The 142,252-nt window shown below is 48.8% G+C and overlaps 2 protein-coding genes across 11 annotated transcripts in view; one reads left to right on the top strand and one right to left on the bottom strand.

Annotated features, from left to right (window-relative positions):
• Pipox (pipecolic acid and sarcosine oxidase) overlaps window positions 1-10,305 on the top strand; it is a 15,383-nt gene extending 5,078 nt beyond the window's left edge. Inside the window, exons 3-8 of the mRNA XM_042693197.1 lie at window positions 6,116-6,329; window positions 6,866-7,048; window positions 8,394-8,540; window positions 8,884-9,042; window positions 9,588-9,663; window positions 9,932-10,305. Coding sequence (XP_042549131.1) covers window positions 6,116-6,329; window positions 6,866-7,048; window positions 8,394-8,540; window positions 8,884-9,042; window positions 9,588-9,663; window positions 9,932-10,062 — 910 coding nt within the window. The 3' untranslated portion in view covers window positions 10,063-10,305. The remainder of the gene's footprint in view (window positions 1-6,115; window positions 6,330-6,865; window positions 7,049-8,393; window positions 8,541-8,883; window positions 9,043-9,587; window positions 9,664-9,931) is intronic.
• Window positions 10,306-28,649: 18,344 nt separating this feature from the next.
• Myo18a (myosin XVIIIA) lies at window positions 28,650-134,045 on the bottom strand. Of its 10 annotated transcripts, none has more exons than XM_042694196.1 (43): window positions 133,962-134,045; window positions 120,156-121,232; window positions 74,106-74,193; window positions 73,813-73,919; window positions 73,523-73,699; window positions 73,005-73,218; window positions 72,669-72,811; window positions 71,977-72,077; window positions 71,125-71,188; window positions 70,794-70,938; window positions 70,470-70,490; window positions 69,256-69,267; window positions 68,480-68,656; window positions 68,135-68,225; window positions 67,677-67,869; window positions 66,543-66,629; window positions 64,470-64,611; window positions 64,167-64,326; window positions 62,963-63,149; window positions 62,446-62,689; window positions 59,456-59,565; window positions 55,782-55,847; window positions 52,763-52,891; window positions 51,981-52,124; window positions 51,241-51,330; window positions 51,006-51,125; window positions 50,700-50,811; window positions 50,186-50,313; window positions 49,737-49,891; window positions 47,917-48,040; window positions 47,633-47,833; window positions 47,003-47,113; window positions 46,388-46,492; window positions 45,948-46,094; window positions 45,341-45,454; window positions 43,873-43,989; window positions 43,577-43,660; window positions 43,036-43,173; window positions 41,111-41,296; window positions 40,678-40,817; window positions 39,837-39,881; window positions 36,650-36,772; window positions 28,650-29,986 (listed from the first exon to the last, which is right to left on the bottom strand). In XM_042694196.1, exons 2-43 carry the CDS (start codon window positions 121,152-121,154, stop codon window positions 29,842-29,844), a joined length of 6,186 nt encoding a protein of 2,061 aa, XP_042550130.1. In that variant the 5' UTR covers window positions 121,155-121,232; window positions 133,962-134,045; the 3' UTR covers window positions 28,650-29,841. The 10 variants fall into 10 exon arrangements, with proteins under 10 accessions (XP_042550130.1, XP_042550139.1, XP_042550165.1 ...); XM_042694205.1 differs by lacking the exon at window positions 133,962-134,045 and adding an exon at window positions 130,434-130,454; XM_042694231.1 differs by lacking the exon at window positions 39,837-39,881.
• Between the last annotated feature and the right edge of the window lie 8,207 nt (window positions 134,046-142,252).

Raw genomic sequence — 142,252 nt, 5'->3', positions numbered from 1 at the left:
AGCAAGCTGTTTAACCTCTGGGAGGCAGTTTTCTCACTTGTAAAGTGGGGGTAATAACATCTATTTCGTGAACCTGTTGTGAAGATAAGTATGTAATGGTTTAAAACAGTACCTGGAAAATCACCACTTCCATCAATTTAGCTCTCACAATCAGAAACTAGGAGCTGTTCTGAGTACTTGATGCAGGTTGAACATTCCTAATCTGAAAATCTGAAACCCAAAATGCTCCAGTGAGCCCCCAGTGATTCTCTTGCCTTTGCTTCCTGACTTGCTGGGAGAGCTAGTGTCCATTCCCTGACCCCAGTGAATAAGGAAGGGTCGCAATGTATTAATGTAAATCCCCTAGACTTTTAGTCTAGAATACAGTCTGTAAACATTTTTCTGTAACTTTGCAACTTAGTATTTTAGACTTTGCTGGTCATATGGTCTCTGTTGCAGCTATTCAATCTGCCATTGTAGTGTGAAAGCAGTCACAAACAGGATGTAAATAAATGAACCTGGATGTGTTGCAATAAAATTTTATTTCTGGACACTGCGATTTGAAATTCCTTGTGTCTTGAGAAATGTTATTGTTCATTTATTTATTTGCTAGTCATGGGGCTTGAACTCAGGGCCTGGGCACTGTCCCTGAGCTTTTTTTGCTCAAGGCTAGCACTCTACCACTTGAGTCACAGTGCCATTTCTGGCTTTATCTGTGTATGTGGTACTGAGGAATCAAACCCAGGGTTTCATGCATGCTAGGCAAGCACTCTTCCACTAAGCCACATTCCAAGCCCTGTGATTTTTGATTTTTGAGTCAAGCAGTTAAAAAAAATTAAAATATCTTGGTGTTTAGATCAAATATAAACAAGCAAGAAGGTCAAATTTGGTCCCTGGATCACAGTTTGCTAGCTTCTAGTCTAGAAGATACTTCAAAACTGCTTATGCCTCTCATTTCCCTTTGACCAAACAAGCTCATATCTAAATCATCCCAGCTCAAAAGACTGATACTGTCCATTTAAAGATGGAAGTATCAGCTGGTTGTCAGTGGCTCATACCTGTGATCTTAGCTACTCAGGAGGCTAAGATCTAAGGATTAGGTGTTTTTTGTTTTTTGTTATTTCCGGTAGTAGGGCCTGAACTCTGGGCTTGGGTTCTATCTCTGACCTCTTTTGCTCTAGCCTAGTGCTCTACCACTTTGAGCCCTAGTTCCACTTCCAGTTTTCTGGTGGTTGATTGGAGATAGGGTCTCATGGACTTTCCTTAGAGCTCAGCCTCTGGAGTAGCTAGGATTATAGGCTTGAGCCACCAGTGCCCTACCTGGCTAGATTATGGGTTAAAGCCAGCCAGGGCAGACAATTCAGTTAGATTCTTATCACCAATTAACTAACAAGAAGCCAGAAGTGGAGCTGTGGCTTAAGTGATAGAGCATCAGTCCTGAGCAGAAAAGCTAAGGGATAGAGCCCAGACTCTGATTTCAAGCCCCAGCACCAGCACAAAAACAGAACAAATAAACAAAGAGAGGGAAATATAGCCTGTATTAAGACTATTCAGATGTCTCATAGCTCCAATTATGATGAATGAAGAATAATATGAATGTGCTTTAAAAACCCATAAAATGCTAAGAATTATAATTATTGTTATTATTCTATCATTAACAAGTCCTTTCTTGTTATGGCTACCTTAATTTACTTAGGCATGCTAAATTTCTTGGTTCTTTTACTGAGTAGGGACACAGAACTAATATTCCCCATTCTCAACATACACTCTACATTTGGACTAAATGCTATTCACATCCCTGTTACTTTTACTCTTCATTTTAATTTTCTAAAGGATTCATCATCTTTGTGGTTCTTACTACTCTCTAGATTCTTCTTGAAGTACCAGTACCATAGTGTAATGTAATTGATAGAAATTATCGTGCTTAATGCCATTTGATTAAAAAAGAAAAACAAAACCTTTAGGAGTTGTTAGTGAAGGTGATTGTCCAATTCTTTTTTATTTTGTTCTTCTGCTTCTTGTGACAGCGCATACTAAACATGCATGGACTCAGAATATTTGCATATGTTCTGGGAACAGACAATGACACATATGTCAGATCACAAGGTCTGAATCTTTGTGATGTGTACAGCCAGGATGCAGATACCAACAGCAAAGCCCAGCTCTGTGGCCCATCTTTTTCCTGCCCCGCCTTCTCCCTTTGAGTCCTACTATCCAGCTCCTGACCTGGGCTGCCCCTGCTTCGCTGACAATATCAGACAAGATCACAGCCGTAGGCAGTACAGCTGCTGGCAGAACCTGGTGGCCCCCTCCGCAGCTGCTGCTTCCTGTGTCTGCGAAGTGTCTGGCTTGTCAGCCACATCCCCTCCCTGGAGCAGTCTTTGTTAACCAATTCCACCTCGGCCCACTGAGCTGAAGATGAAACACACAGAGCTCTTCCAAAACCAACAAAGACAGCAGCCATTACCAAGTCCCTTTCCCAAGGTGACTCTCAGAGCTGCCTTGCCTGGCACTTTGAACCCAGCTAGGAGGAAGGAAGGAGACTGGAATGGGAGATGGCAGACTCAAGGAGAGCGTCTGCCCCTTCCAGGTCCTCCATGGTCCATCCTGTCCCCTGTCCCAAGCTAGTAACTGCTCAAAATCTCTGATCAATCACCAGTTCCTTTCATCATCTGGGTCATAGTGGAGTCAACAACAAGGCCCTTGGGAGGAATCTTTAATGACCTCCTCCAGCACCAGATCAAACTGAGGTTGGAAGGAAGGTATGCGTAGTTCATGCCAAATGATTGGTCTCACTGATGGGCATTCTGGAAGATGGGAGCTGTAACATTTCCAGGGTTCTCTGTCAACCCTGCCCTGGCTTCAGACCTCCCTTTCTAGGCCATCCCTGACCAGTCATTTCCTGGTTATCTTTTTACCTCTGTGGATAACTTTGTCTTTGTCAACTCTTCTCCTTCCCAAACTTTGTAACCTGTGTTTAATTAAAAAAAAAAAAAAAAAAAGATGAGGGGGAGGCCTGGTGCACAGAGGTGAGAAATTGATGCAGAATGAGCAGTCTATTTATTGGGATCTAGGAAAAGCTATTAAGAAAATAAGCACTTAAATGATTTTCAATCTGCCCATGGAAGTCATCTATCTTCATACTAAGGGGAAAAGGCTGGTTCTCGAATCCTGGTTTTGATTGACTGATTTCCAATTCTCTGAGCATTTCCCACAGGAGCCTCTCACCTATCTGCCATAATGACAGGCCTTTGCATTTCCAGGCAGTGTTTTACATTTATTTCCGATTTGCTCATAATGGTCAAAAATCTCTTTCCGATCCAAGGCATTTCTCCAGCAGTGCTCGGTTTCCCTCAGGCCAAATAGCTCAGCTGTGATCCACGGAAAATGAGAATTTCCCAAACTTGTCTTTGGACTAGGGGAGGGTCCGGCATCACAAATTCAGATGGAAAATTTCCCACTGTTAGATCAATATCTGGGCTAAGAAATAAATGCCACAGGGGCAGAGAGCTGGAGCAAAATGATTACAATCGGCACAATTACATTCACCGGCAGAATCAGCTCACTGATTACTCCTAGGGTTGGGGAGCTCCCGCTACATCCACCGCAGGACAGCTTGGGAATTAGAACATCACTCAGCATTTCATAATTCGACAGATTTTCCCATTGTCTTGGCATGAGTTCATTTTCCCCATCTAGTGTGTCCCTGTAAGAAGAGTTCTTGTGTTAAGGAAAGGAAGAAAGAAGATGGGAAGAAGGAAGGTAGGAGGGAAGGAAGGGTAGAATAAAGGGGAAAGAAATCCTACAGAATAGCAGAGACCAGAGGTACTATCTTGCAGGCAGAGGTTAGAATGATGCTGTGGCGTTTCTGGGCCAGAAGTCTAACATTGGGTCTATTTAGGTGAGTTGTAAACAGGTCTACCCCAGAATCTTACTAGCCCGGACACTCTAGAGTTAAAAAATGGAAGTGGAAGCTGGGTACTAGTGGCTCATATCTATAATTCTAACTACTCTGGAGGCTGAGGATCTGAGGATCATGGTTCCAAGCCAGCTTGGGTGGGAAAGTCTTGCGGGACTCTTATCACCAATTAATACCCCCTGGCTCCTCCCCACAAGAGCTGGAAGTGGAGCCATGGCTCAAGTGGTAGAGAGCTAGCCTTGAACCAGGACTGGAACACAAAAAAATGTGATACATATGTGTAAGAGAAGAAGAAGGATCAAGGACATATTCCAGAGGCTGCAGGTATACCTCAGTGGTAAACATGCCTAGCATGGTTAAGTCTCGGTTCAATTCTCAGCAACACACACACACACACACAGAGCTAAATCAAAAATTTGAAAAATCACCTGGGTAACTTAAGCATACAAGGCAAGGGTCCACTACTGAGCTACACCCTCAAACCGCTCCCCCCTCTCCCCCCCCCCCCCCCCCCCCCCCGCCCAGGTGGCTTCTAAATTATCTTGTTGACCATGACATTTACTAGGCAAATTTCTATGACTTGAGAACCAATTTGAAGTCCTATTGGGGGCCTCAGAAAAAAAAAAAAAAAGAGTATCTCCTGGCTGGAGTATTCTGCAGCGTCTCTCCTCTGCTGAGCTTTGAAGAGGCAGAGCTGGCATTGCTATCTCACCAGTGGTGAATGCTGGGTAGGCGGGGGCCGTGGCAAATGGATTGGGCACGCTGCGCAGCTCTGTGTACTGACACCGGCCCCCAGGCCTGCTGTGTCCCTACCCCCTCCCAATCTTCTCTTTAATCCCCCAACCAGATAATGTGGGATTTGGAAGCATGTAATATCCATGAGACTCCATTATAGGCTATTACGAGCTTTATTCACATATCTGGGGGTGATGCACCAGGCTGCAGCTGGCCAGTACAGATCCATAGGAATGGTCCCACAGATCAGAAGGACCTTTCTACTGTTTAGACAGTTCCCTCCCCAAAGGGGACTTTGGTCTCTTGTGACAGAGAAGCAAGAAACTGCTTTCACTCCTTTATGGAGTAGGATGGATGGAGGCACAAGGAGGAACAAATTAGAGAATCACTGAATTTATCACTGGAGTCTTAAGACCACCTACTGGTATTTGTGCTTGTGATGAAAGTGCTGTTGCATTATGGGTGGGATGATCTTGAGCGCTGCCAAGTGTGGCATTCCTGACCCTTGCCAAATCAACTTGAGTGGTAGCCCGAGACATTGTGACAACTACACAAATAGTGCATACCACTTCTATTTGTCCCTAGGCAGCTTGGGAGATACCATCCAGATGTGGAAGCACTAGTAGTTCAACAGGCACGTGTTCTGGAGGAGGAATTTGGGTCCTGAGAAGTGAGTCAGAGATCAAGGTCACACCAAGGTGATCTCAGGAGGAGAAGCACAGTCAGAGCTCCCAATTAGGATCCTTTCCACAGAGCAAGCAACCTCTGGGCATGAACTGAGAGACAAACAGTCACACACAAGGATATATATAACAAGGCAAAGGGAAAAGGAGCGGGAACAAACAGCAGGATGGTAGAATACAGAATAGAAGGGTCAATTCAACCAATGGATTGGGAGATAGTAGGAAAAGGAAAGAATCAAATAGATTCTAAACTTACTACTGTTGGGTGCTGGTGGCTCATGCCTATAATCCTAGCTACTCGAGGCTGAGATCTGAGGATTGAGGTTTAAAGCCAGCCCAGGTAAGAAAGTCTGTGAGACTCTTTTCTACAATAAACTACCAGAAAAGCCAGAAGTGGAGATGTGGCTCAATTGGTAGAGTGCTAGCCTTGAGACAGAAGCTCAGGAAAAGCACCTAAACCTTGAGTTTAAGCCCCAGAACAGGCACTCATACACACACACACACACACACACACACACACACACACACACACAAACACACACACAGAAAAGATGTGGAAAATGAAAGAGGGTTTAGGATCTCTGTGGTCAAGGGTAGGATGGAGGGACAAAACAATAGTAAGCATGTTAAGGGTGAACTCAGCAATGGGCTGGAAAAAAGCTGCATACCTAGACACATTTTCTGAATGCAAGACCTGATACCCTTGACCTGGGACCTTGATAAAGAATGAAAGCAGATGGTAGGACCCTGATACATGCCTTTATTCAAATGGCTCTTTTTTTTTTTTTTTTTTAAACAGGCCAGCTGAACTCCTGTTTCTGGGAATGAAGGAGAATCCAGAAATAAAGGCATTCCAAGACACTCTGACTAGGCATGGGATAGAACACCAGTATCTTTCATCTGAGGAGTTAAAGCAACATTTCCCCAACATTCGACTCACCAGGGGAGAAGTGGGGCTTGTGGATAAGACAGGAGGTATCCTCTATGCAGACAAAGCCCTGAGAGTCCTTCAGGTAACACTGACACAGCAGCACTGGGCCATATAATACCTGCTCCAGGAATCCTGGAGCCTGATTAGCCAGTCACAGTTTTTTTTATTTGTTTGTTTTGTGGTTGTGGGGCTTGGATTTGTGATCTGGGTGCTGTCCCTGAGCTCATTTGTTCAAGGCTAGTACTCTACCACTTTGAGCCACAGTGCCACTTCCAGTTTTCTGGTGGTTAATTGGACTTTCCAGCCCTGGCTGGCTGGCTTCAAACTACGAACCTCAGATCTCAGTCTCCTGATTAGCTAGGATTATAAGCGTGAGCCACAGATGCCCAGCTTCAGCCACAGCTTATTTTTTGGGCTGGGGATCTTTGTCCTGTCGGCTTTGGGATTGTCCATTGTGTCAGGGCACTTTTATATTCCCTGAATGGCCTTGTCAAATAGTGGGGTATGGGAAGAAGGTCTAGATTCTGCACTCTCTTGTCTACCTTAAGTGAAAGGCTTTGTCCGAAAGGGCTAAGTACATACATAACCAATTTACCTTTCTGTGATCTTTCCTGTCAGAATGCAATTCGCCAGCTAGGAGGCACAATGTGTGATGGAGAGAAAGTGGTGGAGATAAGACCAGGGCAACCAGCTGCGGTGAAAACTACCTCTAAGAGCTACCAGGCCAAGAGCTTGATCATCACAGCAGGTCCTTGGACCAAGGACCTCCTCAGTCCTCTGGGAATTGAGTTACCTCTCCAGGTAAGGGCAAGCTGGAGACCTAAGAGTCAATACTTAAGAGAAGCCTTGAAAGCAAATGGACCTTGACTTTGAATCCTGTATCTACCTCTTATTAGTGGATGACCTTGGGCAAATTAGTTCACCTCCTTGAGCCTCAGTTTTTATCAATATGAAGAGTAATAGCTACCTCAAAAGGCTGTTGGAGAATTAAAGGCTGTTGGAGAATTAAATTATACAGTGTGTATAGCCCTTAGGAGACAACCTGGATTACAGTGAGCACTGAATAAATACAAGGTATTATCAACTTCTGAAAAGAGAGGGAAGTAGGACTGGGGTGCAGTTATGCGAGAAAAGTAAGGCAGAAGAGACAGAGGTTTGGGGATCTTTGTACATCAGATAGAAAAGTAAGAGTGGGAGAAGAGACAGAGGTTTGGAGATCTTTGTACAGCTTTGTACATCTGGGGTCTCTTCTCTCACTCTTACTTTTTTCACATAACTGCACCCCAGTGCTACTTCCCTCTCTTTTCAGAAGTTGATAATACCTCATATTTATTCAGTGCTCACTGTAAGTACCATGAGAACTGAATAAAATGAAGATGGATGTATGAAAGGGTTGCAGCACTCCAACAGACCTCATTGTCGACAGAGTTCCATGGTTTCATTTCTTTTTTCTTTTTCTTTTTGGTAGACCATGGGCTGAACTTGGGGCCTGGGAGCTGTCCCTGTGCTCTTCAGCTCAAGGAGAGTGCTCTACCACTTGAGCCACAGCGCCACTTCCAGTTTTCTGGAGATAAGAGTCTCACAGACTTACCTGCCCGGGCTGGCTTTAAACCGCGATCCTCAGAGCTCAGCCTCCTGAGTAGCTAGGATTACAGGTGTAAGCCACTGGAGCCCAGCTTCCTGAACTCTTTTCCTCAAGGATAACTCTATACCACTTTGAGGCCCAGCTCTTCTTCTGGTTTTCTGGTGGCTCATTGGAGATAAGAGTCTCATGAGGGCTGGGAAGGTGGTTCAGTGGTAGAGCGCTTGCCTTGCATGCCTAGGCCCTGGGTTCAATTCCTCAGCACCACATAAGCAGGAAAAAAAAGCTGGAAGTGGCGCTGTGGCTCAAGTGGTAGAGCTCTAGCCTTGAGGTAAAGAGCTGAGGAACAGTGCCCAGGCCCAGAGTTCAGGCCTACGACCGGATCCGCCCCTAGCCTCCCCCCCCCCCCAAAAAAAAAAGAGTCTCATGAACTTTCCTGCCTGGACTGGCTTTGAATCATGATCCTCAGATCTCAGCCTCCTGAGTAGCTAGGATTATAGGCGTGACTACCAGCACCTGGCTTTGTTTCACTCCTTTATTCTCCATTTCCTCTTGTACCTAAAGGTCTTGCGGATCAACGTGTGTTACTGGAAAGAGAAGGTTCCTGGGAGCTACAGTGTGTCCCAGGCATTTCCATGCTTCCTGGGCTTGGACGTGGCTCCCCATCATGTCTACGGGATCCCTTCAGGGGAGTACCCAGGGCTGATGAAGGTGAGTGGGAAGGCCAAGAAGGCTACTAGATACCCATGGTGTAGCTGCTCTATCTTGCTGCTCCTAGACATTACCAGAATTCCCCTCTCTCAACAGGAGCCTGCTTCACTCTTTCTATTGCTTTGAGCTGTTTGAGGCGCAGTCAAGGGTGCTTTTCTTTTGTTAACACAGGGTGGGTACAGGGCTCCAGTAGGAAACTCCAAGTGACCATAAACAGTGTCCTTTGGGACTGGGGAAGGCTGTGATGATGGATAGAGACACCCCTGGGTCCTAGCCTGTCCTTCTTTGGTGGGTGTGCATGGAAGGCCAGTGTTCCTGCTCACACTGCTTTGATGGGGACTAGGTCTGCTATCATCATGGAAACAATGTGGCCCCTGATGAGCGGGACTGCCCTACTGCCTTCTCAGACATCCCAGACATCCAGATCCTGAGGCAGTTTGTCAGAGACTACTTACCTGACCTGAACCCTGAGCCAGACATCATGGAGCGTTGTATGTACACGGTAAGAGAACTGGGCTGGCGCGAGAGAGCAGGGGCAGGAGACAGACAGACCTTAACCCTTGACACTGTACGTGACTTTCAACAAGCTCACTTATTCCTGCGGATTGGTTTATCTCTACATAAGGGGGCCCATTAGAATTTTTTTCATATTCCTTTTCATTAGGCAACTAGGCTTATGCCTGGCAGTCCCTCACTATATTTCCCAGAAGAGCTCTAAAAGATTTTTTGGCAAGATGCTCCAGTTGAGCAGGCCTTGGGGACAAAGAGAAGAGACAGATGTCACCAGGGCCTGAGGCATCTTGGCTAAAGGTAGTTTATATAATGAACTGAGCACCTACTGTGTTCTTAGCTCAGTTAAGAGGAGAGAGACAGATGGACAAATGAGAAAGGCTGCACAAGCGGAGGGGGTACTGGCATGCAGGAAGCATGCTGGGGCTTCATTCTATCAGTTTTGGAAAGTAATCCAGTCCCCTCCCTCCCATTAAAATCTATAGTTCCTCTTGTTCTTTGTCCTCAAAAGAGACAGGTGTAACTGTTTCTTTCTAGAACACTCCTGACAAGCATTTCATTCTTGATCGCCACCCAAAGTATGACAACATTGTTATTGGCGCTGGATTCTCTGGTAAGCCCTCAGAGGGGGAGGTGGGGTGTCCTCAATCTAACCTACCTCAGTACCAGGCCAACAAAAAGGCCCTTTGCATATGCCTAGTTGATCCAGCCAGTGCTTAAGGCGGGATAGTCAGAGAAGGAGTATTTATGGTGGGAGGCAATTTCTGGGTTTTGTATCTGAAAGGGTAAGGCAGTCCTGCCTGGGTAATTAGACAACTTCCAGAAAGCTTAGTCTCTCTGTCCCTGAGGCGATGTGACAAGCTACTATCCTTCCTTTCCAGGGCATGGATTTAAGCTGGCCCCTGTGGTGGGGAAGATCTTATATGAACTAAGCATGAAGTTAACGCCATCCTATGACTTGACACCTTTTCGAATCAGTCGCTTCTCTGGCCTGGACAAAGCTCACCTTTGACCCCTGACCAGTAGTCCTCAGAAGCCTCTGAGGAAAACTCAGATGAAGGAAGTGACCCTGAGAGGTCTCCTTTTTCCCCCTAACTTTTCTTGAATCTTCTCTAAACACTAAATGAATTGACTTTTCTTTTTTTTCCCTCCCACATCCCCAATTTCAACACCTTTCTTGTTCCCAGAATATCGATCAGACATTCATCATCACAGAGTAGCAGGGACCTTTGAAAGCGATGAGGCAGTACAGTGTGTGTGTGTGTGCGTGTGTGTGTGTGTGTGTGTGTGTGCGTGTGTGTGTGTGTGTGTGTGTGTGTGTGCGTGTGTGTGTGTGTGTGTGTGTGTGTGTGTGTGTGTGTGTGTGTGTGTGTGTGTGTGTGTGTGGCGGGGGTACCAGGACTGGCTCAGGAAACCAAAGCACTTGCTAAAATTCCCTTCACTGGTGACATTTGATGAACTTGGGATGGATTTGATTAAAGCTGACCAGGGGAGACTAAAAAACTTGACCTCTTACAAATCACTTAGGCTCTTGTAGTTTCTTTACCTAAAATTAGAAGCATCCTCCATCATCAACTCCTATAAAATCTTAGCCGCACCATAAATGTTTGTTGGAAAAGATTTGTTGAATAAACAAATAACTGCACAGCATAAAGTGCCTGTGATAGGCTTTTTTTTTTCCATGTGACCTTATTTCTTACAGGCTCTAATTATCTCAATTATCACCACAGAATCTGTTACCCCAGGAATCCGTAGAGTCTTGATCCTCTTGATGCACTGCAACCTTCTCCTCTGATTCTTTGTCTCGTCCTCATCTTTTCTCTGGATCTGTAAAGATGCTCAGCTCCCCAGTCTCTCATTAAGGTGTATTGTCAGGTCCTTATGAAGATGGAACTGTTATACCAGAAAGAAAGAGAGAGACACACTCGCTTAGAAACCCTGTTCAATGTTTGAATGTTAAATGTGCCATTTTATTATCATTAGGATTGCTCCCACTTAATGAAACAGCATTAGCACCGAGTCGGCTGGTCTCCTTGCACTAATTGCTTTGGATGAGAACAGGCTCATAACTACCCCAAGGTGGGTGGAGGGTGAAGGGTGTAAACAGGGATTCAGCCAAGGCTGATGCATATGATACCAAGGAGGGGCCCTATAGATTGGGCCAGTTTCATCTAAGGGAAGAGGATTTTAAATTCTCTGGGGAAAGAAAAGCTGGGACTAGATGGGGTGGATGTAAAGAGGAGTCACTGACTGGGGAAGAATGGGCAGTGGGAATGAGAGTCAAACTGGTCCCAAAGAAAAGACAACACAGAGGAAATGACTGTTCTTTTGTTGTTGTGCCAGTCCTAGGATTTGAACTCAGGGCCTGGGTACTATTCCTGGGATTTTTTTTTTTCCTCAAGGCTAGTGCTCTACCACTGGGGCCACAACTCCATTTTTGGCTTTTTTTGGATAGTTAATTGGAGAATAGAGACTCATGGACCTTCATTTTGGGGCTGACTTTGAACCAGGATCCTCAGTTTTCAGCCTCCTAAGTGCTAGAATTATAGGAGTAAGACACCAATGCCTGGCTAGGAAATTACTCTTGATTTTCTTCAGTCTTTTAAGGCCTAGGCACATGAATCAATACCAGTTTCTCAGTGAGTTATAAAAGCCAAGCCGATAAGCCAATTCTGTTGACTCTATGCCAAGCCTACTGATCTCAGACAGTGCCTTGAACCTCTATGAAATGGAAATAACACTGATTAACAGGCATGTATGAGTATCAAATAAGACAACTCATTCATTCTTTTTTTTTTTTTGTACTGGTCCTGGGGCTTGAACTCAGGGCCTGGGTACTGTCCCTGAGCTTTTGTGCTCACTGGTGCTCTGCCACTTGAGCCACAGCTCTACTTTTGGCTCTTTAGTGGTTAATTGGAGATAAGAGCCTCTTGGTCTTTTCTTTCTAGGGCTGGTTTTGAACTGCGATCCTCATATCTCAGCCTCCTGAGTAACTAGGATTAAAGGCTTGAGCCATGGTACCAGCCATTCATTCATTTATAAACATTTGGCCTCTACTATGTGCTAGGCACTATAGAGGTAGCAACAAACAAAACAGACAAAAATCCTTAATCTAATTCTACTTCTAGGTGCCAGGCATGGTGGCTCAAGCCTGTAATCTTAACTACTTGGAAAGTGGAGATTTAGATAGTGGAGATTGGAGGATTATGGTTTGAAGCCAGCCCAAGCTCCCTTCCTCCCTCCCCCGCCTCCCCTGCCCCCGCCCCCCCCCCCCACACACAAATGTTCACAAGACTACAAGATTAGCTATAGAAGAAGTACAAAAAGGAGGCTCTTAGTTCAGGCCTGTTTGGGTATAAAGACAAACCCTGTCTCAAAAAATAAGGGACCACCAGAAGCCAGTGACCTGTAATCTTAGCTACTTGAGAGGCTGAGATCTGAGGATCACAGTACAAAGACAGCTCCGGAAGAAAAATCCATGTGATGCTTACCTTCAATTAACCCACCTAAAACCCAGAAGTAAAACTGTGGCTCATGTGGCAGAGCACTAACCTTGGGCACAAAAACTCAGGGACAGGAAGTGGGGCTGTGGCTCAAGTGGTAGAGCGCTAGCCTTGAGCTGAAGAGCTCAGGGACAGCGCCCAGACCCAGAGTTCAAACCCCACGACCGACAAGAAACAAACAAACAAGCTCAGGGACATCTCCTAGGCCCTGAGTTCAAGCCCCAGGACTGGTAGCAGAAAAATGAACCAACAAAACAAAGGGCTGGGGGCTGGGAAGATGGCTCAGTGGTAGAGTGCTTGCCTTGCATGCATGAGGCCCAGGGTTCAATTCCTCAGCACCACATAAGCAGAAAAACCCGGAAGTGGCGCTGGGGCTCATGTGGTAGAACACTAGCTTTAAGCTGAAGAGCTGAGGGACAGTACCCAGGCTGAGTTCAGGCCCCATGACTGACAAAAAAAACAAAACTAAACAAAACAAAGGGCTGGCAGAGTGGGTCAAGAGTTCCAGTGCCTACATGTCTAGCAACTATGAGGCCCTGTTTTAAACCCCAGTTCTGAAAAAAGAAATAAAAGTAGAGTCTTTAAAATATATCTATTTTCTGAACTTATAGGCCCAGGCAGGAACTTCCTGAACAGAATCCCAGGGTCACAACAAACTGGAGAGAAACTCAACAAATAGGACTACCTTAAAATAAAAAGTTTCTGCACAGCTAAAGACATAGCAACCAAACTAGAAAGACAGCCAACTAATTGGAAAAAATATTTACCAGCAAAATACTAGACAAGGGCTTAATATCCAATATTTACAGGGAACTCAAGAAACTAATCCCTCCCAAACCTAACAAACCAATTACTAAATGGGCAAGGGAACTGAAGAGAGACTTCTCAGAAGAAGAGATAAAAATGGCAAAGACACACATGAGGAAATGTTCACCATCCCTAGCTGTAAAGGAAATGCAAATAAAAAGAACCCTGAGATACCTACCACCTTACCCCAGTCAGAATGGCTCACATCCTAAATTCAGCCAATGACAAATGCTAGAAGGGATATGGAGAAAGAGGATCCCTATTGCACTGCTGGTGGGAATGTATACTAATACAATCACTTTGGAAAGCAGTCTGGAGTCTGGAGGTACCTCAGAAAGCTAAATATAGATCTCCCCTACACCCCAGCTATACCACTCCTAGGCATCTACCCTGAACAACAGGAACCAGTATACAAGGACACATGCACCTGTCTATCCTGAGCAACAGGAACCAGGATACAAGGACACATGCATCTCCATGTTCATTGCAGCACTGTTTACAATAGCCAAGATATGGAAACAACCCAGATGCCCCACCACAGATGAATGGATCCAAAAATTGTGGTGTCTATACACAATGGAATATTATGTAGCCATTAGAAAGGACAAAATAATGGCATTTGCAGGAAAATGGATGGAACTAGAAAAAAATCATGTTGAGTGAGGTAAGCCAAGAGTAAAAAGACAAACGGCACATGGTCTCCCTGATATGTGGATGTTAAATCCAAAATGTAAGGAGATGCGACAAAGTAAACAAGACTGGAGAAATAAAGGACCTCCACCCATCTTGTCGTATCATTACTAAATGACCCCATGCTGCTGATCACATATATGGCATATAGGCACACATCTGAGGGAAACTAGGAGGACACAGAAACAGAGGGAAACAAGGGGAAACATACAACAGCGGGACACATCAGCTGCACTGGACATTGATGAAAACGAACTAAGCAACTCAAGGACAGCAAGGGGAGGGAGGGAATGAGAGGGAAAGAGGGAACAGCTGACACTAAGCAAAAGGAAAGAAATGTACATATCACCCGATGTGGAAGAAATCGCTGTATTGTGAAAGCTCGTAGAATTCACAGACTTTATAGACCACAATAATGACAATTGCCTCATGAAATTTAGAATGTTTTGTGATTTTTTAACTAAGTATCACTATCTCACAATACTATGAAATTTGTGTAATTTATGTAATCACTTAATCACAATAAAAAATTAAAAAAAAATCTATCTTCCTATATTTACAGCAACATTATTCACAACAGCCTAAAGGTAGAAACAACCCAGGTATCCTCTGATAGATGACTGGATAAACAAAATGTAGTATGCACATACCATGGAATATTATTCAGCCTTAAAAAGAATGATAGCCTGATACTTGGTACAACACAGATAACATGCTAATAGTACATACTAAGTGAAATTAGCCAGACATGAAAGGACCCATCTTATACAATTCTACTTTTAAGGGTCCAGTAGTCAATTTCGTTGAAATGAAGAATGAATCATTGTTGTCAGGAGCTGAGAGGAAGAAAAGGGTAATTGTTTGTGGGTATAGAGCTTCCATTTTGCAAGATGGAGCATCTGGAGATTAGTTACATAACAGTGTGGATGTACTCAATGCCACTGAACTGTACACCTAAAAATGGCTAAGTTGGTAAATTTTATTTTACATATATTCTACCACAATTAAAAAAATTCCTTTTCTGCTACATGCTGTGGCTCATCCCTGTAATCATGGCTACTTAAGAGGTTGAAATCTGAAGGTCTCAGTTCAAGGTCAGCCAGGACAGGAAAGTCCATGAAACTCATTACCAATTAACCACCAAGAAGCCAGAAGTAAAGCAAGGGCTCAGTGGTCGAGTGCTAACCTTGAACAAAAAAGTTCAGGGACAAGTGCCCAGGTCCTGAGTTCAAAATACAGTATTGGCAGAAAAAAGAAAGGAAGGAAGAAAGAAAGAAAGAAAGATGAAGGAGGGAGGGAGGGAGGGAAGAAGGAAGGAAGAATAGAAGGAAGGAAGGAAGGAAGGAAGGAAGGCAGGAAGGAAGGAAGGCAGGAAGGAAGGAAGGAAGGAAGGAAGGAAGGAAGGAAGGAAGGAAGGAAGGAAGGAAGGAAGGAAGGAAGGAAGGAAGGAAGGAAGGGAAAGAAAAGAACATCATGAGTTATAAAGCAAAGTACTGTGTTATTATTGAGGGAGTCAGGGAGAGGAGTAGAGAAGGACCAGCATGTGGTCCCAGCAATTCTCAACTGGTAAAGTTGGGAGAAAGTAGGTTAGGAATGTTTCTCCGTGCTCCAGGCCTCACGGCTGCATGTGGTTCCCTGCCTTTTCCCAAGCCGCCTTTCTCCTCCCGCAGCCAGCTGCAATTCCCCTTCCAAAATATCCAGCCTTATTCAGCTTGTCATTGACAGTTAAAGCAGAGGACCAATGTCTCCAGAGGCTGAGAAAGGACAAGTGGGGGATGCTACCAAGCCCTGCCTGAGCTGGCTATGGCACTCATGAGGCAGTCCTGTGAGTACTAGGAAAAAAGGAGCGAGTGGAACGGGGGAGAGTAGGGTGGGATGCGTGCACAGTTAGGGATGGGCTCAGCAAAGAATGGAGCAGAAAAGGACAAGGAGAGACTGGCAATGCGAGCAAAAAGGCAGGCACCACCAAAGCCCAAGGCAGTGAGCCCAGACTACCCAAAGGGGAAGAAGTGAACATTTCTTAGTATGGGGTGAGATCACAAGGGGAAGAGAGATATGGGGAGTAGTGGACAGATGGGCATAGAGGAAATCAAAAGCCCATGCAAAGCCAAGCATTGGTGTCTCATGCCTGTAATCCTAGCTACTCAGGAGGCTAAGATCTGAGGACTAAGATTTGAAGCCAGCCTCGGCAGAAAAGTCCACATGACTTCTTATCTCCAATAAACTTGCAAAGAGCTGGACATAGTAGTGTGGCTCAAGTGGTAGAGTATTAGCCTTGAGCAGAAAGGCATAGAGACAGTGCCCAGGCCTAGAGATCAAGTCTGAGTACTATCTCACACACACACACACACACACGCAAGCACACACACACACATACACAGTCAAAGCAGAAGGGGAGAACTTTGGGACTTGCCCAAACAAACCAAATGGCATCATGTCACTGCTCCTCTTCCACCTGAATGTGGCCATCCAGTCCTTACATATCTTCAAGATGGAAGAAAATCAGAATCTTTCAGCAGGCAATAAGAGACCTCTGGAAGGGCAGCTGGGGTCTGCACAGGCTGCAAGGGAGAGATAAGGGCAATGAAGAGAAAGAGGCCTGAGATTGGCAACCAGACTAAGGAAAACAGAGGCAGACTAAAAATAGACCGGGGGTGGGGAAGGAGGAGAGCCAGGCCAGAAGAGGAGGGAGAGCCGAAGCAATCGATGCCATTGCGACTCTGACCCAATTCTTCATCTCTCAGTCTCACCAAACTGACAAACGAGGGCTTGATGGGGAAATAGGGAAAGATTGGTGTGGAAAGAGAGTCAAGGGAAAGTAATTTGGTCCTAGGAGATGGGCGATTGGGGGGCACAAATCAGTAGTCACGGGGTGGGGGAAAGAGGAGCTAAAATAGTGTGTTTAATTCTAGTTCACCCCTCTGCAGAACTTGGTATCTGGAACAAGTTGAAGAACTTAAGAGACGGCTGTGATGGCTGTGAGTCTAACTTGGAAGAGGTTCAACTATTTGGAAAGGCAAAACTTGAGTTATACCTCTACTTCTGTTTTTTTGCTGGTTAATTGGAGATAGGAGTCTTGTGGACTTTCCTGCCTGGGCTGGCTTTGAACTATGATCCTTCAAAGAGCCAGCCTGAAGCAGCATGCTGGAAAGGGAAAATGTATTTCATTTTTTTTTGACAGTGCTGGAGTTTGAACTTGAGGCTCACCTTGTTAGGCTGGTACTCTACTGCTTGGGCCATGCCTCCAGCCCTGCTTTTTGCTAGGTATCTTGAAGATGGGCTAGCAAACTTTTTTTTTTTTTTTCCAGTCCTGGGGCTTGAAGTCAGGGCCTGGGTACTGTCCCTTTGCCTCTTTGTGCTCAAGTCTAGTGCTCTACCACTTGAAACACAGCAATACTTCTGGTTTTTCTGAATAGTTTACTGGAGATAAAAGTCTCACAGAGTTTTCTGCCTAGGCTGGCCTCAAACTGATATCCTCAGATTTTAGCCTCCCGAGTAGATAGGATTACAGGGGTGAGCTACTAATACCTGGGTGGGTCATTGTATGTGTGTGTGTGTGTGTGTGTGTGTGTGTGTGTGTGTGTTGGTGTGTTTTGCATTCAGCTTTGTGCTTGCTAGGCACTTGCTCTACTATTGGGGCCACATTCCCACCCTATTTTTCTTGCTTTAATTATTTTTCATGTAGGGTCTTAATAGTTTTGCCCAGGCCAGTCTCAGATGATGATTCTCTTATTATACTTCCCACAGAGCTGGGATTTCTGTGGACAACACCAGGCCCAACTTGTTGGTTGGGATCTCGCTAATGATTTTACCTTCAATCACAATCTCCTCCATCTCTTGAATGATTGCGATTACATACATGTACCACCATGCCAGCCTGTATGTCACTTCTTAGAGTGATGAATGAGAATTGGGTTATTTCAATGGTGGACATTCCATTACCCAAGAAAGATCTTAGGTTAGACTTCAGGAAATCGATCCCATAGGCAGATATGTGAGATGTTAACACAAATACTTGAGCACTATTTGGGTATTCTTTCCTGGACTATCTTAAACATCTACAAGCTCTTCTTCCTAGGTCTGTGGAAGCTCACCTGAAGGCTAGGGCCTTCAGTTGGCAAAATGTCAGAAGAGTGCCAGCTAGGGAGCAATCTGGGCTTCTTATTACCCTGGAGGTAGGATTGGAAATAGGTCAACAAACATTTGAGGGGGAGGTACAGGGTGGGCTGCATCTGTCAGCCTAGAGGAGGCAGCAGGGACAAGGGGCAGAATTCTAACATGCAGGACCTAGTGGCATTTACATAACTTTGAATAATGAATAAGCCCAGCTCTGGGGTTCCTACACAGCACTGCTCATCTGCATCTTTATTAAGCTTTATAAATGATTCAGCTCCCTACCCCTTCCCCCAGCTCTGCCCAGCCTGCCCCAAGCATCAGGGTACTTGATTGCTCATTATTTTAGACTAGATTTGTTTCACCAACATTCATTGAGGCATGGAGTGGGGGGACACAGGAGGAAGAAATGAATCCAAAAGGCAAGTGGAGTGGAGGGGTAGGGGAATCAGAGCACAGAAACAGCCCTGGGAAGGCAGGCTCACAGGCACCCTCCAGCCTAGGCAGACTGCGATGTGGGCATGCTTCTCTAACACGAACCTGGAGCTAGCATTTTAAAGAGAGAACACCTTTAAATTCCCTGAAAAGTGCTGGGTTCAAATCCCACTCACATCCTTGTTTCCCTTACATCTGCTGCCAATCCCCCCCAAAGGCCTCTAGTTCAGCCCCAGCTCCCCAGCTCCAACTCCACACGCAGCCACTTGAGCAGCCAAATGAGTACAGCCCCTGGGGAAGTTCTCACTTTTTCCTGAGGCAGGAATTTTGCTTTTTTTCACGGAAGAAAAAAAAATCTGCTAAGCTTGCAAGGCAAGAACAAGCACTAGGCATATTAGGGGAGAAAAAGACAGGAATAGGCACTCATGATGTCTGAATTTGGAGGGAAAGAAATGTGCTGTCCACAGAGTTGGAGCATACCTTGAAAGAAGAGCCGCCTTCAACTTGTCCGAGGCTGTACATTAGTGCCAGCAGCCTGGGAACTGCCTGGTGGACTGGTTAGAATCCCGGAGAAGAATTTAACAACCTGGAAGTGGAGGAGTTGGCAGGAACTGCCTAGTGTGGGGGAAATGTAGAGCATTTCTCAACCCTGGCTGCACATTAAAGCTACCTAGGGAGCTTTTAAAAATATGATGTTTGGGCCCCACCCAAGGCCAGTTAAATCAAAATTCCTAAGCAGGAAGGCTGAGAGCACAGTTATTATTTTGTTTTGTTTTTGTCTTTTAAAAGCTCCTCAGTCTTGTTTGGATTCTGTTTTTTCGCTTGGTTTTGTTTTGTTTTGTTTTTATCAGTCCTGGGACTTGAACTCAGGGCCTGGGCACTGTCAGTGAACTTTTTTTTTCAAGGCTAGCACTCTATTATCTTGATTCACAGTGCCACTTCCGGTTTTCTGGTGGTTAATTAGAGATAATAGTCTCATGGACTTTCTTACATGGTCTGGCTTTGAATGGTGATCCTTAGCTCTCAGCCTCCTGAGTAGCTAGGATTATAGATGCAAGCTACCAGCACCCAGCTGGATTCTGTTTTGAACCAACAACTTCTTTTACATATATGTGTGTGTATACACATACATACACATAAATATACATATATAATAAGACATATTATATATCATATGTAATAAAATCAGGGACGTTTAAACACTAACTGGATATTCAATATTAAGGAACTATTGATCCATTTTTAAGTGTGATAAGAGTATTGTGATTATGCTTTTTTAAAGACCCATTTCTTTTCTTTGGAGGATCAATACTAAAGTGATTCCTGATAAAAACACCATTAGATCTGTGTGCAGCCTCCAAATCAACCAGCAAAGGGGATGGGGGAGCTGGGAAGGTGGCTTATTGGTAGAGTGCTTGCCTTATATGCATGAAGCCCTGGGTTCAATTCCTCAGTACCACATACACAGAAAAAACCAGAAGTGGTGCTATGGCTCAAGGGATAGAGCACTAGCCTTGAGCAAAAAGAAGCTTAGGCCAGTGCCCAGGCCCTGAGTTCAAGCCCCAGGACTGGACCTCCTACAAAAAAAGTTGTTAAATAGAGAATGGGAAAGTGGTAGTATACAAATAATAAAACAAAACAAACAAAAAGCCCCAAACGCAGCAGGGGCTTCCATGTTTTCTAACAGCAGAGCCAGGGTTGAGGATGATAGGGCCACCACAGCACTTCTGTGAGCAGAACCAGCTTCCAGGAGGAGAACAGGTCTACAGGACTCCATGTACCAGGGGAAGGCCCTGTCCTCCAGCATTTTAGGCCCTAGGCAGGACCCCCTTGGGGGTAAAAACAAAACAAAACTGTCAGGGGCTGGAATGTAGCTCAGTGGCAAAGCGCTTACCTAGCAAGTGTAAGGTCTTGGATTCGACCCCCAGTACCAAAAAAGAAAACACCCCCAGACCCCTCCAAAAAAGAAGAGCTGGCAGCCTCTGGATTCTATAGGCTTCTTCCCTGTCTACTAGCCACTGGGGACTCAGAATTCCTGTGCTCTGTGAAGCAGCACCTGGGTGCTGAACCAAGGGAAGTCCCCTGCTTGAGGCTCCCAAGGCCAGCAATCTTCTCTCCAACTCCTTGTCCTCTCCTGATTGGCTCCATAGGAAACTGGATTCCCCCACTGTCCCTCAGCACTGTCCCCTGTGTTGTCACTCCTGCTGAGTGGCTATGTCCCGCTGATTTTATCAAAGAGATGAGGGAAGACTGAACACAAAGGCATGGAATCTAGAGTGCCCAGGCACCCACTGTCAGGGAAGAAGGCCCTGAGCTGCTGAGAGTTGTCCTCCTAGCTTCATCCTATTTGTGTAACACTCCTTTTATTCATTTTGTTTTGTGCCAGTTCTGGGGCTTGATCTCACAGCCAGGTCACTGTCCCTGAGCTATTTTGTTCAAGGCTAGCACTCTACCACTTGAGCCACAGCGCCACTTCTAGCCTTTTTTGGTGCTTAATTGTGGCTAAAAGTCTTATGGCCTTTCTGCCCTGGCTGGCTTCAAATCATGATCCTTAGGTCTGTTTCTTGAATAGCAAGGATTACAGGTGTGAGCCTCTGGCAGCAATCAGCTTAACACTCTTATGAACAGGTATTGAGGCACCCAAGGGAAGCAATCCTCTCTCCAACTCCTTGTCCTCTCCTGACTGGCTCCACAGGAAACTGGATTCCCCCACTGACCCTCAGCTCTGTCCCCTGTATTATTAGTCCTGCTGAGCGCAGGTATTGGGGCTTGAACTCAGAGCCTGGGTGCTATCTCTTCCTTTTTTTCTCTCTCTCAAGGCTAATGTTCTACCACTTGAGTCACACCTCCACTTCCAGCTTTTTGGTGGTAAATTGGAGAGGACAATTTCAAGGAATATCCTTCCCACGCTGGCTTTAAATCACAATCCTCAGATCTCAGCCTCCTAAATAGCTAAGATTAGAGACTTGAGGCACTGGTGCCCATAAAAATAAATAAAAACAAACAAACAAATAAAATTATTCCTTTCATGAACAAATCCAGTAAACGCCAAATTCTTAGCTCTCTCCCTCTTGGCTTGGTTAAGTCTCCTTGCCCTTGTTGCCCGTATGCCAATCATTCCCATGTCCTCCCCACTCTCCTGAGAAATAACTTCTCAAGGTGAATGCATCTGCCCTGCCACAGAGCTCAGCCGTGCCCTCCACCCAGTTCTGCCCAAGGCTTTGCCAGCTTGGGCCCTTGCTTAGTTTGGGGCTCAATCAGTCTTCTCGGCTCCATTACCTTTCTGATGGCCTCTAGGGGCTGGGGATGGGGGGAGGGTGGTGGTTGGAAGGGGTCTGCTTGAGATTTTTGGAATCTGTGCCTGCACATTACCCACTGCCGTGAGTTATTTCAGCGCCGATGTTTGTCTCGAGCTGATTATTCCAGCCCTAGAACAGGTGGAGGAGCCTGCGGTGGCTTATTCGTCAGCCAAAGCCATCTGTTCCCAACAAGCTGAGATTTGTAGCTGATTTCTACCGGGGAGCAAAGGGTGGGGGTGGGGAGAAGGATGGAGATCACAGGCTGGCCCCACAGAACTGACTCTCCCTAGATCTTCCCAGATGCCAAAAGCCCCGAGTATCCCCCTTTCACACAGAAACCTTCTCATTTTCACAGCGAAATTTCTAGTCACTTGATTCAGCAACAACCCTTTTGCCTTAAGGGGATAAACCTTCTCAGATGGAACCAGGTATTAGAAGCACAAATCTATCAGCCAGGTACAGAGTCTGGCCAGTGAGCCATGTTCTTCCTTAGAGAGCTTTAAAAAAGAAAAGTGTATAACCTTGACACAATATCCTAAATGACCTTCTTGACTCCACTGCCAGTCCTTTCATCAACATGGATGACTTCACCCAATCCCTGTCACCTGAAGTGGGAAAGAGAGGTCTAGATGCTCTTCTCCACATTCCCCCTCTCCCCAACCATTCCTGCTCCTCTCCACTAAATACCCTGTTCAAGTTCTACCCTCCAATCTGTTCCTCTTCCAGCTTCCACTCTCAACCATGCCAAGAGGAGCCTGCTGCTTTAAGAACGCTTTCTCCAAGCAAGGGATCTAAGCAGTTTCTAAGCAGCTTTGCCACATGGCTTACCCCCCCACAGCTATACAGGAAATACTGAAAGAGAAAGAAGCTCCTGTTACTGCACCCATATATGACAATTTGGGGCTGCAGGACTTCTTTCTCTCATGTAGGTACTGACTTTAAAGATTGCATACAAATTTCATGTGAAGTTCATAGGGTGATGGTGCATACCTATGACCCCAGCACCCGCAAGCTGAAACCAGTGAGGATCTTGAATCTGAGGCCAGTCCGGTTTCCATAGTGAGACTCTGTCTTAAATAAATAAATACAACCCATCACCCACAAAATCAAATTTGTCACTCCAAAAAATAAAAACTAGTTATCACCGATCCCTGAAAAAAATATATGGATACACTATGTAGTATTTTATCTAATTGTATAGGATAGCATTTATAACTATAGTTTATTATTAAATATACGTATTTTATTTATTTATTTATTTATGAGAAAGGGTTTAGTTAGGTTGGGCAGGCTGATTCTGAACTCTAGGGCTCCTAAAGGCACATTTACCATACTTGGCTCCTTGATTTATTTTTTTATTTTTTTGGTGGTACTGGGGATGGAACCCACAGTCTCATATATGCATTCTGTCACTGAGCTACATCCTCAAGTCCCTAATGCTTATTTACTTGTCTGCCTTTTTATGTATACTTTTGTTATGTATACTTATAACCTTTTAAGAGCACATTAAATGAAGCTGTAACACTGACTGCCTTTCTAGTTCACTCTCTAGACTTCCTTCACCAGCTTTTTTTTTTTTCCTACTATAAAATCCTGTTGGAGCCAGGGACCACTGGCTCATGCCTGTAATTCTAGCTACCCCGGAAGCTGAGATCTGAGGATTGCAGTTCAAAGCCAGCCCAGGCAGGAAAGTCCATGAGACTCTTAGGTCTACTAAACTATACCTCCTCTCAAAAAAAAAAAAAAAGCCAGAAGTGGATCTCTAAGCAATAGCCTTGAGCCATTAGTTCAAGCCCCTGGATTGTGACACACACACACACAAACACACACACACACACACACACATACACACACACACACACACACACACACACACAAAATCCTGTTAGATAACAAAGAATGTGGCTTACCTGAAAGAACAGCCCCTAGATAAGTTCTAGAAATCACAGAAGCAAGTTGAAAGATCTGTCCTTCCAGAAAGTTCCACTCACCAGGGACAGGATCTTTTGTTCTTTCCCTAAAACTTGGGGACTGGAAGCTGCCCTTGAGAAAGAGTGCAATTGATGCCAGGGCCCCAGGGTTAAGATGAACCAATGGATCAATTTCATCACATACCATGTTACCCTTGCCTGACTGCTAATCATTGACCAAATGTTTCTGAAACTATTGGCTGCATTGTTCCCATGGTAGAATCTTTTTCTACTACTTTTTTTCCTTCTACTTTAAAATTCCCTAGTGTCCTTTCTGCCCCAAATCCATTTGTGTCCTTTCCTAATCTAGTCAGATCATAAATATGGCACAAAACATATAAAAAATTATTAAAATGTGGGAACTCTTTGACTCTTAAGGCACCTCAAATATAATTTGCCTGAATAGTGTCAAAACTTAATATCCTTAAAAAAGTTTTTTTATGAAGCTGTCATAGCTGACTTTGGATATTGCAAGCAAATTCTACCTGCACATATAAGTATTCCATTGGGAGATTTATATCATCAACTTCAATCACAAAGCACATGGCCTTTTTGAAAACTCCCTTATGTATATAGCTGATCACAGGGGTATACACTATAGAAAACTCAATTTCTCTATAAAATTCCTTCTAAACAAATCTAGCATCCTTGTTAACTCCACAATGGCTATGGCTCTGGATATTTCTCCTCCCAGAACAAATCGCTGAGAATGGTCTGGATTGCACTGTTGTACTGTCCTGAAATTAGACTGAAATGAATATTGCTTAAAATATGCATTCTGGGCCATGTGGAGCTGTTATTCATATTGTTGGTGCAGTGGGAGTGGAGTGAAAGTGTGAGAATGTACGGGGGAAGCTCTGAAAATTGTAAAGAGCAACACAAATGTGAGGTAGGTATTTTTTCTCCAAACTGCCAAAGTGTTTCTTTCCTAAGGCCAGGCCTTGGACAGTCTTTGTTTTCCTGCCTCTTCCTTCAATCTCTGACAGTTCAGAATAGTTTCCAGATGCCTGGCCAGCTGGAGGAACCAAGATGAGGATCTTGCTTGGAAAGATGACATCACCTCTGTAAGCCTCAGTTGGCTTTTAGAACAATGATATTTCACAGAATCATGATCAATGTTAAATGAGATTATGTAGGTGAAGGGCACAGGTCCTGGGGACATAGTAAGTGCTCAACAAACAGGAGGAATTGTTAGTTTTATAACCTGCACTGTCCTCACATAGGTCGCTATAGACAAGCTGGAAAGGCCCACTCAGCTCCAGTCATTGTCTCAGGACATCGTGGAGCCCTTAAAGGGTTGGGAAAGGGTATTTCCTTGTTGCAGAGAGTAGGCAGGACCTCAGGCTGCTGTAATCATTACAAGGTCAGAGCTATGGGCTTGGCCCTGTCCCCAGATCAATACAGAGCGAATTCTACCCTTTTAAGGGCCATCGACTGTGACTTCCAGAAAGTGTGGGACGAACTGGAGCGTGAGGTAAAGGTAGGAGCAAAGTTCTAGGCCTTTGCCACTGAAGATATGGGTGCGAATTTGCAAATGATATCTGAAGATGCTAATGACATTCTGGTTTCTGAGTGAATACAGAGCACCTGCCTGCACTGGGTGAGCTCTGAGCGAAGAATAAAGTGCAATAACGAGCTGGATGGAAACCAACCCTGAGGCACACCAGGAGTTGAGAAACCTGGAGTCACAGTGGCCACCACTTTGCCCCCAGTTCTTTAGCTTTTACAACCCAACGGGTACCACCCATGGGTCACTCTGACTCTATCAGAGCAATGAAGGATAGGGTGGGGAGATCCTGTTGGCTGCAGTAAGAAGAGCCCTGAATTTGGGTAACCAAAAATTCATCCCACCGATATCATCTTGCTTTGCACAGTGGCGAACTCAGGCCAGGGAAGTTACACCTCTTCTCCAAGATTGCAGTGCTAGTGGCAGAAGCCCTTAGCTGAGCAGATTTTGTCCGTTATTTGCTTTATGTTTTACCACCGCACGTAGACCCCAGAACTTAGCACATTACCTGGCAAGTTCCCAACTGCCCACTGCTGGAGGATTTAGAAAAGAATATGTCCTAGGGGAAGATGAAAGGAGTCGGCTGTAGCCACCAGTAGCAGGCCAGGACAAATTATCATAGACTGGTCTGGAATGTGTTTCTATATAAAAGGCAATGAAGTGTTCCAGCTTCCCTAAGAAGCAGCCCAGAGGAAATGAAAGCAGAGCAGGAAGGATTAAGGTTAGATTTAAGGCAGCACTTTCTCTCAGGGATGATAATAGGGTCCTTTATTCAGTGACCAAGGAAGGCTGTGGACTTCTCCCCCTCCCTTCCACTTCTGAGGCTTCTGGGAATCCATCTTCCAGTCCCACACAGCCTGCATGGTGGACAGAAATGAATGAGATAGATGACTTTAAAAAGTCCCCACCATTCAGGTAGGAGATCCTTTTCCTGGATGGGTCTCCTGGGCTCTTTGCTGAGGGTAAGGACAGCAGTCATTCTGGTTCTGGGGCCCTGGGGGGAGAGACAGCAGTCATGGCATCTCTTGCAAACACGCTTCCTGCCAAATTGATTCAAATTGGCTTGGATATGAACATATGATTAAAGGAGCAGCGCGATTCATTTATCAGGAGAGATTAAAGAGCGGCATCTGCGCAGCCTAGCTGGGGGACAATTAAGGAGCAAATCGCTAAGTGTCTGTGCCACCAGGCACGGGGGCGGGGAGTGGGGAAAGGACAACTGGGATAATCTGCCAAGGGGACACAAGGACATGAGGAGGCAGTTCGGGGGTCAATGCCTGCTGTTGTAGTTCTCTAGGCACTGTGGGTCAGGGGTGGGGGGGGAGGTGTTGTCCCACAGGACTTCCCTTCCTGCCTTTCATCTTATTCAGGAGTCAAAGCAATCCTGAGGGTCTGAGCATTGGAAAGGAGCTAGCAGATCGGCTTGGAGCCTGGCACAGGGAGAGAGTTACTTTGATTTGCAGGAGTCATATACATCTGAGAGACTGGAGCTATCATAGTGAATACAGGTTTTGGTGGCCCTTTAGACCCACAGACTCCTCTAGAGAGTTGGTGCTCAAGTGCTGCAGGGCTTCAGAACCTAGAGCCCAGCACCTTGGCAAAAGGGCTTTGCTGAAGCCTAGAAAAACATTATAGTCCTGAGAGGTCAGGATGATGACGACCTCTAACTTTGCCAGATAACCTGTGGTATGCTGTATCATCACTTATTAGACCTTTGCTTAAGCTTTCTTCTGAATAGCTCTGTCCCAGCTTTGTCTACCTGTAGACGTGTTATCTTTCCTTCTGGAGTATCAGTGAGTGCAAGGCACCTGCCTGAACTGGCAGAGCTCACTGCTTTGGGATCAGATCTGATCCTTCCCAGTATCTCACCCACACTCCATCAAAGAGACTGACTCCCTTAAGAAGATCCTCTCTTCCTATCTCCAAAGTGGCTTCTTTTCTGTTATATCTTATGTCTTAATCTCCCCCAGCCCCAGTCTACAAGCCCCTAGATGTGAAGTATGATTTATTGCTCTCTACTCTCTCCAATTTATACTAGCAGGTGCAGTGCATGTGTTGTGTGCAAAAACATCTCCACTACTTTTTTTTTTTTTGGTCGGTTGCGGGGCTTGAACTCTGGGCCTGGGTGCTGTCCCTCAGCTCTGAGATCTGAGGATCATGGTTCAAAGCCAGCCCGGGCAGGAAAGACTGTGAGACTCCTATCTCCAATAAACCACTAGAAAACCAGAAATGGCACTGTAGCTGAAGTGGTAGAGCGCTCACCTTGAGCTGAAGAACTGAGGGACAGTGCCCAAGCCCAGAGTTCAAGCCCCATGCCCGACAAAAAAAAAAAAAAGTTACCTTTCACTTGGCACTGGAGGCTCATGCCTGTGACCCTAGCTGCTCAGGAGGCTGAGCTATGAGGATTGTGGTTCCAAGCTAGCCTAGGTGGGAAAGTCTGTGAGACTCTAATCTCCAATTAATCACCAGAAAAGCAGAAGCAGAGCTGTAGCTCAAAGCACTAGCCTTGAACAAAAAACTGCAGGGACAGCGCCCAGGCTCTGAGTTCAAGCCCCATGACCAACAACAACAACAAACAAAAATTACCTTTGGAGCCAGGCATCAGTGGCTTATGCCTGCAATCCTAGCTACTCAGGAGGCTGAGATCTCAGGATCCCGGTTTGAAGCTAGCCTAGGCAGAAAAGTCCCTGTGAGACTCTTATCTCCAATTAACCACTCAAAAACCTGAAGTGGCACTGTGGCTCAAGTGGTAGAGTGTTAGCCTCGAGCACAAAGAGGTGCAGGGACAGTGCCCAGGCCCTGAGTTCAATCCCCACAACTGATAAAAAAAAAAAAAAAAAAAAAACCCAAAACAAAACAAACTCAGAAACGGACCTGTGGCTCTTAAGTAGTAGAGCATTAGTCTTGAGCGAAAGAGCTCAGGGAGAGTACCCAGGTCCTGAGTTCAAGCCCTACAACTGGGTGGGGAGCGGGGAGTGCTTAAGCAGTTCTATGGACAGCAACATCAGCAACATTATCCCATGGAGGCCAGGAGATGAGGCTTGGATAGCTCTGCCAACCTGAATTACAGTCTATAAGTCTTCAACATAAAGTAAAGACTCTTCTGTCTTTGACCAATTCCCTCTGCCTGCCTTGAATGGCCTGCCAAGGCTGTCTCTCACCCAAGCAGAGACCAAGGTAACTCATGTCCCTGACAGAATCCTGCTTCTGTCCCCACCTGGTGACCACTCCTGGACTTTGCCTAGGCCTGAAGAAAGAGGCAGAAAAGCTGGTGGGGCCAAGAGGAAAAGGGCCTTTATTTCCATATGTCAGGTCATCAAGGGAAAGCGCAGCCCAATGAATACAAACCAATTGCAGGAGAGAAGGGGGACGGCAGAAGGGAGCAGCACCAGGCACTGCCCTTGGGCCCCCAAGTCTAGTGGAGTTGGTAGGATCACTTTTGTGGGGTAGGTTTGCTGGGACCTCCAGACTGCTGGGTGCCATGTCTGAAGTTAAGTCTATGGGGACAGGGAGATGAGAAATGTGACAACAGGCTCAGGACACAGGGTGAGAACTCATGTCTGATACACACCGGCCATTGACCAGCACCTCCATCTTCCCTTGTTCCCCCCACAAGTCCTCAGCCCCAGTCCACCCTCTCAAGTGGAGCTGATGGCTGGCGATGTGGACAGAGTGGAGGGAGGAAGTGCTTGGTAAGCCCCTTGGCATAGGTGGAATGGGTTTACTCTTAAATAAGTCATTGCACTTAACACACTGATGAGAAGAGGCTAGGCGGGGCTTGGGAGTTTCCATGGCAGAGAGGCACCCATCCGTAGAGGCTGGCAAGGCCTAGCCAGAAGCACCTGGCAGCCCTCCCCCACGCTGCATAGAGAAAGGACTGTGCCAGGAGGAATGGGGTAGGAGATTCCTGAGGTGGTCAGTGGGGGCCCCAGCTGCCACTGCAGCCCCCCTCCCACTCTCAGGGGTGCAGCTGTGATGGAGAGGTTGGGTATTTAAATTAAAAAGTAAAAAGACAGCAGGCACTGAGAAGAGAAAGCCCTCACCCCAAACTGGAGGGGAGGAGTTGCATCCCCCTCCCTTGCTCCTCCTCCCCATGGACCCAGCAACCTAATTGGCCCAAGCAGGCGATCTGTCCACTGGCCCTGAGCAGGAGGCTGAGATGGAGGTCAACTTGCTGGCTCCATGCAGTGTCAGGCCACCAGCCACTGCCCACGGCGGCCCAGGGTAGATGCCAAAGGGCTTGGCATTTGTGAGGCGGGGAGGAGCTGAAAGTCCTCTGTTCAGAAACTCCTCTTTCCTCATCTCTTCCCCATGGAGATGTTGGACCCCTACAGCCTGGAAAAATCCCCCTGATGGAAGAGCGCTGGGGTGTTTTCCATGCAGCCCAGCAGTCGGGTGGGGAGCTGGTGCCCTGCCATTTCCTGGGAGAGGCTGTGGGGTAGGAGGTCTCCAAGCCACTCCCCCGGGCTATGCATTGGTCTCTGTCAGCTTGGCTTCTGTGTCGCTGTCACTCAGATAATTGTGGGAATATCGGGGTCTGGAGGTGCTGTCCAGAGGGTCGTTCTCATCATCTGACCGATCAGGGGCAAGAGACTTCCAATGGCTGGTGGGGCTGCAGGGAGAGAGGAGCAAGGCCAAGATTAAATGACTTTTCTATTGTGGGGCCCCGAAGCCCTGTTAGGGCACTCTAAAAACCAAAGATTGCTAAACAAACACATTCCCTTGGCTCCCCTGGGAGATACTCAATGTAGTTAGAGAAAGGAGCACAGTTTGGACTTGGAAGGCTTTTTAAAACTCTTATGATTGGGATCCTGGAGAGCTGAGATGCTCAGGCTTGAGTGAAAGAATCAGCTGCAGATTCCCGGGTTCTTCTCCTTAGGGAAGCTTTGACTTGACAGCTCTTCAGTAGAGTCCAGTGATGCCTTTGTGTGTGTGTGTGTGTGTGTGTGTGTGTGTGTGTGTGTGCGCGCGCGCGCGTGTGTGCACGTGTGCATACTGGACTAGGGCTTGAACTCAGGGACTGGATGCTCCTTAGACTTTTTGGTTAAGGCTTGTGCTCTGCTACTTCCAATTCTGGTTTTTGGTTAAATGGAACAGAAGAGTTTCACAGTCTTTTCTGCCCAAAGCACAGAAGAGGAAACAGGGTACTGTGAGAAAGAATCACATTCTTAGCCTCTCCAGAGGTGTCAGTGAAAGATCCAGAAGAAAGGATTTGGCCACTGGATACTCCTGAGTATGGAACATGGCCAAGGCCCCCTAAATATGCTGCCTCATTCTTCACAGCAACCCTATGATATGTTATGAGAAAGGTGGTTCAAAGAGATGAAGCACCTTGTCCAAAGGCACACAGCCAGGACATAAACCTGAACCTGAACCTCAAAGCCTTGGGACTTTCACTCAGCTGATAGTGTGGATGCCTGAGAAGAAAACAAGACCAGACCTGAAATCGCCTGCTGACTGGATGAGTGGCCACAGGTGTGTAAAGACAGGATCTCTCTTTCTTTCTCTCTCTCTCTCAGCTCCCCCCCTCTGTCTCTCTCTGCCTCTCTGTCTCTGCCCCCTCCCCCCCTCTGGGTTGGGGGGGAGGAAGAGCCTTGGAGAATACATGTTCAATTATGCAAAATGGCTCAGGAATGGGCAGTCTGGTTAATAGTTATCTTATTTCTCATGAATGAATTACCATTTTTAAAGGAATCACAATGGCACAAAACACACTTAATACAAACTAGACTGAACATAAATGAGTCTTACTTTGATGTGCCAGAGGCACTTAAGGACTCAGAGGTGTCTCCCGGACAAAATTATAAAGCTCATTGATGATTGTGCAATATAGGAAAAAAATGGGGGTTATTTTAGCCTGGGGGTTGTTTGAATTCTAAATTAGTGGGAGCCAGGTTTTGTTTTCCTTTTCTTAACAGCATTTCTGAGCACTCAGTGCTAAAGATTTGCTGCTCAGCAAAGGGAAGACGGGGATATTTTGTAGCAAAGGGGCAGGGTACATGTCAGGACTGGAATCCAGATGCAAATGAGGCATTGCTGGAGAGTCTAGCCTTGTGTGACCTATTAGATTCTGGCCCAGAGCTCATTTACATCCTTCACCTCTTCTCAGAGTAGGGTTCCAACTCCTACCATCACATTCCTGAGCCCACATTTCAGACACCTGGGTAAACAGCCATGTTTGGATATGTTCCACCAAGACACTGGGCAGAGGCGGAGGCAGAGGTGGTGAGGACGTGGTAAGTGCCATGTCTCACTCTTCCCTGGGCTGTGGATCACAAGACCCCTTTGGCTTCTACCTTGGGTTCTCTTTGGCCGGTCTCCTCAGTGGCATCTACGGCCACAGCCATCAGCAGGCCAACAGCAGGCAGCTTTCCTCTTCCCCAGAGCAAGAGGCAATTGGAACATTTTAACCAAATTGTTTAAAAAGCTTTCCTCCCCACAAGCCAGTGTCTCCTGCTCAGCGCTGTCACAAACAATTTGGTCCATAAGCTAATTCCCGCTGGGAGAGCCCAGGGTGGTAGCTCCCCTCCTCTCAGCTTTGCTATGGATGCTGATTCCCTGGACCTCGTACCAGATGGGGGAACTGGGCTTCAGCTCTGTCCCCACCCACTGCTTCTGGTCATCAGGTGAGGATGTGGATATACTCTCAGCAGTGTATCCACCCTAAAGCCAGTTAATGCGGAGAGCTAGCGAGGTCCTCCCTCCCCTGCTCTTCTCTCCACTCAGTGCTGGTTGGCTAGCTTCTGGCTGGGGGCCCCTCTACCAACAGTGGATCTAGTCCTCCTCAGAGCCAAAAGAGGGTAGGGTTTCAGGATCATTTCTCTGGTAGACAGGAGGAACTCAGCTGGTAGGCAGTGGAGGAAACAGCTTGTCCCTTTGTTCCTGCTGGCTGTAGAGTCAAAGGTTATGAGGGGCTGAAAATATTGGGTTTTTGAAGCCTGTTGACAGCTGACAGTCAGCATGAGATGCACCAAGGAGGCTAAGATCTCTGAGTGGGGAGGCAAGGGGTGCAGCAAGCAGGGCTGCGTGGTTTTGAGACCTCCCCCTCTACCATCAACTGACTCCCTGCCCTAGGGTGCAGGGCACTTAGCAAGGCTGCCATAGGCAGGCTGAAATGCTCGACCAAATATTTTGACTCCTGTCTTACTATGTGGCAGAGAAGAGCTTCCGAATACAATTGAAGTGCTTCCTGCTCTCCTCAGAGCACCCTGTAACCATCTGCCACATGGAGTGACAGAACCCCAGGGGTGGCTTTAGAGCAGTTCAAGTCTAAGTTATGAGTTGGCCATGACCTGAATATGGTTCCAGTTCTATCTCTCGTATCACACTTCACCAATCCCACACCATCCCATGCCATCCCAATCACTTATTTCCAAAGTAACATTCACCTCTATTTCCTCCATGCCTTAAAGGGACCTTGGATGGATCCCTTTTGATACAACCATCCAAAGTCAGTGTATTTGTCCAGTACTTGCATGCGACAGGTGTGTTAGTTCATGCATCTGGGAAACAATCCTTGTACCCCCAGGGGGCTGAACTCTGGGGTTATGTCTCCTGGGAGGGTATCATGCTTCATACAACCTGCAACCCAGTGATCCAAAATGTCACCACCCACCAGGGAAGTGACAACAATGGGATTCCAATGAGTCAGGCTCTGCCTCTCCCGCGCAGTGGGGGTGTGGGCACAATGGACCAAACTGCTATAGCTCCTTCCCCATAGAGAGAAGAGCTGGGGGAGGCAGGAGAGCCAGGAGGGGGCTGTCACTCAGCAGCTGCTAATTTCTGTTCATTAGAACTTCACAAGCCAGCAGAGCTGAGGTGACGAGGCTCAATGTGTGGGCTGTGTGCTCGGGTGGGAGGAATGGGGAGGGCACATCAGGCATCTTGAGTCTGCCTTAGGGTGTGGTGTCCATGGGCTGCTGCCTGGAACCCTGGTTCTCCTGGGCTTGAGATCCATGCTAGGGAGGGAGGTGGCTTTGGGAGCAGGGCAGAACAGAACAAAAGACCTCACAGTTGCTTTCAGCCACAGATGCACCAACCCACAGCCAGGGCCCTTTTCTGGGCTCAGCTTATTGGAGCCATAGACAGAAGCTCTCAAATGGGTGTTTCCTAGCACTCCCATGTCACCCGGGTGCTCTGCATTCAGACATGTGGAGAAGCCATTAAGGTCCAGAGTAACAGTTAAATGGATCCCACTGAGATTCTGGCAAGGTCACTTGCCAGCTGTGTGATCTTGGCTATGCAACCTCTGAACCTCTGTTTCCTTTTCTAGGAAACAGGGCTGATAGAACCTATGTTAAGGAGGTATTCTGAGGATTAAGAGCGGAAAGCACGGCATAGTAAGGTGGCCTCTGGCCCAGGGTGAGGACTTGGTAAGTGGGAGCTATAATACATCAGCAGGGAGCTCAGCTGAGTGGGCTCAGGGCTCCATTGGACTCTGTTCTCCAAGGTAGCCAGGTGGCTTTTCTAAGGCTAGGCTGGCCCAAGAGGAATATAGGCAGGGCCTAAGGTGGTGGCCCATGGGACAAGGAGCATGTTAATTCACACCGAGTGCGACACACCATGCTGCACTCCACGCCAGGTGCCACCTACTGCGCTAGTCACTCTCCGGACGGTACAGGTACCGCATCATCAGGCTGTCCACCTCTTTCTTGCGCTTCTTTTCTTCCTTCCTGGACCGCTGGTTTGCCTGCCCAGCCTCCTCACTTTCTGCCGGTGGGCCCTTCTTCACGCTTGAGCGGCTATGGCCTGAGACAGTGGAGGCACTGGATGAAGATGAGGACTCAGACTCTGTCTCAGTTTTCTTCCTTCTCGATTTGGACTTCTTCTTGCTCTTCCGAGAGCGTCCCTTCTTCCGCCGCTTGTGCTCTGAGGAGCCTTCAGAGCTGGAGCTAGAGCTGGAGCTGGAGCTGGGGCTGCTTCTTCTGCTCCTGCGCTTGCTCCGGCTCTTGCGGCCACTGCGTGACCCAGAGACATCAACAGCAGAGGCTGAGCGCCGCATGCTGGTGCCTCGTTCTGGGAGGTCTAGCTGGGCACTCTGGGCACTTTGGATGCTCTTCTTGTCATCCTCCTCTGAGTCAGGGTCCAGGCTGCTCCGCTGGAATGGCACAGGTTTGTAGCTCAAGACCTCGTTGATGGCAGCCTCCAAGTCTGGGTCCAGGTAAGAGTGGCGGCTGACAGGGCGGACACTGGAACTGAGAGACTCCTCAGTGGCTGAGGCTGAGGCCAGGCCATGTGGCTGGGGTGGCACAGACAGGCTGCGGGCCAGCGATGGGTGGCTGACCTGTGAGTGGCTTTCACTCAAGGCCACACTGGCTCCATCATCCCACTCATCCAGGCAGCTCTGGCCCAGGGACAGGCGGGAGTCAGGGCTCTCTCGGCCCAGACCTGAGGCCCGGCTCCAGGAAGGGCTGAAAGTCCTTGACAGGCTGTCGAGCCTGGAGGTGCTACGGCGAGAGCTGGGTGAGCCTGACAGAGAGAAGCTCAGAGAGGAGCGGGCTCCATCCTCTCCAGAGCCATGGCGAGTGGCTGAGGAGGCCCGGCTGACAGGTGCAGAGACAGTTGAGGCCCTGTCAAAATCTGAGCCCCAGCGTTTCTCCAGACCCCGGCCTGCACGGCTGCTAGCCCCTGAGAAGATGGAGCTATAGTCATCCGGCAATTCAGACTTTCTACTCTGACCCTGGCCAGGCTCCTCTTTGGGGCCTGGGTGGGCCTTCCTGGGGGGTCTCTCAGGAGAGGCAGCATGTTTGCTCAGGGCGGTGAAGAGTGAGTCCTGGTCTCCTGTGCCCCCGATGGAATCCTTCAGGGTGAGCCGCTTGCGGTAGCTGAGTGAGCTGAGCACAGAGGCTGGCCTCTCCTCCAGCCCCTTGCCCTCTTTAGGGAGGCTGTTGAGGGCCGTCCTAAGGGGGGATGTGAGACCCGGGAGAAGGGAACCCAGAGTAGGTTGGGGAGAGGGAGAGAGAGAGAGAGAGAGAGAGGAGAGAGAGGGGGGGAGGGAGAAAGGGAGAGGGAGAGGGAGAAGAACCAGCATTAAACCTTAAGAATAAAGACACAGGGGGAGGGAAGCAGAGGAGGAGAAAACGGCAGCAGCTCTGGCAAAGTGGTGGCGAGAGCATCGGAGGAAATGAAGCAAAATAATTTGCGTCAGTGAAAATAGCTTCATGGAGAATGTCATGTAAATTAGACTATTGTTCTATTTCATCACTTTTCCCCCTCTAAAACGTTTAGTTCAATTTATTTCATTGTCAACTACCTGGAGCCTCCTGCCACGCCGTGGTGAACGGCAGTGGGGCGGGGAAAGCAGCATTATCTGCAATAACAAAATGTTTGGCTGAAAAAAATTAAACTAATTAGAAGGGGCTGCTGGGTGCTGCTGGTGGTGAGGGGCTGGATTTGGGGAAAGGGCCTGAAGGAGTTGGAGGAGGGGAAGGGGGATATTACTTTCTCTACCCAGGCCACCTGCTATCTATAGATAGGTGAAGAAGGAAGATCAGGCTGGGGAATGGGCTGTATGTGTGTGTGTGTGTGTGTGTGTGTGTGTGTGTGTGTGTGTGTGTGTGTGTGTGTTTGTGTGTGTATTTGTGTGTGTGTAAACTAGTAGGGAAGTACCCACAGGAGGGGAGGCAGCAAAGACCATTTCTCCTCCCTGATACTCTGTGGGCCAGGAAGGGATGGGAAACAAGAGGTCTGGCTTCTAGCATCAGCTGACAATATGATCAGAAGACTATGACTGGTTAAAAAATAGGAGAGCAAGTCCCTCCAGCAGGTGGCTATTAGCAGGGAGCTTGGGGGTTGGGCAGTGAAAGGCTTAGAAGAAAGAGAGAATGAGCAGAGGAAAGAAGGTGGCTGTGGCTATGATAGGATTCAATGGAACTGGTACCTTTTCACTGTTACTCCTATTAGGGCAGCAGAGATCCAGAGCTGGTAAGGGTTGCCCTGTGGAGGGCTGTGGGATGCAGAGTCCCTTTTGCCCCTCCCAGTCTGGATTCCAAGGGCTCAATCAAGCAGTTCCATTACCCTAGGCTGAATAGGTAAATAGGGATGAAGATAAACCTATACCACAGCTCAAAGCCTAATGGGAAATCTTACCTGAGAAACATAGGCACGATGCAGAGTCTGTGCTCATTAAACAGGCCAGGAGACATGTGGGCCCCTCACACAGTCACCAGAAGAGCAACACACATGGCATGAGACCAGCCCTCTTGGGGCCAAGGAACTGCCCATCCACTCCTAGTAGCCTGATGGCTTTTCCCCCAGTTCAAGGCCATGTGCTCACCTGGAACTCTTCAAGCTGCCATCATCAGAAGCTGCTTTGGAAGGTCCCTTGTTTTTTGACAACCAAGACTTGACCCCGTCGACACGGTCCTCCAGCTCTGAGTCTACATCTGAGTCTCCCTCACTGTAGGATGAGGAGCAGAAAGGTAGACCCAGGAGGAAAAGTAGAAGGGGGTGGGGGTGGAGTAGGCTCTGGGAAGGGATGGGGTGCCAGTGAGTGGCATGCGCATTGTTGAGGCAGAGAGGAGAATAGAGGTTAGAGCACACCATTCACAAAGAGCTTGTCCCCACCCAGCAAGCTTCACTGTGATAGCCACCAGACCTTAATGATCACAGAAGCATCCTACCTACTTCAGGTATAAGTGGTAGGCAGCTGTGTAGCTAAACATTCCTACCAGAATGACAGGAAGGCCAACCACTGATCCAGCCAAATGGCCCTTGGTTAAGAAGAAGTGTCCTGAGCTCTTCAGCTGCCCCTTGAGTCCTATGCTGCTGTTTCCAGATGATGCTACCATTTCCTATGCCTTTATTGTAAGAACAGGACTGCCAGCTACAGGGCAGAAGAGAGGGACTTTGCATGATTTCATGTTAACTTGAACCTCAATATTTCCTTAGCTATTACTTGGGCATTAGGTTAAAGAGGCACTGGCCATATCTTAGGTCCATCCTGTGACTTTCCTGGCCTAAAAGAAACAGAGAAAGGAAAAGAAGTGGGGAGGGCATTAGCATTTCCTAAGGGCCTCACCATGGCCTCAGGGTCCAGAGTGCCCTGAAAAGCCTAACTGGGTTTAGAAAGTCCTAGACCAGTGCTCTAACTTTCTAAATCTTCTCTTTTCTCCCTCAAATAGCTTCTAGTCCTAGCTCCTTACTGCTGCTTCTAGCCAGGCTAACCCCAGGAAGTGCAAGAAAGCCCAAAAGAATCCAATTCTAAGGCTGGAATCAGGGTGACCCTTTCACAAAGCATCTGGGGCATGGAGACAGCTTCTGAGCGAGAATGCTTTGCAAATTCTGCAAAATGTCTGCTCACCAAGCCCCCCCTCCCTGCTACAGATAGACTTGGATTTCTCCTTGATATAAATTTCCTTTCATCTGTGTCAACAGGAGCGGCCCCATTTCTGAATTATATTCTTGAATAAATAGCCACACAGGAGCATACACATACATACTTGCACGTACGTGCATGTACACACACACAAACACAAATACACACACCATCACCACCACCACCACCACCACCACAGCCACAATGGGAAGAAACCACTAGACTCAGTTCTGGGGATTGTGAGCAAGCCTGACAATGAGAAGGGAATTAAAGAGGCATATTTTATGAGCCTCTGTCAAAAACAGAATTATAAGGAAGGCGAGGTCAGCTGATGCCCCAGGTAAACAGGAGTTTAGCAGACAGTCCAGAAACCGCTAATGTGAGCCCTGTACCCGTCCAAACCTGGCAGATTTACTGTGGTGCATGGGCCCCATGGAATGCCAATACCACCTGATTTATACACCCGTGTGAAAAACCTCCCTCTGTAGCTTCAGAGCCTGTAATTTATCACCGCCGTTCATAACCATATTGATTGCCTTTAGAAAGGAGGTGCTGTATGCATCGCAAAATCTATGTCTACATGTTAAAAGCGTTTCTGTATAAATCTCCCTTAATACTGCACTGTTTACTGCTTTCATTAAGGTTATGGCAATAACAACTGTATCTCTAAGTAAATCGAAACATTATTTTTCTGCCCGCCTTAGCACACTCGCTCGATAACTTGGAGCTGAGGCTCAGAGCTGCTGGGGAAGGAGCCACACCACCTTTCTGCCATCAGCAGAACCCACTTAGAACTGCACATTCCCATGTGCCTGCATCAAGTGTGGTGTGTGTGTGTGTGTGTGTGTGTGTGTGTGCACGCACACATGCCTCTGTGTGTGTTTGACTATGGTTTGGAATATGATTTCAAATGCGCAATTTTATCAGCCCTCGAAGCTCTTACTGCCCAAGGATGGCAGGGCTGAAACACTCAGGGGACAGACAAATGTGGGCGCAGAATACAAATTTTTCTCCTTACATTTAGAACACTGAATGGGCTGAGAAACTGTCCTGCCTGCCTTCATCTTCCCTTTGGTTGCAAGCATCCAGACAATGTTCGGGTTCTTTTCCTTAAATAATCAAGCCTGTAAACAAACTCCAGGGGCAGACAGGCTCAGGGGGCAGTTGAAATTTTAAATGGTCGGAATTAAACCTCGTGTCAAATACAATTTATGTCCGGGCTCATGTGCTATTAGTTAACTGGGAGCCGAATCACGGGGGAACAAACAAACGGAGACAGAATGGCGGGGGATATTAATTGTGTGTGACAACCGGGCTCCAGCGGCCCTCTATCACTGTTACACACTATTACATTTATCATTAGCTCTCACGGAGTCCTTTGCACTGTTGCCAGCCCATCCTGGCCAGGGGAGGACGCCTGCCAGGCAAAAGAATAGGGAGGAAACCAAGTGCCATACTAAAAAACAAACAAACAACAACCTCCAAACACAACCCTGTCGAACTTGACAGAGGATCAGCCAGATTTGCCTGAAGGTCTACATATCTGCATCCAATGTCCAGCTCCCACCCAGAAAGAGGAAAAAGAAGAGAGACATCTGACAGGCAGTACCATCACAGACGCCATCCCCAGATACCCATGAGGAACAAAATAAACACAACTGGTCTTGTTTCCTTCCCTGCCATGGTAGAGTAGCCCATGGTTAGCTGCCTGAATGCTTTCTCCAAACAAACAGCTGTTAGGTGCCTCTCACCTTCTACCCTTGTCTGCCAAAGGAAGGTAGCAGAGCTTAAACACAAAATATACCTGTTCCTTTTAGGCAGCTCTGGTTCCAAAGGAGTCCAAGGATATATGGACAAATCCAGACCTTCCCCAGAGCCCCATCCTTCCCACCAAGGGTGTGAGAGCCAGCCCAGCCTTGTAGCACACTTCATTACCCTTCCTCTGCCTCTGCCAGGGCCCAGCCCATTCTGCTTCCCCGAGGACAGTCAGCAGTGTTAGCATTAGAGATCAGCAGAAGAGGAGAACTAGGAGGCTGTGTCCACATGCGACATGCAACAGGGGACTCTGGGGTAGAGGGAGCCTCTTGTTAGGGGTGGTTAGACACCCGCCAGGAGAGGTAGGGAGCGCATGCGCTCCAGTCCTCACAGTTTATTCTTTCTTTTCTGATACTTTGTCACCATGTCCTGCAAACTAGAAAACAAAGAAAATAGTGGGCAAAGGGGTCTAGAGGAAGTAGATGGGAAAACCAATGGGCGGATTGATGTCCCTTCTTTCTGCAGATGGCTCTGGCTGGCTCTAACCAGGCAGTTTGGGGGGGTGGGGGATTGGGAAGGTAAGTGACAGTGTCTTCAGAACTGGATTGGGCAATCGCTGACACTTGTGCCCCTCCTCAAAGGAACAGGCTTTCTGGGATGCCCTAGGCCTGGCCTGGCCTTGAGGAAGGAAGGGGGCAGGTCTGAGTCTGGCTCAGGGCATTATCAAGGGCCTCTCTGTGGCCTCACCTCACCTCTGCACTGCTCTTCTTGCTTGGTGACTTTCTCCTTAGCTTAGAACTACAAATATATACCCTCCCCTCCCCCCAGCCACCTTTTTCTCATCTAAACCATTCCCTGGGTGGGTTTTATGAGAGAAATCTTTGGCACAGTAACAAGGCACCACAGCCTTTAAATCTCTGCTCTCCCCAGAGTGGGGTAGGCGCCATCGGAAATGCAGCTAAATGGGGGAATAACTCATCTTGAGCAGGCAGAGCTAGAGAGCCAGGTCCTCGAGAGGCTTGAGAAAGGGAGCACGGGAAGGAGGGGAGGGTGCTGGGCCCCCAGCAACTGGGCCACTTTCAATCCAGGGTCCAGGCCACAGTCACATAGTGAGGGACAGGGAGGTTGGTGGTTCAGTGATATGGAGGCAGAGGTGTGTCTCCTGGGGCCTGGTTCCATAGTGCATCAAGGGCCTTTGTGCTAGCCGAAAGGCCACGGAGGCTCCCCTTTACCTGTTGATGAGGTCCTCGTTCTCATCACTCTCCATTTCATCCTCAATGGCAGCTTGCAGGTCCCCGATGCGCTTGAATGCTAGCTTTAGGTCAGCCTGCAGGCTTTGGTTAGCAGCCTCCAAACTCTCCAGGTCCATCTCCTAGGTGGGGGTGGGCAGTTCAGTATACAGAAGGGTCATTCTCTGCCCAAGCTGTCCTAGAAGAGTATGCAAATCTCTCCTAAAAGCCTTCAGAGGCTTCTCTGTTCCAAGGCTTCAGGACTCCTGGGGCTAGTCTCAGCTGATGGAGACTCTGGCACCACTCTTGGCTCTCTAACCTGTCTTCTGGACTATCTTACTCCTTGCCCCCACAACCCTCACATACATATGCCCTCAAAGCCCTAATCAGAGGGCCCCCAACTTGAGGCCCAAGAGAAGTAGCAGGAAGGGATTACCAATTCATGCTTCTTGCGGCTCGCCTCAGCCTCCTTCCTGGCGAGCTCGCTCATCTCCTCCTTGGTGTCTCGGAGTTGCCTCTGTAGCCTCTTGTTCTGCTCCTTCTCCCGGTTCTCAGCTGCAGTGCGCTGATCCCGCTCCTCAGTCAGCTTCTCCATGTTTTCCTTGAGCCGGCTGGCCAGGCCCTGGGTGGGCAGGCGGGGGAGAAAGATCAGCCAGGAAAACTGAGTTAGGCAGGGTTTCAGGTCAATAGACTGTAGCTTCCCAACTCTCAACTACGAGGACAGGAGACTAAAACCACTGGCAGGGGAGGGGGATGTCTTTTGCTTTTCTAGAGAATGAAGAGGAATAACACCTGCGTCCATGGGTCTTCTGAGGATTGTGAGTGTTTCCGCACTGCAAAAAGGAAGGGCTATCTATGGTCATTATTATCAATGCCAAGACTGAGGGAGGCACGGGGCAGAGTCTAGGCCTGTCATGTAGGCATCTCCATGGTCAGCAGGATTTCTTTCAGACTCTATACCCAAGAACCCCAAAAGCTAGATTCTGTGCTGAGAGATAATTGGCTTTTTAAAGAGCTCTTAGATTAGGAGAGACTAAACCACCATCAGATCCAAGCATAGGACCATCTCTCTTAGTCCCATGTGACTCTCTTCCCCAAGAAACTTGAACAGCAAGGCCATTAGGATGCTGAGCAAGAAATGACCTACTGCCAGGAGCAGAGTATGGTTCTACAACTGATTGCCCCTAGCCCCTGTATTTCTAACGTGACAGGTCCAGGCTCCATGCTCACTAAGGACCATTTGTTTTTTAACCCTCTATGAATCTAAACCACAATATTGTGTTTCTGAGCAGAAGGGAAACTAAAGGAAGGGACTAGGGCATATGAGAAAAAAAAAAAACAAGTACAGCAGGTCAGCTCTGTATCCAGAAGCCCAAAGGCCTCTTCTGTTCTCTGATGGCTTTGTAACCTTAAGCAGCCAATGTCATTCTTTCCAGGATATGATATGGGGATCAAAATATTAGCAATTGTCTTAGGGCTGTGGAGGACAAAAAATGAACTTCTAAGTTTCCTCTAGTTCTCTCTAGCTCTCACGAGGACTAGCATCCTGTCTTAGTAGGTCCAGCCATAGTCCCTTCCTCCCTATCTCCAGAAAGATAATTCTGCTGCTTTTCTCTTCCCTTCTGCTCTGCCAGACAAGGAAGACTGAAGAATGCTGGCCTCGGATACTAGAAGAGGAAGGACTGAGTACTGGAACACAAAGATTCCATTGGAGAATGGAGGGATCAATGAGGTCAAGAAATTTTAAAAAGCTTAATGGGATAAGAATGAAAAAGAAAAAGAAAAAAAGAATAGGAAGGAGACAAAGGAAGACACAGGAAGAGGGTAAGATGGGTAGATGAAGGATACAAAAGGCAAAGAATAGAATAATAGGGAAAAAATGGAGATGAAGAAAAAGCAAATCTGGGATGGGTGGAAAGGAAGGAAGGAAAACAGAGAGCAAAGGGAAGAGGAGAGGAGGAGCAAGCAGTGAGATGAGAACAGGCTTCAACCCTTGGAGCAGTGGCGCCATCCGCTGCATATTTATGACCCTGCCAGAGAGCGAATGAGGGGGACAGGCACGGGTGGGGTGAGGGGAGCTTGTGGCAGAGGAAAATATGAAGACGAAAAGCTAAGCTGCTCTGGTCCCTTGGCAGAAAGCAAGCACGGAAACAGAATGTAAAGCAGGCAGGCTCCGCTGTGCCCAGAGAACAGGCCAGGCGGGTGGGAGGGGAGCCCCCACCCTGTCAGCCAGCCTAGCAGCTTGGCAGAGGCCTCTGAGGAGTGTCCCTGGCCTGCACAACCCTGCAGAGCATGCGTGGCTCCAGTTGCTGGGGCATCTCTTTCCTGCTTGCAAGTGGATGAAGAGAAAGACAAACCCACCTCCAGCCGCTTCACTTGGGTCTTTTCAAACTCCAGGCGTGTTTCCAACTCCCGGATCTTTGCTTCTTGCCTGCTCACCAGGGACTTGTCCACCATGGACTGCTCCAGGAACTCCACCTGGCTCTGAAGGGCTTGGAGCTGGGATTGTGGAGAGTAAGAGAAGAAAGAATTGAGCCCAGAAAGGGAGGGGACAGTCTGGGGCACGCAACATCACCATGGAGACCAAAAGGCTGAGGCAGGGAAGGATACACAGAGGAAGCTGGAAGGAGGGGCTCTGAGCCAGAGGCATCCTCCACCTGCCCCAACACTTGGCACACATCTTGCCCTTCAGAGATAAATAAAAATGCTAAGGACCAGAGAGAGAATAGGGATGTGAAATGAGGCAGTTGAAGCCAAAATACCTGCTATGGTGATGTGGCTCCAAGCCTAGCTCTACTAGCTTATTCTGTTCTGAGGTTTACTGATGGCACAGAGAAGTACCTTTCGTACCATGAGCTTAGGGGTTCATCCCCAGTAACCCCGAAACATCTCTGGAACCTACCTTCTCCTGCAGCTCTTGCTTCTCCTTGTTTGTTTCTTCTAGCTGAGCTTGGAGATCATTCATCTGTGCCAGGTCCCGAGAAGCCTGGAGAAGGGGTAAGAGTATGGAGCACCCTAACACACAATCCCTAAACACAGATCCAAGGGATCTATAAACATCTTCCTCCCACACTGAGGGCCAGGGCACCCAGGATTCCATGCTATGGCTCCTCAAAGGAGTGGCGGTGCTGGGGACTCACAAAGTGACCCAGAGGGCGGTGACAATGCAGGGTGCTCAGCCACTCCTCCCAAAAGTACCTGAGCCACAGCAGCCTTGTGCTTCTTCATCAGCTCATTCATGTCCTCCTGATCTTCTTCCAGTCGGTTCTGGATCTCATTCTTCTCACGCTGAAGGCGGCTCAGCTGCTCCTCCAGCTGGATAGAGGCAGAGATAGATTAGAGGGCATCAGGCCTGGGGTGCCTACAGGACCCAGGTGGTAAGCCCAAACCTGCCCACGTGTTACCTCCTCTACATACGGGTGACAGTAGGGAAGGGAGGTGGTAATGGGCTGGGCTCACCCACTGGAGTGCATTTCAGAACCAGTGATGCTGGAGGAGCTGTCTAACATGTTCTAGATGAGGAGATGAGGGACAGGGCTGACTGTGCAGGACAGGCAGACCCTGGGCTACTGAACAAATGACAGCTGCTTTCTGGCAGCTCTTTTGAGGCTAATGAGAAGGCACAGGAATTCTGCCCAGAGCAAATGACCTGTCATCCTGGCACATCAGCCTAGGCCCTGACCTGCTTGTATTCTGCCCACTTCAGATCCCAGGGAAGGACTCCTCAAGTGGGTGACACCCCTTGGCTTGGATTTCATTTCCCCTGTGCCTCCCACCCCTGGGCCATTCAACCCCCACCACCAGTCCACTCCTGGGGGGAGGGGAAGAGACAGGCACCAGCAGCTTCAGGAAATGAATGAATCTATTAGCCTGTAATTCCAAACCAAAATGACTGCGTTGGCTCCTTCTCTGTCCCATCCATCTTGTTACTGGGCTGTGGGGAGCTGGGGGAGCCTCCGCCAAGAAATTTATTAACTCAGATTTAAATAAAATGGTAATTTTATAACAGCCTTTTTTAACACAATTAAGGAATTTGAATTACTCACCTGAAAACTGCTGAAGAGCACAAATGTCACAAGGATAAATCAAGCCTGTGAGATTGGCATCTCTCAGCAGCAGAGTGACTAGCTAGGGGGCCATGAGGCCAACAGCCAAACCCAGCCTCCTCCTTTGCCCTATTCCCAGCCCCAAGGAGGTACCAGTGGCTACATCCCAGTAGTGAAGTCTCTGCCAATGGATGGCCGTGGGAGAGGTGGAGAATTAAAAGGGAGGCATTAAATAAGAACTCTAATTAGCTGCCGCTTGGGCTTGTCAGTGGGCTGGGCAGGAGGAGGGGAGGGAAGCCGAGCCATGCCAGCCTCTCATTGGTGCTTCTGCTAATCTCAAGGCACCTGTTTATGTCCCTCAGCCACATTAGCTGCTTTTATTTATGGTGCTGGGGCCTGCAGCCAAGCTCCTGCAGGCAGGTGACTAAACAGGGAGATGGGCTCTGGCTGGCCGTGCTTTCAAGGCCTCTGCTCTGAGTGGGGGGAGACCACTGTCCTATAGAAAGTCTCAGCATGAAGGGCCCTGTTTGGGGTGAAGGTAGCGTCATCTTGGCTATATTCTCCCTTCATCCCCACCCCCTCCGCCATATACCCTGCCCTGCAAAACCCTGGTGTCTTACCGCTGTCTTGGCTTTGGAGATGTCATCAATCTGCAGGTGCAGGTCTTCGATCTCCACCTCCATTGCTTTCCGTGCTTTGACAGCTGCTGCACAGGTGAATTCTGACTCCTCCAGCTGGACACAGAGTCACCCCCACCCCAGGGAGAGACATGAGCCACTTCCTGGGGCAGAGGGGCTGTGCAAAGTGCTTCCCTGGGGGAAGGGGAGCAGATGCTCTCCTCCTCTTCCTCCCTTCATTTTTAGACCCAGGGCAGAAGCCAGGATGTAGTATATATACCAACTTTGCTCTAGTGACATCAATGGTAGGTGCCAGGCCCTGTTCCCATCACCCTGGGTCTTGGCAGTCAGGCAACACATTCAGAGACCCCTGGGAATTTGCCTGCCGTAAGTGGCTTCTCCCCAGTTTCCTGTCACCTTCCTTTCCAAAGACTCAAGAGCCAGTGAGAAGTGGAGCTGGGGCTCAAGTGGGAGAGTGCCAGCCTTGAATATGAAAACTAAGTGAGATCTTGAGGTCCTGAATTCAAGCCCCAGTACTAGTACAAAAAGAGCCAGTGAGAGAAGAGGATTAAACAAACCAGCTCCCTTGCCCTGGCTTTTCTGAGCAAACCTGGTTCTTCAGCTGGGCAATCTCCCTCTTGCTAGGGGCATTGTTCTTCAGGTGGTCCAGCATGATCTGGGCATCTGCCAGCAGGGCCTTGGTGCGCTTCAGGTCTTTCCGCAGCCGTTTCTCTGACTCAAAGTCTCGCTGATTCACCTGCGTAGACAAGAGCAGTGGAGTCCTGGGTTCTGCCACTGGGAGTCCTGTCTTCCCTCAGCCCATCCCTCCTCCTGCCCTCATCCTCAGACTCCCCTAAACAACAAGGATACTAGACATGTCAGGATCACGCCAACCAAGAGAGGCCTGGGGGTGCCAATGTATGGTGTGTGCTGCCCATCCCACAGTGTGAATAGTGGGTGCTACATTCCCAGCTTACTGTCTCCCAGACTATCCTCCGGCCAGTGGGGCAGGCAGCTGGTGGGCCCAGGCAGCAGAGGGGCCCCACATACCTGATCACTGAGTGTGGCAAGCTTGCTCTCCAGCTCCCGCTTCTCACGCAGCGCCTTCTGCTTGTCCTCATATTCTTCTTCGAGCTGCACCTCCATTTGTTTTAACTGGTGTGCCATGGAGACAGAGGCACACTGTCCCTTTAATCCAGGAACAGGCAGTCCCCTCCCCCAAAAGGTCTCTTATCCCAGGAAAACAGTGAGGCAGAGTTGAGGGTAGGTGACCCTAGGAGGTCAGAGCCCAGATTCCAGGTTCCTAAGGTTTCACAGCAGCTGGGAGCAAGGAGGATGGCCGGCCACACAGCGGGTACCCCACCCATAGTAGACCTCACACAGACTGGGGACCTCTGTGGACAGGCTGGCTGATAGCAGGCAGTCCCAGAGCAACTCGGATGAGTACAGAGGAGGTGCAGAGGGAGGAAGCAAAGGTTTCTCAAGAGCTCAAACTCTTAAGAGACTGAGGGACACAGCTCAGCCAGGCTCTGGAAAGGAGATTCCTGATCCAGACTGGCTATGGAAGATGGGGTGGTTAAGATAGAGAAACAAAGCCTCTCACTTTAAAGTGGTGACAAGGGCATAGGTGCTCAGACTGGGCAGGGAAGCGTCCAGATGTCATACCTTCTTCTGACATGACTGCCGAGCTTCCTCCACTTCCTCATCTCGACTCTCCATCTCCTTGGAATGGGTCTGCCTCATCCTCTCCATCTCCATCTCGAGACGCAGCTTGGCCTAGAGGTATTAGGAGTAGCACTGGGCTCCTTTTCCAGCAAGGCTGTACCCCAAAGTACACCCTTCTAGGCTTGGGAGCAGAGCACAGCTCCACTGCCAGTCAATCCCTTGGCTCACTTGCACCTTGCTCCCTGGCAATGGGCTTGTCCAGAGAAACCGCACTCCCTTATTGGATGTCTGGCCCAGACCCAGAAAGAGACTGCAGAGTGTGGGCACAATCCTGCAGCTTTCCTCCTGGGCCTGCAGACTGTAGTCCCCTGAACTGACTTGGTGGCTTGGTACAGGCTGGGTATAGTCTTGGCCCTCTGACCGCCCCCTACTACTGCTCAACCAAGACTTGTTGTAAAAGTCTGAAGAAAGCGTAGTTGTCTCCAAACTGGCTGTCTCACTTTAGATTTTTTTGGAAGTGAATGAATGAATGAAGACCTTACTATCTCCCAGTCCACACCCTGGATGAATGGTGGGGTTGGGAGTGCTTCTAGCTGTGCCTCCTCCCTCCCTTGGCCAAGCCTCCAGCACCTGTTCCAGCATCTGGATGGTCCCCGCCTGCTCGTCCAGCTCCTCTTCCTGATCCTTGACCTTAGCTTCCAGGTCCCGGAGTTGCTTCTTGACCTTGGCCAGAGAGGCTTCATCCTTAGTCTCTTGGGAAGAAATGTCCTGCAGTTCAGCTTCCAGTGAGACAACCTTCTGGGTGAACCCAGCAATGTCCATGTCTTTTTCCTGGAGTGAGAGAGAAAAGGCTATGGTGTAGCTGTCCCCCGTCTGTGGAAGGGACAGGGCTTAGAGGGTGGGTGGCCAGGTACCTCCAGTTGCTGCTTCAGGCTAAATGCCTCGGCCAGGAGCATGTCCTTCTCTCGCTGCAACTTCTCCCGTTGCAGCTTCTCCCGCTGGGTTTCCTCGTTTGCCTGTGAGAGCTCGCTGTCAAACCTGTGAAGGAGTACAGTGGCATCTTCAGATATAGGCAGGGTCTGAGTCCCCAGGACACAGAGCACACCAGCAAGTGGTGCCGTGGATAACATGAAGACAGAGTTGAGGGGAGCATGCTGCTATAATTTGGGAGCAGGGTGACATGAGGCAGGGTAGGGGGGCATGGGACATTTGGGGATTATAGACCAGACTACTGAGGTCTTATGAAGCAGTGAGGCCTGGGCTGGGGAATTTCATTGAGCCAGTCCTTCATCAAGTGGGATTCTAAGAGCCACACTCTGCTCTTGGAAAGGAGACAAACAAACTCCTCTACATCTTCCCATTTAACAGATCAAAGGAAGAGGGGGCAGAATGAGTACAGAGTGGACATCAGGATGGGTAGAAATGAATGTTCTCCACAGTTCAACTCATCAACTGTAAGTGAGGTTGCTTGTTCCTGGTCTACCTCTTCCTCAATAGTATCCAGGTCACCACCATGACCTCCCATGCCAGGTTGGAAACCAGCATTCCCACTAGGCTCAGTTGGCAGCATGCTCCAATGGTTACGCAGCTGGGGGGCCTTCTTCTTCACTCCTCCACCTCCCAGCCTCCATTTCCCACCCAATGATTCTAAGTAAGGAGCAAATTGCTGAAATCCCTCTTAACACCTTCCCTGCATAGCTAATCAGGTTCCTGTGGAAACTGAACAGCCCCCCTCCCAACTCCAAATCAGAAAAAAAGTAAGAAAACTCCAGGCAGCTGAAACCTAATAAGTTGCCCAGCAGGGAGTGTGCTAACGTGCTATCTAGGCTGAGATGGCATTGTCTTGGGGTGCTCAGAAAGAGGGGGGGCTCCTACTAAGGATACAAGCCTTTGGACAAAAGGGCAAATTGGGGTAAAACAACAGAAGTCGATCCCCATGTACTGGGGACAGAGACAGACAAATCTTTCTGCTTCTTAGAACAGTACCCAGGGGAGAAGGAGGCGGGGAGTCAGGAAGACCCAGGATAAGCCTCACTCACTGGGAGGAGTGGGGGTTCCTCTCTGCCCCCCTCACTCCCAAGGTCACAGAGTGGGGTTACAATTCACAAAGGCAACTGATATCCCTACCAGGAGCCCTTCCCTGCAGAGGAGAAATGGGCACTGTTCCCGCTCTCTAGGGCATCCTGCTGCTCCCAGGGTATGTGGGTTCCTCAGTGCCACTAATAAAGGCATCCCACTCCCATCCACAGCCAGGGAAATTAATTTAGATTGGATTTTCTCCTGTGAGGGCTGCCCCCCTCCTTTGTGTCATTACCATAATGAGATGGAAGTGGCACGGTAGTTTAATGACATTAGTCAGGAAAGTGTGTTTGTGTAGCTGAAGCAAGAGTGAGCTACACAAGCAGGGTTGGGTGGGGGCAAGGGGCAGGGACAGGGACAGAGGTAGAGACACAGGAGTTCCTGGACAGGGCTTGGCTAACACTTATCCTTACTCGGCCTATGACAGGTAGGCGTAGGGTAAAGTGCATTTTAGCAGCAGCCTGCAGTGGAGACCCAGTCTGAGTCCTCCCTGGAGGTCTCAGCGGGGAGACTCCTTCACATGCCAGAACCAATGTCCATGCAGGTAAGGTTCCTGGTCAAATGTAGGTCATCTCTTTTTGCATCCATGGAAGGAAGAGGGATCTTGGTCTATGATTCCTCTAGAGCTCCCAGAACCCAGGGCAGTGCTACCCACCTCCTCTGTTTTTTCTCCAGTTCGTGGTTTCGGACCTGCTGGCCCTCCAGATGCAGCTTGGTGTCTTGTAGCTCAGCGGTTAGCCGCTGGCACTTCTTCTTCAGCTGCTGTAGTGCTCGCTGACTCTCATCACTATCTGCTTGCAGGTCCCCAAGCTAGAGGCCAAGATTGGGAACAAGGTCAGCAGCTATTGAGAGGCCCAGAAACTTCTTCTTCAGTAGAGGTAAGGTGAGGGAGGTGGGGGGGTAGGTGACAGGAAGAACCAGGGATGAGGAATGGGATCATCCTGGGAACCTAAATGCTCTAACAGTAGTTTGAGCATCATAGGACAGGTGAGCATAGCAACCTTCCCTGTTCTTTCCAGGGCTCACCTGGCCTCTAGCCATTTACAGAGCCAACACATGGCACAGTGCCCCCAGCCCTAGGCCTCAGCAACCTGCCAGTCTCACCCGCCTCTCCAGCTGCCTCTTGCTTTGCTGTTCCACCTCAAGCTTGTCTTCCAACTCTTGCTGGAGCCGCTTCTTGGTGAAGTCCACCTCTCGCACAGCTCGCTCATACTTCAGCCGCCACTCACCTCCTATAGGGTTGGGGGAAGATAATAGAGGTGCTGAGAGTCCCCAAGAAGGAGCAGAGCGAGGAAGAAGGAGAAGATACAGCCAACCAGAGGGACTCAGTGGGTCACTGGAATGATGGCTTTTCCCCAGGACAGAAGGAGCCACTAGCAGGAGGAAGACTTAAACGGCGTGATGTAGGGACAGGCAGCCCTCAGACATGGTCATTATTGTGGTGGTTAATCCCCTGTGCTTGTCTTTCTAGGTTCTCATCTATTTATTTTACTTTAGTCTTATATAATAGCCCACAGAAGAAGCAGGTCTGGACAAAGATGGGGATCAGGGCTACGCAGGGAAGGGCATCAGGGCTTGCCATTCCAGCCACAGTCTAGCTTCACCATCTCAGACCTACCTGTGTCATCATCATCTACTTCCCCGTTGATCTCAGCTGCCCGGATGAGCCGGGCCTCCATCACTTCCATTTCCATCACCTCCATTTGCTTCTTCAGTGCATCATACTGGGTCTACAGGAAAGGAGTTGTGAGGTATGGTTGTCCCACCCAGTGACCCTCACCACTACCATGTCCTGTACCACATTGATCACATGCTTACCCAGGACAGACAGGAAGCTGGGCTAGTATGGAAGATGCTAAGTGGCTCTGGGGAAGCAGACTACGGCAGCCACCTGCCTGCACCCTTACCCTGGCCCTGCCCTCACCTGTAATTCCTTCATCTCTTTCTCCGCTCTCAGTCTCTCTGCTGTCTCTGCATCCAGCAGCTGGGAGGCGGACTCTCCTGTGTTACGTTCATCCGTCAGCTCCGATGTCAGCTCAGAGATCTGCAGTTGGGGGAGGGGGTCACCACCAGTTGAACTGCCTCCCTCCCTCAGCCTCTGTGGGCTGGGGCACCCTGCCACAGTAGATTTGTCTGTCCTGGGCTAAGAGTCAACTCACCCGGGTCTCCAGCCGGTCACTGTTGAGCCGCAGTTCATTCCGCTCCTTCTCCACCTTCTCAAGCTTGCTCCTCAGCTGCTGGATCTCTTCCTGGAAGGAACAAAGGGGGCAGAGTAAGAAGGCGAGAGACCTGTACCCTGATGCAGCTCCAGCCAGCACACAAGGGGGAGGCATGGCAACAGCCTCTTTCTGGGGTTTCTATCTCTAACGCTTTCCCATAAACTGAGGATGTCTGAGATACTATCCTAAGAGGCTGCTCAGAGTCCAGCAGCGCTCTAGAAGGACACTTGTTTTATGTGCACAGAATGCCAGCTTTTTCCTCTCTTTTTGGTGCTGGTACTGGGGCTTGAACTCAAGGCCTAGGCACTGTCACTTTCACTTAAGGCTGGCATTCTACCACTTGCGCCACTCTACCTCTTCCAGCTTTTTTGCTGGGTAATTGGAGATAAGAGTCTCGTGGATTTTCTTACCTGGGCTGACTTTGAACCTTGATTCCCCAGATCTCAGCCTCCTGAGAAGCTAGGATTATAGATGTGAGCCACTTACCCCAGTTCTCTAAACTATACAAAAGAACTCCTTGAGGGCTGAGGCATAGCTCAAGTGGTAGAGTGCCTGCCTAGCAAGCATGAGGCCCTGCGATCCAACAAACAAGTGAACCAAAAAACCTCAAAGAAACCTTGGAGTCCAGGGTAACCAGCAAGTGCCCTCCAACAACCTAGCTGCCCCAGGAAGTTACGTACGTCTTTGTTGCGGATCTGCTCCTCTGACAGCTGTACTTCAATTAGGGGTCGCACAGTTGTAAAGAGCTTCCACCAGGGCCAGTCCTTCACCCCTTTGTTCTTCTTGATGTTCTTCTGTACACAGCGAATGGCCAGGTCCTGGATCTGTAGTTGGGGTGGAGATGGCACATGGCGGAGCATTTAGTACCCCAATCCCAGTCCAGCCATGGATCCTTGCCACCATCTGCACAATAGCTGGGTCTCTGACCTCCTGACCCTGAGTCAGACCCTTCTCATGTCTCACCTTGCTCCTGACTCCCTCCATCCCTCAGAGGGTGGGCAGCCCTGGAAACACCGCACTGGGCACTTACTGCTCCACCGTCATTAGGAATAATTTCGTCTGCTTTATTTGCTGCCTGATTATTTCCAGCACCCTGGCCTAGCTGTGCTATAAAACCTAATCTTGCTGAAACACAAGAGGCGGCAGTGCTGGCTGTTTTATGGACTTGCTAATAAGAAAAGGAGTCGCTGACACAGCTCCTTAATCTTCATGGAGCAGCCCATGATCCAGAGCCCACCTTTTGCCTGGGCTCTGCTTCCACCTCCTCCCCCTAGCCCTCCACATAGCCCCCCAACTAGGCCACATGGCATACTGGGTACTCCTCATCCTGGTCCAAGCATGCCCGCTTCCTCTCCCGAGCTGATGAGAACCCATGACCTCACAAACTCCTGCCTTTGTGTCCCCCAACCCCTCCAGGTATCTGGCTGTGCCCATCTAAGCTGGAGTGTCCCTAGAGCAGCACCTTTCTCTTCTTGAAGTGCTGACGGGCCAGGTAGCCCCTGCAGGCCGCCTGGAACAGGGTTAAGTGCCTGCTGGTTTGTTCGTCCCGCTGCTCCTCTAGTCGTGCTAATGTGCCCGCCCGGAAGAACACCTGTGAGGAGAAGCAATCAGGGAAAAGCTAGAGACTGGGCAGGGGCATCCCAGGGAAGGAAAGGAGGGATAGCTGTTGGCCCAGGGAGGCTGCAGGTCAGGCAGGCAGTGTGGCCCAGGGTTTGGGAAGAGCTTGAAAATTCACTTGCCAGGAGAGGAAGGGAGGAGCCCTGGGCAGGTTGAAGGGACAGGGACAGGCTAGGATGAGAGGTTGTAGGTGGAGAGGAGCTAGGTTAGGAAATCTAACTTCAAAGACAGATGAAAGGTAGGGAAGCCAAAGGGATGACAAGTAGGGCAAATAGGGAAAGGAAGCAGTCACTGGTTAAATAGGGAGAAGATACCCTTTAGCAACATCTGTGATGTTCCCCCAGGACTGACAACTATAATGTCAATGCCCCCTGTGCCACACCTTACCACAAGGCCCAAACACTGCTCCAGGCACCTGAGATCAGTCAAAGAGGATGATGGGAGATGTCTGGGTGCTCCTCCAGGAAGCAGTGTGTGAAGGGAGAAGGAGTATGCGGGTGGTGGGACACACCAGCCCTGCTCCTGGCCCTCTTGCTCAGTTTCATTCCAGCGATTTCCTCTTTCATGTCCACACCCCACCCCCAACCCCAGGGCTCACCCTCTCATGAAGAAGCCAGTGAGGTGGGTGGGAGCTGGACCTGTCATACAGGTTTGGGGGCTAGAGGGCAGAGGAGTAAGGAACCAGCTAGGCATCCCCTCCCCCCAACCCTTCCTCTCAGTCTTTTGCTGCCTGGAGCTGGGGCCTAAAAGTTCCCTAGTAAGAGGAGTAAGGAGGAGTCAGGTGGTTAAAAAAAAAAAAAAAAAAAAGAAGAGAGTCCGGTATTCTTGAGAGAGGACAAAGAAACACAGCTTCCTGTAGGGAAGGAGGGGAGAGGGCTAAACCTACTGTTGAGAAAGCTTTGGGCTCTCCCATGGTTCTGAAGGCTGACCTGAACCTCAATTTCCCATAATATATGAGCCTGAAATTTCACCAAGGATGAGACAGTCAAGTCACCCTCCTCCCTCAATTCCCTGAGGCAGACAAACATGCCTGGTTAGCACCCACAGCCATCTAATCACAACAGAAGGTTGTGTCAGCTCCGGGCAGAGAATGGCGCAGCAACACAATATGAGGAAGAAGAATCTCCAGTCCAGCAGCAAGCCTCAAACCTCTTTTGAAGTATATTTTTCAGTATCAGGTGAAAGGTCCTCCTCTCCAAAAGACCCATACATACAAATTGTAGTGTCAGGCTCCCTAAATCCTCTTTGAACCCTCAGGGCCTTGTGGGCTCAGAGGAAAACCCCTATTCTGAAGCAACATGAACGGAAGCACCTTGCTCATCAGCTAGTGCCTAACCCACAGCTGGCAAGCCTAGAGCTTTCTCTCCCAAACTGGACAAAAGCAGACAATGAACCTTGCTCCTACTCTTCCCAGGAGTACCAGTGGGCCCTGGGCCTCACCTGCTCCAGCTGGGTACCTGGGAGAATTCAGGATGCACTATCTCAGGATAGTGGCTGGAAAAAGTCCAGCCTGTACAGGCCTGCTCCTGCAAAATACATGTCTGGAAACAAGCTTGGAGGGTTGCCAACTCTAGTACCAGCCAGCAGTGGCCAGGTTAAAGGGGCAGAAGCCCACAAAAGAGCTCAAGTGGGACCTAAACTGGGAGACGCTGAGTGGCAGGAGTCTGACTGCCTCAGCAAGAAAGACCAGCTGGTAGCGCTCAAGCCTCAGGTGGTGGGTGTTGGCCAGAGACGAATATAACATGACAGAGTAGAGATCAGAACCAGAAAATGAATCAAAAAAAAAAAAAAAAGACGGACCACAAATGAACACAGACAAGGAGAGGGAAAAACAGAATTGGAAAGCAAGGAACCGAGGGCAGCGGGAACTTGGCGAGTCCAAAGGAAAAGAGAAAGCTAAGGTCAGCACAGCCAGAGATGAAAAGACACAAAGACACAGAGATGAAGGGGAAAGAGATTCACAGAGAAGGAGGGTCAGGAGAAACCGAGACTGTGACTCCAAATGCAGAATGCAGGACAGAGAACAAGTATTACACCCCGCCTATTTTGCAAGCATTCCTTCTACTTCATACTTCCCCATAGTCCTGGGGGGCCAACAGTCCCTTTCCTCCCTATTGAGGGAAAAACAGGACCTGAACCCTTTCTCTACTTCCTCCTTCTCTTCCCTCTACTTCAACCCTGGAGCACATACGCAGACACCGCCTGTCCAAGCTTCTCAGTCTGGGGCCAGAGTGTGCAGGACTCCCCGCCTGTGGAAGACTTCTCAGCTGATGCTTTGGCATAGAATGCTGTGATACACTGGCACCCAGGGCCGGTAGTGCCTGCCTTTTATGTATCACGTTCCATTCAGATGAGGAGTTGAGCCTGTGGGCAGGTGGTGGTGGCACAGCCTCACCACGTTCTTGTTCTCCACCCTCACAGCTCCAGATGACTCTTCACCAGTTCTGCCTTCCGTGGCATTCTCCCAACTGCCTCTGGCTTCTCCAGCCTACCTCCTCTGATCCCAGCACTTCTCCCCCCACTCTCCACACAGGACTCAGATCAAGTTCAGAGCCACCTTTCAATCCATTCTCCCTGATATAATAGGTGTTCATGGCCCTGGGCAAGCCAGTTATCCAGCAGCTAAGAGTTGAGTTTGCTGTACCTGGAACATCTCTTTGCCCCAGTTCCTGGCCCTGAAGAGCACAGCTTTGAAGAAGGATCCCGAGTAAGTGGAAGGGGGCTTATAAACAAGCCTCAGAAATGAGGGCCACTGGAAGACTTCTGAAATTTAACCGAACAGGAAGTACAGGTGGGGAGGACCAGCCATCTGCTCAGAGCCACCAGAGTCAGGGCCTACTGCAGTCCCATGGTGAGCCACTCACCCGGCTCAGCCCCATGCAGCAACTGCTCTTCTCCAGGTCCAAGGATTCCAGCAGCTCTTCCACGGCCTGAGGAGAGAGGTGATGATCAGGGAGCTCACCGAGCTCCTCCCCATGTCCAATGACTCATCTTTGTCCCCTACCCAGCCCAGGCAGCCTACTATTTGTTCCATGAGTTCTTATTTTTAAAATTATCTTTCTTTATTTACTTATTTTTGTTGGTCGTGGAACTGGAACTCTGGGCCTGGGTGCTGTCCCTCAGCTCTTCAGCTCAAGGATAGTGTTCTACTACTGGAGCCACAGTGCCACTTCTGGCTTTTTTTTTTTTTTTTTTTTTGCTTATGTGGTGCTGAGGAATTGAACCCAGGGCCTCATGAATGCAAGGCAAGTACTCTACCACTGAGCCACCTTCCCAGCCCTTTTAAAATTATCTTTAAGTAGATGCTATAACCTCTTCTTGTGTCTTCCCCTCTTTTTGTCTCCAGGAATCAACTATAAGAGGAATAAACTGTCTTGTTGGGGAGCAATAAGAGTGAACTTGTGAAGATCTCAGAGTGGGAGGCATCTAAGTTAGACAGAGCACGTACAAGGAAGTGGAACTGTGGCTCAAGTTGAAGAGCACCAGCCTTAAGTAACAAAGCTAAGAGACAGCACTCACCTCCATTCAAGCCCTAGTACCAGAAAAAACAAAAAAGAAAACAACAAAAAGAAAAAACTAAAATCAGGGCATGGATGGCATTCTGGAGCTGTGTAAGCTCAGAATTTAGACACAAGAACCAGCTAGACAAAAGAGGAGAGATGGCATTTCAGGCAATGTGATCAATAGGAGCAAACGCCCTAGAGTCCAGGAGAGCTGAGTGCCTGGAGGGGACCTCAAGTGCTCCACAGGGATTGGAGAGAAGTGGGCAAGGGAGGTGCTACAGGAAGGGGGAGGAAGGAGGAGAAACCAATGTGGACCCCTGCAGGGTTCTCTCCACCAGGAACCCAACCACACTTTGTAGAGGTCACTCCTCAAAGCAAGGAAAACAAGCGAAACAGCAGATTTGGGAAAATGGGGTTGGTTTGACCATGCTGGGTTGTGTGCAGAGGAACACAGATGGACAAGTCTGTAAGGCAGTGCCTGGAGCTCAGGAGAGGCCTAGGCTCGGGTATTGATCTGAGAGTCGTCGATATATATGCGGTAATTGAAGTGATGAGTGGGAGTGAGATCCAAGAAGAGGGAGTAGAATAGAAAACAGGCAAGGGGAAAGTGTTGAAGACAGAGACCTATACTGAGGGGCTGAGGAGAAACAAAGGTGTTCAGAGAGAGCAGAGACAAGCAAAATCAGGAGTAATAGCAAAGAAGAGCAGCAGGGACTGTTTCAGAAATAAGGAAGCCATCAGCAAAGTCACATGTTGTCTAGAATTCAAGGAACAGAAGAACAGACAAGTGCCTATTGGCTCTGGCAACATAGAGGGAATGGGGAGCCCAGTCCCACCGTGGCAGACTGGGAATGAGGCAGCTGAGAGTGAAGTATGAGCAGTAGCTGAAGTGACACTCAGGAGAGAAGCACTGATGGTGGTCCAGGGCAGGAGACTGGTGTCAGAGGCTACATGGAAGACTCCTTACCGACTACAAATCTGTGAAACATTTCTCCATGGAAAGAAGGGAACCAAGAAAAGCTAAATAACAAGAAAGGATGAGGGCTGGGAAGTTGGCTCAGTGGTAGAGCGCTTGCCTTGTATGCATGAGGCACTGGGTTCGATTCCCCAGCACCACATAAGCAAAAAGGAAAAAAGCCGGAAGTGGCGCTGTGGCTCAAGTGGTAGAGCACTAGCCTTGAGCTGAAGAGCTGAGGGACAGTGCCCAGGTCCAGAGTTTAGGCCCACAACCGGACCCAAAAAAAAAAAAAAAGAAAGGATGAGTTATCATGGCTGGAACAGTCTCTGGGGAGCCAGCAGGGATGGATTCCAAGGCACAGAGGAAGGAATGGCATCAGAGGGACACCGCTCCTGCTGAGATAGGAGGGGTGGGGGAAGGAGGAGGCAAAAGAAGAGAAGTTCAATAATGGCATTCTTGTGAAGTGGATCCTTGATTTTATTAGAGTTTAGGGGAAAGGTCATTTGCTGGGAGATAACCTGGGAAGGTTCAGTGCGGGGATTTGTAGAGAAGGAAATTGGGTTCTGGGGCTGATGAGCACTGGGTCATCTCAGGGGCTACTCTAAGCCTAGGAACCTTGAACCTGTAGAAATTCAAGTCCACAGAGTTGTATAATTTTTCTCCCATAGTTTTTGGGAGCCACTTCAGAGTAGTGGTTTGGTAAGGCAGGAGCTATGGGAGGCTCAGGAAAGCAGAGGGTGAAGGAGACCGAGTGACTGGTGGGTTGAATGACAGTGTCAAGGCTGAGTGGAAAAGGAAGTGAAGTCAGAAAGGTATTGAATACAGTGAGGTCAGGAAAGGAGAGGTCTTCATGGTGTCTCCAAAGATTAAGTATCCTGAGAGGATACAAGATGGATGCCATGGTCAGAGAAAGCCATGCGACTATTTAAAGATTCTGGAGGCACAACATTTCCAGGGATGACAAGGGCAGCACTTGTGTAGCCCTAAGTGGGAGGCTGGAATGGAGGTCAAGGAGCAGCAAGAAGAGGATGAGATGAGGCCTGAGGTGGGCCGTTTATATCCACAACCAGGTTTCCCAGAGCATAGCAGGCATGAGAATGAAGAGCTCTTTCAGGCCTCCATAATGGTGGGTCTGTGATTTGGGCAATGGGAGAAGGCCCTTGGGGAAAGGCTGAGCAACAGTGTGGGGTTTCCTGCCCCCCCCCACTACCCACTACGGAGTTCTCTCTGGAGAGTCTAGTGGATGCCTTATGCCAGCACCAGAGGAGGAAGGCTTCTTTGTCCATGGAGCCCTTTGGCTGCTGGAGGAGCTGCCTCTGGGGCTCAAGGAGGCAGCCTAGAATAACAGAGACACTGACTCTACAGTGAATTCACCATTCTAGGCTTGTGAGAGGCCCAGCAACCTCATTATCCCCACCCCTGGCACTAAGAAAGGGTTATCATATCAACCTTTCTCCTAGACATTCTCGCCTCACACCTGGGTTCCTCTTATAGGAACCACATTCTGTCACAGGGGCCAAAGCTGAGGGGCCCAGATGCCATCAGTGAGGCATCCAAAACTACTAGCCTTCATCAACCACTCCGGAGGGCCTGGCCCTGCTTACCCTTAGATAATGTCTAGCTCACCCTGAGCAGACATCCTCAGTTGCAGCTTGCAAAGATGGTACGGCTCCTCTTCAGTTCCCATAGTCCTGCCTTCACCCTGGTGTCATAGTGTGATATCCCTGTCCTAGCCCTGCTTGGCTCTCAGCAGAGCCCTCAGCAAGGGCCAACCTACTCTCTCTCTAGCCAAGCAAGAGCGTGGCTTTTTCACTCAAGGCTGGTGTTCTCTCACTTGAGCCACACCTCTACTTCCAGGTTTTTGCTGGTTAATTGGAGAAAATAGTCTCACAGACTTTCCTGCCCAGGCTGGCTTCAAACTGTGCTCCTCAGATCTCAGCCTCCTGAGTAGTGAGGATTGCAGGTGTGATCCAACAGTGCCTGGCCCCAGCCTGTCTCTAGGGGAGGAAAGGCAGTTTTTTATGGGGTTCTCAGTAAGGGTAAAGAGGTTACAGGGAGCTTGGACACCCAGACCTACCCGCTTTTCATCCACCACGATGTAGTTGCGCCCATGTTTCTTGGTCAGGTGTGGGGCCAGGACATCAAAGCGACGGCGGAACTCGGAAAACACCATGTGGTCAGGGTAACCTAGAGAGAGAACAGCCCGGAGCTGGGTCCATCAACTCTTCACCTGCTCCCGGCAGGCCTCCAAAGCCAGTGGTGCCCAGGTGGGGAGTTACGAATGTCAGGAACTGCAGGGGTAGGTAGCTTGTGCTTGGGGCAGGCCCAGAAAGGACAGAGGAAGGTGAAGACATCCTCAGGACCATCAGCTGTTCCACAGCAGGGCAGAAAGGTTAAAAGGGGAGCAGGTTCCTTTAAAGAGAAGTGAGCAACCACTCAACAGGGTGTGCAAGTGAAAGGGTGGGTGGCTGACCACCGGGAAAGAAGGTTAGGGTGTCAGGGGGACCACTGGGATGCTTTCTAGCATTCAAGTCTATGACTCTGTGATACTGCAGAGATCAAAGTCTGGAAGATCTAATAAGAAAAACAATGGGACTTCAATCATAGCTGAAAAAGAGGTTAAGGTCTAGCCTTGGAATCCAGGCCCTGCCTCTTATAATCATGTGGCCTTGGACAATCATCCTGAGTCTTAAGGTTTTTGTTTTGTTTTTTCTTTTATGTGGCATTGGGGTTTGAACTCAGGGCTAGTCAAGTTCTCTACCACTGGAGACATGCCTTCATTGCTTTTCCCTTGAATTTGTTTCTAAATAAGGTTATGTGCTTTTACCCAAGCTGGCCTCAGACTTCTCACCTGTGCATCCCAAGTAGCTGGGATTACCAGCATAAACTACCATATTTAGCCATAAGCTTCACTTTCTTCACCTTACTTAACTAGTTAGTTATTGGTGCTGGGGATCAAACCAAGGCCTCACACCTGCTAAAAAGACACTCTCCACTAAGTCACAAGCCCAGTCCTATTTTCACCTTTAAACGGGGCCCAAACACTTATTCCACATGGTAGTCATGGAGACTAAATGAGAAGATATGTAGAAAGTGCAGCTTGACTCACTTGATGGGCGGTCCCTGAAATCCTTTCCTGTCCACTGTCCCTTGAAGCAGAATTTCAGAAAAGGCTGCCTGCTCTACTCTGACCTTGAGTTTTACACCAAATGACCAAACAATAAAATAAAATAAATCCTTGGTAGATTCTCTTTCCTTAAAGAATTTCTGAGTTTGGGGTCAAGGGAAGAGTGAGATGGCTTCCTGCTTGGAGCAAGGTTGAAGCAGTGGCCAGCAGGAGGTGACCCCAAGTCACCCTGAGTCCATGTTGGAGGGTCAAGAGGTCCATTCCTATCGAGTCATAGCATTTCAAACTAGAAAGGGGTCTAGACCAGGTCCACCTCAGCTGTCATCCAAGGAAACTGAGGCCTAGAAAGGGATGAGTAGCCTTGCCTGAGGTCTCACAGGCTGCAGCTGAGGCAGGGCTGGACTTCACACCTGGGCTGCTGACAGCCAGCCCAGGGATCGCACTGCCACACAGGCTAGCCAGCTCTGGGAAACCCTCCAACTGGGAGATGAGGCTGATGCATGTGCCTGATAATTGAAACAGGAGGCGGGGGCCGCTGAGGGGCCAAGACAAAGTGAGCTATTGATTGTATCTGAATTGCAATTAAATTGATGGGCCGGGATAGCAGGTCTGGACGCCTGGCATCTTAATTAATCATCAGTGCTATCGATGGTGGCTGGGGGTGGGGGAGACCGGGCCTGCTGCTGCTGGCCTCATCGATCTGCTTGTTTGAGTAAAGCACATTGATTTTGGTTCAGAGCGGTAACAATCTGGTTTTGAAATAATAAACACCAACTCCATATCAAGACGTGGGGACAGATCGATGATTTATTTAGAGCAGGGCAGGGAGCCTGCTTCCTGGCTTTAGCTGCTGAGGAAAAGTGACATTGCCCATGGGGATTTCTCAAGGGGACCTGGCTGTGGGTGGGTGAGACCCCCACCTGCTCTTCAAGCTAAGGGGGGAAAAAAGCAGAAACCTGGCAACTCCTAACTTCTTGGGCAAATAAAAGCCTTCTAGAGCCAGATTTGCCTGGACAGAAACCAGCTCTGCTACTTATGAGCTGTGTAACTTAGGGCATACAACATAGCCTCTCTGTGTCTCAGTCTCCTTAACTTGAAGATAATAGTTTCTACCTCATGAGGTGGGTAGAAGAGTTGAGAACAGTACCTAAGGAGCTGTAAAGGCTCTGAGAATGGTAAGTACCAGCACTGTAATCTCTGATCACTTCTTCTAGCTGGGTCTATAAAAATGTCTGTGTGACCTTTCCTGGGAATCTTCAATACTTCAGAGAGATTTAGCACCTGGTGTCCCCCTGGGCAGATGGAACTGAAAGGGCACGGAGTCTGCTGCCATGGGCAGTAGATCTGTGCACACTGGGGAGGAGGGACCAGGGGGAGATGTAGGAACAAATGATAGCATGTAGGGAGGAGAGGGAAGGGGACGAAGAGAACTTGAATGAGGAAGAGAGAGGTCACAGGATGGAGAGAAATAAAGAAAGGAATGGAGCTGGGCACCTGTGGCTCACGCTTATAATCCTAGCTACTCAGGAGGCTGAGAGATCTGAAAAGTGTGGTTCAAAGCCAGTCTAGACGGGAAAGTCCATGAGACTCTTATCTCCAATTAGCCACCAGAAAGTGAGAAGTGGCACTGTGGCTCAAAGTGGTATAGTATTAGCCTTGAGCAAAAAAGCTCAAGGACAGTGCCCAGGCCCTGAGTTCAAGCCCCATGACTAAGAAAGGGGCAGTGGGGGGCGGGGAGGGAAGGAAGGTAGGTTGCGCTGGGAAAGATGAGAAGAGAGATCCTATATGAAGCACCACGGCAGAGAAGAGCATGGGGAAGGAGACATAGAGCCAATCCCAAGACAAGAAGGACACAGCACCTTCCAGCTCTCTGGGCTCCATATGGGAGGCTGGGTGGGGCCAGCTTTGGGAAAGAGGTGTCAGGGTTTGAGGTATCTCACCTTGGCGGTACATGCGCATTGCATCAAGCACTCGGGAGCCCCGGAGCTGGGCACGGAGTAGGGGCACATCCAGCTGCAAGAGCCCAGCCTCGCAGGGGTCTCCTGGGGGCAGGTCTAGCTCGCTGCTGCTGCTTACACGGCGTGAGGAGGCAGATCGAGGTTCCCCGGCCCAGCCCTCAGCCACAGGCAGGAAGCAGTGTACAAAGTGCATCTTGGACCTCTTGATGGTGTCAATGAGGGCATCCTGCCAAAGGGGAAGGGAGCACCCGCCCAGTGAGCTCTGATGGCCTGAGGCCAGGCCAGTAGGGACTGGAGACAGCAGTGCTACTCTTCATGGGATAGCAGGTGGCCTACCATGGGCCCGAACATGCTGAGTCTGGTCAACTCTGCCCTCCTTGAGGCTGGGCTGGGCACTCCCAGGCAACTCCAGTTAAGGCAGGTGGTCAGCGCTAGGCAGGCACTCAATGGCCTGGGTTGTATCCAAGTATCAGGAGCTAGAACCTGGCTGGACACTCACCACCTGCAGCTTAATCTGGATGCACAAGGACTTCTTCTTGACAGCTGCCATGCCTGTGGTGAAGGTCTTCCTCATGCTGGTGGCCCGGCGCAGGGCTAGCTGTGAGCCACCCTCCAGGCCTGCGACAGAGCCCGAGAGTACAGTGGCACTGCCTGCCCGGCCCAGAAACAGGTTGCTGATGATCTTTCTGTCAGAGCGAGGACAGGAGAGAAGAGTCACATTGGTGGGACAGAAAAGGGCAGGCCCTCTTCGAGTTCCTAGGTACCAAACCACTGGTTATAGCCAGAGGCCTGGGTCATCTGGGCTAGGGCATTGTATTCCACACAGGACTTGGTGTGAGTTTTCAAGCTGTAGGAAGAGGTGGGCAGAAGCCAAGGCGCAGGTAGGGATGGGTAGATGGCAATCCATTCCTCCCCCTTGGGGTTTTGGTAAAGGGCAGAAGGCTTTCTCACATAGAGTTTGCCATGTGCTAACATACTATATAATTTTCTTGTTTCATTTGTTGTTCATTATCTCTCTACCTCTCTAGAACACAAACTCCAGGGGACAGAGATTTGTAATGTTTTCACTTCTATTTGCTAAGTATCTATCAGCCTCTGTCACAGAATAAATGCCCAATAAAATCATTGAGTGACAGGGCTGATATAACTACAGGTGTGTGTGTGTGTGTGTGTGTGTGTGTGTGTGTGCGTGTGTGCGTGTGTGCGCGCGCCGCGCGCGCACATGCATACCATTACAGGAGCTTGAACTCAGGGCCTTGTGCTCTTACTTGGCTTTTCCACTAAAGGCTGGTACTCTACTACTTGAGCCACAGCTCCACTTCGTTTTTTGCTGGTTAACTAGAAACAGGAGTCTCAGGCTTTTCTGCCCTGGTTGGCTTTGAACTGCAATCCTCAGATCTCACCCTCCTGAGTAGCTAGGATTACAGGCATGAGCTATGGGAGCAGGGTTTGACTTTGGGGTTTCTAGGGCTCTTCCTGCCTTCTCCAAAGCATGAGGTTGCCATCCGAATTGAAAACGAGTTGCCTCCAACCATGTCGGTCTCCCACACAGAGGCCATCCTAGTGCCCTCAAGACCAGCTGGCCATTACCTCTCAGAGACTGCAGGCTGTCTGCTTTGCTGGTAAGAACCTGTGGGACACCTCCAGGGGAAGGGAGTGCAGAGAACAATTGTGGGGACAAGACCTGAGAGTGATGTCCTTACTTTTGGGAATCCTGCAGGAGCCGAGAAGCATTCTGGGTGGCTGGGTTCTGCTTGGTGTAACTCAGCCAGCCAGCCATATTGTATTCCACCCAGTTGGTGCCATGGCTGTGGCCCAGGAGAAAATGATGTGGTTTGCTGCTGCGCAGAAGGGGGCTTTGGCCTGGGGGGAGGTGGGGAGGTAAAGCAAGTTTTGGATGGTCAGGGCACAAAGATTAGGGATTCAATGTGCCCCCCCCCCCCCCCCGGCCAGTGCCTCTTGGGCCCACACAGATAGGTCTTCTGTTGAGGAAAGAGAGGAGCTACCTTTTTTGTCACCTTCCTGAGGACCGTAATAAGAGAAAAGGCGCTCCAGGAGGGTGTCCTCAGTGGCCCCCGGCACCAGTGCCTCCTCTTCCAGCAGCCACAGCAGGCCCCTTGCCTCATCTGCACGGGCCAGCGAACGGACCTGTGGAGAAGGTTAGAAATCCTGCCTTGCCATGTGGAGCTGTGGGAAAGGAGCTCCTAGCCCCAACTATACACCATCAACACACATGCACGCGCCACAGTGCCTCACTGCTGCTTACTGCTGACACCTTGTGGAGGAGGTGGACAATGAGGGGGAAAGAGGCCTATGGAGAGTTCAGAGAGCCCACAACAAATAATTTCTGGGAATGAAGTCCAAGGACAGCAAAGACTGAGCAAATCCAGAGACTCTACCCCCATCCTCCCTCCCTCAGAGGTGTCAGGAACTTGGAAGAAGCCCCATATTATCTTCACTGCCTGAGATGAACCAGGTTAAAGGACACAAGGCCCTGAGCACTGTGTGTGGCTGGCCCGAAGAAAGCTCTAAATTAATTGTGGCTGAAGGGATAACTTGGAGAACCCAGACTGTGCCCAGATTCCCGCAGGTGGGACCCTGCAGGGGTCCAACTCAAGGGCCAGAACTCTGAAACAAATGACCCCATGGAGGTAGTGGCCAACGGCAGAGGTAGGGGCAAGACAGAGGGAACAAGCACCGATGAGCTGTAGCCAACTGCTGTCCTAGGAAAACATAGACCTCATGTTGGTAGACCCTTTGGGTTCTCAAGAGAGGTAGCATTCTGTTTCTTTATACCCCATAAAGACCAAGATGTGGCCACATCTGGCCTGAATGTGTCTTCCCTATTCAATTTCCATGTCTTCTTTGGGCAAGAAGAAAATGCCTGAACTCACTATATGCCTTGGCCTTTACGTACTGGAGGACAAGAAGATGAGAAAAGTGCTATTGTCCTGTTCTCTGACCCCAGCCACCTGCATCTCCTCCCCCCAGCTACCCAAGGTATCGGCATGATTACCAGAAGGAAACAAAAATGACTGAGGACTGGGGGGGCTGGGGGTGAGAGTATCTACAGTACTCTAGCAGCTGGAGGTGAATGGCAGGAAGGACAATGAAGCCACTAAGTAGTGACTAATGCCAAAGCCCATCAAATAATGGAGACCAAAGGGATAGGATGGCCATGCCCCAGCCCAACACACATCGCACCCTCTGCTGCTCATAAGACACATGGATGAACGCCTCCCATCTCCTGGGAATGGCAAGGGCTTTCAAGGGAAGCTGTCCTGGAAGACCAGGTATCAAGAAAAGGAAATCCACCTTCCCTTGGGAGGTGCAGAACTTGAGCACTTTATGCTTTTACTCATGCTGGCCTAGCAGAGCCTTGTTTCAGGGAAGAAGGAGAACCAAGCAGGTCCAAAGCAGTGTGGGAAGCTCAGTAGTGCAGCAAAAAGCAGCATTGGCTTTAAAGCACTGTGTAGAAGTCCTCGGATTGAAGTAGCCACCAAATGCCAAATGTTCAGCAGGCACTAAGGTGGGTGTGCAAGATGCTAGTCCAAAGAATGATGGAGCATTCTTTCCCTAAGGTAGAAGGGTGAAGGCTCATGTCCATGCCCATCCTCTCCCAGGGTACTTTAAAGCCTGGTACTCCTTTCCTGTTTCAGCAGGATGCTGTTTTTCTCACTAGGCTACCTCAGTCCTCTTGTAGGGGACAATGGGAGGGGATGAATGACTACGTCCTCTGGGCCCAGATCCTCATTCCCAAGCAGACACCAGGCTCCTAGAAGATGGTTCAGCCATCCACAGAGTCAAGCCTGAGCCTCAACTGGCTAAAAAAAAGTGGGACATCCTCCTGTTTGACTGTTTGGAATACAGGCACACTGTATCAGTCATAAAGCCACCTTTCTGGACAGACTGAGTGCTGAGGGCCAGGGTGCTATGGCACTATGCTCCATGCTGTCTAGGCCTGACTGTGGGCCCTCCTTTGGCTCATAATGACAGTCCTAGCAGTGCCAAGACCTTATCAGAGGCAAAGGTATAAAAGAACCCAACAAGGCCAGCCCAGACCTCCCCCACATTCTTACCAGGGATTGGTGGGAGGCCTGGTCCACGGCGGCCACTGCGTCGTCTGTGGCTGGCTCCAAGTCGTCAAATGCCAGCTCAATGTTCTCCTAAGAAGGAAGGTGGAGCATTACTGAGCATGGGGATACGTATGAGGCACAGGCACACCCTTTGAACAGGTCACGCAGGGCCTTCTGGGGACAGCAAATCTAACCTCCTATCCCATGCAAGGGATCCCTTCAAGGAGCAAAGAACCCTTGCTCACCAACTCTCAAGTTATCACACTGTTTATGGATAGCTAAAATTCTCATAACCTCTTTTTATACTAATCCAAAGTCATCTCCTCTTGTTATTCACATTGGTTGATTAGGAAGTGCAGAATACTCTCAATTTCACACCATAATCCTTGGAACAGGGGAAGAAAACTGGCATGTTCCTCCTGAGTCTTTTATCATCCAAGATAAACACTCTCCTCGGTTCATTTCAGGTGAGGAAGGACTTTTAGATCTTTTTTCATCTGGGATGCATTTTTAGGGAGGGGCTCTAAATAATCAACCACTAACCAACAATCAGGAAGAAGGAACCCTACAAAAGGGAGTCTGGGTCCAGATACACACGAACCTTGGGCATTCAGAGCATAGAAGGGTGTTGACAGAAGGCACAGAGGGACTTCCAGGGACCCTGAATATGACTTAAGTTTGTGGAGAGCAAATTCTTTTTGCTATTGTTCTTGGGGATTGAACTCAGGGCTTGGGCACTGTCCCTGAGCTCTTTTGCTCAAGGCTAGCACTCTACTACTTTGAGCCACAGCTCTACTTCTGGTTTTCTGGTGGTCAATTAGAGATAAGAGTCTCATGGGCTTTCCAGTTAGGGCTGGCTTCAAGCCATGATCCTCAGATCTCAGCCTCCTGAGTAGCAAGGATTATAGGCATGAGCCATTAGCACCCAGCCAAGAGCAAATTCTTGATAAAGTAAGAGTGTAACCAAGGCCAAAGAGCAGGACAAGATTACCATTCTAAAAAGTAGGGCAGGGCAGAAACTAAGAGGGAGTAGAGAGCTAGGAAGGATCAGCCTTCCCACATCCACAGAAGCCCCTCTAGAGAGGCCTTGAAAGTGAGGCTGGGGTAGGGCACAGGCAGGGTCCAGATGGAAGCTACCTCCTTGTATCTTTCCAACTCCTGCACGAAAGTACGTTCATGGAAGAGCCTCTGCAGCCGGTCTTGAGCGTAGTTATGGCATAGCTCCTCAAAGGAGGCTCCACGGGTTGACCCTCCCTGCTCAGGGTTCTGGAAGCCTGGAGTGTCCACAATCATCATGGAGCAGAGCGAGTGCTGGCTGGACTTGAGAGCCCTTCATAGGGAAAGCCTGGATCAGAGCTAGCCAGAATACTACCATAGAATGGGTCCCATTGGTCAGGCTCTGGTATGCAGCAAATCCCCATCCCTGCCCAAGTTGTGCCCCAGTGAGGCAAGAGTATCTTACCTTACTGTCCACAGAGACAGTGAGCCCTCTGTTGGTGGAGGATAGCCCTGCCTTAGCCAACAGGCACAAAGACATCAACCTACCTTTGCCAAAGCGGGAAGTGGGGAGAACCTGGGTTCTGCTTGACACTCACCTATTCACCAAGGAGATGAGAAGGGTAAAAAGCTCACTGTAGAGGCCAGACGCCATGCCCTCTAGGCACTCGAGAGCACTTAGTTTGGGCCCTGTGGGAAAAAAGATCAGCTCTAGCTCCTATCCCCTGGACCACTCCCCTACTTTGAAACAGTTCCTACCCATTTAGTCAGAATGGGGTCCTGGGACTGGGCCCACCCACTGATGCTCCCATGAGAGCATCTATTCACATAGACAGTCTCTCCCATCTCCCAGGATGGCAACCAACTCCAGGTGAGGCCTCCAAATCCCACCCACCTGCAAGGGGACTACAGAGGATGGGGTAGGGTGGAGGGGGGAGATGTACCTGTGCCTTCTCCCAGACTGCTCTCCTCAGGGCCCTGACGGAAGGAGGTAGAGCGTTGCAGGGTGCCACCCTTGAGGTGGTGCTTAAAGATAGCTGAGGACAGCTCCTCCAGGCTACAGCCCAGCAGATATGCAGCTTTCTGGGCCCACTCATGGCGAGCAAACTGCTTACGCCCAGCTGTGGGGTGGAAAAAGGGATCTAGCATCTTGGGTTTTTCTCCTTAGGCTGACTGATGATCAGTGTGGCTTTGGCTCCCTCACTCCCACAGGACTGGGGAGAAAATATCTTCTGGAGGCAAAGTCCAGCCCTGATGACACCACATGGGCTTCGTGGGAACACGGACAGCCAGCAGCTGTCCCTGACAGTATTTCCCGTGTCCCTTGGTGTAAAGAATAAAAGAAGCAGTAACTCCACAAACTGCCACCAGAGGGCACCCAGTCAGCCTCAAAACTCCCTTCTGTCCAAGGATGCCCAACTTGGGCTGGGAAAAGACGAGGTCAAAGGATAAATGGGCTCACCCAGGATGAGAGCAAGAACCACAAGTGCCTATGGAAGACTCAGCATGAGAGAGTAGCCTTGCCTGCCCCTTCCCTGGATGCATTAGGACCCCCCACTCCTCTTGCCCCAGGGGAGACCACAGACACCTCCATAGCTCAACAGTGGGGAGGCAACAAGGCCGCAGGGGAAAAGGAACAGCCCACACAGACATATGCGCCTCAGCCAACATGAGTCTAATCACAGCAATTAGGGAAAGCTAACAAGAAACAAGGTTTTACCTTCAGCAGCTTCTGTAAGGCAAAGGACCAGCATGCAGCATGCAAAGAAAAACAGTGTGTTAGCAAACAGTCATCAACTGAGCCTGCCAGGCCCTCAGGAAGGGACTGTGGGGGGTGGGGGTTTATGAAGATGAGCAGACAAGAAAATAACACATTCAGCTCTGGAGACACCGACACATACTCACAGGCTCAAAGAGTATGTTTGTGGATGCCAATACACTGACACACACAGAAAGAGACCTGCAAAGATGTTCTAATACACACACACACACACACACACACACACACACAGAACATGGAAAATATTGGACTCTCTAAGGAGGTAGCCACACTACTCAATATCCAGAGTGCTCCACCTACAGTCATAGATGTATAGGTACCCCTCAGGGTAAACAAACACAAAACACAGCCACACATCTGTCCACCCTCCCACACACACAAGCACTGGAAGGAACTTTAACCTAGAGCTGCTGCTTGTTGGTATGGGTGCCACTTGCAGTCACAAGGAGTCAAATACATAGATGACGGTTCTGCCATGCACCCATCACCATCAGTGCTAACCCCATCCCCACCCCTCCACCTGCTGTGCAGTCTGGATCCCTTCATATTCCAGAAGAAGACAGAGCCAAAGCCTGAGGTGCTGTTCAGAGCCAGCATCCCCTTTATCCTAAGCTGGAGGAGACAGGGGTGAAGAGGTGCTCACACTGCCACCTTCTAATGCAACCTCAGAGGAAGGAACAGCTCTCCCAAGCTCCCAAGCTAGACGCAGCCTTAACCATTCATAAGCCCCCAGAGCCCAAGTACCAAAGCTGCAGCCCATCCAACACCACGGTCCCAGGTGCCCCCTAGTGGCCTCCACCCTGACATGCAAAAGGAAAAGCAACGATTACCAAACCAACTAATAAAAGGGAAGAAGGGGGAAGCTGGCCTCAGGAAGCCCCAAGAAGGAAGCAAGCCCATATTGTCCCAAATGAGCCATCATTTGGGGACATCCTAAAAGCTCAAGGATCTGAGTGCAAGACCAATTAAGAAAAGCAGCTTTTCTGGGGACATGGAAAGCCCTACAGCCAATAGGCTCCCCTTCCACCCTTAACCTGGGGCTTCTGCCCAGACCAGTCCCTCTGTGCAATGAAAAAGAGTCCCCAGAAAGCCTAAGGAAACATCAGGACAGGGCAAGCAGTCCCTACATCCCAAGGAGGGCCAAGATCAGTTACCCGCTTCCTCCTCAGGGGCCTCTGTCAGGAAGGGAACAAGAATGAGAGTTATTCCAGGGGCTGCTCCGAGGGAATACCTTCCTTTCCCTTCAACCCACACCCCATCTGCCATGCATCATATTGTTCCTGGTTCTGCCAGCTAAGGCCAGGCCTCTGGCCTTCATTGGCAGTCATGCTTCTCCAATTCTGAGGTGGGGTGCTGAGAAGGTATACAAGCAAAAGTTGAATGTCTGCTAACAGCTGAGTCTATGTGGGATAAGACTAAATCAGAGGTGGGCAGGGCCTCTGCAAGTTCTCATGGTGACAAGGTAGGCCACAGGTTACCTTTGGTGGCTCCTGCAGCCCCCAGGTGGTAGATGGCAGCCAGGATGAGCCAGCAGGTCTTCTGCTCATCAGGGGAGATGGCCAGCACCTTCATGGCTGTCTGCAGCTTACTGAACTGTTGAGCTGCCTTCTGCTTCTCCTCAGGCTACAGAGGTAGATGGATATGCTAGCTTTGGATCTGGGAGGGACTTCTCTCCCAGCATGTCCGTGTATAGCTAGACCCTTGGGGAGGGCAGGGACAGGTAAAACCACCTTTGGGGCACTGCATGCCAATTGAAGCTACTTCTACCCCCAAGTTCCAGGGCTGTGCCCAGTCCCACAGGCCCCTCACCTTGGCCAGTGGCACAATCCCAAACACATTGTTCTCTGCCAAGTGGTTCAAGTGGAGCTCTGTCCTAGGGGTACAAATGAGACATCAGCATGGCCTGGTCCCCAGGCCAAGGCCATCTCTATCCCAAAGTGAAGACAGATAAACCTTCTTCCAGATTCTAAGTTCTGGCTGCCCATCATCATGATTATCAGGCCCATTATGCCACCTTTCCTAATTGGCCAAGGTGCCTCTGATGCAGAGTAACAGAGAGGCCGTGGAGGAAGGGTTCAGCCAGATCCCCTGGAAAGGTACAGGAAACCTGCCAGTAATGGGTACAGACTAGTCCTGTGCTATGAGAAGGGCTAAAGAAGATAATGCCTGGGGCTGCCTATTTGGACTTATCGTTTATCACTGTCCAGTGAACAGATAGCAAGTTGGAAGTTGTAAATGGAACAGCATGGCAAGGCAGCTGACAGGGCCAGAAAGGCCAACTGTAGGGCACTGGAGAAGGCTTGGCTCTTGGCTCCAGCTCAGTCTATACTAGCTCTGTGACTGCAGGAGAGTCACCCACCATGTGCACTCTAGATGGGCTTTCTTTCCCAGACCTAGCTTCCTGAGTAACAGAGATTCCTGGGAAGGCCCTGGAAATACTAAAGGATCAGTTCCTTCCCATACAGCAAGGCCCCAGACCCATGATCAAAAAGTTCCTGTAAGACAAGGTCTGAATCTCAATCATTTTGCCATTCCCAGGGTCCAGCTCAGAGCCTGGCACATAGCAGGCAATGTATATAGCACAGACAGCAATTAGGTCAGGAGCCCAGCCAATGGACTGCAGGTCAGAACCCCCTTACTGCACCCTCTGTCCAGCCTCACCTGAGGGTGCCATCCACACAGGCCAGCAGGTAATAGAAGACATTGAACGTGGCCTCACTGGCTGGGCGTCTGGCCACACGCAGCTTCTCCAGAAGCATCGTCTGTAGCACAGATGAAGTAAGGAAGGTCAGTACTGTGGGTCAAGCTCTTCGCACTCCATAAAGGAGGAGCCAAGCCTGATCCTCCAAGCCTACATCTTATTCTCAAGGTGCTCAGTTGGTGGCCAATCACCCCAGGGTTAAACAGGGCAGAAACCAGAGCCAGAGGAAAGACAGGCCCAGCTCCTGAATGGGGCCCTGCCACCTTGCCCAGGACCCAGATACCAGCTTTCCTGGAGTGAAGGAAAACTGTGGTGAGGAATTTTATTTGGTGTGGTGGGAGATTGGCCTGATCTCTGCTCATAACAGCATGAGAAAAAGCCCTGAGCATGGATCCCAGAAAGTGGGCACAGACTGAACTCCAGCAGTAGGGGGTTGGGGTGATCAAACAGCCCCAGGTTCAGGAAGGAAAAGGGAGCTAGGCAGAAGGCCTGGAGGGCAGGATGGTGACACAGCATCATCCAAGACCATCTGTACCTGAGTCCATTTAATCAGAGTGGAGTCCCAGGAGACCCCAGAGAGTGACTGATTTCTTGGGTATAAAAACCATGGGCCCAACTCTACTACCTAGGCCTAGGCAGTACCCCTCCTCACCTGAATGGAGGCTGAGGCCACCTGGCCAGCCTGGTCAAAGTCCAGGGAGAGAATCTGAGAGAAGCGGGTGGCATTGCCATTCATGATGGTAGGGCTGTTTCCAAAGGCTTCCAGGAGGGTGTAGAGAGCTTGCCACTTCTCCACTGCAGAACACAGGCCCAAAGGACATTAGGAAAGCCAGGGATAGCTGTGCAATCCACAGGCATGAAGGGTCACTGAAACCAGAGCTGCCCATGGACAGAGAGGCTTCAAGGGGAGAAAAAGAACTGGCACCTCAGAGAGTCCTCTCGTCCCTCCCCGTCCCATTCTCAGTTTTCCCTGTTGCCTTTGCCTTACCAGAAAACACTTTGTTCCCACTGGTGCCAGCGATAGTGGCCAGGTATTGCACCAGATGCTGGCAGCTGGTGGTCTTGCCACTGCCACTACTGCCCAAGAGGACAATAGACTGGTCCTGTCGGCTCATCAGCATCGCCCTGTATGCAGTTTGGGCCACAGCATAGATGTGGGGTGCCATGTCCTCCCGCCGACACCCCTTGAACATGTGCATCACCTTGAGCAGAAGACAGACAGGGAAGGGGGAGGGGCTTAGCTGGTGGCACCTGGATCTCACCTGTAGGGTTCACATTTTTCTGGACTTTCATACTGGGGGGGTAAAAGGAATTCTGAGGAAATGCAAATACTAGCCAAGTGCTGGACTCCATTAAAGGTTGCAAGAAGTCCTTCTACCCTACTCCTGCTCCTCTTCCCAAGGTCAACTGTGAGGGTGGGGAGTCCCAGAGAAGAGAAGCAGGGAAGGTCCAGTGAGTAGCAGATAGGTGGGTCCAGAAGTCAGCAGAGTAGCCTAGAGACCACACCTTCTCCGAGTACACGGCAGGGGCCCCTCGGGGGCTGAGGACAAGCAGGCTGGGGCCGGCATAGGTGTGCAGCAGGCTAGCGCCATAGCGCTGCCGCAGTGTGTGCAGGACGCTGGACTCATTGAGGTACACCAGCGAGGTCAGGTCTTCTAGACGGTCGCAGGAAGGAGCATTCGCCTGGACAGAAGGACAGACAGGTGGATAGGGAAGAAGCAGAACCTGTGTCCACTGCAGAGGACAAACCTGCTCTGCCCCCATCCTCCCATGCCCTCCAGCAGCTTCCTGCTCACCTTCTCTATGTCATCCTCATCCACATCCAGGATGGCTCCGTCATGGTCTAGCTTCACACGCACCTTCCCCTCAGGTAAGCTGAGCTCCTCTGATTTGAGCTGATTGGCTGCGGAGCGCGGACACAGTTGGACATTGTCTTGGGAAGCCTCTGCAACCACTTGGGCCCTTTGTCCTGCCATCCTCCCCACCAGATCACAAGCCTCTCTTTGCTTACTCTGGCCCTCAGCAGACACAGAGGCAGCTTCTGAGTATCCATGGTCCCTACATCTGTCCCTGACCCCCTGAGACTCACCCAGGGAGAAGCCATCTTTATGAACCAGCCACACCTTCTCGGTCTCATACCAGGCCTCTTCAGCTGCGATCTGCTCTTCTGTCTTGGCCTATCAGAGGGAGGGGAAGAATTTATAGTCAGAGCAGGCTCTAGAAGGCAGAGACAAGGAAAGCAGAGCAAAGAGGGAAAGGGAGGGGAATCCAAGATCTAACACTAGGCAAAGGAAACAGTTAAGAGGTTGACACACACAGGGACATCATAGGTATCAGGGAAGGAGTATGGGGAAGCTAGGAGGCAGTGGTAGAGCTAAGGATCCCAGAGGACAGAGACAAGACTAGGTACCATACCAGCATCGAGGGTCTGGAAGGACAAGGACACAGGCAGCTTGTGCCTAAGAGAGACATCAATCTCCAGGAAAGAAAATCACCAGGAACCTAACTCCAGCTGTCCTCTACCCTTCTTCCCTGCCAAGCCTGTGGAGCCAGTGTCCTTAGCCCAAACCCTGATCCCTGGGCCACAGGCACCAGTCCTTTCATGCCAAATGATAGCTCTCCTCCACCAAGCTCTTTTAGACAGGAGCAGGGAAGTATAATACTAGGACTTTGTAGTTTGGAATGCTAGGTGGGTCCTGAGTTCTGGCCTCTGAAGATGCTCTATGTGGCCAAAGGGACAGTACCTAACTCTACGTGCCATCTTCCCTGCTCCTCCTCCATGCCATGGTCAGCAAGACCCAGGCTTAAAGATGGTTGTTGCATGGACCTAGTGGATATGCTAATGCTGCAAGTTTAAGGGCACAAGACATCATGGGGGACAATGTTGGGGAAGATATGAGGGAGGGGAAAAGCCAGAGGGAGGAACTTACATGTACACAGAAGGGCCCAGGAATGGATGTCAAGAGGGTGGGAGCCCCCAGGAGCCCCAGGTAGCCATCAATCAGAAGCAAGCATTTATGGGCACTGTTAAGATATGGGGCTACAAGATCTAGTATCCCATAAGAAGGATAGAGGGACCTCCACTACCTTGGCCTATGTGTTCCCTTGTCAGATTTGGGCAAAATGGCAGCAAGTCTACTTCGTGGTTCCTGGGGGGCAAGCTGGCCACTTCAGAAGCACAGATCAGTTCCCAGGATAGCAATACCCTCTACACTTTCTCTGAGGGTCCCCAGCTGGGAACCTCTGAGTCCCTCACCCTAGGGTCCCTTTTTCATGAGAGCCAAGGACAACATCTAGGTACTGCTTTGTGACACTGACTCCTGTGTGAGAGATCAGGAAAGAATAAGAAACACAATCAGAAGTACTGTATGTTCTGTAGGACATTAATAAGTATTGTATGTCATATTATTTGGATTTGAATGAAAAGGAGATCTGAGTCCTACTCCAAGGTTGGATTCTGGCTTTGGATAAATCCTGTGCCATAGACAACTGTTTCTCCAACCATGCAGTGAGAAGGCTGGGCCACACCAGTGTGCCCAGACCTCTGAAATCCTAGGAAAACTGTCCTTCAAATAGGATGATCACACCAGGACCAACAATGTTTGATTTGTTAAAGTGAGGATATTTAAAAGGACAAGTTTTGTGTCTTTTTTTTTAAAGAAATGAAAGTGAGGCGAGGCATGGTGGTACTCACCTATAATCTTAGCACTCAAGAGGCTGAGGCAAGAGGCAAGTTTGAGACTAGACTGAGCTATGTAGTAAGACCCTATCTCAAAAAAATGAATATGCCCTATGCTGATGGTTCACACTTATAATCTCAAGAAGTTGAGATCTGAGGACCACACTTCAAAGCAAGACTGAGCAGGAAAGTTCATGAGACTCATCTCCAGTGAGTTACAAACAGCTAGAAATGGCTCAAGTGGTAGAGCACTAGTTTTGAACAAAAATAAAAAGCTCAGGATGGTACTTAGGCCCTGAGTTCAAGCTCTAGTACTGGCAGAAAGGAAAAGAAAAGAAAAGAAAGAAAAAGAGGGAGAAAAGAGAGGGAAAGAAAGAAGAGAGAGAAAAGAGAGAGGGAAGGGAGGGAGGGAGAGAGGAAGAGAAAGAAAAAAAGACAGACAAAGGGAAGGAAAAGAAAAAGAAAGAGGAGAGAGAAAAAAGAGAAAAAGAGAGGAAACGAGAGGAAGGAAGGAAGGAAGGGGGGAGAGGGAGGGAGGGAGGGAGGGAAAACAAGAAAAGAAAAACCTCACACCCGTAATCCTAGCTACTCAGGGTCACAGTTGGAGCGATCCTAGGAAAAAAGTTAGTGAAACCCCAATCTCAACTAATAGCTGGGTGCAATGTCCTGTGCCTGTGATAACAGCAACACAGAGAAACATAAGTAGGAGGATCATGGTCCCAGGCAAAAAAGCATGACTCTAACCCAAAAATAAGAAAGCAAAGAATGGCTGAGGTGTGTTGGCTCAATAGAGTGCTTGCCTAGTAAACATGAGGCCTGTGTTCTACTCCTAAAAAATAAATGGAGAAGGCTTGGAATGTGGCTTAGTGGTACAGTGCTTGCCTAGCATGAAGCCCTGGGTTCGATTCCTCAGTACCACATAAACAGAAAAAGATGGAAGTGGCGCTGTGCCTCAAGTGGTCGAGTACTAGCCTTGAGCAAAAAAGAAGCTCAGGGACAGAGCTTTGGCCCTGAGTTCAGGCCCCAGGACAAGAAAAAAAAGGAAATATAACTACCAAAAACTACAATATTTTAGTCTCTTCAAATTATGTATGACAGGTAAAAAAAATCTTTGTCACAAGTAGGCAGGATCTATTGGTTAAGTATCGGGGGTGGCACCAAAGAATAATGAATGGCCTGTCACTAATTTAGGTGCTAATCTGCGAACAGGCTTCTCTTACTGGCCAGGAGGTGGAGACAAAGACCTTCTTATCTATAGGCTCAGGCTAGGGAGAAGACGTGAATGGCCTTTTTGGCTCCCCCCATCCTCACCCCCCATCCAAAGTGAGTAGGTCTCTGACACCTAGAACTCAGCTGGCCCTTGGGCTCCAATAGCTGAGAATCCTGAGAAGTCAAACAATCAGTGATTCTCCCTTGGGGTCTGGTAGAGAGTTGCACCAAATTAGCTCCTGGCACTGCTTCCCTTGGGGGTCCCCCAGACAAGAGGCAGGAGCCTGGAGGGGAAAGAGGCCTTACACTCCAGCAGGAGGCCCGAGCACAGACGCCAGCCCAGGTACAGGCCAGGGGCAGTGGGTGGTCACTGGAGGAATCGGGGGGCTCCTGAAGGGGGCAGGAGCACCCTACCTGGCTGTGGGCAGGAGAGGCGGCCTCAGGGTCCAGCTACCGGCAGCAAACAAAGAAAAGAGAGAGAAGAGGGGTGAAGATAAGCAGACACTTGCTTGCCCCCCTCAGCAAGCACTTCTTGGCCAATGGGCTGGCGTTCTTCGGCTGTCCAAGGTGCAGAGTGGAAGAGAGAATTGCCCTCTAGGCAGACCTGACCTGGCCTGGGCAGGAGAATTGCACACATGAAGAAGCCAGACCAGAAAGAAGAGACACTTGGCTCCCACAACCCTTCCCCCACCCCATAAAAGAGGCTCTTGGGAGTCATCCCTATGCCCAGGCAGGGGTGTGCCACTCTGTCTCTGCCAGTGTCTCATGGGCTGGCCATCTGGTCCATTCTGAATTAGGCTCTTTCTTCCATGTGTCTGCCACCTCACCACAGCCAGGGCCTGGTTTTCCTGGGACATTCTCGCCTTATCTCCAGGGTACCCCTCAGCCCTGCTCCCCTGTGGGCACCAGGTACCGGCCAAGAGTTCTCCCTCACCTCCAAATGCATGCCCAAGGGGCTGCCACTCCCCAGGCCAAGGGAGGACTGTCTTCCAGAGCTCACTCTTGCACCCTCACAGGACAAGGCCACTAAAGGCCCAAGTCTAGAACGCCTTCCTCGGCCCTCCATTATACCCCTGTGCAACTCCTGCCGTGCCCAAGAAGGCACACTAGCCTCATGGCAAGGGAGGGATCATCCTATCCAGGCTCAAATGTATGAGAGCCAGAGTAATGTGAAAAGGGGCCACCCGCCTCTCTCTGTGAGAGAGCCAAAGTACTGTGGGCAGGCCCTGGGGCCAGTCTTGATCTCTCTGTCTGTTCAAAGCGCTCAAAGGCCTACGATAATAGGTTCCCCTAGATCTGGAGAGCTAGGGTATCACAATAGCCCTTGCCACCCACCTGGCCCTATCACCAATATATGTCCTCGAGGCAGGAGAACAGAGCCAGGGAAGGGGACTGGCTCCCCGGTCAGGAAGAGCACTTTCCATGTGCACGGGACTCTGGGTTCTTCAGAGGAACAGTCTTCCACAGAGCCATCATGGGGCCCACAGACCACCATGATGCCTTCCCTCCAGCCTGGGATTTCCTACCCACAGACACAAAGCCCAGCCTCCAGCCTGGGAGAGCCAGAGCCTAGGGGACCCCACACACAAGAGAAGTGGCATTACAGAAGCTGTGAAGATCCTCTCAAGCCGTTGGTGGGCCTCCTCCGCGGGGCTCAGCTGGACCTCAGAGGCAGCTCCTGCCTAAAGGTTAAACCACTATTAGTCCTGGTCTGGGGAAGGGTGGGAACAAACTACATGCCAAGCTCCTAGCCCAAAAGCCACTGGGGAAGAGAAGCAAGGCAAGGGAGAAAAGCCAGGTGCCAATTTAAGTTTTGAAACTAGCAGATGAATAAAAAGAACAGGTGCCTGAAAGTGCTGGGATTATTTCTTCCTATCATCCTAACCATAAGATCAATAAATGGCCCTGCTAATCCATGTACCTTCTAGCCCCTACCCCAGGCTCAGGTGACAGGTGACTATAGTCCAGATCAGGGCATGGCCCAAGGAGGAGGGACAGGGAAGCAGAGGGGGGAGGGTGCAGTCCTGGACTGTCACATGACACTCTCTAGCTACTTATAGGCTCTCCTGAGGGACCAAAGATGGGCCCCTGCCCTGCCCATTCAGCCAGAATACCCCTGCCAACTCCCATGTGCAAGGAACGTTCCCTGCCCTGACTCAGAGTAGGCCAAGAGGGTAGAGAGTGGCAGCTGGCTTTTCTCTAAGTCCTGCAGTGCCCAAGAAGAATGGGAGTAAGGCAGACTCAGGGACTCTGACTCCTAGGAGGAAGTAATCAACAATACTCAAGGCTGTGCCCACAGTATTCCTCTTGAACCCCATCATTCTAACCACAAGCAGGAATGACACTTCAAGTCTCTCCCAACACACACACACACACACACACACACACGTGCACTTGGGGGAGGGTGGCGCAGCAAAGTTCACAAAATAAGAAAACTTGAACTGTCCCCAATTCAAGGACAATAGTGACATTAGCCAATCAGTGACATAGGCATTACCTTCCCAGGTGAAGGGCTGGGCATTGATGGTCCCCCATCTATGCCCCTGCCTTACCTAGAGGGCACTTCTGAGTAGCCCCAGATACAAAAAGACTCATTTGTGCCTATTTGTCATCTAGGCATAGGGCTCCACAAGAGTCCAGCTGCCAGAGGGGGACATGCAGGCCAGGCCTGAAGGAGGTAATAACGGTATTCACTGCCATTAGCATCACTATGAACACTATCATTTATGGGCATGTGTGGCCAGGGACCAGGCTTAGAGCATTACCTGGTGCATCAATTTCTAATCTTCATAGCAACCCTTCAAAGCAAGTATTACTCCTTATTCGCAACTCCAAAATCCAGTCTCCCAAACAATGATTTTTTTTTTTCCCTTGGGCTGGGGGAAATAACTCAAGTTGCAGAATGTTTGCTTATCAAGCACAAAGTCTTGAGTAGGGCAAAAAAAAAAAAAAAGAACAAAAGAAAGAAAAGATTTTTCTTAGCTATCCTGCAGTGGGAATACTCATAGATTTGCTCTGAAACTACTCATGTATTTGTAACAGGTTGCAGCTCATTATGCATCATGTATGAAGTTCTAAATGTAAAAATTACTAATTTCCAAAATACTTCTCTGCTCCCAGGACTTCAGAGAAGGGACTGTGAAATATGCATTAACCCCATTTGACAGGGATGGATCTTACTGAGGTTTCACAGGGATGAGGGGCTATAGATGGGAGCCCAGATTTCAGGAAACCTTTTCCACTCCACTCTGATCTGCTAAGATTCTGACCTTCAGCTTGGGATCTGGGGCCTCAAGATGGCATCATGTAGCTGAGGACCAAGCCTCATTCCCCTCCTGTTCTTCCCCCCACCCTCCCCCATGGCAAGTTTTTGTAACATGCTGGTTAGCATTTCCCATCCCAGCCACTGGGCCACATCCCAGGCCACCATGCCCTCTGGCATTCAGTTAAGGCAAGTCATGCAGTCCTGCATGGGCATGTGGCCCTGGAAAAGCCTCAGGCATGCGAGGTTCCTTGAGGCTTGGGGAAGCAGGCTGTGAGGGTGCATCGTCCTTGGGCAGAGGAAGTTAGTGGCACACGGGTACCTCCTGTTGCAGGCCAGAGGTTGGTGACTTGGCCTGCTGCTCTCCAATGAGGTTCAACTTCTGGCGAGCAGAACCTGGGTCTGCCAGCTCTTGTGATGGAGCTGGGGAGCCCGGCTTCTTTGAAGTTTCAGGCTTGGCTGGGGATCTTGTTTTCTCAGGGGAGTTCACTATATTTGGGGAGCCTGGTTTCCCCAAGGAGCCTGGCTCCTGGCTGGGGGATTTTTCCCCCTTCCCAGGTGACTGTTTGCCACGGGGTTTATGGTCCTTGCCTCGGCCCCGAGACATCAGGCTTCGCAGGCCCACGGAGAGTTCATCCTTGGCTGCTTCCTTCTTTGCCTCATGTTTTGGTGGAGCAGGGGGAGGAGGAGGTGGTGGTGGAGGAGGCTTGGGACTAGAGGCTGCTTTTTCTCCCTTCTTGCCTCGAGCTGGGTGCTCGGGGGACTTGGCCCCTCGTCCTGGAGGCTCCTTGGCACTGCCAGGCTCCTCACCAGGCAGCACCTTGCTCACCACCTTCCTCACTGCATTCGCCACTCGCTTGCGGGACAGGCCCTGGGCATCCTCACTTGGGCCTTCTGCTGAGGTAGCCCCCACGCCATTCATGGTGAGTGCAGGTGCAGGGCTCTTGGCTCTCTGGGGAGTCTCTGAGGGTATGGGACTGGTAGCAGGCTGAGGACTTGTACGTGGGCCACCTCTGTCCTTGGAGCTGCCCTCTAGCTATAGTCACACAAAGATAGATAGATATTAGCACCAATCTGCATCCCTGCCCACCCCATGCATAGGGTGTAAGAGTGGGTATATAACCTCTCATCTCCATTCACCCACCAAACACTCAGGGAAGTCCTCATTCAACCTTCCACATACAACAACAGGATCAAAGAATTTGGTTTCTCATTCCCAAAAAAAGCACACTTGTGTATCCCCAGGGAGATGCCAGCACAGAGATCTAGGAGCGCCCCAGTGTGACTTGCTGTATGTCAGAGCAGCAACCGAGATTCAATCTAACCCCATCCCATCCCTTCAGTTGGCAGACAGCACAGCTGAAGCATGGAGGAGTTAAATGGCCAGTTCCTCCCACTAACCCAAGCCTAACTCCAAGGCTTTTTGCCTCTGTCATTCCTGCTCCCTATCATCTAGTTTTCTAGGCAGTCAGACCCAGAGCCTGCTCATCATAAAGAGAGGAATGGCCAGGGTGCTTGCTCCTCTTGGCTCTAAGGCATGCTGAGCCTTCTCTCAGCTTCTCTAGTCTTTGGCCTTGGTCTCCCCTTCATCTACATTCACAAAGGCTATGGAGACACAATGCTGGCAGAGGGAGCTTTCACTTTAACCTGACTGTACTTTCTCCTCCTGCAACCCTCTAAAAGGTTTGGAAACTTCCTAGTCCCTGGAGGACATGTGTGGAAAGATGGGAGAAGAGGAGGCAGCTCCAGCCACAAAGGATTAAGCACTTAAATAACCATAGTTCTATTTACCCTCAAGCAAGGATCAGTTCAACCAGCCCTCCCAGCCTCTGGGTACCCAGGAGCTGACTGGAAAATACTGGCACACTCCACCCAGGGAACCCACCCTTCCTCTACTCTCCACTGGGAACTGTTTAAGGTCACAAGAGACTGCCACTGGGAGGACCAGGCTGGCTAATGGCAGGGCAGCGTTTCCTGCAAAGCCAGCCACATTGCCTGGGTGAGGGGAACAGGGTCAACCCAAGGATTCCTGCTGCCAGATAATGCCCAGCTGCTAACTAAGCTGTGCTCCAGTCTGGGTCCCCCCCATGATGATTGTGGCTCTAGATTGCACATGAACAGTAGGTGCCATGAAATACAGGCTGGCAGGCAGGAAGATGTTCAGAGTGGCAATCCTGGGAGCTGCTGTCTCTTGCTGCCACATGCCTACCTACTGAGCAGAGCGAAGCCTTCACTGTAAAGAAGAGGCTCACAGTGCTCTGCTGCAGGGGCAGAAAGGGAGGGCGTTAAGGCCAAGAATTGCTTATTGGCATGCTAAGGCACTGTAGAGCTGGCCATGGCCCTCACTGCTGGGTCCTGTTCCCTTCCCGGCCCTCTTCTTTCCTCCCACCCCCCTCACAGAAGATGATGATCATAATTGCTAACACATAGTACTTCTGCCTTGCCAGACACTCTTCTAAAGCACTTTACAAATAATTTTGCCCCAAAAAAAAAAAATCCATTCTGTTCTAAGGTTCCTTTAATGTGCATCTCAAATACATCCCTTTGAAATCACAGGCTGGGCTTAGCGGAAGCCACATGCCTTGTTAATCAAATCACCCAAGGAAGTGGAGGCAGGCAGGACAGCCACCATTTGCTTTAGCTTATCCCAGAATCCTGGGCACATCAGTCCTGCACTAATTATAGTCCCCCTTCTAGCAACACCCCTCTGGTCCTAGCTCCTCAGGAGCTTGCCTTGCAAGAATCCAGCTTTACTCAGGGTCTTCATCCCCCCAGTCAGTAGTGGAGCTGGGGGGCAGAGGGCAGCTGCACAGCCTCCAGGTCGCATACAAAGCAGCTGACAGACTCTTGGAAGAGACATGCAGCAGCTGCGGTGAATCCCTCTGTGCCCTTGCCTTGTGCCACCCAGTGCAGGCTGAAGAGTCCCAACAGCTGAGCTCCCCCACCTGAGAGTTTGCCCACCTTAGCCCCTCCTGCCCAAAGGGCCCAGGAAACCAGAACTAAAGGCAGACCACTCACGGGCCTGGGGAGAGGTTAGAGCGTGGACCCAAGGCATCTTAGCTTTCCCATCTCCTTCACATACCTAGGGCTGGCACCATACACGCTGCACTTTTTACCCTTTCCTGGCATTCCCTCTAGACATGCCACACAGGAAGGGGCCGTGGGTCACTGCCTATTCTATGAAACTGGGCTAGCAGGGGCAGGGCAAAGCCAACCCAGCCTGATGGGGAGACACACACACACACACACACACACACACACACACACACACACACACACACACACACACACACACACACACACACACACACACACACACACACACACACACACACAGCCAACCCAGCCTGATGGGGAGACACACACACACACACACACACACACACACACACACACACACAGAGCCAACCCAGCCTGATGGGGACACACACACACACACACACTCAGAGAAACACTTACAGCCCCTTCCTCCTTGCCAGGAGGGCCAGGCTTTGACAGAGTTTTATCTTCCTCTTTAACCTGAGGGAACAGACAAAGAAGTCACTGGCAGGCAGCAACTGGGAGCCATAGTACTAAGTATCTAGGGAGAAAATATTCCAGGGCCCTCTCTGTCCCTAACAAACAAACTTCTTGAGTTTTATGCAAGAGATTTCCTTTCCTGGGATGAAAATAGGCCAGGGACAATTTCAAGAAGAAGGAAGTTCTTGAAACCCCAGGACCCTGGAACTCCATGCCCACAGGGATTATCTGAAGAAGGCTACCCACAAGCAACATCATGGCCTTAACAATTAATGCATAGTAGACAGAAAAAAATACAGCTAACTTAATTCATGCCAGTCTATAAGAGTCATTACCTGCTTAGACATTAAAAAAAAAAAGTGGTTTGAACAAAAAGGCCCAACCTAGTGACTGAGGAGAGGAAATAACTCCAGTATAGGGAGACTGCTGAATTCAATGTAGGGTGAAAGGGTGGTTCCCATCAGAAGGGCTCTGGTTTGTTTCTAGGTCCTATGTGATTTCCCCCAAGTTGGACCCAACATCCTCCCAGACAGACTGCAGAGCTCCCACTAAAGCAGAAGTATGGCAGATACATGGTCAGAAGACCAGCCATTTTCCAACCTCAGGGTCACAAAACTGCCAACCAGGCAGCTGAGTGAGGGAAGCCTAAGGTTAAGGATGGGGTGTGGAAGAAGGAAAGACGCTACAGCTTTGGATTCTGTGATCGGGGATTTGTGCCAGAGCCTGCCTAGGAGCAGGAGTGGAGATGGGGGTGGGGGCTTTCATCAGACAGATGCAGGAGTGAGGACAAACAACTGAATACTGTAACTGTCTGGGAAAATGGCCTGGTGATGTGGAAGGTTCTTTCAGTTCACAGGCTTCCCCTCTTCTAGAGCATCTCTCCCTCCAAAAGTTCAGACAGTCCAAGAGGATTTATTTCCCTTCTTTCCTCAGTCACCTAGGCCTGATTGCAACACAGCCCATTCTCAGCATACCTTGCTTTCTCTGCATAGTGGAGTAGGAACCCAGGAGGAAGTCCTGGATTCCTCATGGAGAAGATCCATAGAAACTATTAGGAATCAATTATCCACTGGGGGATTTATGGCTTTCTATTTTAAACCAGAGTCCATGGACAATTATTGAGCTCCAAATAATAGTGCTTGCACCACTGGCCAGCCTGATGGCTGCTGCAGTTTTTAAGCTGCATTTTGTCCATAGAGCTGTATTCAGTGGACTCAAGCTTTAAAGTTGGTTCACCTTTACCATGGACAGAGGAGAAATGGCAAATACTCATCAGAAGGCATCCTACTCCTTTAGAAATGAATTGGTACAAAAAAAGACAGGGAGGGGGTAAGTAGCAAAGGAATAAAGCATGCTGCCTGTCCTCCCTCCCCCGCCACGCACACACCCTACCACCAAAAGCTATCAGCCCTCTCCCACAGATCACACAGTGCATTAACCCAGGTACAAGGGTTAGAAGACAGCAAAAGTGTATGCAAACCACACAGTTACGACACACAGTGCTGTTAGCCTGGGCTCAGGCATGGCCCGAATTCCAAATTCACACCACGTCCTTCACCAGCTTCAAATCTATCCTCCTTCCAGTAGCTTGAGTTTGGGACCCCAGACATCTGGCCCAAGGGTAAGGCATTAAGAACGCTGGTTACCCCCTCAAGTGTCTGGGACACTGGGCCCAGTTCTGAGCTCAGCTCTGGATTTAGCCTCAGGCTGACTCACGGTCTCCCTCCCCCGCCACACACCCAGAGGGCTCTGGCTGCTGTAGGTCACTGCCCAGGCAGGGATTGTACTTGGGCACAAAGGCACACCCAGGTCTGCCATGGCTTGAATCACTCTCTGGACCCAGGCACTAACTGACCTGCCTCCCACCTCTCCACCCCTTCTACTCACCTCAGCCCCTAGACCAGACTCAGGGAGATCCAGAGGTCTCGGAGCCAAGCCTTTCCCAGCAGCCCCTCCACAGCAGAGGGAAGAGTCAGGGAGGTCAGGGTTGCAGGACAGGGAAAGGGTGTGGAGGGACAACCGTGGACAAAAGGTGGCTCATCTTACCAGAGGTGGCACTCAGGAGAGGAGCATGACTCAGCACAGGAGTCCATAAAGGCAGAAGAGAGTTCCCCAGCCCCTGGCAAGCCTCCCTGTACCCCCAAATGCAAACACATGCCCCAAACCATCTCAAGCTTCCAAAACTCCCTCTCCCACAAGCCAGAATCCAGCCTACAGACACATCATGCCAGGCACATAGGGAAAACAAAGATTTTGAAATCCAACTTTCCTTTTGCTCCCAGAAGGCGAACCTTGAGGAAAAGGCCATGGTGCTGAAGGCAGCCTGCAGCCTGCACACTACGTCAGAGAAGAAATAGGGGCTGGGTCTCTCAGGGACTCAGAGTCTTCCTAAAAGCCAGGACCCACGGGGACAAATGCTGTGGGCAACAAGAGGAGAGGAGAGATGGGGTGGAGGAGGAGATCATAAAGCTCAGAAAGTCTAGAAGAATAAGGGCTAAACTGCTAGAGCAAGGTGAGTGTGCAGAATGGGGAACTTCCTACTGTTGGAGAACCAGTGTTCTCAAATAAGCCACTTTGTCTGTCTGGAGAATTAGGAGCTGGACTTGTCTGGATATAGTTAATGTCCTTTCCAGGTCTAGCCCTTAGGAGTCCAGGTAGGGAGACCCTGGTTCCCCAGGAAGGAGATTAAGGTAGGTGCTTTAGCACCCTAGAAATTTTGCCTTCTACTTGCAACCCAGTTACCTGCCAGGGGTAAGCAGCCCCCTCTGCAGCTCAGACACCCCAACTGGCCCTCTTGACAATCAGCTAGCAGAACCTCCCCTAGTTCAGGCTTTATCCAAAGAATCACTTCTATTCACTGGTGTTTATTTGCTTTGTTCTTATAACTGCTTATGGTGAATCATCAATTATTAGATTGCTAGAGCTGGGCACCAGTGGCTCATGCCTATAATCTTATAAACCTACCTACTCAGGAAGCTGAGACTTGGAGGACTGAGGTTCAAAGTCAGCCCACGTAGACAAGTTTGAGAGACTCCATTTCCAATTAACCAGAAAAATGCCAGACTGAAGGCATTGTTCAAGTGGTAAAGTGCCAGCTGTGAACAGAAAAAGCTAAGCCATAGCAGGATGCTGTTAGCTTACTTCTATAATCCTAGCTACTCAGGAGGCTGAGATCTGAGGATCCTGGTTCAAAGTCAGCCTGGGCAGGAAAGTCTATGAGACTCATCTCCAATTAACCCAGCAAAAAGTGGGAAGTAGTGCTGTGGGTCCAATGGTAAAGCTCCAACCTTGAGCAGGAAAATCAAGCAAGAGCACACGGCCCTGAATTCAAACCCTAATACTGAAATGAAAACTACTTCTTGAGCCATGCTTTAGCCATTTTGTTTTTGTTCTGCTTTGAAAACAGGTCTTACTAACATTGCCTGGGCTGGCCTCAAGCTCAAGAGCCTCATACTTTTGCCTCTCGAGTAATTGGAATTAGGGTGTGTGCCACCATGCCAGGCTTCAATTATAGTACCACTAGTAGTTAGTAGTAAGTAGTTGTGGAGTTTGAATTCAGGGCCTTATGCTGGCTAGGTTGGTACTTTAACCATACCTCCTGTTTTTGGCTGGTTATTTTTGAGATAGGGCCTCACTTCCCACCCAAACACGTACCTGAGTCTCCATCGGCTTACTGTAAGCTTCCAGTCATTGCTAGAATCACAGGCATGTACTATCCTGTCAAGTTTCCCCCGATAGAGATGAGTCTTGTGTACTTTTCTGTCCTAGCTGGCCCAGTACCATGATCCTCTTGTGTAGCTTGGAATGGCAGGTGTAGGCCATGGTGCCCAGCTATGTGTTGAGTTCTCTCAAACTCTTCTGCCTGGCAACAGCAATCCTCCCATTGTCAACCTCCCAAATAGCTAGGATTACAGGTGCGAGCCACTGATGCCCAGCTTTTAGTTCATCTTTTTGGATAGTGTCTTGTACTTTTTACCAGACTGACCTCAGACCATTATTTTCCTACCCACTCCTCTTCCTAAGTAGCTGGAGTTATAGATGTGCGCTACCACACTTGACCTCAATTAATTTTAATTGGTTTTGTTGTCTTTCATCTTACTACTCTGTTAATATGCTAGAGACTTTAAACTTGTTTAATTAATTCATTTGCTCTTTGATCTCTGTCCAAGACTTCCTACTTTTCCAGGGAGAGCCCATATGGTCCAGAAGGACATAGGCTATTAGATACCAGCCTGTTCCCCTGTACCAGCTATTCCTCCTTCCAAACCCATGTGTGGGGCTTTCCCCAGAGGAAATTCTCTATGCCTTTTATGCGGAATTGCCTGGCTAGTTCCCCTCTCTTTTTTTATCACAGCATTTTAATTAAGCTTTGCTTAGGATCAAGAGCAATCTTTATCCAGTACAGAATCAGTAAGGAATTTGGGCCCCAAATGCAATGGTAATGCCTCTTTCATAGTAACCCCCACAGTGGGTACTAAGGCCTGTGGAACAAGGGTGCTAAGAGTCAAGGCCTCTCATGCCCATTTCCCTCTAGGGTTTCAGCCATTTCCACCATTACTGAATATAGAATGCCTACAAAGAGATGGGCCCTGAGCCCTGTATAAGGAATCCAACATCTATTTTCTTTTTACTTTTCTTTTTTCTGTTCCTCTTTCCTTCTTTACTGCCTTGCTCTTTTCCTTCCCTTTTTCCTCTCTTCTTTCTTTGTTACTTTTTTTTTTTTGGCCAGTCCTGGGCCTTAGGCTCAAGGGCCGGGGCACTATCCTAAGGCTAGCACTCTCACAGCACCACTTCCAGGTTTTTCTGTTTATGTGGTACTGGGGAATCGAACCCAGGGCTTCATGCATGCTAGGCAAGCACTCTACCATTGAGCCACATTCCCAGTCCCACTTGCCTTTTTTTTTTTTTTGGTAGGTCGTGGGGCTTGAACTCAGGGCCTGTGCACTGCCTCTGAGCTCTTTTGCTCAAGGCTAGCGTTCTACCACTTTGAACTGCAGCACCACTTCAAGTTTTGTGGAGGTTAATTGGAAATAAGAGTCTCACAGGAACTTTTCTGCCCCAACTGGCTTCAAACCCTGATCCTCAGATCTCAGCCTCCTGAGTAGCTAGGATTATACTCGGCTTGTTACATTCTTTTTCTGTCTTACTATGAAGCCCAGGCTAGCCTCCCACCTTAGCCTCTCAACTATTTTGGGACTACAGATGTGCCACCATGGTTGGCTAACTCAGATTTTCTAGAGTAACTCTTCCAAAGATCTCATGACATGAGAACTATTATTTCCATTTCACTGATGAAGAAAGAGTCTCTGGAAGGGATTATGTTACCAACCTAATAAAAGGTGGGACTTGGATTTAAACCCAAGTGGGTTTGACTCCAAGGCTACTATTCTTTTGCTATCATGGTATGTTAGGCAAGCACCAGTGGGGCTCAGGCCAAATCTAACAGACACATTTCAGCAGCATAGAGGTTTATAGGATCCAGCTTAAGCCAAAGCATGGGTTGATAGTGTGATGTCCACCAGTATACAACTTTTCCAAGTGGGGTTTCTGGACTTGCAAAGGAAAGACCTTCACCATGATGCTGCCACACTCTTTTGAGGCTCTAGCCATCTCCTCCTTCCATATCACTTCTGACCTCTTCCTTCAAGGGATCAGAAGAGAACCCAAGACATTTATTTACTTATTTACTCTGAGGTAAGCCTGAGAGAAAGCTATTTCCTACTTGTCTCTCATGTAATCCTTATAACAATCTGCTTTCTAGGTAAGGAAACAAAAGAGTAAGTTGCCCCCAGCCCAATGACTAGTAAATGTCAGGGCTGGGATTCACAATCCACATGGATCTTGATGAGCTGTTTGGGTGACTATGTCATTCCTGGATTATGATTTCCTCCTGAGCAGGATTCTGTCTTACCAATCATACTGTAGGCATTTAACAAGCATGACAATGTGGAAGGGGTCTTGTCCCAAACTTTCTTCCCATTTGATCTCTTTCCTCATAGAACTACAGAGAATAACTCCTGTCCATCCCTATTCTCAGAGAGGAGGTACAAACTAGGGAGCTGTAATCTCTAAATTTAGCAACAATAAATAGATATTAAACTCCACGGCCCAGGAAGAGGGGAGGGACAGTTGGAAATTGTTTCCCTACTGTCTGTGGAACCATAATAGCCACAGAATGCATCATCCTCTGGTCTCATCACCCTGTCTTCAGGAATGCATGTCCAATGAGCTGACTTTAAGAAACAAAGAAAGAGAAAACCTACAAAACCCAGGTAAACACTTTTCTAGAAATGCTCTGTTCAACAACTCCAAATTGGAAACATTCCAAGTGCCTAGATCAGGATCAGTTAGGTAAAAACAAAGCTTTTGTCCAACACGTTGCTGTTGTCATTTAAACTGACAAATACGTGAATAAGGCAACATATGGAAAACTCCTCATAAAATGACATCAATAAAAAAGCTAGAACCTAAATAGTATGTTAACAATGATTATAATAATCATAAATTGTATGAATTAGACCCAATAGAGACACTTGGTATTATCATAATGCATTTGTTACTTACATTTGTTGCCTATTTTTATTAAGATGGCTAAATAGCCAATTTAAAAAAAAAAGAAAAGGAGATAACAGCCAGAAGCATTTGTTCTCAAAGAGGAGAAAACTAAGAAATGTGCTAAGGGACCATCTATGCTCAGCCCCAGAAGGTGCCTGTCAGGGATCAGGGTCAAGCAGGGTTTTACCCCCCATGGAACCAGCACAAACCACCTTCTTTAACTTTCATGCTCTATGTCTCTCACAGAAGGAAAGGGGCAGGGCTAGGAATGTGGCTCAGTGGTAGAATGCTTGCCTAGCATGCACAAAGTCCTGGGTTCAATTCCTCAGCACCACATAAACAGAAAAAGCTAGAAGTGATGCTGTGGCTCAAGTGGTAGAGTGTTATCCTTGAGCAAAATGAAGTACAGGGATGGTGCTCAGGCCCTGAGTTCAAGTCCCAGGACTGGCAAAAAAAAAAAAGAAAAGAAAAGAAAGGGTAGCATAAGTGCATTTCAGAGATTTCAGAGAATAATGCCATCCAATGGGCAGCCCTTCAGACTTGCAATGCTCAGCCTAGACAGATATAGAAGTCTAGGCTGCCCAAGCCAGAAATCCATACACTGCTAGCCCTAAGAGTGGCAGGTAACTCAGAGAGAGTGAGTGTGGAGGGAGCCAAGATGTCACTTATGGCCCAGGTAACTTCCCAGCCTCTCTTCCTCTGCCAACCCTGACAACACCTGGGCCTTCTCATTCTGAGGAGAGAAGGGCATGGAATTCTCCCTTCTTTCTCCCTTCTTATTCTGAGGCATAGAGGTCCACTCGGAGGAGATCCTCTCCCTTCCAGCCTCCACCTAACATCAATAAATGCAAGGAATTGGATTGGGGAGGAGGAATAAAGAGAAGGGAGGAAATAGTAATATTAGCAATAAACTGTGAGTGTGTGTAAGTGTGTTGCTGAGGTTTGAACCCAGGGCCTCAAGCATGCTAGACAAGTACTCTACCACTGAGCTATACACCCAGCCCCAACAGTTTCTCTACACTAAACCATTTACAAGCATTATCCCTTTTGGTCCCCATAATGTCTCTTTTAGAACAGATATCAGTCTGAGCCCAACTTTACTGTTTTTACCACTTAAATTTTTTTTTAGTGGCTTAGCCTGCTTATTTGGCTAGCACTCTATTACTTCAGCCATATCTCCAGCCCTTGCTTTTTTGCTAGTTATTTTGGAGATAGAGTCTAGTGGACTAATAGTGCCCAGGCTGACCTCTAGCCACTATCCTCCAGATCGCAGCCTCTCAATTAGCTAGGATTACAGGCATAAGCTATTGACTCCCCAGTAATGAGTCCTACAAAAGTGAGCAAAGGTGACTCAGAAGGTCAAGCTACTTGCCAAAGGCCTCAAGGTAGCAAGTGGCAGACCTGGGATTCACAGCCAGGTCTGTCCTCTATCAAAAGTTTCCAAGGCTCACTTTAAGGGGGAAAAAAAAAAAGTCAGTCCTGCTCCTGGCCTCCATTTTCCACCTACACTGTGGTCCTTGCCCACAGCCGCTGCCAGAGCAACAGCTTGGGTAAAAAGCAGGGTTTTCCATGCTCCTCCACCCACAGCCTGAACTTGATTTGCACAGAGCTGCTTGAAAGGAGGAGGAGCTCTGCAGACAGTGACCTGAGGGCCACAATGCCTGCCAGAGGAGGAAGGAGACAAGAGCTGGCTAGGGACATTCTGGCTCTTTTGGTCCAGTTTCTACCCAGAGCCGGCCCTGGCCTCAGGCGGAACAGAAAGCAGTGAGCACCCCCAGCCATTACGGGGGCCCCACTGCCAGCCGGCCCAGAGGAAGCAGGTGCACTGGAATGGCTTCCTGCTGCCACTGCAGTTGCAGAAGGCCTGGGGGCTTCCTCCTCCAACGGCCAGGCCTACTGGAGGCCTCCCCTCCCCAGAGACGTTTATTGCCTGTCTATTGGGCACTTTGCCATCTGTCTGGCCATCAGCATGTGTGGCCCTGAATCTATGATGGACCCACTGCAAGTGACCCAGGGGTGTAGGATGGAGTAAGGAGTAGCACCCAGCTCTCAGGGTGAAGAGTTCTGACTCCACCCATTCTGACCACACACTCCTGGATACTAGTGTCAGTGTGGGGGCTGGGTACAGGGCAGTCCCTGGGCACAGAGAGAAACAAATGCTCATGGGCACTTTTCAGGCTCCTGATACACCTCCGTACTGGGCCAGCCCACATACTCTGCCAACTGCTGACTCAATTGAAAACCTTATCCTTGATGGCTGGGAGGAGTGGGGCGGGGGGGGGGGGGGAGAGTTGGGGGAAGAACAGGATGGACTAAGAGAAGGCAGCTATATCTTTCCTCATTTGCTTTTTTAAGGAACTGACTTCTCTGGAGTAAACTCTGCTAAAAGGGGGACTCACAAACCATCAGGGCATCCTCCAGAGCCACTGAACCCCTCCTAAGTGTCCTATGCATAGGAATGGAAGAGGCCATGCTGAATATCCTCTTGGGGACAGTAAGAAGAGTGGTCCCTAATGATTCCCAGGAACATCCTCTCTCAGGCCCCTCTTGCCTATCTAGGACAAGACTCTGAAGGTCTGGGGCGGGGGGGGGGGGGGGGGGGGCGGGGCTGGAGTTTTGGGGCTTTGGAAGAAAAAAATAACGGCCTCCAAAACACTAATGGTTGTGGGAAGGCGTGTCACGCCTGGCTGTGGGAAGGCAGTCTCAGGAAACTGAGGTTTAGAACACAGCACCCCCTCCAAAGCACCCAAAGTCACAAGTCGGGCCCTTGCTTCTGAGGGGTTTTGAGGCTGCCCTTCTAACTGGGTAATGCCCTTTCTGCCAAGAGGCTGAGAGAACCCCAGGGCAGCCCCACCCCAGCCTACCCATCTACTTGGAGCACATCTAGGGAAATAACAATGTGCTCCTCCTTTCCTAAATGGGGAAATAGCATGAGAGGCCCTGGGACATTTCCGGGGTAACGGATCAGAGGGACACTCACCCGCATGGCCAGAGCTGGAACAGCCTAAAGCAAGGAGTCTCCTCTTGCTGCTGCTTGGTTTGCAGCTCAAAATAGCACAGGCTGCAGCCCCGCCCCTGGTCCCTTCCCTCCCTCTCCCCAGGCCCCTCCCGCCACAGCTGCCCAACCCTGGCTCAGCCTGTGGAAACAGCAGAGCCGGGAGGACAGAGGAGGACTTGCGGATTCCAGGTATGCCCGGAGCAGAGCGAGAGGGCAATGTGGCCCAGGTGGATGGGAGGAAGGAGGCTGAGTAAGGGCATGGGGTCTGGGCAGGCAGTGTGGGAGGAGTAGGGGCAAGAGGCAGAGAGGGTGGCACTTTCCTTCTGACACACACACACACCCAGGCTCCTGGACAGCTGAGCTGATATGGCCCCTAAAAATAGCAGAGGAATTTGAGACCTGCAGCCCCCGGCCCCACAGGCCAAGATCGAAATAAGCACATGCGCATACACACACACACACACACACACACACACACACACACACCAGCATACACAATCACAGCACAGTGTTCCTGAGAATGCACACATCATAGTTCTACTCCTACCATCTAATAATTATTGAGGCAGAGACCAAGAACAGCCACCAACGCCACATCCAACAGCAGACAGGGCCTACTACCCACTTTGCCTGCACATGGGACACATGGCAATCCTGTAAAGTCCAGCAAGAGCAGAGATCCACAGAGCCCTCCACCCCACCTCCCCCAATCACTCCCTCACTGGAGTAACACACAGGAGACGTGCAGAGAATCAATCGTCTCTCTCTGTCTCTGTCTCTCTGTCTCTCTGTCTCTCTTTGTCTCTCTCTCTCTCTCCTCCCTCTCCCGCCCCTCCATCTCAGTCCACTCCCTCAACCAGTAGCAGCATAGACACAGAAGGTGCGGTGGGTGGGGCAGGATGGGTGGGCCTTAGCCCTACAGACACAGGAAATCGTGGGTGTCTGACCAATGAGCAACAGCTGCCAGTGAACAGCCAGTATTCTTCAAATGAGAAATCCTGGCCTGGCTCTGGTTAGTGCCACAGGATGCCCAGAGCGGGGCTAGGGATCCCCTGGAGGTTGAAATGGGAGCTGGGACCAAGATGGAAAAAAAAAAATGAGCACCCCCCCCCCAATAAAAAAGGACTACAAATAGGACCTTAAAAAATAGGAGCTCAAACAAGGTAAGAGATGACACTGTTCAAAAAGAAATGTACTCAATACATGACTTATGTAACTGTACATCATCTTTACAATCAAAAGAAAATTTAAAAAGGAAGTAATCTTAAAAAAAAAAAAAAAGACCAAGAAGGTCCTATTTCCTTCCATAAGGAAAGAAAGAAAGGAGTAAGGGTGGTGCTTGGATGCCCTGAGGGGCAGATCTACCTCCCAGACCAGGCTTTCAGAAACAGGCTTGTCACTCATGACAGGTTCTAACAGCCAGGAAGTATGTAATGCTTTTCTCCCAGAAAAGATTGCTAATCATTGCCCAAGAGGACCAAACCAGCTCTCCTCCTACCTAGCCAACACTATTCAAGTTGCCTAGTCACACTGTGAGCCACACAGGCTATTAGAATATAGTGCTTGTTCCTCTGCTTTCCAGGGAGTGACACTTCTTCCCAGGGAGGCCATCTGGTCCTTCCAGAAAACATGCAGTGTCATAGGTTCCTACTTCCCTACAGCCTCCTTCACACAAGGATGCCAACTCCACTGTCCCCTGAAAGACCCTGAAGGAATTGAAAAATACTGAGGGCTTGAATACTACTTACCCTCTCAGTTTGATTTACATGGTCTGGGACAGAGGCTTGAGCACTGGGATTTAAAACAAAACCCCCCCAGATGATTCTTTTTTTGTTTTTGTTTTAGAGACAGAGGCTTGCTATATACCTTGATGACTATAGCAGCTTAGCTTCTACCCCATCAATCCCACAGGCTCCCTCAGAAGGCATCAGCTCCCATTAAGGTACTGCAGCCAACCTGCAATCTCAAGTGTGCTGGAAGCAGGAAGGCCAAGATGCCCCTTGTAGAGCTGTACATTTGCCTGAAGCTTTTTTTTTTTTTGTACAGGTTCAGGGCTTCAACTCAGTGCTTCATGTTCATGGTCCTCTACTACTTGAACCATACCTCCAGTCTGGCATTTTGCTGGTTAACAGAAATAGAGTCTTGCAGATTTTTCTTCCCACAAATACTGAGCAGACTTTTCTGGCTTCAAACAGCAACCTTCCAGGTCAAGATGTTGAGTAGCCAGGATTACAGCTGTGAGCCACTGGCACTCAACTTGTACATTTGCTTTTTAGGTCTTTTGTCCCTACAATGTCAGGCTGTCAGCTGTCACTCGCCTGACAGGGTGCTGTATCAATCAGTCTCACTTCCTTCCAATAAGATATTTCTGCCAAAAGCTAGAAAAGTTAACTAGGCCTGCCAGAAGAGTGTGAATGCAGAACTAGTGGATGTCCATGAACCTGCAGGTTATCCTGTAAGCCAGGGACCTGGGTTTTCACCCAGGACTTAGGGTCCTTTGTTGTGATTATTTGATGACCTCCTAACCCATTGCCATTCAGCAGAGCTCCGAAATATGGCTTCTGGTCAGACACGGTAGTTCATACCTATAACCCAACACTCCAGAAACTGAGGCAAGAGGACTGTAAATTCCAGGCTATCATAAGAACTTGTCTCAAAAAACAGAAAAGACTTCTGCCTGTTAGAAGCATCACTTTATCTGTAGTCTTGTGCTATTACTAGCAACCATTTGCCCATCCACACCTCTTTTCTATTCAGAATGCTAATTTCTGTCAATTCTTTCTGAGAAGTTTGGTGACCAAAGGAGATCCTCTCAAAGCACCTTCATCTCCCATAGGGAAAAAAGAAACCTGCAGCCAGGAAGCCCCTCAATTTCATCCCAACCACAGACTATCCCTCTATGCCCAAAGGTGGGCACTGTCTTAACATGGTCACATCTATAGGAGTAGAAGAATGGCTCTGCAGGCCTTGCGGGCACTCCATTGCCAGCGAGGCCATCCTCAGGACCCTCAGTGTCTAACCACAGCCAGAATCTGCAATCTGGTCCCTCCTCTGCAATTAGTCTCCCTCACTTCTCCTGGCTCTCACCTATCCTAGATCCCTCTCCCCATATCCTCTGACTGCACCACCACGGAGTCTGAGGCACCATTCCCTCCTGCGTGCCAAGCCCTCCCCATCCCCAAACACCAATCTCAATCCTACTTCCTTCAGGAAGCCTTTCCTGAAACCCAACATCCAATCTAGAAGTATAGGGCATAGAGCAGAGACCTAGCAGCTGCATACGCCTGGGGCTAAATCCCAGCCCAGACCCTTTCTTTTGTCTGACCTAAGGGAAAATCACTTCTTAGACTCTCTACTACCTTTCTTGTTTTCTTTTTTTTTTTTTTTTGGTTGGTTGTAGGGCTTGAACTTAGGGCCAGGAGGCTATCCTTGAGCTTTTTGCTCAAGGTTAGTACTCTACCACTTTGAGTCACAGAGCCACTTCTGGTTTTCTGATGGTTAATTGGAGATAAAATATCATGAACTTTCCTGCCTGGGCTAGCTTCAAACCCCGATCCTCAGATCTCAGCTTCCTGAATAGCTATGATTACAGGCACGAGCCACCAGTAAACAGCTTTTTTTTTTTTTTTTTAAGCCAGGTACTGGTAGTTTACCCCTATAGTCCCAGCTACTCAGAAAGCTGAAATTATGGTTCAAAGCCAGCCCAAGCAGAAAAATCCCCAAGACTCTCATCTTTAATTAACCAGCAAAAAGTTGGAAGTGAGATGTGGCTCAAGTGGTAAAGCACCAGCCTTGAATGAAAAAACTGAGCAATAATGTAAGGCCCTGAGTTCAAACCCTAGTACTGGCACCAAATAATAATAATACTTCAAATTTTTAAAAATGCCACAACAATGGTTGTTAAGAGTAGAAAAGCCAGGGCCTGGAAAGGTGGCTCAGTGGTAGAGTGCTTGCCTCGCATGCACTGGGTTCAATTCCACATAAATAGAAAAAGCCGGAAGTGGCTCTGTGACTCAAGTGGCAGAGCACTAGCCTTGAGCTGAAGAGCTGAGGGACAGTACCCAGGCCCAGAGTTCAAGCTCCATGACTGACAACCCCCCCCACAATAAAAAAGAATAGAAAAGCCAGTATATGTAAGCTTAGGTTTGGCAAACTGTAGGCAGTGACTACATGATTAACATCAATAAATTCTTGTAAAAGCCCCCAGCAAGCTGGGTGCCCGGTGAATCACACCTGTAATCCTATCTACTCACAAGGCTGAGATCTGAGTTTCATGGTTCGAAGCCAGCCCAGGCAAAATATTCCTCCTGAGACTCTTATCTCCAATTAACCTCTCAAAAACTGGTGGTAGAGCTTTGAGTTGAAGTGGTGAAGTGCTAGCCTTGAGCAAAAGAGCTCAAGGACAATGCCTCAGGCCCTGAGTTCAAGCCCCACCACCAACCAAAAAAAAAAAAAAAAGGTAAAAATGCACAATGCTCACTGTGTGTGTATAAACATAACTCATACACAGTAAAGGCGCATTGGGTCTAAAGTCAGCTGATTCTAAAATCAGCATCTGTGGCAAAAGTAGGGTATAGTAAAAAACAGACAATCACTTAAATTGCTCACAAGGTATGGTGCATGCTGCCTTACCCAGTTTCACTTTCTAGTTTCAGTTATCTGTGGTCAACTTTAAGTCTGAAAATATTAAATCAAAAGTGCTAGAAATAAATAATTTCTACATTTTAACTTGCACACAGTTCTGAGAAGCATGATGAAATCTCACATAATCAAATCTGTCCTATTTAGCACATGACTCTACACTGTACATGTGACCTGCTTGTGACTCAGGCAGTAACTATCATGGGTATGAGGCCCTTGGTCACAGTACACAGCACTGGGTTCAAGTAATCCTCATTCTACTTCCTAATGGCCCCAGGGATGGGACCCAGCTCAGTGGTAAAGAATTTACCAAGCATGCACGAGGCCCTGAGCACAGCTAAATAAATATATGTCGTTGGGGGAAGGTTATTGAGAGGCATAGTGACTCATACCTATAATCAGAACTATTTAGGAGGTGGAGATCAGGAGGGCAGCAGTTCTAAACCAGTCTGAGCACAAAGTAAGCAAGACCCCCCATCTCAATCAGTAAGCTAAGCATGGTGGCTGACACCTGTGAACCTCTTACATATGCTGCAAGCTGTAAGTAGGAGAATCCCAGGGCAGCCCCTGGCAAAAACATGAGATCCTATAATAATAATGATAATAATAGTAATAAAGCAGAAAAAGGCTGGAGATATGGCTCAAGTAGTAGAGTGCTTGCAAGTAGAATGTCTTGAGTTCAAAATCCCAATACTACACCCACTCCCCCATCCTCCCCCCAAAAACATATGCCCTAAAGTGGAAGAACAATAATGCTGGCAATTCAGATATACCAAAAAGAAGCCCCAAGTGTGAAAAAAAGGGTGAAAATACAATTACAGGCTGGGTGCCAGTAGCTCAGGTCTATATTAGCTACTAAAGAGGCTGAGATCAGAGGATCACAGTTCAAAGTCAGCCCAAGCAAAAAAGTCTGTGAGATTCTCATTTCTAATTAACTACCAGAAAGCCAGAAGTAGAGCTGCTGCTCAAGTAGCCAAGTAAGAGTCTGAGGCCCTGAGTAACCCTCAGTACTGGCAAAAAGGAGGAGGAGGAGGAGGAGGAGAAGGAGGAGGAGGAGGAGAAGAAGAAGAAGAAGAAGAAGAAGACGATGACGACAACAACAATGATAAGAAGAAGAAGAAGACGACGACAACGATGACAACTTTTCATAGGTACGTGTACAGGAAAAACAGTATTAATGGAGGATCCAGTATCAGCATACTTTTTCAGTCATTTACTATGGGTCTAAGAACACATGCCTGTGAGTAAAGGGAACTACTGTACTACGTAACACAGCTGCATGAAATCATAATGTACACTCACGTACAACATATAATAAAAATACCCAAAGTATCATTTTTATAATTTTATAATTTTTATAGTTTCTTACCCAACCATATAGTTGAATTTATTAAACTTTAGAGTGTATACACCGTAACTACATTGCATAAATTAATGTTCGGAATGGTAATTGGTGACATATGCTTAAGATGGTGCTCCCTACATGGACCACACGCTGCTTCTTTTATATGCCCGCCCTCTCCTTAGCACTAAGCCTCCACTGGATTTTCCCAACTCGTTGATCTAGAGGTTCATACATAACAACCTGGGTGGAACAGAGGAGGCCACAAAAGGATATTCACATGGGCTCTGGTAGTTGAAGCTGGTGGTGTGGCTGAACAAAAGGTCCTTGGCCAGAGTGGCTAAGAACAGGGTGGCCAGAGGTGAGCTACACTCAGCCAGCAGTGTAGTATAAAACCTCAGTACCAGCACTGGAGAAGCACAATGCCTGCCTGTTAGCTTCACGAGGCAGTGGTTGTAGGTTGCTTGTTGTTAGAACCCCTGCACCAACCTGCCTTGACCCTGCTTAGGGAAGACACTGGGTAGAAAAAGGGTGAATGTGTGAAACAGATGAATATCTTTCTGATTTCCAAGACCAGCAGAGGAGAGAACAAAAAGGTACTCCAATAGTTATAATTCAAGTAAGAATGTGTTCTGTGCTCCAATGGGGAATTGGAGCAAAGGGATGGGGGAGCAAAGACAATATTCTAAGGGAAGTTCATAGATCTTTTCTGGAAGGGAGTTGGGCATACAGCTTGCAAACAGCTTTGAGGCAGGCCATGAAAGAGGGAAGTTTATAATGTGGTGGTGAGGCGGGAAGGGAATACTGGGCGGAAAGACAAGTATAAGAAAAGGTGAATAGAACAGCATGTAAGATGTGGAGAGTATTCCTGGATAACGTGTAGGACACAAAAGAAAACATAAGAGACAAGGATGGGAAGGCAGAGAGGACCCACCAAGCAAGCTGTGTGCTGTGTGCTGTGTGCAACAGATGTTTCTGTGGCCCACTGTGCAGTCCTCCATGCTCTGATAACAGCACCCCAGTTTTCCTCTGGGGACCCACTCATTTTAGGCCTGGCCAGGAATAATATCCCCAGTCTAAAGGTTTGGTCATGGAAGACATGTGATCCAATTATGGGTCAAAAAAGAAACTTTGGTACTATTGAGTCTCCTTTTCCCATATAACTTGAACCTTGAGCTGAGCTATTTTGCCATTATTTGTCTGATGCCCAAACAAGCCTAGATGAGCAGAAAGACAGAACAGGTCTGATCTCTGGCCACACTGTTTAAGTTTGCAGATAAGACTGAGCTTCTGGAGGCTTCAGCTTTGACTTTTCAGATGTTTGAGCTTGTAATCTTTTGGGGTTTTTGCTTTGGTGCCTGTCCTGGGGCTTGAACTCAGAGCCTGAATGCTGTCCTTAAGCTTTTTTGCTTGACCATTTGAGCCACATCTCCATTCCAGCTTTTTGGTAGTTAATTGGAGATAAGAGTCTCATTGACTATCCTACCCAGTCTGGCTTTGAACTATGATTCTCAGATCTCAGCCTGCAGAGTAGCTAGGATTATAGGCACGAGCCACTGACATCAGACTAGTCTCTTCTTTTTAATCCAGTTGAGCTGAGCCTTATGACACAATTGAAAAATGTATACCTGAGACAAAAGCAAGCTAAGCAATCTAAGAAAAAAGAAGATGGTTCTAAGCATAGCCCTGTGGCAGGTACAGAGCCAATCAGTTTCCTCATCAAACCCCAAGAGGTAAATGTTGAAAGGGAAATTGAGGACATGGAAGCTAAGGTTTACAGAATTTAATAATTGCTTATGATAACACAGATAGTGGCTGACAGGGCAATCATTCAGACTCAGACTCCAAAGCCCAGCTACTTCCATGCCAGTTTTACTTGGAAACAGGGGCAGGCTTCTGAGAGAAGAGGGCATGACTGGACCTGCTTAGGAATGCTGATGGAACAGAAGGATGCAGGGAAAGAATGGAAGCTAGAAGCTGAAGAACTAAAGAAAATCAAGATAATAGCCAGATAAAAGATAAGGATTCCTGCAGGTGGGGAAGAAAAGGTGATGCAAGAGGAAGAATCTTCTAGACTGGCTCGCCATGAGGAGAGGATGAGAAGTGGATTCAAAGGGTTGAGGAGTTGGGAAAGGGAATCAAAGGGGTTTCTTTGTAAAGATTTTAAGTTTGGGAGTCTGAGAAGACATCAAGCCATTACTCTGCCAAACAGACATGTCAAATATAGAATTTGTGGGAAAGAGGTAGTTTGGAAATTTTTCCACTGAGGTTCTATTGAGTATTTTTATAAAAGGATAGGCCCCTTTCCCTATTTGTCCCCATAGTTTCCCCTGTAAGACAAAACCTAAGAGGGGAAAAAGTCTATAAGTGCTCTGTAAATGGATAATATAACATTGCATAATACTTGTATTACTACTTTGCAGCGTATATTTAAAAATCACTAATGGAGCTATTTATTTAAGGAAGTTGGGGAAGTGGGGGGGGGGGGGACATTGTGGCACTTAAAACTTCCTGGGTAGGAGAGCACCAGCTACCACCAGGTGACACACACAATCCATGGGATGGCCACTTCTCAGGTTCCTCAGATTCCTAGGCTATTAGGGAAGTCTTCACTTGCCTTCAAAAACAGGCCAAAGCAAGAGTGCTTTCCCTAATTTGGGGGGAGGAACTATTCTTAATTCGTGTGTGTGTGGGGTGTGTGTGTGTGTCTGGAGGATCCCAAAGTGAAAGAGAATAATCCCCTGGAGGAGGCCTAGGGTTGGCCTGAAGGACAGTAAGGAGAGCAGAAAGGATACCTAGACTGGCCCAATACCCAGGTAGGTATTAAAAGGCCCGCCCACCCGAGACCGGCTCTGGACCCGCACTTCCGGGCCCCATCCGCCAGTGCGTGGGCGGAGCCAGGGTCGGCGCATGCGCAGAGCCCTTGAATGACCATCCTGTATCGCCGCTAGAGCCCGGCAGAGGGCAGCAGTCCCCTTCTCTAGCGTAGAGGCCGCGGGATTTCACCTCGGCGGGGTGGGCCTCCATTCCCCGCCCCCAGGAAGCGTCCCCGGGATGCTGAGGCCTGAGGGGGCTGCAGGCAGCAAGATGGCCTCTGTCTTAGGAGAGATACGGCAAAAGACGGGGATGAACTGGGCCCACCTTGTTTATATCATTGCCTTATCCCCAGCGACTAACAGTCTCTACATATGTAGGAATTCGGTAAGTGCTTACTCATGGGTTAAATGAATGAATTTGAACCCCTGGACAAAAGACACCAGGGACATTTTGAGTCTGTGTTGTGAGGTTGGGGTTTGAGAGAGTCAGTAGGAGTCAGTAGGTGGGGAGAAGCCTGCCACCGATCACTACCCTGTGTGGTCCCTGAGACTTAGGGCTCAGGGACTGGCCACCTCCTACAGCCAGCCAGTTATAGCACATCCAGAGCCTGGTGTCATCGACACTATCTCAGAGCCTAAGGAGGAACGCCTGGGCTCACCTGAAAGGGTAGGCAGTCGGGTCCTGCTAACACCTGACTGGCAGCTCCAGGAGGCTTGCTGCTCTCCAAAGACTCAGCTGCTGGGGATTTCCTCAAAGCCCTGGGAATTTCCAAACTGCCTCAGTTCTGCCAAGCTCCCACAAGGCCAAGGGCTAAGCTTAGGGATGGTTTCTCCAAACCCTTCACACCCCTCCCCCAAAGCTCACAGACTTGGGTCACTTCTGAATCTACTAAATGCACCCCATACATACACTATATTCTCATCCCACCTCCTCTGGCAGTCTTGGAGAATGAACATAATGAAGCACTGTTCTCTTCCCATATAAATGACAACTCTTCTCTATTTCTACTGAAAGAAAAAAGGAAACCCAGCTTAAGGGTCAGCCACCCCAATTTAAAGAAGATATCAATAGATCTTCCATGTTAGGAGTGCTGACAGCTTGTGGTACTTATTCTCAAAAAGGCTCCTTTAGCCAGGTACCTATTGGATCACAATGGTAATCCTACCTTCTTAGGAGGCCAAGATCTGAGGATTGCAGTTCAAAGCCGGCCTGGGCAGACAAATCTTAAGAGACCCTAATCTTCAATTAACTAGCAAAAGGCCAGAAATAGAGGTGTGATTCAAGTGATAAAGCACCAGCCTTAAATGATAAAACTAAAGGAGGGCATAAGGCCCCAAGTTCAAACCCCAGTACCAGTACAAAAAAAAAAAAAAGCTCTTTTAGGTATACTTCAGATCCCTCAAACACTGGATATTCAGTATTTGAGGATCTGAGTAGTCACTTCTGGGAGCCCCAATTGGGCTTATTTCTAGAACCCTTTGAAATGAAAACAAAGCACACATCGCAACCTTCATAGAAGCAAAGGCCCCTGCCCAGCCTACCAAGTATCTGCCCCCACATAAACAACCATTCAGATTCACTGGGCATGTGAACACCTGTATGTTACCAAGCTGGGCAAAGGACATACTTGGCAAGGAGAAGAAGCACTGCCCCAGTTGTGGTGGCACACAGCCAGGACCTATTGGCCCTGGGGCATCAGGATTCCAGAGCTGGTGAAGCTGAGAAACTGCCAGAAAAGACAAACCTTCCTTCCTATGAGGAAGGGGAAATGCCACCAGGTCCAGTCTCACCACAAGATTTCTGCAGGAGGCCATGAGCCTTCAAGAACTCAACGCTGCCCTCCATTTCTTTCTGGGAGCTATCAGTCTAGAGGTAGTGTCCAATATAGTTGCCAATAGGTAGCAATTTAAATTTCAGGTAAATCAAAACAGTGGGGTACTGCTCATTAAAGTGAAATATTCAAGGCTGGGAAGGTGGCTTAGTGGAAGAGTGCTCACCTAGCATACATGAAGCCTTGGGTTTGATTTCCCAGTACCACATACACAGAAAAAGCCAGAAGTAGAGCTGTGGCTCAAGTGGTAGAGTGCTAGCCTTGAGCAAAAGAAGCTCAGGGACAGTGCCTAGGCCCTGAGTTCAAGCTACAGGACTGACAAAAAATAAAAAATGAAGTACTCAAATTTTAAGTTGGGCACTGGTGGTTCATGCCTGTAATCCTAACGACTCAGGGGACTGAGATCTGGAGGATCACTATTCAAAACCAGACAGGAAGTTTCATGAGACTCTTATCTCCACTGAACCAGCAAAAAGCTGGAAGTAGAGCTGCGGCTCAAATGGTAGACAGTTTGCCTGAAAAAGCTAAGGGACAGTGCTCAAGCCTGTAATGCAAGCCCCAGTACCAGCACAAAATAACATAAAATAAAATAGAAAAATCTCATTGCTCAGTTAAACTAGCCACATTTCAAGTGCTCAATGGCCTCTTGCGCCTCATGTGGCTCGGGGCTCCCAAATGGGATGGCATCAACCACAGAACATTTCTATCTCGGCAGCATGTTCTATTGGACGGGTCTGATCTAGAAGTTCCTCCTTCCAGTTTGTCCTGCTCATTTTACTCAAAGCCCCTCTTCAGATGGTGCTCCTAACTTTTCTGCTGTTCTCTCCACCACTGCCCCCACCCTCCACCCCCAAATCTGCTTAGACCTCTGGCCCCGAGGGTTTTGTCTCTTTCTCTAGGCCTCAAAAAGAAGTGGGGGAGGGAACGGTAGTCACAATGAACATCCAGCCTGAGAGCAGAAGCCAGATGCCATGGGCTGAAAGGCGAAGCTGAATGGAAGCCTGCTCCCACCCCAAGGCGTGCTGGATTGGGAGAAAGCCCCTCAGTGCCACACAATCGTGCCTTGTTTCCACAGCCTCTGGGCCATGTCTGGGTAAGACATCTGGAATGTAGTGGCCAGAGGGTTTCCCCAGCACCCACTGTGGGACTCCTCCAATGTTAGAGCTCCGCAGAAAGAAGTTCCAAAGGAACCCTGAACTTGCAAGGGCAAATAAGGCCAGTGCAACCTCAGGCAGGGCAGCATGCCCACCAGGCAAGGAGGGCCATAACAAGATGAAGTAAAGAAGGAAGAAGTGGAGAATAGACTCTGACATCGCCTAGGAGGCTCAGGCAAGCTCCAGCCAGGCCTGCGACACACAGCAAGGTAACAGGGTAGATCTGATGGCTATCCCATTCTATCACGGGGACTCAGTCTAGGAAGTGCTGCTACAGTAGTTAGCAAAATCCAGGAGGGTGAGTCTGGGCAGGTTTCTATGTTGATGGAAATTACAGAAGACAGAGCTGGGAACTGGCAGGTCAGGCAGCTTTTCTGCTATGTTTCAATTCTTGCTTAGCCCTAACCTAGGTAGGCTGTTAGATGCAAGACATGAAGAAACAATCACCTGTGGAATGAAAAAAAAAAAAAAAGGAGTGAGTTTGTCTAGCTAGAAAATACACAGGTAGAACAAAGTCTGATACTGCAAAGGTATTCACATCAGGCAAGAATTTGACTAGAGACATCACATGAAAAAAAAACTGCACAATTTGAAAAACTGACAAACTAGAGACCAGATGAGAACATCAGAGCAAAGCCATTCCACTCTTCAATCACTGTGTGGCCCTGCGTAAGCCTGGGACTGTTTCCCATCTCTCCCTGATGAGCACTTTGGGCAAAATTTAAAAGAAAAAAAAAATCACCAGCATGAAGACAGGAGCAAAGGTCTCACAGCTGAGTCATCAATAGGAACAGGGCCCATAGCATGCCTGTGGGTGGGCAAATGGTCCACACCCACAGACACCAAGCACTTCCCAGGGCGCCAGAGATGATGGATCAGTGACTATAGAGCTCACTTTTGAGCCCTTTAGTAATCCTTCCTTATTCATGGTTTCATATTCTCCAGTTTCAATTATCCAGTCCAAAATACTATATGGAAAATTCCTGAAATAAGTCCTCATTTCAAATAACTTGCATTACAAGATATTGTAATGACCGCTCTATCTTATTACTCCTGCTCACCTCGTACCTGTAACTAATTTACACGCTAAACTTTCTCATAGGTGGGTATATATGGAAAAAGCATGGCATCTATCGGGTTTGATTCTATCACTAGTTCAGGCACCCACTTAGAGTATGAGGCTTGTAACCCCTGTGAGTGTGGCATAGCTACTTGACTCACAAGCCACTATGTTGGATCACTATTCTATGATTTTTCTCATTTTATCTTCAGAATGGCCTTCTAAGAAAAGTAATACTCGCTAGGTGCTAGTGGGTGACACCTGTAATCCTAGCTACTCAGGAGGCTCAGATCTGAGGATCATGGTTCAAAACCAGCAGACAAATCCTAGAGACTCTTGATTTTCTGGCAAAAAGGTGGAAGTGGAGGTATGGCTCAGTGGTATAGCACTAGCTTTAAGTGAAAAAAACAAGCAAGAATGCAAGGCCTAGAGTTCAAGCCCCAGTACTAGATATACATATACTTGCACGTGCATGCACAGATACACACACACACACACAAACACACACACACACAGTAATACTATTTTTTTCATCTTACAAATAGAAAAATGAGGTCCTACAAAATTAAATATTTTACCCAAGGTCACTCTGCCAGCAAAAACAGCAAAGGCAGAATTTTTGGACTAAGCAGTCCAGCTGGAGTCCACATACCACCCAACACCTTACAATATATTGGCAATACACATACCACCACCTATGCTGCCTTCCTCTTCTTTCTCCCAAAATGAGTTGCGATAAAGTCCTATACTCAAAACCAGATCTTCCACCCAATTCTTTTTTTTTTTTTTTCTTGGTCTGTCATGGGGCTTAAATTTTGGGCCTGGGCACTGTCCCTGAGCTCTTTAGCTCAAGGTGAACACTCTACCACCTGAGCCACCACACCACTTCACGTTTTCTGGTGGTTAATTGGAGATAAGTCTCATGGACTTTCCTGCCCAGGATAACTTTGAACCACGATCCTCAGATCTCAGCCTCCTGAGTAGCTAGGATTACACGTGTGAGCCACCAGTGCCCAGCTCCATCCAATTCTTATTTGCCAAGCATCTGTTCCCACTGCAACAATAACAAGTACAGATAGAGCTTTGAAGAGAATGAATGGAACAAAGGGTAGGAGATCCCCATAGGGTGGAGAGCTTCCAGCTCTCAGGTCATATAAGGCTCTTGAAATCACTTGGTACAGGATGGGACACACATGATGCTTATCAGCTGCCTTTTGCCATCTGCCTATATTGATCATTTTGTATAGCTCAAGAATGGTGTTAAAAATATCCAAATGGCCCTTGCAGAAAAAGGTTCTCCACCCCCTCAGTCAGGATGTGTTGTCCCCCTTTCAGAGGCATAGAGGAGAGAGCGGAACAATAGTTCAGCTAAGGAAAGACAAAGAGGCCCTGAGTAAAACAGGAAAACTCAGCCTTTCCTCCCCAGAAGCCAAGCCCTCTGGTTTAAAGCCAGCCTTCAAACCAGACAGAGAAGGTGAGGGCTGTAAGGACTGGAGGCTACTTGCAGAAATACGTTGGAGGAGTGTGGGAGAAAAGGAAAATCTAGTCTAACTCAGCAGGGAGTCCATGCATAGTACCCAGGCCATTCCCATGCTAGGAATCCTGCCACGGAGCCCAGTTCTGTGTTTCCTTTCCCAGGTCAAGGAAGGCTGGGTGAGGGCATGGAGAAATATAGAAACCCTGGGAGAGGAATGCAGACGGGCATCTGTGTGCCTAACAGGGTGGTTCACCTCCCACAAGGAAGGCAAGGGCATTTTAGGTGGGGTGGTCAAGCTGGCACAACCCCCACAACCTGACTTAAACAAGAAATTCCTGTCAGTACTCAGAAATCCTCAAGGCTGGAATTGCAAGCTGCTGTGCAACGGGGGCTACGCCAGACAAAGCCAAGTGCTAAGGGGAACAGGGATGTTTGCTGGTCATTGGATTCCAGGAAGACAGACCACAGCAATCCCCCCAGGCTGCTCAGGCCACAGGCCCAGTTTCCCTCTTGCCTCTATTGATCTTGATGCATAGCCAAGTGAGTGGGGACTTGACCTCACCCAGGGCCTGTGTCCTTTAGGTAACCTAGATGTCTGCTGAGGAGAAGGCAAGGCTGTGCCAGGCTCAGCACAGGCTGGTTCCCACAGCGCCTGGAGTGCCAGGCACACAGGCTGCCACAGCCTGGACAGCTCTGGGGAGGGCAATGGAAGATGCCAGCCCATCTAGGGCCTCTGCAGTCCACTCATAATCACAGCAGTCCACAAAGGAGGGAGACAGGAGGCTGAAGGCAGGCCCTCCCAAGGAAGAACTCACACAAGAAGATACTGTCAGGTATTTCCCCTTCATCATGCCCCTAGAAGGTTCTACTGGGATCTCCAGACACTTTCCCCTCATGTGATGGGGCTGGGCATGAAATTAGGTGTTATAGAAAGTCATGACAGTCTCATAGTGCCTGACAATGCTGTCACTACTTGGCCTCTAGCCCATGCCACCCAGGGGGGAGAGAGAGAGAGAGAGAGAGAGAGAGAGAGAGAGAGAGAGAGAGAGAGAGAGAGTGTGTGTGTGTGTGTGTGTGTGTGTGTGTGTGTGTGTGTGTGTGTGTGTGTGTGTGTGTGTGTGTGTGTGTGTGTGTGTGTGTGTGTGTGTGTGTGTGTGTGTGTCTTTGTTACTGGGGATTGAATTTAGGACCTCAAGCATGCTAGGCAAGTCTTCTACCACGTGAACCACATTACTAACTCTTTCATTTGGGTTTTGCATTTGAGATAGAGTAGTTCTAACTTTGCCTTTCATTTGGGTTTTGCATTTGAGATAGAGTAGTTCTAACTTTGTCTAGGGTTGGCCCTGAACTCACAATCTTCCTGCCTCTCACTCCCAAGTATCTGGAATTATAGACATGCACCACAATACTCAGGAGATCTAGCTTTTTGCAGATGCCTGCAGTGCTGGTGAAAGCATAGTGTCTTTGATCACAGGATGGCACCTTTGCCACATGTGACAGGGAACAGGTAGATGTAGGTAGATGTCAGGTTTCCTGACATCCATCCTGACTGCAAAAAGGCTCAGGGAGCATTCAGACCTAGGTGTCCCTATGGTCTGGAGTCACTACTCCTCACATTCCAACCTCTCAGGCCCCAGAATAAGAGGCTGCTTCCAAATCCTGCTGGAAATGCCCAGGGAGAGATTTCCTTCCAGCGTGCACCCAGCTAGCCACAGGGTCTGGCAATGACAGAAGCTGGGTGAGAGGGAGGAAATGAGTCAGCTCCTGGTAGAAATGGGAATGGGAGGGAGGAGCCAGCAGAAATGAGATCAGGGGTCAAAGGGCACAGGGCCAGAAAGGTCATGAAGACAGGAAGCAGGCCCTGAAGATGTTATAGGGCCCATAGTATACAAGAAAAATATGGGGGCTGGGAAGGTGGCTCAGTGGTAGAGCACTTGCCTTGCATGCCTGAGGCCCTGGGTTCGATTGCTCAGCACCACATAAGAAAAAAAAAAGCCGGAAGTGGTGCTGTGGCTCAAGTGGTAGAGCGCTAGCCTTGAGCTGAAGAGCTGAGGGACAGCGCCCAGGCCCAGAGTTCAGGCCCCATGACTGGACCCAAAAAAAAAAAAAAAGAAGAAGAAGAAGAAGAAAAGAAAAATATGGGTGGCAAATTCAGCAGTGCTACCTCCTATCTGCTGGGTGGTTTCTATAGACCACAAAACCTGAGTCTGGTAGACAAGCTCCACCTGAGGATGGAATTTGAGTTGGCTCTCCTTCCTGATTTACTTCAGGACTGGAGGGCGTATAGCCTTGTAGGAAATGGCCTGCCTCTTCTCTCAGAGAGGTAGGGTTCAAACTCCTAGGGCCTGGCTGCCACTCCTGAGCCCTACAACTCCTGAAGCCCATGTTCTTCCTGACCTGGCTCAAGAGGAAGAAGAATGTTTGTGTTCCCCAGTTAGGGACTGGAAGTGAGCCTGGGCCTCAAGAGCAGAGCAGTTCCGGCTGCCCTAGAGCCCCTGTGTCTGCCCTCTCTGATGGCCCCTAACTGTGTGGGAGCTGTCCCCAGGCTCCAGCTGGAATCTGTTGCTCTGAATGGGAAAGATCCTTGCCTTGAACATTCCCAGCCTGCTGACATTCCAGTACAAAGGCTGTCCAGGGAAAGCAGCAGGGGGGGGAAGATGAAGCCTGGAGCCCCAGGCCACATTCCAACCCCTCTGAGACCTGCAACCAGTAAGATAGGCACATTCCTTCAGGACCCTTGGACCGGACATCATGTGGCCCCCATGTAACCCTAAATCTCTCACCCAGGTCCAGTGCCTTTAGGGGAATTCTGCAGGAGCAGAAGCAGGCTGTTCCTGAAATTCTCCCTTCCCTCAGCTCCTGGTCCCATATGCCTAGCTCTCCTCCACTCTTGTGACAGAGGCCAAGTCCCCAAGCACACAAGAGATCATGTGGGTGGTGGCAGGAGATGGCAACATACTACAGACAAGCCACCAAGACTTCATCAAAAGACAAATTTTAGAGCTGGGCACCAATGGCTCATGCCTATACTCCTAACTACTCAGGAAATCTGAAGCTAGCCCAGGCAGTAAAGACTCACTCTCTCTCTCTCTCCTCTCTCTCCTCTCTCTCTCTCTCTCTCTCTCTCTCTCCTTCCCTCTCTCTCTCTCTCTCTCCTCCCAGGACTCAAACGTATCTGATGCTTTCTCTCATTGGCGGATGCTCTACCACCAGGGCCGCACCCCTAACCCCAAGTGCATGAGACTCATCTCCAATTAGCCACCAAAAAGGCCTGAAGTAGAACTATGGCTCAAGTGGTAGAGTGCTAGCCTTGAGCAAAATAGCTCAGGGACAGCACCAAAGCCCTGAGTTCAGGCACCAGGAACAGAATTTTTTAAAAAGAATTTTTTTTTTTTTTTTTTGGGTACAGTCATGGGGCCTGAACTTTGGGCCTGGACGCTGTCCCTCAGCTCTTCAGCTCAAGGCTAGCGCTCTACCACCTGAGCCACAGTGCCACTTCTGGCTTTTTTCTTTTTGCTTATGTGGTGCTGAGGAATCGAACCCAGGGCCTCAGGCATGCAAGGCAAACGCTCTACCACTGAGCCACCTTCCCAGTCCAAGACAACAGAATTTCAAGAACCCAAACTGAGCTATACAAGGAAGACCAAACAGAGACTGGGAAACTAGTTTCTGATTAGAGAAGTCATCTTTTTTCTCTTCAACCAACATTCTCTGCTTTCATGAAGTGCTCCAGCATCGGGTAAATTATTAAATAACTAGCTAATCACAATTGTGATGAATGGTATGGGAGGATGGGTGTTGCCAGGGTGGGGACCTGACATGGTCTGAGAGGAACAGGGAAGACTTCCCTGAGAAAGAGATTCAATCTGGAGGCCAGGCCCAAGAGAGAACATGATGGGCAGAACAAAGCACAATCAGGAGTAGCTGGGACTTCATGGCAAATCCCAATGAGAAAGTGGAGTTGGATGTCCGCCACCTGCTTAGCTCTTTGCTGGCCCTGCTTCCCTGCGTTTTCTCCATAATGCATACAGAGGAACAAAAGTAGCTGGGCACCGGTGGCTTACACCTGTAATCCTAGCTACTCAGGAGGCTGAGATTTGAGGATCACAGTTCGAAGCCAGCCTGGGCAGGAAAGTCCGTGAAACTCTTATCTCCAATATACCACTAGAGAACCAGAAGTGGCACTGTGGCTCAAGGGGTAGAGAGCTGGCCTTGAAGTAAAGAGCTGAGGGACAGCACCCAAGCCCAGAGTTCAAGCCCCACGACCGACCAAAAAAAAAAAAAAAAAAGGAACAAGAGTGCACAACTCCTATGCAGTACAGGGATCCTGCCACCCCACGTGCTGTGGACATCACTACCAGCATGCCATTAGGAGCCAAAAAAGTTGAGAAGGGCGATGTTCCAGCTTTCTGGATCTAGGATCTAGCAGGACAGCTGTGTAAGAAGCATGAGTCCTCCTCCAGCCCTGGTGACCACACCCAAGCTGCCCCTTGGTCCACCCTTTCCTGCTGTCTCCCACGTCCTGCTAAGACTACTGCTACTTGGGCTCACTCCCTTTGGCTTGAATCTATGGACACCCTAAAAGTACCAGTCACACCCTTCAGTGGGCCACCATTCACAGAGCAGGAGAGGCCAGTCAGTCCATCCTGTCTCCTCTTTCTTTCTGGAGAAAGACAAGGAAATGGAGGGGCTTCCAGGCTTCTAGATTAGAGGGACCCAGTCTGCAGTGTGCTGTGGATTTATAAGACTATCTACATACTGCCTTCCCTTACACCATCTGGCACACTGCCCAAGAGCTGGTGGCTTGAGTTCAAATTCTGACAAATCATTTAATAGTTGTGCCACCTTACACAACTGGTTTAACTTTAACCCGTAATCCAGTCATCAGTAATTCAGTTTCTTCATCTGTGAAAGAGCTCATTACAATACATACCTCAAAGAATTGGGGAATCTAAGTGAGTTAATATATAAGAAACATCTAGAACAGGACCAGATACAGCAAACACTTGCCATGAACCTGGCCTTCGATTACTTCTCATGCCTTCTTTCAAGGGTCTTCTGTTCAGGAGAGTCTTAAGATTCAGTAAACATCACAGTGTACACAGACAGCCCTCCACACTTCCCTGACCAGTTTATGCAAAGTGTCTGGACTGAGCCATGCAGGGCAGGACGCCATGCCCTGATTCTGAGGGCCATATGGCAGGAGATTAAGGGGGCCAGAGGGGTGACCCAGGTCTAAGGAAATAGTTTTCCAACCAAGCCAGAGTCAACAACCATAAAAAAGAAGCTGTGCTGACACTGTCCCCTGTATTTAACAGTACAGAAGTTGCTGCCAAACACCATGGGGACTCAAGAGTTGGCTGTCCCCCTAAAAATGCACAGCAGGGGGCAGGGGCTGTGGAAAAAAAATAAAAACACCACTATTTCACAATGCCTGCCTGGCACAGTGGGCTTACAGGGTACTGCCTGCTGGATGCCTAGGGCACATCCGTACCACTGCCTGGGACTGACAAAGGAGGCGCCAGGCAGCCTGCCCAGCCGCAGGGGAGCCCCCACCTCAACTGGATCACAGGTTCCCCCCACACACACCCCACCACCATGCTGCCTTCTACTCCAGGCTGCACGAAGAGAGTCTCGCAGCTCGGTGCAGAGTGGTGGCGGGAACCCTGCTGGCAGGCTGAGAGCATGCTTGTGGTTTCTGGGAAACGCTGTAGAGATTTGCAGCATTTTTAAAATACTTGTGTTCCTGCCCCCACCCCCCCTACAACACCCCCTTCACCCCACTCCCCAGCCACCCCAGTCAGGGTGTTTGCCTATCTGGTATTTTCCAGAACCATTTCAATGTAAATAAGAGAGATTAGAAGGAAGTAGAGGGCAGAGGGCAGAGGGGTGATGGGGTTTCTGGGCAGGCTGGAGGGGTTCGAGCCAGGGCAGGAAGAAGTGGGAGGCTACCTTTTAGACCCCACCCCTGCAACCAGGGTTCTAAGCTGTGCCTACAAAAACAACCAATGACCAGTACTTGTACCCACACCCAGTCCAATGTGGCCTGGGCACTGTGCCCACCACCCACAGGCTGGGTGGCCAGGGCATTCTGGAGCTACAGTTCATCTAGCATCCCACAGTGAAGGCAGAGTGCTGCCCTCAAGGACAGAGAAGGAAGGCCCAGTGGAACAGAAATGTCCTAGCCCTCTGTTCTACAATGGTGAGCTTCAGAACAGATAACACCCTCCCTCCCCCCCCCCCACCAGCTCCCAAAGACTTCCCACCCACCAATGCTTCCAGCCTTGAGACCTGTCCACCAGCCCCTCATCACTAAGAAGATAGGTTCTACGCTGAACCCCCCCCCCCCACACACACACACCAAACCAGAACTCTCAGACTCTGTGATGCCAGAGGTGCCTGAAGCTTTGGCACAAAATGAAATAAAAAATGGCTTGTTTAAAACAAAACAAAAAAAGCCTCTCAGGATCATTTGGAGTAAAATTAGGAACAGGAGCACTCCAGAACACTGAGCCCAGGGAGGCAGCCAGCTGCTCAACCACTATGAGAAGCGCCTAGGAAAGGCCAATAATCTGAAGGTGGCCTGGTAGAGCTAGAATCTAGACAGCACCCAAGAGCCCTAGGAACAAGGCTGATGGGATCCATACCATTTCTACCAGAAGTCTAGGGATTCCATGACACCAAAGAAGCCAGGTCTGACCAGTCCCCTGCAGGACTACTGATAACCAGGCACACTGGGTTGGGGAAAATGAAAAGCTTAGCATCCTCTCTCCCTTTGACTGTTTTTTGTTTGTTTGACTGGTTTTGTATTTTGTAGTGCTAGTGATCAAACCCGAAAGGCTTGTGAATGCTAGACAAGTTCTCTAACACTGAACTGCATCCCCAGGTCCAGCTGGTTGTCTTCAATGATAGAGAAAGCTTAGACAAAGCCTTGACAGTCCCCAATGGACAGAAAATCTCACTAGGAGCAAGGATGAGAGAACACAGGAAATCGCCTAATTACCTTCCCTGGATGGCTAGGCAGGGAGAAAGGCACCAACTTTCCTAAGCTTTTACTGTCTGCCCAAGTCTCACATCAGTGACCTCTCCTACCACATAAACATGTTTATCTTATATAAAGACAAACCCAGAGTAAAGTACACAGAAGTTTCCTTTTAGCCTTCAATTCTATCCTTCTCAGATACCTAGACTGAGTTGGTTGGGTGTGTATCCTTCTCCAACTTGACCTTCTGGGAGGAGAGAATGGGCCTATTTTATAGAGATCGAGTCCCCTCCATTAGAGGGTCTTTCCTGATTGCCACCTTTCTGCCTGGGCACTTCCTCCTTCCAGTCCCATTGATAACCTGCAAAGCATTCCACAATAGTGCTGATTCCTGATTTCATGTACTTACTTGGGTCTATGCTTGGTTCTTAAACAAACTTCTGTTTAGGGACCTTCAGAAAACAATACCTGTTTATTGAGGGAATGTATATAAGGAGGTTCAAAAGGTTTGGCAACTTTCATAAGATCCTTTCTTGGTTCCAAAGCCCATACCCTTTCCACTGAAACTTGCTCCTCACAAACTCTTCTGGGCATGGTGGTAGTTGAGACAGACACAAGCTCTTGAGGAACCTGACAGTCTTGAAAGCTTTCACCACAGGAGAAGCAGAAATATCACATCTCAGAAACCAGACCTGCCAGGTGCCGATGACTCACACCTACAATCCTAGCTACTCAGGAGGCTGAGATCCGAGGATTGCAGTTCAAAGCTAGCCCAGGCAGGAAAAGTCCATGAGACTCTTATCTCCAATAAACCACCAGAAAACTGGAAGTGGTGCTGTGGCTCAAGTGGTAGAGTGCTCGCCTTGAGCTGAAGAGCTGAGGGACAGCACCCAGGCCCAGAGGTCAAGCCCCACAACCGACAAAAAAAATTTTTTAAAAAGAAACCCGACCTGAGTGGGAGGGAGTGGTAGCCTTCCTTTAAAACCCCATCTCATAGGCTGGGAATGTGGCTTAGTGGAAGAGAGCTTGCTTGGCATGTATGAAGCCCTAGGTTTGATTCCTCAGTACCATATAGACAAAGGGGGGGGGAGCCATAAGTGGTGCTGTAGCTCAAGTGGTAGAGTGCCAGCCTTGAGCCCAGGCCCTGAGTTGAAGACCCAGGACTGGCAAAACAAACAACCCTCTCCCAGGTGGGCACAGGTTGCTCAGATCTATAATCCTAGCTACTTAGGAGGCTGAGATCTGAGAATTGTTGTCAATGCTGGCCCATACATATAAATCCACAATACTCATTGCCAATTAATTAACTAGCAAAAGCTGGAAGTGGAGGTGTGGCTCAAGTAGTAGAATGCCAGCAGGAGGCCGAGAGCTCAAGTCCTAGTAGAAACTCAAAAACAAAACAAAACAAAAAACAACTTCCCTCCTGCTACATCCTCAGAAGCAGGGAATCAATACTTACTGAAGAGATATCCACATCAGTCAGGTTCCTCTGGCTGACAGACAAGGGATAACCATATTAACTTTAGAGTTAAATGAAGATATATTAAAAGAAGAGCCAGCTGGGCACCAGTAGCTCAGGCCTGTAATCCTAGCTACTGAGGAGGCTGAAATCTGAGGATCACAGTTCAAAGCTAGCCCGGGCAATAAAGTCTGTGAGACTCTTATCTCCAATAAACCACTAGAAAATGGGAAATGGTGCTATAGCTCAAGCTGGTAGAGCACTCAGCACTCGCCTTGAGCTGAAGAGCTCAGGGACAGCGCCCAGACCCAGAATTCAAGCCTCACAACTGACCAAAAAAAAAAAAAGCTAGCCTCCTTCTTTCCTCAACCCAGTCTCAATGGGCCTTGATCCTCCCCAGCCAGACCAATAGGATTGGATTTTAAGATCTTCATCTTTGCCAGGACCTCTACTAACCTCAGCACACTTAGCAAACAGAATAACTGATCAGGGCTGGGATGTAGCTCAGTGGCAAAGTGCTTGCCTAGCAAGTGCAACGTCCTGGGTTAGATCCCCAGTACCAAAAAAGAAAAGACAAAAAAAATACAGTTAAAAAAAAAAAAACCCAAACAGAATAACTGATCAGAAGACATGCCCTACCCCCAGAAACTACCTAAGGAGTCAAGGAAAGAAGGTTCACTATCCCCCCGAAACTGGCACTTACACTCAATAGTCATCACCCTCAGCTCCTATGTCAGTCAAACCTCAAAACTAAGCACCTGCCTCCATGGCTCAAATCTGATACTTAGGTTCATCCCTGATGCTTCTACCCAGGCTAAGGCCTCCATCCACTACACTAGGACTACTCCAAGAGCTCCCCACACATTTCCCACAGCAACCTCAGCTACATCTGCAAGTGCTCTCTAGAAGCCACCAGAGAGACTTTTACTTTTTTTTTTCTTTTGTCGGTCATGGGGCTTGAACTGTGGGACTAAGCACTATCCCTGAGCTCTTCAGCTCAAGGTGAGTGCTCTACCACTTGAGCCACAGTGCCACTTTCAGAGAGACTTTTAAATCCTCTTCCTCTGTGTGACTCCTTGGCCAAATGGCTTCGCTGCCTTGGCAGTAAACATTCCCCACACATGGCTCACAGGGGCCTAGGCGGCCTGGTGTCTGCTTCTCCTGCTGCTCCTCTCAGCACTCCCTCCCTTCACATTATCCCAACCTGGCTCCAAAATGTGTCATCCTGCAACCTTCCCCTGCTTCCTGCCACTCATCTCCTTTTGCTGATCCATCCCTAAAGACTGTACATGAAGCCTCCTCTATGCTTCCCCAGACCCTGTACTGGCCTTAGTCACTGAGCTCTTCCAATGCTACTGTCACAGCCTCCACTAGACATTCCTTGAGGCTGGATTTAAATGTTGTTTGCTGTTAGATGCTGGGACCTACCATATAGTAAGTGCTCATCAGCAAATGTTTACATACTGGTTAGGTGGACACAAGGATCAATGGTAGAAACAAAAAGCTACTCTTGGCCTGCTGACTGATTTTGTCAGGCCCCAAGTCTATCCTACCACCATAACTCACCCCTAATCCCCATGGAACTTCATCTAGCAGCTCTGGGACATCAAAGGTGTGAGCCACACATTCCACATGCACCATGTAAGAGGGAAACCCCAGGGCTTGTCTCTCTCTGGGGCCTTCAGAACAGGCCTTGGAGAGGAGCTATGAGACCTTGGCCCCCATCTGTGTGCAGGAGAGAACAGATGGTTAGTTAGCTCCTTCAAAGCTCCCTGGGGACAGACAGCATGTGGACGCACTTGATGGATGGCCCTGAAGTCAGGATGGCCGCCAGGAGCTGTCCCTGGGGGGCTACCATCCTCACCGTACCCCACCCAGGCGCATGCAGGAGACAGCACAATACTTTTATTGGCTCAGACTGAGGACAAGAACTGATGCCAAGAAAAGGAGTAGGAGTAGGAGTGGAGGAAGAGGAGGAGACCGAAGATGGGAGCCACAGTAGAGGCTGCTGCCTCCCGACACCAGCTCCCAGGGTCTGTGCCAGCAAGCTGGAAATGCTGGGTTCATCCAGCTCTTCTCCACTCATGGTTCACCAATGCCCAAGTGGGAAGAGGCATGCCTTCCCTCAGCCCCATGGATCTCATCGTGCTGCCAGATGATAGCACAAGACTCATGGGGGTGAGATTTTCTACTGAATCCCTGATAGATCTACTAGGCTGAGATCTGGGGAAGAAGACTCACCAGTTGGGCTTGCACCTTGGCGCCTAGAGTGAACCAGCACTCCAGGGATAGCAGCTGTAATATGGATAGCACCAGCACCTCCAAAGGTAAAGCACCTACTTCCCCAGGGATGGGGTAGCAGGCTGCAGCTAGTCGGGAATTGTCTGGGAAATGTGAGATGCCAGGATGATCCCTAAGCTATAAAGAGCAAACTCAATGGCATCCCAGATGCTAGGCCTAGGGTCCAACAAAGGCCTGGCTGTGGTTCAGCAGGGAGCTGGCTACAATACCCTGGGGGATTCAGGCTGGAAGAAGAAAATTCCATCTGTTAAAAGCAATGTTAGCCTGGGAGAAAGCAGACAGGCGAGGCAGTATATTGCATATTACAACCTTTGGTTCTGAGCTAAAGACACTTCCCTTTTTCCTCCCCCTTTAAGTCACGGTTCCCTGAGTTCAGCCAAGTCTGGTGACTAACACACAGCAGGTACTCAATGTGTTTCTGGAATGAATAAGCGCAGGTCCTTCCTTGGATTGCACACAGGCTTCCTCCTGCCCACCATCACTCTCTGACCACACAGCTGCTCAAACTCAACTAGCCTCAGGGTAAAAGTAATGAGAATGCTGCCAGAGCCAGACCCTGCCACTCCCAGTGTCCTCAGGCCCAATGTGCTGCTAGGTTGAGCTTGAGCAGCCATCCTGAGCATCCACATTTTCCCTCCCAGAAGAAAGCCTGAAACAGGACTTTGCCAGATTCCTACACACTTCCTCCCCTTTCTGACTTTGACTCATCTGGTCACTCAGTGCTGAAAGGTCCCTGAGTAGGTTGTATACTCCTTAGGTCTGGACAGTCCTAAAACTAACAGCTGGGAGTGATGGCCAACTTGTCCTTCATTATTCTCCTCAGGGAGGACACTAAACCGTGTCACTCCTTTCCCAAAGATCCCTGGGCTTGGAGGTCTTGATTCCTCTTAGAGACCTGCCTACAAGTATCTCAGGAACAGCCAAGACCCACTATCTCTGTTGGCTTGATCTCTTTCCCTTTTCCCTTGAGCCCTTTTCTTTCCCAAGAGGGTAAAAAAGACTCTTAGAGCCCAATAAATCAGACCCTGTAACTAAACTACCTGTCTGGAACTTTTCAATGATCCCATTTCACTGGGATAAAATCTAAACTCCAATCATGATTTATAAGCTTTCAAAGATCTGAATCCTGCTTCTTCTGAACCTTCATTCGGTATTCAATGCCTTGTTCATTTAAGAGCAAGAGAAAGTCTTAGCAGAGGTTATCTCCCCAAAAGCTGTAACCATGGTGGCTGTACACCCTGATGTTCCAGGACAGCTCTGATTTGAAATCATTTGTCTTTTTTTTTTTAACCTTTGAGATCTAAATAACATGGAATTTCTATACTTTAGTGTCCTTTTATCTCCCTTATCTAGAAGTAGCACCTACTAGCCTATATATTCCAACGAGACTCAAAAAATGCAGAGCCCAAACCCCTCACCCGTATTGTGAAGCTGGGTACTTTTTTTTTTTTTTTTTGCAATTACCAATCAATATCAGATCACTCATGAGGGATCAGGGATGTAGCTGAAATTCAGGCAGAGCCTGGTCTTGCTCAGTACCATTGAAAAAGGGATGATGCTAAATTCAATCAAGTCAGTCCAACAGGAAAGAAGGAGACATCAAAGCATGAGACCCAGCTGAACTTTTGGGGACTTGCCCTCAGCTTCTTGACAAGGCAGAGACAAAGGTATAACACCTCCAACCTGGTAACAAGTACCCTCCCTTCATAGGGGATCAGGCAGTAGCACAGCTTCCCTACATCCATGCTCCTTAGACTCTGCCCAGTTTGGGGGTACCCCAGTCAACAGGACAATAACAAGAGATGCTGACTTTCTGGTTCCTGCTTACCCCTGGAACCCAGAGAAGCACTCACATCGGCTGGCTCCCTGCGGTGTCCCTCGCAGCTCCTCAGCCAGCTCCGGCTCAGCTCACTGAGCTCTGGGATGGGCTGCACCTTGAGCCGCACACTGTCTCCAGACTGTCGGATCATCTCTACGATCTCATCCCTAGATTTGCTCTCCACATTGTGCCCATTAATCTCCACCAGTCGATCTCCTGGCACCAGCCCCAGGGCCAGATCCTTGGTGCCAGCGCCTGGCTCAGCAAAGTGAACCACTCGCCGATAGGCCTGGCCCTCAGGACCCCGATCCAGCATGGTGGTGCGCCGTAAGGAGAAGCCAAAATCTCCAGTGGGTCTTCGTTGCAGCTCCAGCTCCCGGAGGGCAGGGGGTGATGGGGGGACCACTGGGGGAAGGCGCAGGTCGGCTGGGAACCTTTTGGTCACCAGCTCAGGGACTCGAGACCTTGGCCTTGACCGTGGGATGCCTGGGCCAGGATGCTGCATCAGCTGGCCCTCAAGCGTCCTCACCTCCACCTGTGGTGATGGGGCTGCAGAGTGCTCTGAAGGGGTTGAAGTTTCTGAAGCGCTCTCATCTCGACTACGCTGGGAGAAGGAGAAGCGCTTGACAATCATCTGTGAGTTCTGCTTGGCCAGTGAGCCAAACTTGGCTGCCCGCTGCAGCACAGAGCCCCGGAAGCTGCCTTCCTCACCCTTCAGGTCATCACTGGAGCTGGCTGTGCTAAGATGGCCCGAGTCCAGGATGATGCTGCCCCGGTTGCTATCGGAGTCAATGTCAGTCAAGTGCAGGTCAGAGCCACTGGCCACCTTGATGGGGATGGGGTTAGAGATTTCCAGGCGTGTCTTGGACTCACGCTTAGAGGACCGGTTCAGGTTGAAGAAGCCACGGCGCAGGCTCATCTCTTCCAAGCTCCGTAGCTCTGCTGCTGACATCCGTTCCTTCTTCTCCTTCTTCTCCTTCTTCTCCTTCCGCCCGCCATCTTTGTCCTTATCCTTCTTCATTAGGTTAAACATGATGGGGTACTGTTTTTAGGGGTGCCACCTCCAGAATATAGGTGCTGAGCACAGGTCCTTTGGACCCCTTCCTTGCTGCTGCAAATAGAAACACATAGAAAAGTCATTTCTATGGAGCCTCTTCCTGTGTCTTCAGTGCAGACATAAACACGTGATAAACAAGCTAGCTCTCACTAATTATGCAGTGGGCACTTTGCTTTCTCAGTTCATTTCATCCTCTAGCTCAATGTGGAGGTGTGCTGGAGAGGTCTGACCTGCTGGCAAGAGGAAGTGCCAAGCCAATCTGGAACCCACTTAAGGAAACACAAAAGGAAAAGGGAAAGCCAGGTACTGGTGGAATGCCTGTGATCCTAGCTACTCAGGAGCTGAGAGCTGAGGATTGAGATTCAAAGCTAGCCTAGACAAGAAAGTCTGTGAGACACTTATCTCCAATTAACTATCAAAAAGCTAGCCGTGGAGCTGTGGCTCAAGTGGTAGAGAATCTGCTTTGAGTGAAAAAGCTCAGGGATGGCTCCCAGCTGCTAAGGAAAAGGGAAGGTCCACTGCACGAGGGGCCCCTCCTCCATAGCCATGTCAACTGAAGCAACAGATATCCTAGGATACTGGGGTCCTTCCGACTGAAGCTCCTTCCTACCTTTCTCCCTTCGCCACTGCCTCACAGAAGACCTCAGAGGATCCAATATTTATGTACCACCAGGCCTGGTACCAGGCACGTATACACACGGCATTCCTGCAAGATGAGGATGAGCATCTCCTCTCAACAAACAAAAACAATGCAGATCAGAAAATTAACAACAGGCCGGGCGCTGGTGGCTCACGCCTGTAATCCTAGCTACTCAGGAGGCTGAGATCTGAGGATCGCGGTTCAAAGCCAGCCCGGGCAGGAAAGACTGTGAGACTCCTATCTCCAATAAACCACCAGAAAACCGGAAGTGGCGCTGTAGCTCAAGTGGTAGAGCACTCGCCTTGAACTGAAGAGCTGAGGGACAGCGCCCAGGCCCAGAGTTCAAGCCTCATGACCAACCAAAAAAAAAAAAAAAAGAAAATTAACAACAGGCTAAGTGTCACTCAACCAATTGATAGCAATGCTGAGCCTCAATGGGAAAATGTTGTGTCCTTCTAGGGCTTGGGTGCCTGAAGCCGGGAGGGAAGGAAGAGGAAGTTCCCGACTTCACAGAGGACAGACAGCTGCAAGGTGGGGGTGGAGTGGGGTCTGCTGGATAAACAGGATCCTGAAAAACTCACATCCTTTCCCTGAACACCAACACCTAAATATAGTCTCAGGAAGAAAGTTGTGGCAGCCTGGACACCAGGCTCCAGGACTGTGCCTGCCTATGGCACCAACCTATCCTCAGCCTCTCTCTCCATGCCTGAATGGATGCAGAACCATGAAGAACCTGTAGCGGTGAAGCTGAGAGAGCTTTTCTTGTTCTAACCAGCAAGGGAACACCAATTTAATTCTTAAGTAGAAGTAGCCATACCATCTAATTTAAAAAATCAACTGTGATTTATTTTTCTCTCTCCAGGAAAGCCTCCCCTTCTGAGATCGAGGTAAAGAATCTATCTATAAGCTTACTCACTCTGGTAATGTCCTCTGGACAGGTATTTCCTCTCTACACCTCATACTCACAGCCAAGCAAGATCCTCTAGGATTCCCACTCTACTGAGGGCCCTTCCTCCACACAGGAAGGCATCAAGGCTTAGGCCTAGGTGCACTAGCTAATTGCTTCTCCCTCTGCTCTGTTTTTGGTTTTTTTTGTATGTTTTTTTATTGTAAAAGTGCTGTACAGAGGGGTTACAGTTACATGAGCAATGTAATGAGTAAATTTCCTATTGAGCATTGTTGCCACCTCCTTTGTTTTCCCCCTACCATCCCTTCCCTCCCACCTCCCCATCTAACCAACCCCCGACTTCCCCATCACACCAAAGTTGTAAAGTTTTGTACATATCATTGTTACAATGGGTCAACCTGTATCTTTAAGCATTTTGTTTTTTCCCTTCCCCTTCCCGAATTAGAGAAGTGTATATACAAGATGCAGGGCACTGACATCAAATACAGTGAAAACAGGGGTTATACCTTAGGGGAGGAACATACAAAGCAACAAAAAAAATCACATGGTACATTATAAGTACATTAGAAACAACAGCAATACAGAAAAAAGATATTTGTGTCCCTATCTTGGGGTTCATTTCGCTTAGCATCATCTTATATGGTTATATGTACATAGCTTTTGGCCTTTTCTGCTTGTCCTACACATGTACTAGTTATTGCAAATAAGGGAAACCATGGGACCTATGTTTCTTTGGGCCTGGCTTACTTCACTTAATATAATTTATTCCAAGTCTTTCCATTTCCTAACAAATGGGGCAATGTCATTCTTTCTGATGGAGGCATAGAATTCCTGTGTGTGTGTGTGTGTGTGTGTGTGTGTGTGTGTGTGTGTGTGTGTGTGTACCACGTTTTCTTGATCCATTCATCTATCTGGGTTGGTTCCATATATTAGCTATGGTAAATAATGCTGCGATAAACCTATGTGGTTTTTTTGACTGGTCAACACACCTTTGTTCTAAAACAGTACTCTCCATAAGAAACACAATCCAAGTCATATATGTCATTTTTAATTTTTTAACAGCCACATTATAAATAAATATATACATATATAAAGAAATATATGAGCTGAACACTGATGGCTTATACCTGTAATCCTAGCTACTCATGAGCCTGAGATCCGATGATCACAGTTTGAAGCCAGCCCTGGCTGGAGAATCCATGAAGCTCTTATTTCCAATTAATTACCCAAAAGCCAGAAGTGGAAATGTGGTTCAAACAGTAGAATACCTACCTTGAGTAAAAAAGCCAAGTAAGAACGGGAGGCCTAGAGTTCAAGCCCCAATACTGTGCAGAGAGAGAGAGAGAGAGAGAGAGAGAGAGAGAGAGAGAGAGAGAGAGAGAGAAACATGTAAAGCTGGGCAGGGCAGCATGAGCCTGCAATTCCAACTATTGAGAAGGCTGATAGGAAGATCTAAAGTTCAAGGACAACCTGAGCAACACAGTAAGACTCCATCCCAAAACAAAAAAAGGTCAAATTAACCCTAATGATATATTCTATTTAATACAATATATCCAAAATATCATCATCTCAACAGGTAATCTATATAAAAACACTGAACTATTTTACACTCTATGTTGAAATCCAGTGTGAACTGTACACTTAAAGCACATTTCAATTCATACTAACCACATGTCAAGCACTCCACAGCCATACAAGGCTACTGACTATCAAACTAGACAATGCAGTCCCAAAGATCTCTTTAGCTGTCAAGCACATTCAAAGAGGTAGGACTGATGAGGCCACCAGCTCCTTGGGAAAGTAGAAATAACTCTTTCTCTCTCTGACCTCATTTTCCAGTTGGTAAAACAAAATTCCCTCAGAACATGTCCATTCTAAGTGCTCCATGAACATTCTCTGAGAATTGGAAGACAGGAAATCTAAAGTCCAAGAGGTGTTTAGCCAGGGGCAGTCCTGGCTAGTTGGGTCTGGACTGAGTTGAAGAGTGAGTCAAAGAGGAGGAGTGCTTGACAGCTGATATCCTCTTCTTGGCTCTAACTGACGAGGAGAGCCTCTCCTCCCTCCCCACCCAACTTCCCCCTTCCTCCTGAAATTGAAGGAAATGTGGTATAGACCATATACCAGGTCATAAGGGCTTTGGCTAGTCACTATCTATATCATTTTAAAAGTCTTGTTTAAAAGATGGCTTTAAAGCCAAGCATGGTTACTCATGCTTGTCATCCTAGCTACTCAGGAAGCTGAGATCTGAGGACTACATTCAAAGCCAGCCAGAGGAAGAAAACACATGAAACTCTTATCTCCAGTTAACCAGCAAAATTCTGGAAGTAGAGCTGTGGCTTAAGTGGCAGAGCACTACCAGCCCTAATCAAAAGGCCAAGGGACAGTACCAAGTGACAGGCCCTGAGTTCAAGCCGTAGTATTGGCACACACACAAAAGTGATGGCTCTATTTCCCATTATGAGAAGAAATGAAAGAAAAAAAAAACTTGTAGATATACAAGAGTATCTCAGCCTTAGTCCAACCACAGGGAACTCAAATGTCAACAGAGCTATCCCACCAAGATACCCAGTTCTTCCTCTCCAGTCCTTACCCAATACTGGCTCTTGGTGGAAGGTTATATAGCCAGGCATTATCAAACACCACAGAATTTTAGACTCTTGGATCTAAAAAAAAGTCCCTTAGAAGTCATTTCCTGTAAACCCGTTTCAGTACAAATTTGTCCTTTACTGTCACTGCAGGAACAACACGCAGGTGGCAGCAGAGGGAATGGCTGGAAATTTTAGGAGATCTGATATCTAGGCTTGGAGCTGCCAACAAATCACTGGGGGACCTTGAGCCTGTCACTTTGCTCAAGGTTGAACGAAATGATCTAGGCCTCTCTTAGTATTAAAATTCCAGTCGTCCAAAATCTCTCGTGGACCACAAGGTTAGTGATTAACTTTCTGTGAAAGACACCCTCTCATTCCAACCCTGGAGCCTTTAGAGAAAGAGCTATGACAGGCAACACCCCTGTCCTGCCACTGTAACCTGCACAGTTCACAAGGCGCCTCTTCTCTACTGCCACCTGCATTCAGACACGCCTACCTATGGACTTTGTTCTCTCCTGAGCCACATGTCTGGAGCTACCTGGCTGCTGCTTTCCCTTCCAGGACTAGAACAGCAATGTAGCTAGAGCTGCTGCTGCTTCTCGGTCCCCAATGTGCTCCAGAGCTGGACTCTTATCACCTTCACATTCTCAGGTCCAAATTCCAGCAGCTCCCTCATCTTCATTCCAGGCTATAGTTTCTACCTCACTCCCTTTATCCCCTACCCTTTCCCTTCACTCCAGTCTAACCTCTTTCTCTCCCCTTCACTTGCCAGAAGCCTTTCCTGATTTTCACTGGAGGCAAAGCATGTATGTAAATTAGCATGTGTATATACCTAAATTATCTTGACTATATACTATATCCAAAACTAAAGTACAATTTGTCAATTCAGCTGCTTTTATCATATTAAAAGAATCTTGGAGTAAAAACCATTCAACTTCATCTATCTGTTCATCCACAAGAATGGACAAGTTGATGGGCACCAGTGGCTCACACCTGTAATCCTAGCTACTCAGGAGGCTGAGATCTGAGGATCATGGTTCAAAGCCAGCCCAGGCAGGAAAAGCCAAGAAATTCTTATCTCCAATAAACCACCAGAAAACTGGAAATGGCATTGTGGCTCAAGTGGTAGAGGGCTAGCATTGAGCTGAAAAGCTGAGAGACAGCATCTCAGGCCCAGAGTTCAAGCCTCATAACAACAACAACAAAAAGGACAATTTCCATATTCATGCAATGGAATACTACTCAGCAATAAAAAGGAAATACTGATAGTCACAACAGGGGTGAATCTCAAAAACATATGAAATGAGAGGGAAAGGTTAAGAAGCTATTGACAAAAATGTTCTATGAAGTTTTTTTTTTGTTTTTTTGGTCCAGTAGTGGGGCCTGAACTCTGGGCCTGGGTGCTGTCCCTTAGCTCTTCAGCTCAAGGCTAGCACTCTATCACTTGAGCCACAGTGCCACTTCCGGCCTTTTCTGTTCATGTGGTGCTGAGGAATGGAACCCAGGGCCTCACGCATGTGAGGCAAGCACTCTACCACTGAGCCACCTTCCCAGCCCCTCTGTGAAGTTTTACTAGAGGCAAAACTAATCAATCATTAAAAAAAAAAAATCAGAGCAGTGCCTGCCCTTTGGCAGCTGTGATAGGGTCTGTATGAGAAAGGGCATCAGAGGACATTCTAAAGTGATGTTCATATTCTCTATATAGGTAGAGGTTTGAGTTGACAAGTATATGCATTCACCAGACAGATTTATGCATTTTGTCAGGGATATTTACTCAAAAGAAACAAAGAGCTATAAATATTAAACTCTAGTTAACGATAAATATCTTAAAGCATTTGGGGTAAGCCGGGTGGCAGTGGCTCATGCCTGAAATCCTCATTACTCAGGAGGCTGAGATCATAGTTTGAAGCCATCCCAGGAAAACAAATCCATAAGACTCTATCTCCAATTAACCAGCAAAATGCCAGAAGTAGAGGTGTGGCTCAAGTGGTAGAGTACCAGCCATGAGTGAAAAAGCTAAACAAGATTGGGCACTGATAGCTCACACCTGTAATCCTAGCTACTAAGGAAGCTGAGATCTGAGGATCATGGTGCAAAGCCAGCCTGGGTAGGAAAGTCTGTGAGACTTATCTCCAACTAACCACCAGAAAACTGGAAGTAGTGCCGTGACTCAAAGTAGAAGAATACTAGCCTTGAGCAAAAGAGCTCAGGGACAATACCCAGGCACCTAGTTCAAACACCATGATTGGCAAAAAAAAAAAAAAACACACACACACACACACAAACACATACACAGACACAAAACCCAGCTAAGCAAAATTGTGAGGCTTGGAGTTACACACACACACACACACATCCATGTAAAAGCCAGGCACTGATGGCTCACACCTGTAATCCTAGCTTCAGAGGCGGCTGAGATCTCAGGATCGTGGTTTGAATCCAGCTCAGATAGGAAAATCTGTAAAACTTTCATCTCTAATAAACTACTCAAAAGAAGTGGAACTGTGGCTCCAGTGGTAGAGTTTAAGCCTTGAGCAAAAAGAAGCTCAGAGATAACCTGAGTTCAAGCATCAGGATTGGCCATAGGGGTATAGCTCAATGGTAGGACACTTGCCTAGCATATTTCATTTAATATGTAACTATATTATTTATATATGTATGGATACAGATATATAGATACAGATATAGATGTGTTCTTGCAATACTTAGTCCAAGGTAAGCTCTCGAGTGGTACCTAATAGCAAGGCATAGTTTTCACCATCTAAACTGGATGATAGAAAAGATAAAAGAGTACACAAATGACTTATCAGCACAAGTGTGAATAAAAGAAGTCCAAATCTTTGTAATATGGGAAGCACAGCCAAGAGAAGCAAAGGCAAACCATTAACATCTGGTCATGCTGGATAGCATTAGCTTCAGTGCAAAGCCTTCTTACATCTTACACCAAGGATATAGACAGCCAAAACACAGCCAAAATACAACACACACACACACACACACACACACACACACAATGATACAATACATACTGAAATACAAATGACCAATAAATAGCTTCAGCCTCTGAAACAGTCCCAGATATGTGAAATTCACACAATTTCTCAAGTAGCAGTTTAGTAAAATTGTTACCAGGATTGATAACATTGATCAGGTAGAGAGTGGGAAGCAGCAACTGTCATCTATGTTGGTGTAAGTACAAACTGCTGTGATTTTTTTTAATAGCAGAAAGGCCAAGTGGTCTTTATTATAAAAATATGGAACAAGTCATGAATTTGCCTGTCATTCTTGCATAATAAAGACCATGCTAATCCTCCCTGGATCATCCAATTTTAGCACTCAATAAAGAAAGCATTGGTGTAATCTTTTAGGACAGTGAGTTGAGTTTATGAAGATTATGTATCTATCCTGTAGACAACTATACTTATGCATCATCTATATTGAATAATAAACATAGCTGGGCTTTATAGACTTGTAAAGCAAATCTCAATGTATTTGTGCTTTAGTAAGGAAATAGCTAAATTATAGGAAAAACTAGGCAGTTATTAAAAAGAATGAGGTCAGGGTTCAGTAGCAGAGGGCATACAAGGCTTTGAGTTCAATCCCCAACATTTTGAGGGAAAGAAAAGGAATGAGGTAGATTTGTAAATATTGACCTGGAAAAATTCTGTATTCTACTGCTATGTGAAAAAAAAGTAAGTTATAGGATAGTATAAACTGTTATTAAATTTTAAAAACTGGGTATATGTATATGAATCTATAAATGAGTATTACATGCAATATCTTTGCATAGTTATAAAAAATATACATTTTGGGGAAGAGATAGGGACTTTAGAAGATTTGTGTTTCATCTATATGGATTTTTGTTGTTTTTGTGGGGGGTTTTGGTGCCAGTGCTTAGGCTTACACTGGCACTCTATCACTTGAGCTACAGCTCAACTTTCAGCTTTTTGCTGGTTTATTGGAGATCAGAGTCTCACAGATTTTCTTGCCTAAGCTGGCTTCAAACCACAATCATCAGATATCAGCTTCCTGAGTAGCTAGGATTATAGGCATAAGCCCCTGGTACCCTACTCATCTATATGGTTATATACAATGAGAATATTCAGCTGGTATGGGGTGTATATGTGTGTGTTTAATATGTATATGTATGTGTGTAGTTAAGACTAGAGGTTTGAGAGAGGGAGGGAGGGAGGGAGGGAGGGAAAGAGGAAGGGAGGGAAGAAAGAAAGAAGGAAGGAAGGAAGGAGGGAGGGAGGGAGGGAAGGAAGGAAGGAGGGAGGGAGGGAGGGAAGGAAGAAGGAAGGAAGGGAGAAAAGGAAGGAGGGAGGAAGGGAGGAAGGGAGGGAGGGAGGGAAGAAAAAGAAAAGAAGAAAAAAAGAACTTTGATGAAGTAGTGAGCAATTCATTAGCATTGAAACTGAAAAAGCTGCAAGTGGAGCTGTGGTTCAAGAGGTAGAGCATCAGCCTTGAGTGGAAAAAGCTAAAGGACAGCATCCAGGCCCTGAGTTCAAGACCCAGGACTTAGAAAGGAAGGGGGGAATTGTGTTGGGGGCATGGCTCAAGCAGTAGAGCGCCTGCCTAGCAAACTAAAGCCCTAAGTTTAAGCCCTAGTCTCGAGGCGGGAGTTGTAGAGGGGTTTGCAAGTGGACAGTTTCAGGCTTGCCTTCCTATCTTGAAATTCCAAAAACTTACTTGAGGGCACCGGAGCAAAACCTCACTGGTGTCACTTTGAGCTTTCAATAGAGGCATTTAAATAGGTCACCCTGCAGGTGGCAAAAGCAGAAACTTCATGAAACAAATACTAAAACATTAGCGTCCCCAAACTAGCAGCACCCACACCTCTCGGCTGCTGTGCGTGGAGGACAGTTTGGTCAGTCCCTCCATCCCCATCACCCCAACCCCACTCATAAATAAACACAAAGGAAATACTTTCCCGAGAGAGCTCCTGACCTCCCAGAGCGGCGGTTCCCCATGCACGAGCCCCCCCCCCTCGCCTCGCCCCAGGGTGGGGTCGCGCAGCACCTGACCCTGGCCCAGCCTGGCCCTGCCCATGCGCTGGCCACACCCGCCGCCGGCTCCCGCGGGTTCTGCTGAGCTGCGCAGCGCGCCGCGTGACTCACGGCCAGGTCACCCGAGCTTCTCTGGCTCCAGGTGTGCTCCATCGCCCTGCACGCTTCTCACGTGACATCGGCCTGCAGCCCAGGGAGCTTTTCCCTAAGGCTCGGCTCTTGCAGCCCGCAGCTCCCACTGAGGCTCCCGCCAGGCTGCCGGCTCTCCTGGAACGCAGAAAGCCGCAGGCCCCAGGAGAACATCGGTGGGAGAGTGCGGGGCGGCCCAGCCCCGCTGCTGCTTTTCCAGATTTAGCCTCCACCCCAGCAGCCCAGCTCCAGTACCGCTCTTCTTGCCAGTTCCCCTTCTATATGACCTTGAGCCTCCTCTCTACCAGCAGCTAGCCACAACCATAAAATCTCCGATGGCCTGACGGCTAAGACTTGGCTCCAAGCCCCAGCTGAAGAAGTATTCTGTTCTACCACCCACTGTAGGTTCTAGTCCTGTTCTGTTTGCAATGCTATGTGACCTTGAACTCATCACCCATCATCTCTGAACATCAGACAGTACTAAAAAGTATCCCTAGTAAATAATGTGGAAGTCCCTGGAGAGAGTGAGCCTTGAGCTCCCAATAATCATCAGTCCTGGAATGAAGCTGATGTCTCTTTAAACTCTGAAATGTCATGGGAATGTGGGTAATTTACAAGCCACACAATTTCTACCTCCACAATGGGCAGGGAAGTGAGGGGGAATGGGAGAGGTGGAAACTCACCGGGTTGCTGCACTATCCCTACCAATCCAGCTCCTGCCTTCTACCCACAATACATTCTAATTCTGGCCACCCCAGAACATAGTAGTGGTACCTTGGTATAGCTTGCAGGGTGGGGAGAGAAGTGATAAGTGAAGTGTGAAAGATCTTAAAGCACCCCAGATCCTAACTCAATGGAAAAGTTACAGAATTCCCGTATCCTAGGGATACCTACTAATCTCAGCAAGAGTGGTCCCCTCAAATTTTTAACCTCTGTTCCAGTCCTTCCTCAGCTGTACCCACCACACCCAGGACAGGCCTAGGCCAAAGTCTGGGGCCCACAGCCACCCACAGGACTCAGCTCACATGGATGCTCCAGTTCCTGGTCTGCGATGCCCACTGCAGGTGAAGGTGTCTGTGGGTTGAAAGAACAAGAACAGCCCTTCTGCCCTGGAGACCTGTGACACACCAAGTCCTGATCAAGATTTCCTGAGTTCCAACAACTCCCAGCTCCACCCCAGCAGGGTGGATTCTCCCTTTCAGCTCTGCCCCACCCAGCCTGTCTCTGGAGGACCCCAGAATTCTCAGGGCCAGTTTTTGAAGACACATGCCCTCTCCCTGAGCAGTCTCAAGCAGGACCACTAAAGGCTCTGGATAACATGCTGACTGCCCAGACTGCCCAGAAGTGGAGCTCAGAGCAGGCAGGCAGGAGTCAGAACAGGCATAATCCAATAGCAGGGTTTTTCAGGAGTCTGGAACAGGGGAGAAAGCCTCAGGCATACACTCCCTGGTACCTGAGCCAGGATGAAAGAGAGTAAACAAACTGGACACTCAGAGCTACCAGACACCTGGTCATCAACCGTCCAAAGTTCAAAGGTCCCAAAGGAAATGACCACCATCCTGTCACCTCATGTATACTCCAACCTTTCACTCCTGGATACACACCTTCATACGTCCCTGATCTCTCCAAATAGAACAGCTAACCCCAAAATCACTGTCTTCCTGAACTGAGGCCTCACTCCCAGTATCCTCAATCCCATCATGGATACACACATCTCCACCCAAGGCTATATATAACTAGCCTGTCCAGCAACCAGGAGGATGTTTCCTGGAAAGCTTCATCACAAAAGGACAGAGGAGAAGCTGAGGAGGTGGCAGGCCTTTGACAAAGAGCCAGCAAGGCTTGTCAGGAAGCCAGAGACCTCAGGAGAGCAACTTTCAATATCCCCAAATAGAAAGTAGCCCCTGAACCAGAAAGGGTGGGGAAACATAGACCAGGCCTGTTGCCATGACAACAGGACACCAGCTTCTCAAGAAAAGGGCTCCAGTTCTGGTAAGCATAGGAAAGGCAGCTTGACTCAATGTCCTCTAGATTCTGTGTCTGGCTATGGTGTTTCAGCTCTTAATAACTAAGGTGACCTTTTTTTTTGTCCCTTCAAGTAGAGCACCTTCCAGTAGAGCATATATACCTACTTCCTACATTTCTCTCTCCACAGAAGCATCTTCCGGGCCTCCTCAGCCATGGTTATACCAAGGATACCAAGGAACAAAATAAACCCATGCAAACAAGAGCAAGTCATTGGCAAGGTGAAGGGGGCAAAAAAACCAATTCTGTCATTCTGGGGGACTGTCTGAGGGCAGGAAGGTCCTAGCTAAGAGAATTCCTCCGGGGGGGGGGCAAGGGGAGGAGGAAGCCTTCCTGCCCTCCCTACACAAACTATGAAGCCGCCCCCAACATGTCCTGTTAGCTAAGTGACCAACCAAAATGAGCATGCTCCACAAACTGGCTGTCTAGCTCCCCACCTCTCCCCACTGGCTCATTCTGACAGCAAGCAGTCTTTCCAACTAATCAGCAGGACACATGCTCCTGTAACAGGGCAACACCCCCAACAACAAAGCCCCAATGGGTGCTGTGTCCCCTGCAGGCCTTATCTCAGCCAGAAGCGCGACCTACTCCTTGGATCCTGTTGGGTATCAGTCTGCCTGTCCCGTCCCCCCACCCCACCCCACCCCACCCCCAACATGGGAAGGGGCGGGAGAACCTGACCCGGCCACCTCCTCTTCCATTGGGAAAACAACTGGCATGACAGGTTAGCAGGGCGGGGCGTCAGGCCTCTCTCCCCAGGCCCGGGGCAGGCTGTCCGACCTTCCCACACACACCCCAGTCCCTGCAGGGAAAGGTGAGGTGAGCAGCCTGCACTCCCTAATCCCCCAAGCCTGCCACTCATCCACCCCCCCCCATCTTGTGTCTCTAGGGGAGGGGGGCCCCGGGAAGCGGGGTCTCCATTGTTTTGCCAGCTGTCTAGCAGCTGCTCCTTTGAGAGGAGCCCGCTGTCGGCCTGGCAGTGAAAGGGTGAAGGCCGCTGGGAGGGATAAAGGGCTCCGTGGAGGTGCTCGCTTTCCCCCGCTGCCTTCCTCAGCGCCGGGATCGGATCGACCGCTCCACCTGGGGGCCTGTCCCCAGCAGCCCCCACCCCCACCCCGCCCCAAGGCTCTGGGCCACCGGGGCTTCTCCAAGCCCCCAAACCACTCAAACCGAAGGCCACCCCGATCTGCCTCCCGGGTTCCTAACCTAGCCCAAAAGGGGCCGGTGCTTTCTCTCCCCGCCGCTCCGGATCGGCCCCCACCTTCGGGCCGTCCAGCCCCGCGGCGCCGCCAGGGACGGGAGTCCGGGGAGTCCGGGGAGTCCGGGAGTCCGGGCCGCCGCTTCCAGAGGGCAGGGGAGGAGGAGGAGGCGCCGGCGGGCCCCCGCCAACCGCAGGGCCAACCGGGCCGGCCCAGCCCGCCCCGCCGCCCCACCGGGCCCGCCCCGCCCGCCACCGAGCGGCCGCAGCCGCCGCTCTGCACTCACCGGCCGCCGGAGCCCGCCCGGCAGGCTGCGGGAACGGAGACGCGGCATCCAGCAGCCCCGGCCGGGTCGGGGCAGGAGCGCAGCGCGGCGCAGCGCAGCGCCGCCCCCCGCGACCGCGCGAGCCGAGCCGAAATGGAGCCCCCTGCTGGCGGCTCCGGGGATAAACGCGCGCCCGCCCGACGCGCCCGGGCGCGACGCCAGCCGCGGGGCCATGCGGGCACCCCGCGCTGCCCCGGGAGGACGCCGTCCGCGGTGGGCTTCCCAGGCCCGCGTCGCCGGGTTCGCGAGACCCTTCCGGGTTGTTCTGTCCACCCTTGCCACTGGAGGCTTCTGAGCATGTCCAAAAGGTGCTGGGTGGCACTGAATGTATGGAAGTGTGCCAAGCCAGCCACCGGACCTTCCTGGCTGTGCTCAGGGTGGTGCTGTCCAGAGGAGGCAATGGAGTCTTGCTGGCCACCGCTTTCTTCAGAGGCTGAACAGGGGCGCGCACACAGAGAGGCCCTCCTGGATGGAGCCAGTTGGTTTGCTCCAGAACAGGTACTGAGGTCTTCACCACCAGCATGCCCAACCCCAAGTGGGAATAGGACCTCAATGATTTGGTCCTGGCTTTGATCCAGAACAAACAAAAATCTAAAATGCTAAGCCGGGCGCCAACGGCCCAGGCCTGTAATCCTAGATCCTCAGGAAGCTGAGACCTGAGGATCATGATTCCACAGTTGGAAGCCCCCCCCCCCCCCCCCCCCCCGCCCGCAGTAAAGTCTATGAGATTTCATCCCTAATTAACACCAAAAAGTCAGAAGTGGAGCTGTGGCTCAAATGGAAGAGCAAAAAAATGCTCAGGGTCAGCACCCAGACCTTAACTTCAATCCCCAGGACCAGCACAAAGGAAGGAAGGAAGGAAGGAAGGAAGGAAGGAAGGAAGGAAGGAAGGGAGGGAGGGAAAGAGGGAGGGAGGGAGGGAAAGAGGGAGGGAGGGAGAGAAGAAAAAAAAAGAAAGATTGATTTATGAGAACTTGAGTTTAAGGTTAGTCCAGGCAAAGACAGTGAGACCCTGTCTCCAAAGCAAAATAAAAAAATAATTAATTTTTTTTAAAAAGGAGCTGGGTGCTGGTGGTTCATACCTAAAGTCCTATCTGCTCAGAAGGCTTAGATCTGAGGATCTCAGTTTGAGGCCAGTCAATTGGGGAAAGTCCATGAAACTTATTTCCAATTAATTACCAAAAAAGCCACAAGTAGATCTGTGACTCAAGTGGCAGAGCACTTGGTTTAACAGGCATGAGACACTGGGTTTAATCCCAGTACTCTAAAAAAAATTTTAAAGCTTATTAATATAAAAATATTTAAGTGGTCAATACATAAAGAACAATGGCCAGCACATAGCTATTAGCTTTATTATCTTTATTTTTTCCCAACTCATGGTCATGAAAATGAAGTACAGAAAGGCTCATGACTTGCACATAGACCAAGTAACAGTCAGCAAGATTCAACCTGAGCTCTTCAAGGCTCCAACATTCTTTTCCCTACACCATGACCTTGAGATGAATGGCCATATATTATATGAACCACTGTCGCACATGAATGGATGTATAACAGCATTATAACTAGGACATTTTCACAGCAGCACATGGTATCCCTAAGAGCTTTTCTTGCCTGACCAGAAGCCAGTTTCAGACACCAGGAAAGCTTGAAATACCAGGGCAGCATTGACACAGGAACTGTGATTTTCATCTTTTACTTCCCTTAAAGGCCATAGAAATCCTTATCTTAGCTCTAAATTAAAGTAAGTGTACCTCTCTCCCCCTCACAGGAAAAAAAAAAATACCAGAGCAGCAGTGAAATATTCCAGATTGTCACAAGAAAGCCCAAAATGCCCAGAACATGCCTAATGTCCTAAAGTCAACCTGATTATAATTGAGAAGCCCTCTCAGAAAGAAGGAAGATAATAAAAATCACATAGATCAATGGATGTCTTCGTGTGGGCCAGACACTACCTTAATCCCAAGATGTAGATCATTTAACCTCCACAATGAAGCTATTAGAGAATTGTTATTAGACTCTCCATTTTACAGACTGGGGAAGCCAGTATGGGGAAAGCCAAGTATGCTGCCCAAGAACACCACATGGTTCATCCATGGCGGAGCCAGGAGTGCTAGCCCACAACCACCCAGCTGGACTCCATCCTGGGCTTGACACACAGGTGGGAATACCTAGGCTTCAAGGCCACACAGAGAGGACACTTGGTTCTGGCAGCTGTAGGCAAGCTCCTTAGGCTCTTTAAATCTCAATTTCCTCATCTATAAAATGGGAAATAATGACACTGCTTTCTTCTGAAGGCTCTTAGAGGAGCAAATTCGCTTAAAGCAATTAGCCCAGACTTAAACCGTGGTTAAATGGTGAGTGAATGCTAGCTATCTCTCTGAGCCTCTACCTCCTCACCTGTAAAATGGGAGCTGATAATAATACATATGTCATAGAATTAGTGTGAGGCTTAGGAGAAATGTGAGTTGTAAAGGATGTAAAATTGTGCCTGTAGTGTGAGTTATCACACGATAACCTTCCAAAAAGAATTCAGGTGGGGTTTATAGCACTAACTACTTTGTAGGCTGAGGCAAGAGGATCACTCAGGCCCATGGGTTTGATACTAACCTGGGCAACAGCAAGACCATAGAGAAGAATAAGGTGAAGGAGGAGGGGAGGAGGAAGGAGCAAGCACCACTTCCTAGAATGTATCTTAAGCAATGTGAAGAGTATTGTTTTTACTGAACTTGTAAAAACAACACATGAGGGTGAGGGGCTGGGAAGGTGGCTCAGTGGTAGAGTACTTGCCGCTCATGCATAAGGCCCTGGGTTTGATTCCTTAGCACCACATAAGCAGAAGAAAAAAAAGCTGGAAGTGGCACTGTGGCTCAAATGGTAGAGCACTAGCCTTGAGCTGAAGAGCTCAGGGACAGGGCCTAGGCCCTGAGTTCAAGTCCCAGGACTGGCAAAAAAACAAAACAAAAACAAAAACATGAGGCTATGAATGTGGCTTAGTGGTAGAGTGCTTGCCTAGCATGCATAAAACCCTGGGTTCACTTCCTTAGTACCACATAAACAGAAAAAAACGGAAATGGCATGTGGCTAGAGTGGTATCCTTAAGCAAAAGAAGCTCAGGAACAGAGTGCCCAGGCCCTGAGTTCAAGCCTCAGGACTGGCAAAAACAAAACAAAACCACATGATCTCTATTCTTCTGAAATTTTGATGATCATTGAAAGACTCATATTAATAGTTTTACTTGAATATATATTTTATATAATATATAAATATATATGATACAAATATAGATAGATGGATGGATAGATAGATAGATAGATACTGGGGATTGAGCCCAGAACCCCATGCTTGCTAGGCAAGCATTCTACCATTGAACTAAGTCTCCAACCTTTCGGTTTTTATTCTTGTATAATGTTCCATTTATGAATATACCATAACATAATAATCCATTCTTCTTGATATTTATGGTTTTCTCTGGGTTTTGCTACTACAAAACACTGCTGTTTGTGAATGTAAGGTTTTTGTTTTTTTTGTTGTTTTGTTTTTTGTCAGTCATGGGGCCTGAACTCTGGGCCTGGGCACTGTCCCTCAGCTCTTCAGCTGTCAATTAGCACTATACCATTTGAGCCTCAGCTCAATTCCGGGTGTTTCTGCTTATGTGGTGCTGAAGAATCGAACCCAGGGCCTCATTCATGCAAGGCAAGCATGCTACCATTGAGCCACCTTCCCAGCCCCGTGAATGTAAGGTTTAGGTGAGAAAAGGACCACACAGAGAGGAATAAAAAAATTGACAGGAAAGTTTATTGAGGTATGCTCCTGGGCAAACTCCCTGGTTGGGATCAGAGAGGTAGCGCTTAGTGTGGTTGTAGCAGAGCTTTTATAGGCAGGGTAAAATCAGAACTTGTAGTGAGATGGGACTTGTAACATGTAGCTTGTTTTGCTCATTTGAACGGTTTTAGGCCAGTTCACTCAAAGAATGGGTGACTCAGATGGTGTTTTTGATAGGGACGTGGTCTTTCTGGGCAGCAGCCTGTTTTTCCCTTGTGGCCTGGCATCCCCGCCACCCCCCCCCCCCCCAACCCACTGCCTACTTCCTCCAGCAACCTGACAGTGAACACTCAATTTTTTTTTTTTTAGCATTTCAAAATGTATCTTCTTGTGATAGCAAAAGTTCTTCTGGGGACCATATTTAAGAATAGAAGGGCTGCCAGGCACTGGTGGCTCACGCTTGTAATCCTAGCTACGCAGGAATCTGAGATCTGAGGATCAAGGTTCAAAGCTAACTCAGGCAGGAAACTCTGTGAGACTCTTATCTCCAATAAACCACTGAGAAAACCAGAAGTGGCACTGTGGCTCAAGTGATAGAGCACTAATCTTGAGCTGAAGAGCTGAGGGACAGCGCCCCAGGCCCAGAGTTCAAGCCCCATGACCGACAAAAAAAAAAAAAAAAACTTAGAAGGGCTGAGTCATAGAAGATTCACTTCTCCAATTATACTAGATATTTTCTGCTTTTTAGGACCTAGATAGACATCAATAACCCGAGGCCCAAAGAGAAAAACTTCCTGCAGCAAGCAGGACTCAAATCAGACCTTGGATAGAAGGTCCTTAGTTGTTAAAGACTTGTTAGAAATTAGTCTACCCTGTGGGAAAAGGTGAAGGAACATCCATCTCTCCTGGTTTTTCTGGTATACCTCAGAGTAACCCTGTGTGGATGCACTCCTAACTAGCTAGATATATCTAAATTAATGAAATCGGCAATTATGAGTGGAGTCCCTATTCCATGCAAAGCACTGAGTGGGAGCAGAATTGTGTAAACTCCTCTCACCATATATCACCATCTCCCCCTCCCCCACTTGAGCCTGAAATGAAATAGCCAATCAGAGACCAGAGCAAGAGTTGCTCAGCAGGAGAAATTTAAATAATGCCTCAAAGCCATAGCAGAGGGGAAGTCACAAAACTGTGCCTGACTAATTATCAAGTGCAATTGTCCCAGAGACTGTGAGCACCGTGTGTGTGTGTGTGTGTGTGTGTGTGTGTGTGTGTGTGTGTGTGTGTGTGTGTGTGTGTGTGTGTGTGTGTGTGGTGCTGGGCTTCGAACCAGGGTCTTGCATGTACAATTAAGGGCTCTACTGGTGAGATGGATGTATGTCTAAGCCCAGCCTAGCGCAGCCCAGCTGCTCGCTGAGGACTGTGAGTGCTGGCATCCTCCTGTTTAATCCTCACAACAACTCTGGATACCACATGGCCAGAAAGTAGGGCACTATTTGAACTCAGTTCAGTGCTGAAGGCCCCCCGCCCCATATACACACCCCGATTTCCAAGTGGCTCAGGAGGTGTAGCAAGCAAAGAGTGAGGGACAAGGCAATCTGCTAAGGTCTCAGGCACCACACCCTAGACAGCCAGGACAGTTTCTAGGGAAAGAATGGGTGAATGGCTTAGAAAAGGAGGTTGGGACTGATTCCTGGCAGATGCTGAGATCCAGGGAATGAGAGCCGTGCAGGATAGGCAGAGAATCCTGGGCAGGCTCAACAACAGCTGTCAGGGGGAGTGAGGTAGCAGCCTGAGTCAGGGGGATGGCAGGGTGCCTGGGGGAGGCAGGAGGAGGGAGGACTAAGAAGGAAGATTTGTGTGAGAGGCTGGCTACTTAACAGTCACCAGAGCCAGGGAGGGTTGGCTGCCCATGCTTCCCCCATGCTGAGCACTGCACTCAGGCAGCAAGGCAAAAGCAAGGCTCTAAGGCAGCCAAGCACAATACAAGGGCAGCTGTTAACTGTTGCCAGCTCCGATTGAGGAGCACTTTCTGTTGCTAGATCTCATTCCACCCTCTCAGCATTCTCATGAGGTAGGATCTATGATTATACCCACTTTTCAGGTAGAGAAACTGAGATACAGAGAAGCTAACCAATGCGGCCAACCTTCCAAAGTGGTAGAGCTAGGATTGAAATCCAGTCTGGTTTTTTTGTTTTGCTGTATGTGTGTGTGTGTGTGTGTGTGTGTGTGTGTGTGTGTGTAGATGTGTTTCAGTGGTAAGAGTACCTGAAGCCGCTTGAGGTCAATCTTAGTACTGTACAAATAAAACACACACACACACACACACACACACACACACACACACACACACACACACACACTTTTTGGCATTGGCTATTTATTTATTTTTGGTTCCAGTACTGGTGCTGGAACTCTGAGCCTTATATTCTCCCTTGGCTTCCCACCACCACCCCCCCAGTCATGGGTATTGAACTCTGGGCCTGGATGCTGTCCCTGAGCTCTTCAGCTCAAGGCAAACACTCTACCACTTGAGCCACAGTACCACTTCCAGTTTTCTGGTAGTTTATTGGAGATAAGAGTCTCACAGACTTTCCTGCCCGGGCTGGCTTTGAACTGAAATCCTCAGATCTCAGCCTCCTGAGTAGCTAGGATTACAGGCATGAACCACCAGCACCTGACTACATTTTTGTGGGGTTTTTTTTTTTGGGGGGGGGGTATTTTGAGAAAGGGTCTTACATATATGCCTAAGCTAGCCTTGGACTTCCATCCTCCCAATCTGAGCCTTTCAAGGTTTCGGACATTAGCACCGGGCTTATATTTTTGTTTCTGAGACAAGACCTGACTAGTTTTCCAAGGGTTGATCTCAGACTCACAATCCTTCTATCTCAGTCTCCTAAGTAGCTAGGATTACAAGTATACCCCACCAGGTCTAGCTTAAAGACCTCCCTCAGTCACTTTACTATGTCTGTTGAGGTAAAATCTCAGGAAGAAGCTGTGTTTCCATGTACACTCCACATCTCCACCCTCAAGGATCAAGCAAGATGGCAGGATTTTTACCTGGGCCTTATTGCCTGGTAGGATCTCAGAGCTCAGACCCCTGCTTTATCACTGAGCTAGCTGCCTCTTACTACCACGCTGTAAGCTTGGGGCATGTGGTGCTGGGGCCTGTCCTGCCCAGGCACTGAATGGCAGGACAGTTGGAGCCATCTTTCCACATAGTTGGAACAGGTGAGGAGCAGGCTGCCTTAGAAGTGGCCATAGCTAATGCAGGTCACAAAGAATGAAGGTAGGTAAAAGACCAACCCACAGTGCAGCAACTGGGTGTAGGAGGAAACAACCCACCCATCTCCAACATGGAACTCAGAGACCATCTCCTCCATGGCCTAGGACATAAAGCAATTAGTCCTGGTGGAACAGGGGAGGACTGGCCACAAAGCTGGGAGCACCAAACCCAGAGAGCCTTGCCCCAATAGGAAGGTCAGCCCCATAAAGGTCCTCAGCACCATGTAGGCAATGTGGATGCAGGCTAGGACACTAGGCAGCAGCCCCAAGGCATTTGGGGAGAAGTTTCCCTTCTGCTAAGCTTCCCTTTTAGAAAGGAGGAGCATAGGAAGTCAGGCACTAGTGGCTCACACCTCCTAGCTATGCAGGAGGCTGAGAGCTAAGGATTGTGGTTCAAAGGCAGCCTGGGCAGGAAAGTCTGAGACTCGTGTATCACCAGAAAACAGGAAGTGGCGCTGTGGCTCAAAGTGGTAGAGTATAGCCTTGAGCCCAAAAGCTCAGGGACAACACCCAGGACCTTAGTTCAAATCTGATGACTGACCCAAAAAAAAAAAAAGTTGGGGGGGAGCACAGGAGCCATAGCCTGCTGGCTTTGGAACCTCTCTCCCCTCTACTCCCCTTGTGATAATGGGCACATGTTTCAGGGTCCAGCTATTGGGTTAGAAAGGGTCTGGGTCTGGTATATATGCCCAAGCTGGCCTTGGACTTCAGTCCTCCCCATCTGAGCCTCCAAATAGCTAGGTTTGAGCCACTAGCATGGAGTTTATATTTTTGTTTTTGAGATAGGATTTCCTCTTCCTCTTCTCCCTTACCCTCTCCTCCCCTTCTCTTTCCTCTCTTCTCCTCTCCTCTCCTTTCCCATTCTCTCTGTGTCACCAGACAGTGTAGGACATGGCAGGTGGAGGTTGTGGTCACCAGCACGCCACTGAAAACCCGGAAGTGGAAGCAGGAAAGAAGAACTGCCAGCTGGCGTTGGGAATGAACACGGATGACTGGTCCCCTGGACAGCATGTCTCACTCAGGTAAGCAGCAGGATCCAGAAGAGCAGGACAGTAAGCCTCATCTACCAGCCACGGCGGAACTGTTTTGCACTTGGGTCAGGAGCTACCCAAGGAATGACCAGTTGCTCATCTGTAGACCCAGAAATCACGAGCCTGAAAGAAGAAATTGAGGGAGCAGGGACAGGGAAACAGGGGGCTGGGGAG

Source organism: Dipodomys spectabilis, unplaced genomic scaffold (assembly GCF_019054845.1).
Source record: "Dipodomys spectabilis isolate Male_0828 unplaced genomic scaffold, ASM1905484v1 ptg000004l, whole genome shotgun sequence".
Classification (NCBI taxonomy): domain Eukaryota; kingdom Metazoa; phylum Chordata; class Mammalia; order Rodentia; family Heteromyidae; genus Dipodomys; species Dipodomys spectabilis.
This window is presented reverse-complemented; position numbering and strand designations above follow the sequence as displayed.

Excerpts from the sequence above, each read along its gene's own strand:
- Myo18a (XM_042694196.1), bottom strand. The coding sequence starts at position 121,154 with ATGTTTAACCTAATGAAGAAGGATAAGGACAAAGATGGCGGGCGGAAG. Across the intron at positions 70,939-71,124 it reads GGATTGTGCCACTGGCCAAG|CCTGAGGAGAAGCAGAAGGC; the intron begins GTGAGGGGCCTG and ends CTACCTCTGTAG. Across the intron at positions 40,818-41,110 it reads GCCGCAAGAAGCATGAATTG|GAGATGGACCTGGAGAGTTT; the intron begins GTAATCCCTTCC and ends ACCCCCACCTAG.